The sequence below is a fragment of the Vidua chalybeata genome, chromosome 1 (genome assembly GCF_026979565.1).
Source record: "Vidua chalybeata isolate OUT-0048 chromosome 1, bVidCha1 merged haplotype, whole genome shotgun sequence".
Taxonomy (NCBI): Eukaryota; Metazoa; Chordata; class Aves; order Passeriformes; family Viduidae; genus Vidua; species Vidua chalybeata.
Window position 1 is genome coordinate 14,989,526 of NC_071530.1, and position 118,265 is coordinate 15,107,790.

Here is a 118,265-nt window from a genome sequence, read left to right on the forward strand (position 1 = left end):
ATGTTTTCAAGTCTAAAAGATATAAATCATAAAAATATTAAACAGACATACGTATACATCAGAGCCTTTGGTTTCTTCTCAGATCCACCAATTTCACCTGTATAGGACTGCAACTATGTCTAAAAGGCTTAGGTACTGAGTCTCATTATCAATTAATTAGTGATGCTTTAAAAAAACATTTTACGTGACATTTGGGAAAAACCTGGTGACAGGAAAACATATACATTTTCCTTCCAAGAGTAAATCAAACTATGACTCCTTCACACTCAGCCTGTATTTCAGATATGCAACTATAAACCTATTATAGTTCATCTCTAGATATGGTGCTCTAACTCTCCATTTCATCTAACTTAAATTATGTAAAATGCATGCTCATGAACTAAAATGTAGTTGTTGCTTTTTATGAAGAAAATAAACAGCAGGATATATGTTACCATTGCCATCAGAGGGATCTTTACTGAATAATTCCTTTGATTATGGTGTGAAATATCCAACTTTAAACATCAGTAACTGAAGTATAAACAAACAGACTGATAAAAGGCTTTCCTGACCAAAGATTTACCTATTCCAGTATCCTACCTCCTAACAGATATGCAGGGAAGGAATACTTCTTTGGAATACTCTCCCACTTTCCACAATTTGTGGCCCTAGGAATACCAGTGTTTTTTTAAAAACCTTTATTTCAAATATCAAGATGACATTTTTTATTAAATACAATAACATAGATACTAGTTTTTATGTTTTATTCTTGCCATTATTAGACTAATACTTTTCTTTAGTTTTATTTCACAAGCTGGAAAATTCTAGCTAGATTTCTTGTGCCAAACAAAAATGCCCTCCTCACATTTTATATGGACATGTCTTGCTGCTCTGGAACCAGCACAGGGGGAAGAAGCTGTGGGAGACTCCTTTGCTGTCCTCTATACCAGACACCACAAGGTTCCTGACATCAGACATCTCCTTTCTTCTCTCTTACATCTGCGAAGTGATTCAATGAGTATACCAAATCTACCTTCATTTGTGTTGCCATTACTGTGTGGACTATAATTGGTACGAACTCGCTAGGATATCCTGCATCCTTCTTGTGACATATTTTACCCTAAACCCAGGAGACAAATTACCAAAATGGTTCCATTTCTTTCTTTTCAGGACACAGATGTCTTGGCACAGGATTTGCACTGAAGAATCACAGCTCAGTATTATTGGTCTTTTCCTTCCTCTCACTGCTGGGCTGCTCATGGCCAAGAGCCGGATGGTCACAGGCCTTATAAGCTTCTTTTCTTAACCTGGCTGCCCACGGAAATGAGGTATTTGCAACACTGCTTTTCATCTGGTGGTGAAGTTTGTTTTGGTTTTTTTCCCTGCCTGCCAGTGCCCTGGTAGTAACAGAGAAAGCCACAAAGGAATTTTGTCTGCATGTGAAAGAGGAGTCTCAAAGAAAATTACATTCTTACTGGTTTTGCAGCAATACATGGGTAGGGGAGAACAGCAAGATAAAATTGTGCCATTTCAGGGGATTAGTTGGACATAAATTGTGCCATATTTTGGGTGGCAGCAGCTGGCTGGTGACCCAGCAAGCTCCAAGCATTGCTAGCCACAATACTGGTGTCCCTTGCAAGACTGGGAACATCAGGATGGTCCTGAATGAGATGGAGGTAGACAAATGTATAGGGAATCAAGGTGCAGGAATTTTAAGACTACAGGAACAACTTATTTTCTTGCCTTATGCTACCCTTTTAAGAACATACTATTTATGGTTTTAAAGCTAAAGTCAGGTTTTGCCTTTATATAATTTTTCTATTTGAGGATCACAAGGCACTATATAAGCATTAGATCATTTTCCCCCACACACCTTCTGAAATTATGCACTCACTGTATCATAAAGAAAACATGTAAACTGGATTCTCTAATTTAAAGCAGCTATAGCTTTTCTCTGTGGACTCACGAACACATTTTTAATATACCTATATACAAATAATACATATGAAAAATAAAATAACAGTAAATGTATAATCTATGTAAAATACTCTGATAAGAAACTATGAAAATTATTAGGCTTCTTCACTGCCGACTGAAAACTATAATGGTTTCATATTTATGTGTGATATGGATCCTGAATACAGAATAATAATAAATTTTTAATGCTTTTAAACATACTGATTTCTAGGGGTTTCAGAGGACAGACTTTTGTTTAATCATATTTCTGGGCTGTTGCCAGGCTGTCTCTATTCCCTAGGGCTGAATCTCTGGACATCAGAGGTACTCCCCTGGAGCTGCATCTATAGACATTAAAGATTCAGAGTCGTTACATACCTTAAGCTAGGAGAGACAGGGGACTTGGTCCTAATTACAGCTTATGCCCATTTAAGGTTCTTTAAGCTTAATGCAGAAGCCTTGATGCAAATGAAAATCAGGTCCTCAGTCACTTCAAAAGTACTCACAAAAAAGGTTAAAATTCTGTTTAACTTCCTCTTCTTATCAAAGTCTTGGAAAAAGAGAGCCTTTTCATAAGGACTGAGCACTGCATGTTTTATCTGAAGTCTGCCGTTTAAAGAGGGTGATTGATTTTTCCACATTAAGGGCAAAATAGCAGGAAATCTGTGCCTCACTGACTCTTACACACATACCTGCTAGCAACTGAGAAGCTCTCTATTCAAATCAAAGTGGGATTTTTGGGTTTTAACTGTAGCACTTGAAGGGCTCAATTCCTTTGGCTTTGTCTTAAATTAAGAGCCAGAAATTATTTCCCCATGAGACTTCAAGTTAGATCTTTGCCAAAGCCATGGGTCACTTGATTGCATCCAGAAGTTTACTCTATACTTAGCTGGTGATGTGTCGATGTGATGAGGTTTCAGCACATGGTACTTCATAGGGACTGAAGCTGATTCCCATGATTTTTTAAATTTAGTTGGGGAATAGGTGTACATAAAATCTGACTATAGTTTTCAGGATTCCCCCCCCCCCCCCATGTTATAGTTTTCCAGAAATATAAGCATTTACATGAACCTTTGATTTCTCACTTTTATCTGCATGCCACAGAGCTATTAATGGAAATGAAAAATAAAACTGCCATGTAGATGCATTGCTGTGAAAAAAAATATTACTAATTAAATGTGGATTGAGTGACTATGATAAAACCTCTTGGTAATATGCCTGGCCACTGTGGGACAAGAGGTCATGCTTCACGTGCCAAGAATGACAGTGAGATGCTACAAGGGTTTGAGAACCAGTTGGAGAGTCAGTTCTCTAGTTCAGTGACCTCACTTCAGTGGGAACTGTATAAACACAGAAGTCGACCAAATAAATTTAGATGTATTTATAACTCTCTTGTGTAGTGAAGTACACTGAAGACAAGGGATGTAGAAATTACAGACTGCCAGTATGGTAAAGGAAAACAACAACAAACACAACTTTAAATATATATTATAAAGAGCAGACAAGGAAAAAAAAATTCCAGAAAAGACTGCAAGTAGCTCAGAGACACTCAGCTTTTTCACACCAGGATCCTTTTCCTATATGGGTTGCCTCTAACAGAAGCCTCCATGTTAAATATCAGTCTGGGCAGAACAGACCGGCTGGGATTCTCTGAGAAACCCTGCAAAAAACATTAAGGCTTCCTTGCCTCAGTGCCCAACTGGAAAAGGAGAATATAGTTTTCTTGCTCACTGAATGGCACACAGATAAAGTATTCAAATTAATTCTTTGAAATGAAAGAAAGAAAATAGCAAGAACTGACTCAGGAGGTACTAAAGGACTATTTTAAATTTCTTGAGATTAAAATGACAAAAAAATTCTTTGTAGTCCAATCTCCCACGCACTCCATTCCCATACACTCTGCAGATACCTATAGGATGGTTTAAAACAAATCCAGATAGCAATTTTCATTAAAACCAATGGTCTGTCCTCTGATTCAAGAGCAATTTGCTCACTCTCAGTGCTGCAGCTCTGCTAGACACAGCTGCAGGTGTGCCACTCCCAGAAGGTCCTGTGCAAACTGTACCCTGGCACAATCATCCGCAAGAAGCAAAGTCCCAATGTGCAAGTCTTCTGCATTACGAAACTGAAACAGAGGGGCACTTCCTTATATTACATGAGACATATTGCAAAACACACGCACAAATAAAGATTTTTATGAAAACATGTGATGAACCATCTAGAAAACCAACAGTGTATCTGTGCCACAGATCATCAGGTGTTAAAAGCATGGCTGTCTGGGCAGGGTTCCTGCTCTACTCACTGCCTTGAAGGGTCTCTCTGTGAGCTGCAGTCTTCATTCAAAATTTTATTTTTACAAAGCATCTCTTCATTGTCAGCATAACATCTTCATGAACTAACTCAAAATTCGAAGCAAAAGCAATTTAATCCTTGTCTCTGGAACACAGCACACTCTTGCTATACAACATTGATAGAATAAGATACATAGTGGTCATAGTGGATACATAGTGGATACATAGTGGATTGCAGTTACAAGGGGCATTCTGTGCTTTCATTGAAAAAAAAAGAGGTCATATTTGATTTTTTTTTCAGTCTTCCAGTATTTGTTCCTCTTTTCAGCTTCATTGACAGCGCTACAGGAAGTTTCACAGCAAATACCTTTTATCCCCTAGGATGCATAGCAGCTGGGCTGGCTGAGGGACTTACAACTCTGCACATTTTTCAAATGTTTCCTTGACTGCTTTTTAGGAACAGCTATTTCTATAAATCTTTTGTTACTTCTAAGTTGTCCAACCTTTATGGAAATTCCTTCTAAATGAATACGAACCAGTATTTTTACTACTTCTGAATCACTAATTTCTGTCATGTCCATTTAATCTTGTGCTTATTTTCAGTTTCCATTCACCTTCTTTATTCTATTTGCAAAAGCTTATTTCCCCCTCATTTTTAAGTATAATTTAATTTTTCTATCATCTCATAAAAAATATTTTACTTTTGTATACATTTCTCTTATTTTTTCATTTTCAGAAGTTCTGCATTTTTCTTAATCCTTCACAAAGTTATAGTTCTTTCTAGAGGCTTTGTAGAGGCTTTTTAGTCCACAGTCATTGTAAAAAACATTTCGTGATACTGAAAGAAGGGAGTTTGCTTCTTCCTGCTTGCAAGCCTGCAGGTTTCCTCTCAGTGATGTGTGTTTCCTTGGCTTCTCATTAAAAAAAACAAAAAGAGACAAGAACTATGTGTTCTTGGCTTGTCACAGAATTTTACTACCTTGAAGGACAGAGATCAACTTCTTGGGCACAAAATGTAAACTTTAGAACAAGCAGCTTGTGGGTTTTAAAAATAATTTTTATTTGGCGTCACCAGTCAAGCCTTTCATGTTGCTGAAATCTATTGCTGTCTCTGAAAAATCAGTCAACCTAAGCTGATACAAAATCAGTTCAAGGAGAGATTTTTCTTACTTAACAATTTCTTAGAAGATTTTGAAAGTGTCATCTCAAAAGAAGGATAATAAATACTTAAAATTTGTTCCTACTCTCTTCCATAAAGCAATAGTAAAGGACATAAATTCTGGCCTTCTCAACACAAAAGTTACATTGAAAGAATTTTAGGAGGTTGAGAAATCACATCCTGATTTTGGCTTTCATGCTCTTGATGATGATACAGTTCTTAGTTATGTGTGTCCAACTTTTTTTTAAAAAACAGAACAAGTGGTGGACTAAATGAGTGATTGCAGTGTATTTACTTTCTCCTTCTGGCTAGATGGGTGATTAACCATAAAGAGTGCTGTTGTTTTAACTACTGTGCTGTCCACCAGCAGTGATGGATTCCCATCTTCTGTGCTTTTGGCCTTTAATCTGCAGATATATATTATTGTAAGGGGAAATATTAAAATTAAGCATCCCTAATCCATTCCAGGATTTGGAATAGGGCGTGTTCATGTGTGCAAGATTATTCTGCTTGCTGTCCATGAATTTGTCCTTCCTCCTTCTACCTACTCCTGCAAGTCTATCTTGTCCCACCAGCAGACTGAAGTCTTTTTACTTCACTTATGGGACTCCGCCCAGTCTCAGTCTTCTTGTCCAGTCTGTTTCATGATAAGATAAAACCTATTATCTGAAAATCTCCATTTGGCCATCCCCTAACACCAGAGGTACTTCAGCTCATATATCTGAGGTAGTGCTGTAGGCTCCTTTTAGAGAAGAAACAAGAACTTATAGGGCAGCATTGATCTGTTTGAGACTGTGGGAGTTAGACTGCTGCTCAGACTTCTCTGACACATTGTCTTAATACGCATTCACTGTCACTTTTATGCAAAGGTGTTTCTTAGTAGCATATTAACCACCCTTCCGATTTCCAGCAGCATTTGTTTCAGATATTCTCTTCTCATTTTTCTGAGCTGTAAATTTTGATCTTCTCTGTCTCTTGGATTTTTCCTCTGTATTTATTTTAGTTGCTTGTTCTGCTTATTTGATCTGGATCTTGGCTTCTTTATTATCTTAGTTGGCATTTCTCCTTTTTTTTTTTTTTTTAAATTCTAAAAGCAGTGTTTCAGCACTTAAATGTCTGACAGGTTAATCATGACAAAAAGGAATGTACTTAAATCTCATTATATTTTTCAACTTCAAAGAGTTTTGCTCATATTTATTAATGTATCATCACAATATTTAAGTCAGAATTACCACTGCTGTTTCAAAGGTAGGTGAACTGAGCTGCAGACATTAAAGCTTAAATCTCTTATACATTTAAAAAGTACAAATAGTCAGCAGGAGGCCTAATCTGTAGGAAGCAGGAGAAGTCTGGTACTAAGAGGTTTTTCAAAGCTTGTGTTTGATATTGTCCAAGTTTCCCAACTTCTTTGAGTCTGTGCTCTAGTGCAGTGGATTTAAATACCTTCATCACCTTTAACAAACAGTGTTCGGAAGTACTACAAACTTAACTACCTAAACCAACATCAACCTAAATGATTCTCTGCCTGGTCTAAAGCAAACCTGTACTATGCAGTAATACCTTACTGTATGTGGGAGGATTTTCTTTACAGGCGATGTAAAATTCCTCCATGCAGACTAAAGTGCAAGAGAGAACAGTAAGGCAACGATTCATGTCCTAAAACTTCACAGATTATGGGAGGGTGGGAGGTATTACAGTTGTTTGTTGCTGCTGCTGTCCCCAAAAAGGCTCCAGTTCACAGTAACACCAAACACAGTGGCTCCTTTCTTTATGACCATGTTTTGGCATTTCCACTAGCACTGAACATGGCAAAAGCACTGCTGTGCAAACACCTCTATTGATTTAATTCTGAAAATATGACACATTGCTAAATACAAAAAAAAAAAAAAAAAAAAAGAGTATTGCAACTTTGTATTTTTTATTACCCTGAATTCTAAGTAGTGCACATTAATACTGTACATCATAAAATTCTTAATCATGTAGGTATACTCTTCAGTTTATTCTATCTGATAATACACTCCTACTCTTCTAAATCAATACCAGTGTAATCTTTAAAACAGTAGCTCCTTGTCTACTGTAGATTGTAAAAAGAGAAACTATTATCTTCATCAGATATCACAGCTTTCATTTTTTCCTATGGTATTATTTATCAGTGACTAAGGTCTGCTTACTTTCAGTTCTAAGCAGGAACTCATTCTATTACTGCACTTTTAAGAAAAAACTCTTTCCCAAAAGCCTGTAAAATAAGATTGAGATCACTGATACACTTTTCTGAAAAATATTCAGGAAACAGTACTACTGAATATTATACGTTCAGATGTTGAGGTACCACATCACCAAAAATATTTTCTTCAACTAGTCACAATGAATTCTTTTTCCCAGTATTGTTTTAAAACTTGATATTCCAGATTAACATTAATTATCACTGCTACTAAGTTTCTACAGTATATAATGAAGTAATGCTTGAGGAAATTAATACACTCTCTAATAGAAATGACTGATCTTTTCTGTGAATACTAAAAATAGTCTATACATTAAGCTTATATTGTCATCAGATCTCTTTTCTTTTTCACCAGCAACAGATATATCCACTGTAGCATTTTGTTTTATTTTTAAATGAAAACTAATAGCTGGTAAAGGCACAAACACATGTGCACATTGGAAAGCATATTTTGTGTTGCTCCAAGTGGCACAGAACACATCAAGAACCATGGTATGCTCATTATGCCACATCTGTGGTTAAGAAAGGCAGTACATACAATGGATATAGTAATACTTCTGCTTAAGCAACAGTTAGGACTTGTATAAATCCAAAAGGAAATATAATTATTTAACACCATTTGGAAGACTCACCTTCAAATTCACTGTATTTGATAGGCTCTGTAACTGCAAACCACTTCAGCTTTAGTGGTACATAAAGGTGAAGAATAAGTATGTTTATTTTTAAAATTCAGTTCCTGTTAAAATTGTCAATGATTTCTAAAGGAAGTATTCTGAAGTGCCAGAACAGTTATTTCAGATACAGAACTTCCAAGTGGAACACATGACTGAAGGAAAGTATCATACCATAAATGTTCTGAAGTGACTTTGAGCCAGTCCACCTGTTTTATCACCACAAATTTAATTTGCCAAGATGCACTTACTGTATTCACAAAACTGTGCTTATGTTCAGAATCGCTAATTCTAATTCACATTTAATTTCAGGAAATCTGAGTTCAAAAAGAGCCTAATCTTTTAACTTCTTTTTATTGTTTGGCTACACTAGAAAAAAAGTGTCAGGTACTCAGGATATCTGCTTCCTTAGCTGTCACTTTGCAGCAAGCTGCAGAAATGGGTTTTCAGAAAACTGCGCAAATATTTAAAATATATTTCTAATTGTTAGCATACTGTCTATACCTATGCAGTTCAAATTTCAGCCTTAGGTACATGGAAAGAAATGTCAATATTTGGAAGACATTCCAAATTCCTCCTATCTTCTCCCACACTGATTTATTTTTCCACTTTTGGTGCTTTTGGACTTATTATCACGACGGCATCATGATACTAAGTACATGATAGCAAAAAACATCAGAATTAAATTCTTAGCTTACCACCACTTCCTCCTTTCCCTTACTCCCACTTCCCAGAAGCTGTGTCAATGCTTTTGCACAGATTCTTTGTTCCAGCTGTGGCTAGGGGATCCCTGTCACCCCTTCTTCCAGCAAAGGGCTGTGGTAGAAAGCTGTGCTGGGTGCAGGCTCATGGGAGATGGGGGTGTCTTGGCAGAACACATGCAAGAGGAGCTCGTGAAGATGGAGACACTCCTGCATCACAAGATGAGACTGGAAAAGGACGTGGCCTCAATAAACTTCGAAGTGGTGCAGACAGAAGTCGTTTTCTTCCCCACAAGTAACATCTCCATGGTAGAAGAGATAGTTAGAAGAAGGTCAAGAAAAGAGGTTGTTTTTTTTAATTCTGAATGCTGTTTCTCTTTTCACACCTACACATTATACACTTCCCTTCTTTCTTCTGTGCCTTCCCACCTCTCTCCTGCCCAAATAACTTCTCCTTTCAGCCTCCTCTTAAATCCCATATTAGCCTATTTCTGTCAGACTTCCATTTTTCCTTTCAGAGAACCATAGAATTATAGAACCATTTAGATTGGAAAAGACTTTAAGATCATCTTGTCCAACTGTTAACACAGCACTGTGAAGTCCACCACTATACCATGTTCCTAAGCCCAATGTCTTTTAAACACCTTTTTAAACATCTTTTAAGTACCTCCAGGGATGGTGACTCCATCACTGCCCCTGGCAGCCTGCTCCAGTGTTTAATAACCCTTCTGGAGAAGAAATTCTTACCAGTATCCAATCTAACCCTCCCCTGAAGGGGGCAGAAGAGACTGATGCCCACCTGGGCACTCACTGGCTCATGTTCAGCTGCTGTCCACCAATACTCTCAGGTCCTTTTCCATCAGGCAGTTTTCCAGACGCTCTCCCCCCAGCCTGTAGCACTGCAGGGGTTGTTGTGACCCAAGTGCAGGGTCCGGTATTTGGCCTTCTTGAACCTTGTACCACTGGACTCACCCCATGGTGAGATCCCTCTGCAGATCCCTCTGCAGAGCCTTCCAACTTTCCAGCAGATCAACATTTCTGCTCAACTTGTGTAAGCAGACTGAGGGTGTTCTTGGTCTCCTCAATCAGATCATGAGTAAAGATATTCAATGTGCCTGACCCCAACACTGAGCCCTGAGGAACACCACTGGTAACCAGTGACCAGCTGGATGTAGCTCCATTCACCAACTCTCTCTAGGCCTGGCCATCTGGACAGTTTTTTTACACAATGAAGAACACACTTGTCCAAGCCATGAGCAGTAGTTTCTCCAGAATGCTGTGAGAAACCATGTCAAAGGCTTTACTGATGTCTAGGTAGACATACCCACAGCCTTTCCCTCATCCACTAAGTGGGTCACCCTGTCAGAGAGGAACAGGTCAGTCAATCAGGACCTGCCTTTAATAAACCCATGTTAGCTGGGCCTGATTACCTGTACATGCTGTGTGAGGCTGTGAGGATACTCAATATAATTTGCTCCATATCCAAACTAAACCTTCCCTGTCACAACTTTGAGGCAGTTTCCTTTTGTCCCATCACTTGTTACTTGTGAGACTGGCTCCAACCTCACTCCACCCTCCTTTTAGGTAGCTCTGAAGAGCAATTAGGTTCTCCTTGTTCCTCCTTTTTTCCAGACTAAACACCCTCAGCTCCCTCAGCTGCTCCTCCATTAGACTTGTCCTTCAGATGCTTCACCAGCTTTGCTGCCTTTCCCTGGACACGCTCCAGCACCTCAATGTTTGCTTTAAAATGAGGGCCCCAAACCCAAGGCCAATACTTGAGACATGACCTCACCACTGCCAAGTACTGAAGCACACTCACTGTCCTCATCTTGCTGGCCACACTATTGCTGATACAGGCCTGGAGGCCACTGGCCTTCAAGTTGTCTCATGTTCAGCCATCTGCACCCTCTCTGACCCAGTGCTTTCAAGCCCCGTACGCTTATTTTCCAGCACGATTTCTGTACTTTTTAGAGATTCCTTTTGCTGACTTGCCCCTCAAAACCCCTATACCACTGCCTGACAGCCATCAGTTTTGGGGACCGGCTGGGAGCGCAGCTCCCCCTCCGCCGGTGTCTGGCTGGGGCGAGGAGGGAAGGCCGCACTCAGCACAGCGGTGCCCGAGGCCGGAGCCCCGCATCCCCAGAGCGGCGCCGCCCGAGCCCGGTCGCAGAACAAGCCCCGGCCCCGCCACCCCTTTCCCTCCGACAGCCCCCGCCCGCCGACGGCCCCGCCCCTGCGCCTTCCCGCGGGGGTGACGCCGCCGCCCCGCGCCGTGGAGGCGGGACCCGGGCACGGCGGGTGTTCGTAAGTTCCTTCCCCCCGCGGCGGTGGGGCCGCGGCCCGGGTTGGGGGCGGGCGGCGCCGGGGCGCGGCTGTCCCGCTCTCTCCCCGCCTGCGGAGCCGGCTGGCGGCACGGGGCCGGGAAGCAAGAGGCGGAGGGGTGGTGGCTCCCGGCGGGGCGGGCGCCTCCTCCGGCCCTCACTCGGTGAGCCCGAGGGACTCCTCGCCGGGCACTGCCGCCGGAGCTCCGCGCCTGCGGGGCCTTTGGCTCGCTCCGGTACGGCACAGCTGGTCCCGCGGCTCGGCCGAGGCGCCGGGCGGCGCGGAGGGCTCGGCAGCGTCCCCCGGGCCGCCGGGGTGTGTGCGGGGCCCGGCTCCCGCCGCCGGAGCCCGGGAGCGGCGGTGCGGGGCCTGCGGCTTTCGGCCGGGGGCGCCGTGTGAGCTCAGAGCCAGCACGGCCAGCCGAGCCCCGGCCCGCGGGTGTCACAGCCCGGCCCGGGGTATCAGCCCCGCGAGTGCAGAGACTGCGAGAGGGCGTGACTGCTGTTGCCGGTTCTGATGTTATAATAAAGACCTGCAGAAAGGCCGCACTATGACCGGTTCCTACAAGTCATGACGTTGCTTGTACCGCTCAGGCTTTTTTCTGTGGTGGCCGTAGAGCGTGACCTCTGTGAGTGGTGGCAGCGGGTGCCTCCAGGTTCTGTGGCAGCGTTTGGCTCCTGCGCGGTCCCTGCCAGCGTGAGTCAGGGCTGTGCGCCGAGCTCTTGACTCCGAGGCCTGAGCGATGTTTCATAACCTTGCTGCTGCTTCCATAAAAGTACAAATACGATGTGCAGTCCTCTCGGGCTCCTTACGGTTTGGAAGGAACTGACGGCCAAAGGCGTTTTGTCCTGTGGCTGCAGAAATGGATCCAGTAAATGGGTGTAGTGTTTGTGTGTAACTTACTGGGGCCTGTCAGCTTATGAATCCATTGGAACTTTTAATAATGACATTAGGGGCATATCCCCGGTTCCAAGTGATCAGATGTGTCTGGCATAGATAATAAAGGACGGGAAGCATTTTAAAGCCGCATAAAAGAGTTTTCAAAAGACTGTGCAAACGTCTACAGCATGGCAGATTTGAAACAATATGAAAGATTGGCTTGTTTCAATTTATTTTGCCCCTAAGTCATGCTCTATTAAAAGATTTACCTAGTTCTATACCTAAATTAAAATCAATGTGGTATGTCTTGTGCTTAATTCCTTTCTTCTCCAACATAACTGTTGCTGAAGCTTTTTAATGTGTATTAAAGTCTCAGTCAACAGCCTAGCCCTTAAATGCTGTATAGTTAAGCTAATTATAGTCTTGAATTTTCTTGTGCTAATTTATTTGAACCTGTAATATGCCATTAAAAGTGGTCTTTCATGGTATTATTCCTTAATAAAAAGGAAAGAGGAGGATAACATAGGGTAAACACACAGTTCCCTTGGATCACAGTAGTTTATGTGCAGTTTTTTTCCCCACAGAACTATTCAGCCATCAAAATACTGAGCTGTTGTTCTTTTGTTTGTTTGTTTTTTCAAGAACTTGGTTGTAGCTAGTTATTTTTAGTAATAGTTTAAGTTACTTAGTTTAAGTTTTTCAAAGTTACTTTTATGTAAAGCAAAATACATCAAAGATGAGTGCTTATTTTTTCTGCTTAAGTAGCTAGAAGAATTGGATTTTTTCCAACTTAGAGTTTGTCAAAAGACAGAAAGGAAAAGGAAGAAATAAAGTGCATGACAAGTCATATATTTAAAATATTTTTCATAATGATCTAACATTCTTAGTATTTAATTCTAAAGATATTCTTGGGTAATGATAACTGGAGGATCAGAAGAAAGCCAGCACTATGCAAATGTTTTTAGCTTTTGGGCAGGCCGTTAAAGAAATAGATTGTGGGGTAGCTGAAGTTGTAGTTGAAGTGTTTTTCAAAGCATTTAATGAAGAAAATACTAGTTTCTTATGTTTCCTGCATCTCATTTGTGGGTGAGACTATCAGAACTAGCAATGACAGGGAGAGCATATATGGGATATTTCTGACTGTCTCATGTGAAGGCTTAGAAATTTATAGTGATTGTCACACATATGTTTTTGATGTACAGGTTCAAGGATTATGTTGTACTAGGTGGAAGGAGTGTTCTTCATCAGTGACTTGGACTGTTTCAAGCATTTTTATGTGCACAGGTAAAACATTTATAGAAGTGGTTTAATGTTTTAAATGTCCGTATGAAACTGGTGATGGTTTTATGTATTTATTTGCACCTAAGGAGGTAGATGGTGTCAGGTCAAAGTGAAATAGCCTAATGTTGAATGTAGAACTTGGATTGGAAGCTGACTGGAAATAATACTGCAGTTGCAATTAAAGAAATTTCAGTGTTTTTAAAGTGCATGGAAAAATCAGAAATGTATGAACTTTCATTGGTTATTTTAACAATATTTATTCAGATATTTATTATTGTAATCTATAGTAAAAAGTCCTGTTAATGTATGGTATGCCTCAGAGGAGATGCTGTTGTATTGTGGGTGAACATGTTTTATTAGAATTCTTGTTTATTTACCACTTCCTAAAATGTTTATCTCTTCTATTAAATATGATTTTCTGTCCTTTGCTAAATGTATTTCCTGAGATATTGGAACTTTCCATTGTTTTTGTTTGTTTTTTATTTCCTTGAAATAGGAATTAAGATGGATGAAATGTTTCATTGATCATAGCAGCAGCAGAATAAGGTGGGTATGTTGAAAGATTACCATTAAGATCTTTGCAGAATGTTTTATATTTTGATTCTGTGTTTGTCTGAACACAAAGACAGTTTTTGCCTCTGTGTTTGAGTTGCTGTTTATTTGCACATGTAAAATTCTTTATGGTCATTGAGGGTATACTCCATTGGGCTTGTACTCCAGTGAAACTAATTGTTTTCATAATTTCCATAAAATATATTAGTGCTTCGGCAGCAGGAAAGTATGTTTTGATGCTCATCCTTATTTGCAGTCAAGACAAGACATGGGCCTTATTTACTAAAACTTAATATTTCATGTTGGCATTTTAATTCACTCACAAAGATCCAGAAGGTGTTTTAGTTAAAAAGATTTTTTAAAAACAAATTTAAAACATGACCATATATTTTTACAAGACAAACACTGGCAAATAAGAGAAACAGTGCTGCTTGAGTAATAATTGAGCCCTTTCTCATGGAGTGTATTTGCATGTTGTTGTCAAAGTTAAATGAATTACAGACTTCTTCACAATGTAACCACCATTAAATTATATGACACAGATCTTTATTTTTAAATTTTTATTTTTTTATTTTTAAACATTTTTTATTTTTTTTATTTTTTATTTCAAAAATAAAAAGTTGTGTGTTTTTTTTAATTTCATTCTTTCTTGTACTGATGCAATAAAGAGATTCTTACTGCTAGCTTAAAATGGCATTTTGAGAATGCTGTTGTCTTTGTATTGTATTTGCTCTATGACTATTGGTCTTGTCACCTCATGAAACCACAGAACAACTAGGTCAAAACCATCCTATTCAAATATCTTGAAGTGTGATATTTGCTAATTAAGTGTGTCTTTGACTTACTGTATTACAGTACTGTATTTGCTGGTATTGGTTTGTCGCTAATTGGCTGATTAAACCTAGTGTCAGTAGTATTCAAGCATTACTTTTTTAAAGGACTGATTTCATGGATATTTATAGTATAATTGAATGTTGTAGGAAAGTTAGCATGGTTTGTGTAGCAATGTGTTGTAATCTGATAACTCTTGTGCTTAATATCAAGAACGTAATTAAAACACCATAAACCTTGCTGTGGTAGAACTGTACTGTGTATTGAACAAGGATGTGAAAGGGCATCAATTAAGGAGAGACTGTCTTTGCTTTGTCACTTCAGTCTTTTAGTCTTTTAGGAAATGTTTTCCTCACCTAAACTGTGAACTGTTCTTTTTCTCTTTGGTTCTTTTCTTGCATCTTTTTGAAGGCTATACAGTACTGAAAGCCTTGCTTGAAGGGAGACTGGCTGGTGTCCTCATACCAGAAGTTTAGTACTTAGCTGTTAGTACACCTTGAATTGTTGCACAAATGGAAAGGAAAGAATGTAATCAATAGCTCAGTCCATCTTTCAGAATTGTAATGCATTGTGGTCACTTCATTTATGGTTAGAGTTTTATTTTTTGCAAAATAATGAGATTTTTTTTTTCATGGCATCACATAAAGAGTAAAATTATGGAGTATTGAATCATAAACTTTTTTTTTTTTTTTGAAGTGTGACTTTTACTTTTAGAGGCTGCTATAGGATGTTAATTTCTGTGTATGCATCGTGTTTCATTCTGTGGCTTAGCAGTTTATTGTTTTTCAGAAAGTCTAAACCCACGATTGTTGGTTTAGGAAAAGTGTCATGGTTAATGCCAAGAAGAGGTCATGTGGTGAGCTTCAGTGCTAGGCTATCTCAGCCCTGCTGAAGAGCCTCTGTCACAGCAAGTCACTGGGGAGACAGGAGTACTCTTGTGCCTCACTTGTGTATTTGCCAGGAGAAGCAGCTTGGAAAATTTGTTTGATAGGTAAAGGAATTGTGGGGAAAGAAACAACTTCTGGGAGACTTACTAGGATCTATCGCTGAAATTGGTTTAAGATATTAGCTTGGTTGTAAGTCACAGTTCCAGGGAAAGTTTTTGTTCAAGTGTGGGTGTCAGAGCAGTCAGAGCTATGTTCCCATACTCAGTCTTTTTCATGAAGCCCTTTGTTACCAGAATGCTGAAATGTCTGTAGGAATTATTTAATGGTTTTACGTGACCCAAAAGCAGAAACCAAATTAAAAGAAAATCCCTCAAAGGTGCATTGTCTTAATTTTTGGTGCATTATTCAACTGTTAAGGACAATTGCAAGGCACTGTGTCTCTTCTTCAAAGGATCTTTCTCTTGGGCCAACACTATGAAAATAGTGTATGGTGAAAAATTACAGCTTAGACTGATACCGTTGCTGTCATTGCTCACCTTTTAAACATACTTTTAATAATACCTGTGCTTCTTTGCCACTTCACTTCTCTTATATGTATGTTTGTGGTTATTTGGGATTTACTGTGGAAAGTAGGGAGTTTACAAAAATGTTACTGATTTTTACAGTTTTCAGCTTACTTCAGTCTTCTGCTGAATGACATAACTTAATTCTGGTGGACATTTTTGGCCATCACTGGTTAGCTTCCCTAAGGGAGACTACAGTCTGCTGATTGTGAGGGTGTGTGATGTCAGATTTATATCAGGCTGTCCTGTCAAAGAGTGCTACATACACCAAGACATTAAGTTCTGACAATTTTTGCTCTTCCTCAGCTCAATCAAAACAGAACCACTGGTGAAGAAACAAGGTAGATCCATGTTTTTAGGAAGCAGGGCAGTAAAGCTGAACTACCCAAAGCTGGTCTCTGCTAATTGTGTGCAGTGTCCTAAAGATAAAACTATATGACCCCTCAAAATTCTGTTAGGGAATTCAGAAGGGTCAGTCTATAGAAACCTGCATAGTCCTGTTGTGAATGTAAGCGTAGTACTCTGTGTGTGATGAATCAAGCACTTAGAAGTTAGCAGCTTGCCAGTAAAATAATATGGATGTTCAGGGGGTTGTGTTGCTTTTGTCATCAACAGATTTTGAGGCTTTACTGAAGCAGGAAAACAAATCAGTATTGGATTTAGAAAAAAGGAACTGTTCTATATTACAGGACTGAAATGGAGACCACCCAAATACCTTCAGCTGGTTTTTGTTATTTTCACAAATAGTTTGTTCTTTTAGCAGAGTGTTTAAGAACAGAGAGTCAGGTCAATTGCTCTATTACGTTTTTCCCTAAACAACAATATTAAGCAAACTTTACAATATTGTTCATCGTTGAGGAAAAAAAAGTCTTTTAGATTCTCTTTTTTTTAGCTTCCAGAGAAAAATAGTGATAGGCTGTTGTGATTTCAAATCTTCAAATTGTAAATGTAATGCACTGTGTTTTTGGAAACTTCTTGTAGTTTTGGCTGGATTGTGCCTTGTAAGGGCCAATATAGTATCCATTATATTTTGTGATATTTAGTAAGTTAATTCAGGGGTGTTATATATTTTCCATAGTTCTGGTAGAATAAGTAGGATGCAGAATATTCTTGTCCTCCATATAGTATAAGTTATCTTTTTTATTACAGCCTTTATTTTTCAAAGGGCAGGTCTTCTGTATTTTTACTGACTTGTTTTTGTGCCAAAGCACACTTGGGTCCTCACTAAAGACCTAAAAGCAAAAAGTCCTGGGCAGTTACCTTTGCTTAGTGTGTGTTTGTGTTCTCCTGTAAACCAGTGATTTTCTTTCTGGGAAGGTACTCTGATAGGCAAATGAGAAAGATTTGCAGACTGTATGGGTGTGATACAAAGAGTAAATTATGCTGAAGGACAAAAAAGCAAAGACCACCTGGCCCCAGATGATGTCTTGGCATGTTAGTAATGCTGCATACTCAAAGTAGGGGAAAAATGTGTGTTAAGAACCTTGTTTCTTCGCTTTACTTCTGATACCTGTGTTCATACTTGCAATCAAACTAAACAAAGTGTGATGGAGTATAAAATGCTATGGTAAAAGTCACTATCTTACTGTCATACAGCATGCCATCACAGTGGATGTGGTGCTGGAAGCCTCTAAGAGGGATGTAGAGAAGAAGGCAATCAGGGAAGAGTCTACAAAAGGAATCTGGGGATGGAAATTTGCTTTTATAAAGAGAATTTGGAAAAATAGAAGAGATTCTTTAGCCTTTGAAAGGCAGTGAATATGGAGAGTATAACACAAGTACACAGAAAGATGAATTGTTTGAGAGAAGTAACTCAAAAGCTTTTGTTTTGTTTGTTTGTGCTATAAGAGTAAGGGGACATTCTGTGAAATTAGGGTGACAAAGTGAGAAAGGAAACTTGAGAGGATTTGTTTCTTAATAAACTGGTAAGACTGATCTCTGCAGTCTAGGGATAATTTTAATTTAGAAAATTCTAGTAGAAACTGGATAAGTTAGAGTGCAAGAATATTTACAGAGGCTCAGGTTACCTTTTCTCCTGAAAGAATATAATCCCTCATCTTTTTGTCACTTGCAAAATTATTTTTTCTATCATGATTTTTAATAAAGCTCATCTAAAAACCATGTGTTGATGGTATGAGTAAAGGAATTAAGCCTATCCCTAGTTTGTTTATGGGAGAGTTATAGCATCTCCTAATTTGTTCTCTTTCCCTGTATTGGATTATATCTAGGTGAGATACCCACTAGGTAATACATCTAGTTCCCTGGGTAGGATGCACTGATTTACTTTGTTTCTCTTGTAGATGCATATACTGAAGAAGAGGTTTTAGGGATTAACATCAGTGTCCTCATGAAACTGGAAAGAATGTACGTAGGCCAGTTGTTTTTGTGACTTGCTACTCCTGAAACACTGTTCTGTTCAGCTTTTTCTATTGCCTGGGCTCATGCATTAAGTTGGTGTTCCTGCAGTAATTTAATTTGAGTCAGTACACAAGTTTGTTCTGTACCTAGAGTGATGGAATATTTTGGGAGGATGAAATGAGCTAACGCTGGCCTTCTGTGTCAGCCTGCCAACTCCCAGCAAGTATGTAAAAAGTCATAAAAATAGCAGTGGGGGTATCTTAATTAAATGAGCATGCTTGTCGCTTTGCCAGTCTTTTCTCTTGGCATGGTTTGAGTCCTAGAAACTGTTTGCTTTCAGTCTCTATCAAACTCAAATATAAAACTGTGTGATAAAAGCATCAGAAGCAGTGTTCTACAGGAAAAGACTGCAGAATCGCCTTTTTCTCATTCCCACTTAAATGTCCTTTTCTCTCCGTTTAGTGCAGGCTGCAGTTTTTACTTTTCGTGTGTTTAGCAGCAGATTGAGTTAAATTTGATGTATTTGGCTCTAGAGCAGCAAAGAGCAGATGTCATGGAGGTGCCATGACAGGAATAAAAAAATTCAGAAGGCTTATGGGAATTTGGGGGTGAGGGGAAAATGTTCCTCCTATTTTTTCCATGCTAGAATCTGTATTATAACATTTAGAGCTGGCATTCAGTTCAAAACTTGCTGTGCTGAAAGGCTTGATGCGTTGACACAGACATTCTTTCCCATAGCTCAAATTGTGGAAACAGAGTTTATTTATAAAATAAAACATGCCTGTGAAATTATAATTGATACCTTAATTACAGGGAACTTGCCTGAACGATGGTAACTTAGCAATCCGTGGGACATTTTCCTGGCTTAGAATAGGCACGATTTATACTGAAACATTTTCTCTGTGTGAATCCTAGAAATGGAATTCCCTTGTCAAGGCAGAAAAACTTCAGTAACTGAGAGGTACTCTGCCAGGGATGATAAGTCTTAAGTAACAGTCAACTTTTAAACATTATTTAGGGTTGGAACATCTGAAAAGTAAACTTTGCTATTTGGGATTGTCACTATTTGAAAAATATGCATTTAAAAGCCACCACTACATGTTGCTATTCTTTACATAATCAGGTGGGTCCCAGATGTATATGGGATCCTGGAGAAGTTTCTTGCTTTGGGTTATTTCTTTTCACTTTTGTAGATTAACACAATGCTCTGAAAGTCAGTGGTGGCTTCTTCTTTCTTTAAATTTTACCTTATTAAGAGCCATTTCTGAAAAAAAAAAAAAGGTGTAGTTTGTTAGTTGGCAGTCTGATTGCTTGTTTGTCTTTCTTTCTCACATCTTTGTTTTTCATTGATCATCTACTTGCACTACAAGAGTGTCTATTGCTACAGTATAGTTTATAGAAACATAAATACAATGTAATTTACATAATATTTACATTTACATAATTTTGATTGCAGGTTGCTGTATTTGAAAATTGTGCCAATTCTCTGTTGTTGTATGTGTAGAATAAGGTATTTGATAATTTCTGGAGGAATTTTTTTTTCCTGTGATGAAAAAGTTTATTTACACAGTGATCTGGAGGAGAGGACAGTAATAAATCTACTTTTCCTTGAGGTGGTACTCACTGATCTTGTATTAGTATTTTAGGAAACCACATTGACTCCTGCTTTGGGTCTTCTATTCTGGCGGTGAAGCTGAACTATTGTCTAGCTCTTATAATTTGCTGGGGAGATGGGATTTGAAATAAAAGGAATGTATGTTATTGTGCATTTAGTAACAATATGAAGTCTGACTTTATTTTAAAAAGCAGTGGGGGTAGTATAGTGGGGTCATGTGACAGAAGCATCGTATGTGTAAGGTATATCATGTATAGCGCTCTGTTCTCCTCTACAAAGTCCTGAGTGGAGTGTGCTGCTGTTCAGGTTTGAGAGCAAATCTTCCCATGTCTTTTGCTGAAGAAAAATGTCAGTGCACTGCTAAAAGAACACAGGACTAACTTGCCTGTTGGCTGTAACATGTTGGGTTTTCTTGGTTAGTTAGCTAATTTCAGTGACTTGAAAGTGACAGGCCTGGAGATAATTGTGGTCAGAGCTGCTCCAAGAAGTTTGAGTGAAGTCTTTTGGATTTCCTAAATGATAAGGAAGCCAGGTTTGATCAACAGCTGCTGGGAGAGCTATTCAGACACTGAGTCTAGTCCAGTGGAGGATTTTTCACCTCTGGCCAGTTTAGAGCATGTACTGCCCAAGGTGAGCTGCTGAAACTAACAGTTTTGGTGTGTTTGATTACCATCATTTATGCTTGCCCTGAACTTCACTTCTTACAGCAATTTTTCACCTGGTTGTCAAATTTCTTTGTGTCAGAAGGACTTTGTGACCACATAAAAAAGTTAGAAAAATGGTTATGTTGTGGATTCTATATTTAAAGACTGTTCTAGCTAATTTAAGTAATTAAGTTTTTGTAAGGTTTCTTTTACATGATGAGATTTTGAAACTGTAGAGTGTTTAGGTTAGATCAAGGTTGTTCCTGTTTTATTTCTCTTTTAATGATTTCATGCAAGTGTCAAACCTACATTTATGTACTAGCATGGTTTGAAGATAGCTGGGTATTGTGAGAAGAGCTGGTCTAGGGTGTTATTAAGGTATAATCGATCTAATTCACTGCAAAAGGTTTGAAACCTTTTTGAAGGTGTTTTTTGCATCTAAAAATCTTCAAATATTTGGTATAAAATATTGCTGTTTATTGGAAAGTGAAATTTCCGTTCAATTTTGAAAGAAAGCTTTGTTCATGTTCAGTATTAAAGTGGACCAAACTTGTTTTTCTTTTTCAATTTTAAAGTTATTCTACACTTACAGAAATGTAGATACTTTTGAAAGATTTAGCTGATCAGCTTTTGAGAAGCATAAAAATTCCTTAGGTTAATAATAATACTAACAAAATTGATGGAAACTCCTGAATATACAACTGGTTTCTTCTGGGTAAGTCTCTTCCTGTTCCAGGAAGCTGTTCATTTTGGGAAAGCAAAAAAATAAAAACCTGTGAAATCTTAGTTATACAGTTAATTAAAACCCGTAACAACTGTTATTCCCATAGTTGTGGAATAATGGGTTTTAATTTGACCATCATCAAAAATGCAAGTCAAGGAAAAAGAATAATGTATTGATGGTAGTATCTAAGAATTTGTAAAGCATCTTTCCCCTAGAAAACAAAAAGTTAAAAAGTAACTTGTAAAGTGGACTGTACCTGTAGACTATTGCAAGTGTCCTATTGGGGGAATAGGACAGGCTAAGTATCCGAGCCTTATTTAACCCTGAGGGATTTCAGTGATGAGAGATGTAATTAACTTGGGCATGTGAACCTTTTTTTATCAAAGTGGAATTATGTTTTAAAGTGTTCAATAATGAAAATGACTTATTTGAATTCTCTTCATATTATTTCAAACATGAAACACTAGAAAGACCATTTCCAAAATATTTATTGGTAATTGTGAAATTAATAGATAAATGTAAAGGATTCATAGATGTTAGTAATGATTGAGAGAGAATAGCCATGCTTGCCTAGTGGAGGATATTCACAGAGAATAGTTTCAGGTTTTCTTTACTGGCCTCTCTCTCTCTCTCCAAGATTTGGTGTCAGTGCTGTAGTTACCTGATAATTCAGTTTTTGGTAATTATCTTTAGAAAGCTGCTCTGGATTGGGAAGGATAAAATGTTTAACGTGTATACTTGCAGTAAGGAAGGCACTGGGTGGGAATATTAATTCGTGTTAGGTTGGCTGATTGTAGATGTCCCCAAAAGAGGAAGTTTTAAATTTCTTTTGAGATCAAGTCATATTACAAATAACTGTATTTAGAAGCATAGTAATTTTCAAAGCTATTTTCTTTGGATTTAATTTCTTCATTACAAAGTGGTTTTACAGGCCCAAAATACGACATTTTTTACTTTAAGGATTACTTTAAGGATTAAGTTGATTACATTTCTTTCTAGAAATAAGGTGAATGGCAGTAACCTCCCAATTAAAGAGCATTACTTGTAGTAGCACACTAGAATTGTGGAGTATCCTGAGTTGGAAGGGGTTTACAAGGATGTCTGGGTTCAACTCCTACAAGTTTTCAGATGCAAATTCTACAGAGGTTTCACAAAGAGCAGATGTGGCCAGGTGGAAAATGTCCATTTGCAAAGGAATCCTGTGCAGTGCCCAGTGTTGTGAGCCACAGTGCTGCCTCAGGGTGCAGCAGATGAGTCAGTTGTAAATTCATGTGTTGAGAGGAATGCTCAGTTTCTGATGTGCTGCCTGTGCTTGGGAGGTACAGGGAACCCTTCCCACGGCTGCTGCCACCAATTACTGCATTTGCACAGTAATAGCCCTGTATATAATAGTAGGCAGCTCCTGGCTTCTGACAGACTTCAGTCAGCTCACCTGGCTGAAAATAGGCTGTGGTTTTAAACACATTGAACTAAAAAAAACATACAGTATCACTGGGAGTATTTTTGCTTTATACGTACAAGTCCTTTGCAAACAGAATATCTTGCAAAAATATTGAAATATTTTTTTCTGACCGATGAACAGTGTTATATGCTGCTATAAGATTCATGTTGCATTTATAGCTATTAAAAAACTAGTGGTTCATCCACTAGTTCAGTTTTTTTGGCTAACATCTTGTATGAATATTGTACTGCTAAATCTTTAATCTGCTGGGGAGACAGACAAATTTAGGAGAAGTGACTTTAATCTTTGAAGAACGTGTATTGACTGGGAAAGCTAGTTCAGTTTGTTTTTGCAAATCACCAATCCTTAGAAGTGGGATTAAGTTTAGTGCAGGAGAAAATGGAACTTTCCCTTTGTCTCCAGAGTGAGGTCATGGTGCTTGTGTCTTTTCACCCTCCATCACAGTAAAATAATAGAAAATATAATTGTTTCATGTTTCAGTTTTATCTCCTGAAGAATGGGAGTTACGGTTACTTGTGCAGGCTGTAATGTCAGCAATTACTTCTTGTCCTTGTTGCTTCTTTACTGTGCTGTCTCTGCCCTATTTGCATGCCCATATTTGAAATTCTCTTGTGCTGCTTTTGTATTTTCCTCTTTTTTTTGCCCCTTGATTTTATTTATTTAGAGATTCCACTGAGCAGGTAGCTGAGTAGACTATGGCCGTGCAGGAATTGGTTGTGCATGTGGCTTTAGTGATGGCAAAATCCCACCCACCTTAGATGTGAAGGCAAGGAAAAGTAAACAAAACAGAATCCAACAGAAGAGATGAGAAAAGAAAGGCTTTGGTAGTAAAGAAAGGTAGAGAGGAACACCTGAGTCAGAAGGTTGAAAGAAAAGCTAAAGTGATACACTGGTTTTGGCAGTGCAATGTGTCATGATGATGTTCTGATTTGTAATTTTAAGAACAGCTAAAGAAGTGTGTTGCTTAAATAAGTTAATTCACTGATTCTTTTTTTAATTGTAAAAGTATCTTTTAATCTCATTTTTCAGTAGAGCAGATATACACTAGGACACATTTTAGGGGAGCTTCTTTTTGTTTAATGAGGATATATTGTAATTTTTATCAATAAATCAATAAAAACACTAGTGCTTGGTTGCTTTATTGCTTATCTCTTATCTGACTGGGGTTATGTATAGCATTATTAGGTCTTGGTAGATTTGAAGGAATGCTATTTTCCTTAATGAGTAGCTTAGGAAAAAAATCTCATCTCACTAAAATGGATCCTGGTTCTGTATGAAGGACAAGCGTGTGATCACTGTTTACTTTCCAGTATCACACTTGAAGGCTTTCTAACTAGACTGAACTACAGTCAGGTCACTCGAATTTCCCCATGTCCCTAGAGAATAGAAATTATTTCACCAGCACATACATGGAGTACCTTGAGCCCATTCTGCTCAACTGCTCTACTCTACAACTCACTCTACTACTTTGAGTTATGGGGTTTATATCAGAATTTGGGAGATTAATTTTTATGGAATAGGTGACTGAGAGAGCTAGCATTCTTGCTTGAATAATGCCCTACGTATTTTGGACAGAGATTTTCTTGACTAAATAAGAATAAGATATTTAACCATCTTCTAGAGGGAACACTGTTTGGTCAGTGTAAATTTAAAAGAAAATTCCAGAAGAGGCAACTGACCATTCTTGTGTAATGTTTGCAACTTTTTCATGTTTCTTCTGGGCTTTAATTATATTATATACATGGCAAGAAGAAAGACTAGGGGTTTTCTTCTTTTCATGGAGGTGTAGCTTTATCACATCATTGGGAATTTATAGCCTAGTAATATATAGTGTTTTTTCCATTCCTGTGTTTTGCAATTGGTTTGTACAGCCTTATAGTCTGGCAGCTGAGAGTTCACTTTTTCATGACTTTTTTTGGCAGGAAAGGGTTACTGTTCACATTTCCTGTGTAATTCCTTCTGATCTTGCTGGGCTGTAATTACTTTCTTGATGTTAAACATTCCCAGGCTCCTATAACCCTCTAGCCTGCTTGCACTGGCCAAGTTTGTCCCAGGTGATCATGTGGGCGAACCTCCTGTTTTTAAGGATAAAAATCTCTCCTTCCTGTGTAAGATAGGCTACATACTCATTCCTTTGCTGTGCAATCCCAAGAGAAATCTTTTAAAAAATAATAATAAGGTAGCACATCACTCTTTTTAGAGTCAGACTTAGCAGCCAAAATGCATGACAAATCAAGTGTGTGGGTTTAGAATTTGCTGAATCTTTGTTGAATGACTGCGAGTTCACATTGAAGATTATTTTTTCTTAATACATTTGGAAAATAGGTTATGATATAAAAAAGACAGATTTTGACTGTAGCTTCTTACTTTTGACCATATAATTGCCAAATCTTTTTAAGCTTGTTTGAATGTAGAACTACTTAGCTGAGCCTTCAGGAATCTTTTTTCTTTTGAGTTCTTTGCAGTAGCTGCATATTAAAAAAAAAAAAAAACAAACAAAAAGAAAACCCCAGAATTTTACTCAGTTCTGTCCTTCTTACATCGTTCAGTTATCTTGAGTTTCTTCTGATTTTCAATTTTAGTATATAAACAGTAAACCCAAGGTATTATTTTGTTTTTAAATAGAAGTGACTGTATACTACTGAAAAATATTGATTTCAGAGGTGTGGGAACTGAAGTGTTCTGTTCTGCAAAGGCACCAAAAGGTTTTCTGTGCTGCTCTTCAGCTTTAATGTGGAGGAGACACCTGTAAGAATGTGAGTGAAGTTTGTTTTCCATGACCTTTATGCTGTTTTCTCACAGTGCCAAGAAAGATGAAAGGTTGTGATGGCAGGGTTTTTTTAGGGTGTGAGGAGTTGTAATGTGCTTATACTTTGACACTGGTGAATGTTGGGTTGGTTTTTTTTTCTTTTTGGTTTTTTTTCTTTTTTTTTTTTTTTGTTTGTTACTGACAATGTCAGAGCAAGAAGTAGTTGGAAGTTCTGTGCTCTATTGGTTCTAGAAGTAGCCTGAATTTTGATACTTCAGTTAAGAGCAATCTCATTATCTTATTATTCTGTTATAGGTAACTTTTTCTGTCATAATCCTAGTCTTCTTAACTTGTGCATCTAATTGTCTGCTTTGTGAAATTCTCAGGCTGCAAGTAATTCTGTTTTGTTTAGCTGTATTATTGTACTTGCAACACAGATGCTCAGAAGTCTTCCCAGTAACTGACTGACTGAAGTCTTGTGAATGTGTAACTGTGAGCTCAATGGGATTATATGATTATACCTGGAAGAAAATGGTTTGTAGGTAATAAATTGTATCAGTTTGAGCCCTTTTCTTAATTTAATTCTCATGCACTCCTATGGCTGTGCTTTACTATATAAATAGACATTAAAACAGTTGGAATGTGTGTTGTTGACTGTGCTGCTATGCTGGTGAATGATAGGAAGAATATATTTTAATGAAAATGTCTTTAATCTTTTCAGGAAGTCTTAAATTTGATGCCTTAGTTATAATTGGAATGCAGTCAGTATGCTGCCCAGTTCTTAATTGCATACTCCATCATGTAACTGGAACATGGCTGTCAGATCTGTCTATTTTTGTTGTTGAACCCAATGTTCTTATGGGGTATTATTCAACACAGAGAAATCCAGTCCTGGCATAAAGTATTTATACAGCAGTTATGTGAAAAAAAAAAAAAAAAAGCACTATGTGAGTATAACTGGTCAGAAGAGGATGCTCCTTGTAATTTCTAGTTACACAGTCATTTTATTGTGGCCTGCTTGTCATCTTCAGATACTTGAGATTTGTTAGGAAACTTTGTATGAAGTAAGTGGGTTTACCTTTGCATATCCACTTGGGTATGTGTTAAACATACTGCAAGCATGATAGGCTTCTGTGCAGCAGGGCAATACTTGGATTAAAGATTTTTTTTTCCAAAACAACTCGTTTTTGACTATATATTATGAAAACACTGATGAATTTAGCGTTAGTTGAGAGGCAAACTCTCCTGAAGCCTGTTTCCCATCTAATAGGATATATAGTTTATCTTGCCATTCACTTTAGCTGTTTAATTTTGCTTCTGCTTAGATGAAAGTGGAGAAGAATTACTCACTATTTTGTAAAGAAAAGTAACCTGTTTTGAATTTATTTTGTAAAATACATGGAATGTAACCAACCAGACTCTATTATGAATATCACCTTCAATGTGGAAAGTATCCTAAGTGGTAATGAACTTTCTTCCATGAAAAATTTGTGGTTTTCAGAGTCTATGTGAATTGCATCTTGCTTTTTGTATAGAAGTTATGTTTCAGGATGTAAGCTGGTTCTGTTTATCCTCTGTGTGTGTGCGCACGTTGATCTAGTGATTTAACATAAAGCTCTTGACTTTGATATCTGTAATGTACTGGAGGCAGGTGATGCATATAGCTGTGATGCAGGGAAGAATTGGACCTAACCTTAAGTGTATTTAGTGCAGAGAAAGAAACTCTGTTTTTAACAAGCTGCTATAGAAATAAGGAATTATTTGAATTAGGGGAGCGTTTAACCTTTCAGACAATGTAGTCAACTGTATTTTTATATTCAGTTGTTATCTCTTAGGGAGGACATGTAAATTACTGTTGTGACAAAATGCATAAATGTGTCTAGGATTTGATAGTAATTAATTCATTTTACTTATCTAAGCATAGATTAAGTGCCTCAGTTTGAAACTGGCTATAAAAAGTAACATGTAAATAAATTTAACACACATCCGGTGTAATGGCACATTTGGTAGAGCTGAAAGTGCTTTGTTTTCAAATGCAGTGGTTTCTCACTTTCAGTGTTCACAAGCTGTTTAGTCACAGAGCACCTCTTGACTGGATTTTTAAGGGCAATTTTTATCTCCATGGCTTTCTTGACTTAAACTCTATGCAATAGAGTCTTAAGTGCTGCAAAAATGTTGATGAATTATGTTGTTTGCCATCGGTGTGCAGAAAGAATCACAGGGATCATCAAAGCCCAGCTCCTGGGCCTTCACAGGGCAACCCCAAGAGTCACACCCTGTGCCTGACAGCATTGGCCAAACACTTCTTGAACTCTGTCAGGCTTGGTGCTTTGACCACTGCCCTGGAGAGCCTGTTCCAGTGCCCAGCCACCCTCTGGGTGAAGAACCTTTTCCTAATATTCAGCCTAAACCTTCCCTGACACAACTTCAGGCCATTCCCTCATGTCCTGTCACTGGTCACCAGAGAGAAGAGCCCCTTGTCTTACCTCATGAGGAAGCTGTAGACTGCAATGAAGTCTTCCTTCAGTCGCCTCCAGACCAAGTGACCTCAGCCACTCCTCACACAGCTTCCCCTCAAGGCCCTTCACTATTTTGGTGGCTCTCTTTTTTACACTTTCTAACAGCTTTATGTCTTTCTTATGTTGTGGTGCCCAGAACTGCACACATGCCTTAAGGACAGGCTATGCCTGTGCAGAGTAGAGTGGGACAATCCCCTCCCTTGCCCAGCTGGCCATGCTGTGCCTGATGCCCCTCAGGGAGGCCCTGCAGTGAGATCTTGACAAATTAGAGGTCTGGGCAATCACCAGCCACATGAAGGCAAAGTGCTGGATTTTGCTCCTGGGATAGGACAACCCTGGATGTAGGGACTGGGCAATGAGAGGCTGGAGAGCAGTGGCATGGAGAGGGACCTGGGGGTCCTGGCCCATGGCAAGTTGAACCTGAGCCAGCAGTGCCCTGGCAGCCAGGAGGGCCAACCCTGTCCTGGGGGGCATCAGGCACAGCATGGCCAGCTGGGCAAGGGAGGGGATTGTCCTGCTCTGCTCTGCTCTGGGGCAGCCTCACCTCGAGTGCTGGGAGCAGTTCTGGGTGCCACAATAGATGATACAAAACTGTTAGAAAGCATAAAAAGGAGAGCCACAAAGCTGGTGAAGGGCCTGGAGGGGAAGCCCTGTGAGGAGCAGCTGAGATCACTTGGTCTGTTCAGCCTGTGGGAGAGGAGACTCAGGGGAGACCTCACTGCAGTCTTGTGAGGGGAAGGGGAGGGACAGGCACTGATCTCTTCTCTGCTGGCCAGTGACAGGACATGAGGGAATGGCCTGAAGTTGTGTCAGAGGAGGTTTAGGTTGGATATCTGGAACGGGTTCTTCACCCAGAGGATGGTTGGTCACTGGGACAGGCTCCCCAGGGCAGTGGTCACAATACCAAGGCCAATGGAATTCAAGAATGTTTGAACAATGCTCTCAGGGACAGGGTGTGACTCTTGGGGGTGGTGCTGTGCAGGGCCAGGAGTTGGACTCTATGATCCTTGTGGGTCCCTTCCAACTCAGGATATTCTGTGATTCTGTATTTTTAAGTCTTTTTAATTTCATGGTTTTAGATGAACAGTCAGGAAAACAGAGAACCTTATAAGATATTTAGCAATTTGAAAGATATTTGAAAACAGAATACACTGTATCCTTATACATGTGTTGCTCCTGTATAGAAAGAGTTCTGTTCTTGTCATCTGCTCTAATGCTCTAAGTAATTTTATCATCTGTAATGTAATTCTTGTCATCTGTTAAATGTATATATATTGTCTAAATTTGTTAATTACTGAAGGCTTCTCCTAAAATTCCCATGCTAAACTTCACATTTCAGAAACTTAAGCTCAATTCTTCCATGTACATAAAATAAATTTGGCTTCCAGTCTGTGAATTTTCGTGATACTTAAATACTGTAGGTGCTACAGCTATTGCAGTCAACAGTTTTAAAAATACTTGCAAATTAAATATGTATATAGCCAGAAATACTGAAAAAAATATTTACTTATTTATTTTTGAAGATAACTGTCATCAATGGAAATACTTATTGTTTTAGATTCATCACAGAACTATGGGTTTGAAGGGAACTCTTTGTCACTGCAATTTTGTGTTTCATTTTTAAGGTTAATTCAGTTCTAACTTGTGGCATGATCATTGACATTTACATGGTATGGGCCATGAGGCCTGCATGCAGTAAGTGAATTCACACAGATCAGAAATAGCTTAGAAGAAAAGTGCAAAATGTCTTTGGCAGTTATCACCATTATTTTTAATCTCCCCATCTCACTTCCAGTGCCCTTAAAATAAGTAGTTGAGCTGGATGAATCGATGTTTGATACAGAGGATGATGCAGATTGTTGGCATGCACCCAGTGCACATCTCAAAACTACGAAGTTTGTAACACAGATCTTATATTATTTCACTACTAGTGAAAGGTGAATTAATTTGAAGAACAGAAGTGAATGGGGTAGAAATAATATGCAGGGTTTTTGGCTTTGCTGCAAGGGAAGAATTGATTTTTGTTTTTACAGAAATACATTTGGTAATGTTCTTTCCATATTAATACCCTTATCTAAATCTTAAAAGATACCATGTCCTTTGTCCAGTCTTGTATATTTTGCTATTTAGTGCAAGTTTTTGAGATAAAGCAAAACAATAGATTAAAAAACCAAATCACAGCTGTCTAAAGAAAACTATAGCAGACTGAAATAATTTGTGTGGTAAAACATGTTTAATGAGTGTTCCCTAGAGAAACTCTAAAAAATGAAATGTCACAGCAAAACCTTACATACTTTTCTGTGGACTTGTATATTAAATGTTCTGTTGCCTGCTTGAGCAGTTCTAACCATTCAGAAGACAAGTAGAGTAGTACTGTGGCAGTGGTTTTTATCTGAAAAAAATATATTGGAGACGTTTTATCAGTGTAATTCAGATCCTAGAAAGATGAGCAGTTTCTTAAAAGTCATTCTGTATTCAGTAAAGAAAAATTATGAGAATTCAGCCTGTTGCAGGTATTGGGAGCTTGTGCTGATAAATCACTTGGCCACTAATCAATATTTGAAGCTTTGAAAAGAATTCTTTATATCTATCTGACAGTTTTCAAACAAATAAAAGCCACTCTGTTGTCTTCTGTACAGGTTTTTCTTTCTGAGGCATGTGGAATAAATAGAGCAGGTGTGTTAGGAGCTGTGATCTAATTTTGCAGGTTTGGAGCCAAGAACAAGTTCTGCATGCACATACCTCCGACTTTAAAAGAAGAGCAGACTTAAAAAACGAGGAGTACTTGAACATGAAAATGTGACTTTCTTGACACCTACTTGTTCATTTAGTTATACCCAGAACAGTTCTTCTCTTAGGAAACATGATTTGTTTGGTTGAAACAAGGTAAGGAAAGGAGTGAAGCAATGCAGTTTTAAAGAATGGGGAGCTGATGATGGCAAGCACTGTATGGCTTGGAGACAGGAGATTAAGGAGGTAAAGTTATTAATATAAATCTGTGGGCAGTAGAGTACAATGGAGTTCTTTAAATATAGAGGATATTCTTGAAGGGTACAAAAGCTTAGTAATGATAGAAGTCCAATTCTGGGCAAGGATGATAAATTTCTGCTGTGCAGAGAAAGGCATAAATATTCAATAAATATTTTGTTCTGTATTCAGGAAGAGACTGGATGATGCTTTTACATCTCACCACCTCCATCATTAGTGATGGGAAGAATGTATTATCACTGTATCAGCAACTATTAATGTTAAATGTTTTTAAATCTGCTGCACTGACACCTACAGATACTAAAAAAGAAAAAAAGCTTAGAAGCTGTATGAATTATTCATTTTGAGTTTCAACATATCATGGAACAGTGGAGAAATTTTAGAAGGCTGGAGGTGAAGGGGAACTAATGTGCCCAAATTTAGAAAGTATAATAAGTGCACCTTCAAAAGGCCGATAGTAGTATGCTGTCAGTGAAGATTTAAAGGAGAATTGCATAATTAATGCTGATGAGAATGGGCAAGTCAGATCTACATTGTACTGCTGCGTGGGGTTACTCCTTTCTGTAAACTGATATTAGACTGACTGGCCTGTAGTTCCCCATATCCCCTCTCTTGCCTTTCTTGAAGATGGCTGTGTGCCTTTTTCCAGTCTTTGGAAATCTCCCTTGATGCCATGACTTTTAAAAGATGATAGAGTGCATCCTTGTGGTGACACTGATCAGTTCTCTCAGCACTGCTGAATGCATCCTTCTGATCCTGTGGATTTGTATGACTGCATCTTCATCTACTCGTGTTAATGTTACATCAATGCCTCAGCCTCTTCCATGGCTTCGATCACGTTCTCTGCTAAGCATTAGGCCCAATTGTTCCTTAGCCTTTTTGTTGTGGCCTTTGCCTTTCTTCACTCTCTATGTGCATGTGTGCATGCTTGAATAGTGTCTTAAATAATTAGAACTCTGCTGTAATCTACAGACACTGAGCATGACTAGCAAACTTTTGATTTGGACATAAAGTAGGAATTAGTGCTGCTATTCAAAAAATAGATGTTTGGTTATTTAATTGCCCTAAGTGAGCAGAACTTCAGTGTTAGAATGTGAAGGCATGACATGACTCAAGAAGTATAGGTGTCCCACAGCATGGCTTTTATGGTAAATTAATGAAAAGGTACTGTGTGTGTAACAAAAAAACCCTAGTTGCTTTAAAAGCTTGGTCATGCTTAATTGTTTTCCTCTTGATGTACTAATTCAGTTTGGTCTTGCTTAGTTTGAGATTTAACTGAATGCATTTGGAATACAAATATCCGTAGGAACAGAAGACAAAGCTGGAAGCCCATAGAGAGAGAAGAATGTTCCCAGGGTTAGCATAGGCTGCACACCACAGCTGGTTGCTGGATAGCATCCAGGAATAATTTTGACATGTTTATTTCACATTTTTTCTCTGTGAACATGTTTTAAGGACACTTCATTAAAAATGTCCGATAGCCTTTGAAGCTCTGTGCCTTTAACGTTTTTCAGACAACAAACAGGGTGGTGGATACAAATACGAAAATTATTTTGGCAAGGACTATTTGCACAATGAGAACAACACAAGCTAAGTGAGTGAAGGCAGTAAACTAGGACAGGTTGGATTTTGATTTATTCTTTTTTGTATTTTTAACTGTTTGAAAGTTTTCTTAGTAAGTATGGTTCATCAGTAACACAGTGCTGACAGACAATAATAGACTGCAAGAAAGAGAATCATTTAAATAAATCACAGACTATGTTGTCCTGTATATTTTCTAGGAATGGTGTACCAGTTTGAACAACAGCTGATATTTTATGTACTTCTTGATACTAGTCAATAAAGCATGTCACCAAAACTAGCTACGTCTGGAATATTTGTGTCTGTTTAAATTCTACTATTTGTATTAAAAAATGTAGGTATACTAGATTGACTTGAAAATACACTCTATTTTGTTCTGATTGTTCTTAAAGTACATGACACATTAGTCACTTCAGCCCAGCAGTTGCTTTTTCAGTTGGGTCAGAGCTCTGAGAGTTCCCAACCAGGGAACTGGGACATTCCATGCAGGAGAATCTATCAAAGTGGTGACAGTCCTTTCCCAGAAAATGAGAGGGATGTGACCGAGCAAAGAAGGCAGGTGAACAGCTGAAGCTCTCTGCTGGGGTCTGTATGAATTAGTCTGGGCACAGCAGCAACAGGGAGGGCAGATGCTGCCTCTGCTGCCTGTGCTCAGCTCTCAGCTGGGCTGTCACTTCCCTGGCTGCAGCTCTCATCAGGGTTCCAGAGCTGTAGTTCACATCTTCAGCTGTGGATGTTGAACTGCCCTTAATTATGCAAGATAATTTTGAGTGCATTGGTTGCAAGTTGGGAATTTTTTTATCTACAAGTATAAAATTTACGCAGTATTCTTTAACACTTAAGGCACCTACTGTGACAGAACTTATATAAAATGTGACCTTTTAATTTTTGCACTAAATTTGGAACTCTGGGTTTTATGAGGGTGATTCGGTGAGATTATGCTCTAATTTGTCAGCTTACTGTTTGATGATTCTTCCATTGTAGAACAGTTTATTATATGCTTGGGAGGCAGTGAAGGTGGAAGCTGCTTAAGATGGAAGTTGCTTATGCTGGACATTAGATTTTTACAGCATTTTTAGGTATGACCTGTTAAACACATATTCCTTTCTGGTGAGTAAGATCATGTTTGGGAAACATAAGATACAACTCATAGTTGAGCAATGTTTTTAATGTTGGGTATTGTTGAAAAAAATCCAACTATTATATTTGCATGTCTAGTTTTAAAAGCGTATCTGTTCTTGAAGCGTACTGAACACTCAGCTATGCAGAAAAAACCCATCCTTAGCCCTGGAAGAGTCTGGGCTAGCAGTATTAGAGGCAGAGTTTGGGGGCAGATCAGTGTAGCACCAAAACAGTTGAACCAGTTCTTAGTAAAACATCTGATTCCTTGCCTGGAATATTTTTTACTACAGGGCTGTCTGCAAGGACCAGTTGTGCCTTACAACAGTTACACATGCTGAAATGAATTCTACTTCTTCAGCAGAACTTAGAAGTTGCTTTTGAGTTTAGCTGAAGAAAACAGGCTTCTTCCTTCAACATAAGCCACTAAATAGTTCAGTGTATAATACAAATTAAGAGCTTTTTTTGTTTGTTAGGCTGTAGACCATTAAAGCAAACTAAAGTTTTAAGCATGTGGCAGTGTTAGTTTTTTTGGGCTAATACCATTTTCCTGTTCTTTGTTTCTTTAACTTCTGTCTTAAGAGTTTGAATGTGTGTTAAAGGTGAGCCCTTTTGAGAGGGAATTTAAACAGAAAGTCATCAATTGGTAGGCAGTTTGAATTTTAACTTCTTGGAAGTACATCCCATCTTGGCCTAGGTCATTTATTGCTTGATTGGGCACAGTCATAGTAAACGGATGCTATTTTTATTTTTTATTTTTATTTGCTAGTTCTTAAATGCTTGTTTTCCTTGGGTCTGTGAATATGATATATTGAACTTAAAAAACATATGCATGCATTTTATGAAGTATAGGGGATATTGCTGCACAAAATTTATAAATGCCACAATGTAACTTTCCTGGCCTTTTAAGGAACTTGTAATGGAAATTCTTTTAGAAACAGCTGTAGATGATGCTCTTATTTGGTACCATGGCAAAATGGAGTACTGTGTTCAAGTCTGCAGCTGTAAAATCAGAAATAATTCCATTATTTTAGTCAGAATTGCAAAAGCAATTCACCTTGCAAAACCTGGAGTGTTTTTTTGCTTTTTGTCAGATGTTGGTTTTTCTTCTAAGTAGAACATTAACAACATACCCAGACTATATGAAAATAATGAAACCCTGTAGAAAATCCTTCTTGAATGACATAGGAAGTTTTATCAGAGAGATGCAGATTAGTGTTGAAGTAACCCAAAGCACTTCAGTCAAAATAGAGGAAGTGATTGACTATTTCTTATTTAGTCTCTATAAAACTTCAGGGCCATCTGTGATTCTGTGAAGAATTCAGCATCACATTTCAAACTTAAATCAATCAAAATTGTGCAGGTGAATATAGCTCTGAATCCTCTGATTATTAGTGGAATTTTTAGGGCTCTGTTATCTCACACATTCAAATAAATTTTTTGTATGTGTGGTTATGTTTTGAGGTATCAAGTAGCTCCAAAATATGGTAGGACTGTCAAAATTAAACAGAACTTGCTCTCCTTTCAGCATTGCAGACCTTGTTCTTTGTAGTCTAAAATGAACAGAATCCTAAAGCTTTCACTGGAAGTTGTAACACTACTAGTAATAGCTTATTCTTCAAATGTTAAAGTGGAGGAAGATTAAAAAAAAAAAAACAAACAAGTAAAATACAACTAATGGGTCTTTTTGGTCTTTCCTGTAGTCCTCTTTAATTATTTTGATTGGTACCTTTATATGTTAATCTCGTTCTGCTCTTGGAAATAATCTGGACTTCTGTAGTGTAAAAACAGGTTAATTATTAGGTAAATAAAAAGTATATATGGGATTTTATTACAAAATGTTTTTATTTTCTGCCAATCACTGAAGTTATCTTTAATCTATCAGCATAACTGATGGATTAAATATTAAATATGGGAGGCTTAGGTAATTCTGAAGTATGGTAAGAACATTGCCATAGGAATTGATTAAATAATCTGTCCTATGTACGTGGACCAAATTTTGCTGTCATTTTCAGGCTACCCTTTGCTGTCAGTTAGTAAATACAATTTGATTTCTGAAAGGCAGTTGTTGATGTTTTCAAGACTCATCCAGACAAAGCTGTAATGGCAGCGTTGACCCTGTTCTAAGCAAGGAAGTTGGATGGGATGACCTTGTGCAGTTTCTGCCAACCTGAATGATTTTGTGACTAGCTGTGTACACAACCATAGATATTTGTCAGGTTCTGTGAAGTTTTAGTGTAACTCCAATGAAAGTGCTGTTTTATTGTTTGTGATATTGTCTATCTGAAAAGAAAGCTAATGTACAGCAGCAGATACACAGAGAGAGATAAAATATGTAGTCTGGTCTTATCAGATCAAACCAGTAATTAATTATGAACAAAAGTCAAAAAGTCTGAGTTTAATTAGGTATTACAAACTGAAAACCATAGTGGTGTGCTGCAATTCCACTATGAATGATGTAACATATTGCTACCAGAAGCATAAGATACACAGATTGTGCTTTATGAAACTGTATTGTTGAGAATCCCAGCAAAGTTTCTAAGCAGCTTGGACCCAAGCAATAAATGAGTACTTAATTAAGAACCAGGATAACGTGGTGGTGGAGAGGAACAGGAGTAGAAGGAGCTGTGCTGTTTAAATTTTAAAGTGAATTCTAGATTAGTCATTACCCACTAAGAATGTTTTGGTTTCCTGTTTTGTTTTAAATATTAAGTTAATTTGAATTTAAATTGTAAGAACAATGGACCACATAGATTTCATGTAGTATCTTATAAAAATGAAATTTGTATTTTCCAGAACTATTTTTTAGCTGTCCTGAGTCAAGAACAAAATCTATCAATTTGTATTGATTTGTCATTTCACAGTTACTTCCACACCAGTAATAACCAAGACTGTATTTTAAATCAGAAACTTTGGCCTTTTAATACAAAGTAATGGCAAAGATGTCTAACCCAGACATGGAACTTATATGGGTCTCCAGTTTGTGGCATTCAGAGCACTCCTACCAAGAAGTGATTTACTAAGGAAAACATAATATGACAATCTGTCTCTTTAAAATGGAAATTTGGAAAAAAAAATGTTATTTTTTGACATTCAGTGAATTGGCTAATATTAGGCATAATAGTGACCACACTCTTCTGAATTTTTTTTTTTCAGAATGGAGTTGTTTACTTAAATGGAAAATAGTTGGGGTTATTTATAGTCATAAAAACTGTTCCAGTACACTTCATTTTAATATACATACATTTCATAAAATGAAGACTCAATTTTGCACTTTCTCTACCCTTCTCTTCTCCCAGTGTCTTTTTGAGAAATGTCACTTTTATACATTTTTTCGCAGGTCCTTGAATTTGCTTTTTTGGAGATAGTTACAGTTATGAAATAATAATTAGTGAGACTGTATGCTAGTTTGTCCACAATAGTAGAAAACGTGTGGAACAGCCTCATTTCTTGCAGTATATGTGCTAGTCTTTATTCATACAAGTGAAAAACCTTCAAGCTGATTTCAAGAGACTTATCTCCTCAAGAAAAGCAATCATTTTTCATTTGCCTGCTATTTTAAGCAAAACGTTGATGTTGCCCTATGTTGTTTCATAAATAAGCTTTTATTCTCAGCAACATGTTACTGAAAGTGGCATAGAACCTGTCGTGTAGGCACAGTTCCACTCTGACAGATGGGCAGAGTGTAGGCTTGCCAGCCAACCATTCCCCACATCACCCAGCAGAGTATGAAGGGAAGCATTTTTGTCCAGGATTGCCACTGTGGCATTCAGTGCATGTAAGGCTTGAAGTTCAGGAAATGTGCTCGGACTGGCCCATCTCACAGGATGACCAAAAGTTTAAAAATAGCCTGGGTTTTAGGTTCTGCTGGGTTTGTGCTGTTCTCTTTCTTTTTGTGGTTCTGCTGAAGTCATCTAATGGGCGCAGCCAAAAGAATTCTGCCATGGACACGCATTTCTCTGTGATGAATTATCTAAGTATGGAAACACAAGCAGTGAGCAATTTCAGACACTGTTGTTTGTGACTACATGCATATCTCTTTGGATATAGAATAGGAAGACTAGGATCTGATACAGGATTAACTCCTGATGTAAAAATATGAAAAATAGAAAACATGGAGTAAATCAGACATTTGAGACTGAAGATGGAATAGTGAAATGCAGAATATTTTTGCAGGTTTTCAGAAATGCAAATCAGCTGTTGCTTGGTTATTGGGGTTTTTATTTTTTAAACAAATTGGCTTAATGCCTTGTGCTTGATTTTTATAAAGTAGCCAAGCACTGCAGGCTTTTGGCAAATACACTTGCTTGAACAAATGCTTTTGTGTGTTACAGTAGTCAGTCATAGTGTCTGTCATTTTTATCTTTCTCTTTATTTTTTCATAGTTTCAATATTTTAATCTTTTATTTCAAGTCTAACTTGGCCTTTATATAACAGTGGATTTTGCCAGCTTTCCTGGAAGCTGTGCTGATTCAATACATTCAGACTTTTTGGGGAACTTGGTTTCAGTTGAAATGTTTCTAAATTATGGGAAATACTGCATGGCACTCATTTACAAGATGGCATGGTATGTGAAAGAACAGGTGTGAAAAATGAAGTGAATAAAATTGCTTTTGAAATACAAATGGGCATGTCATGAGCTTCTGTCAGGAGACTGTCTCTTCTAAACTGTACTAAGTGTTTAATTTTCCTTTTTAGCTGGGTGTTTTCCTTCTGAAATTAAATAGCATAATATTTCTTTACATGCTTAGTTTTAAATTAAAATTCATAATTAGGCTTAATATGAAGTTACAAGATTTGATTTAATGCTTTCTTCCAGTGCCTGAACTAACGTACACTGTATTAGAAAGTACAGTCGTCATTGAGAAGCTTTGTTCTTTTAACAAAAGGCACCAAAAATAAATTTGGTTAGGGTCATAGTGGTCTAGTTTAATACTGTTATGATAATAAGTCCTATAATTACTTTCAGGTAGTTCTTCCTTCCCAGAGGACGAGGTTTTTCGTTTTGATGTCTGCTTAAAGCATGAGGATGACAGTAAAATTAATGTCATAACCTTTACAGCCTATTTATCGCTTTCTCTGTAATATCCTAAAGGATTTTGTGTAACATCTAAGATAAATGTCTTAGTAGGGAACAAGCATCAAATTAGGTTAATTGGGTTCAACTGATATTCATATTCAGTGTGTCTATCAGAACACCTGTTTCATATAAAAGACCTGTGGGTATCTTCTGTGAAAATTGCTTTGAAATTATTACATATATATGCTCTGCTTCCTTTGGTTGTTAAAGACTGAGTTATAGTATGGGATTTTTTTCCCCAGTTTGCTTGCTATTTTTGCCTCTTAGGAATAATGAAATTTATCCTTTCATTCTCTGGTTACATAAGGAATAGTACAGGCATGATAGAGCTTATTTTATGGCATTAAGAGAGATTTTACTTTCTAATTCTGTCCAGCTTCAATGCCACTTCACTTGAAATTCTTGTAATAGATTTCTTTTCATCTCTGAGTGGTCAGCAGCAGATTTCTAGAAAACTAATTTGAGTTCTGGAATACTGTGACTTGAATGATTTTATTTAGTGTCTTGTGGTAGAGTTACAAACTGAGCAAAATAAATTTTAAGATTATATAAATTTTAAAAATCTTTATCATTTTGATAAGCTCTCAGGTGGAGAAGAATTTATGATATTGGCAGATAGAAATAATCTGTATCATCTCCAGTATTTGGAAAGAGCCAGTATTGGACTCAAATATAACCAGGGAAGAGTGAAAGAACATTTGCCTCTTCAGTATTCAATGAGAACATCAGGACATACTGAATTATTAGTTGCTAACCAGCCTAAATTTTTTTCTGGATGTAAGAATGTGAAAGAGGTACAAAATTAATAATTTTGGTTCTAAGCATAGCTTTCTTTGAACATCAGTATGTTGTTTTTTTTTTTTTTTTGTTGGTTTTTTTTTGTTTTTTTTTTTTGTTTGTTTTTTTTTTTGTTTTTTTTTTTTTTTTTGTTTTTTTTTTTTTTTTTTTTTTAATGGGAAGTACTCATACCAAGCCAGATTTATTGTGAAATGGGAAAGAAAACCCCCAAACCTGCTGAGGGCAAGCATAAGTAGTTTTGTGGATGTTATAATCTTGAAGTTCTAAAAGTTTGAGTCAATGTACTGTATAGAACTTTTTGATGAGACTGTATTTTATGTTTAGGACATGCATAAAATGTGTGTAGATAATAAATATCTGTTAAACATGTTATAACCTAGCAGAAAAGTGTCAGAAACTGTCAGAGAAAGGATCAAAAAGACAGGATCACAACTGATGTATTTGAAAACACAGTAAAACACAGACAGGACAAATGCACAATGTTTATGGTTTGCTTTGTAATCTCTATATGTAGTCAAAGAAAACATACTTTAACACAGCTGTACATACAAGCATGGACAGAAAAATTTGAAGGGATGTTAAGAATTTGTCCTGATTCCAGAATCTTTAGCTCTTCAATTTTTCAAAAAAAGGAAGTTACATGATTAAATATCTCCAATATAAAGTGCAGTGAAAGGTTCTTTCATATAACAACAATAATAAAAATACTATTCATGAATTGCTAAAAGACATTATCAATGTTAATTGGAGAAATTATACTCTTTTAAAATTATTATGATTAAGAGCAGGTGATGTCTTTGTCAAATGAGCACATTCAAATAAGCACTGGATTTTCTAGGTTAATACTATTAACCTAGAAACCATTTACACTAACCATTTACAGTTAGAGTTGAATTTAAATCAGAGATGCCTCTAGAAAATGTTTGGATTTATATGATCTAATTTTGTGTTGTAGTGTTAGGGTTTGTGAACGTGTCTGGGAAGAACACTGGAAAAATGTCTGGAGCTTCTGAAGTAATAATTTTGAGAAGCTTTATTTGAATATAATTTCTCAAATTCTTTTTACAAGAATATGTGTTGCTTTAAATATTTCATTGTGTTTTGAAGTGCTGTAAATACTAAGGGGGAAGAAAAACTTCAGTCTTTGATTCTCTGAAAAGCAGTTATTGATCAATATGGCCTTAAAGAAGGATGTCATACAATGTGGGTGACAGGGATTTCTAGATTTCACACTGATTTCTAGAAGTGTCTCACCATCCCGAAATTACATTGATGTGGCCTGTTCCATTCGTGGATGTCCAGAGGGAGTTGTCTGTATGTTCCCATGGCATCAAACTGCATTTAGATGAGCCAATGTGTGTTTGAGTGCTGGGCCTGACAGCTCATGCCTTGCCTGCTTAAGTACCACGGACAGAGGCTCTTTGAGGCAGTTGGGGATCTGCTGATGGGCGTCAGCAAGCTGCTGCCAGGAGGTGCTGGATGATGTAGCAGAGCTGCATGTTAGGTATGGCTCAGAACAGAAGATACAGGTACCAGGGAGCTTCACCTGTTTGCTGTGTGAGGGGTGAATGTGTCACCTGTCACACAGCAAACCCACTGAGCCACGCTCAGTGTTCATGCTTTGATGTTGAACTTCCTGGAAATTGAATTGGTTTTCTTTTTACTTTATTGCTACCTACAGAACCATCTTCTTCCAGAACCTCACCATTGCTTTTTGAGAGTCAATTGCATGATAGTAAAAAATATGTTTAAGGCTTATTTTGTTTGGTATTTACATCACTATTTGTCCTATGTATTCTGTATTTAACCAAAACTAATCTTTGGGACATCATGTGCTCAAAAGATGTGTCTTGAGTGCATGTCTGGCATTTTCTTTATGTAAGATTCTCCTAGCTGTTAAATTGGTCAGGAAAGTCAGCAATCACATCTGTGCAACTGGCTTTGTTCATGGGAATGTTGTAGATGTGCACTGGTATGAAAGCCTAGATCTGAGTAAACCCCAAAGAAGTTTTAGTTCAATCTATGTCAGTCAATGGACTTTTCTGTTACCTTCCCAAAGCCTCTGGCTGCATCAGGAGAACAAGAGTTCCATACCCTTTGTGATGTCTAACATGTTAGTGGTCTTCCGTTGAACCAAACTATTATGCAGCCATTCCAAAAGCTAGGCCATTTTATGAAAAATAAATCTAAGTGGATAACAACAGTTTTATATTGTCATTATATTATCCTGTGTCTTTCATCCCTGACTGTTGAATCCCACTTCACCAGGAGCTTGAACAGCACACTCAACTGCACTGGAAAGAAGTAGAAAATGCTTCATTTACTGGGTGGCCATTTGATGTGAAGCTATTTTGTCAAATGCAGTGCATCACATCTTGTTGTAAATGCCAGTAGCACATTCAAGGCAGGTGGCAGTGTAATGTTTGGTTCACAAGAGCAAGGTAGTATCTTCATTGTAGCATCCATGGGAGATTCTGCTGGTCAGTTATGTGGGATCCATGCAGTCACATAGAATCACAATGGTTAGGGTTGGGAAGGATCAAAAAGGCCCTACCTAGTCCCAAGAGCCCTGCCTGGGCAGGTAACCTTCTGCTAAATCTGCTAGATTGGTCAAAGCTGCATCCAGCTTGCCCTTGGTGAGGCATTCATGGCTTCTCTAGGAAAACTGTTTCAGTGCCTCACCACCCTTACAATAAAGAATTTCTTCCTAGTATCTAATCTAAACCTATCCTCTTTCAGTTTAATGCCAATACCCCTTGTCCTATCTGCAGATGCACCTGTAGAAAGTCCACTCTGGCTTTTCTGTTGGCTGCCTTTAGGTACTGGAAGGTGCTGTAAGATCTCCTTGGAGCCTTCTTTTCTTCAGGCTGATGAGCCCCAGCTCTGGCTTCATAGAGAGGTGCTTTGGCCCTGTGATCAACACTGGGGCTCTCCTCTGGATCCTCCCCAGCAGCTCCACATAGTTGAAGGGAAATGATTGTTTAACCCTGTATTGTCTGTGATTCTTCAGAATGTATTGCCACACTGGGATTCATGACTGTTCTCTTTCCTGGCTTTAAGAAGGTTGTTTAATCACAAGAAGCCTAATTTAGTAGTACACAGTGTTGAAATATGGAGAGCACATATAGGGGTCCAAAGAAACCCTTGATTTAAATCTCTGGTGGTGTTTTCTTGAGAGGTATAGATATATTGGGATCCATTCTGAAATACAAGTCTGGAAACTATTGCCATTGTCCTGTTCATTTTTTTTTTTTTTAGTTTGTAAGAAATTATCAGAGCTTCTAAGTATCTGTATTTCTTTCTAGGAACATTGTCGTAACTGTTAAAGGGCATAATGCAGAATCCGTTAACAGTTTCTGCAGGTATAGTATGCTTTCTATATTTTATTTAGAAATTAGATGCTTGTGATTCAAAATGTGGAAGAAATATCATCATTATTAATCACTGTATTACTTGTGTCAAGTATTCTGCTGTAGTATGATTTGAAAAAAAAAACATTACTGCAGCATTTATCACTTTAAACAATTACAATAGCTAAAATTATATTCTTCTTTAGGGCATTGCTAATTACTGTTAACACCTGTAGTTGAAACTTGAAGTGCATAAATCTTCTTCTTCTTTGATTCAGCATTATTAAGTATTCAGGTTTCATTAAAATTTTTAAAATCTTCATATATTTGAAAATCCCTGCTATATTTGATCCCCATATTAAATGGGGTCAAATCTATCTGCAAATTACGTTACACAGTTAGCAGAAACAGGAATAAACATTAACTTAGATGATTTTTAAAAATTACTTTTCTTCAGCATTCCCATCCTTACTATTGTTTTTTGTTTAGTTCTTTCTTCTCTGTGGTTTCTTCAAAAGTTGTCTTTCATTTAGTTTTCACTAGGGTTGTTGTCTTGATTTTTTTTCCCTCTGTTATTAGTAAGGCTATTTGTGTGTTCTCAAGCCTCTAAATGTGTAGCTGTAACTTCAGTTTCCTTTCCCTTTTGATCTGTGTCTCAATGCTAATGTTTAAGTATGATTTTTAACATGAATGTCATTTTTAATGATACTTAAATGTGAGTGAACGTTTGATGGATATGACATCAGCTATAATGGACCTTTCAGAACCATTGCTGGTTGTCAGTTAAGTTTCCATTGTTAGTACTTATGTTAATTAGGAAGAGCACTATCTATTACTTTATTTGAAACCTTGAGCTTTTACTGTCATGTAAGTTTATACTTTACCTGTTTTGTGAAGACTGAGTATTTTTATGATGCTGTAATTATTCTGAGGAAGCTGTTCCAGAAGCATGTCATTGTGATTGATCTTAGTTGATGAGTTCTGTGTCTCTTGGGACTATTCTTTCAAGGAAGACAATACTTCCGTTAGGTAAAGCTGCCCACCCCAGAGTGTGCTCTACATTCCCATGCTTGTGACTGAAATACTCGATTCTGATACTTAAAAGCATTAATTTAATTTTTCCTTTAGGTAACAGGAATTTTACCCCAGTTAGAGTCTTACATTAAAGCCATTTCTGAATAGCAGTAGGAGAATATAGACTGTGGAGCTGTATGCAAACATCAGATTGATTAAGCATTTGCTTTGGAAGGTTTTTTTAAAGGCTTTTTCTTTTTTCCCCTCAATCAAAATCTATTCCAGTCGGTATCCTGTTACTGACTTCTACCCAGAGGGAATGGTAAACTTGGAAGTGAGCTTCCATGTTAGAAGCACAGAATAACAAAATAAGCTGAGTTGGAAGGGACCCATAGGGATCATAGAGTCCAACTCCTGGCCCTGCACAGCACCACCCCCAAGAGTCACACCCTGTCCCTGAGAGCATTGTTCAAACATTCTTGAATTCCATTGGCCTTGGTATTGTGACCACTGCCCTGGGGAGCCTGTCCCAGTGACCAACCATCCTCTGGGTGAAGAACCCGTTCCAGATATCCAACCTAAACCTCCTCTGACACAACTTCAGGCCATTCCCTCATGTCCTGTCACTGGCCAGCAGAGAAGAGATCAGTGCCTGTCCCTCCCCTTCCCCTCACAAGACTGCAGTGAGGTCTCCCCTGAGTCTCCTCTCCCACAGGCTGAACAGACCAAGTGATCTCAGCTGCTCCTCACAGGGCTTCCCCTCCAGGCCCTTCACCAGCTTTGTGGCTCTCCTTTTTATGCTTTCTAACAGTTTTGTATCTTTCTTCTATTGTGGCACCCAGAACTGCTCCCAGCACTCGAGGTGAGGCTGCCCCAGAGCAGAGCAGAGCAGGACAATCCCCTCCCTTGCCCAGCTGGCCATGCTGTGCCTGATGCCCCCCAGGACAGGGTTGGCCCTCCTGGCTGCCAGGGCACTGCTGGCTCAGGTTCAACTTGCCATGGGCCAGGACCCCCAGGTCCCTCTCCATGCCACTGCTCTCCAGCCTCTCATTGCCCAGTCCCTACATCCAGGGTTGTCCTATCCCAGGAGCAAAATCCAGCACTTTGCCTTCATGTGGCTGGTGATTGCCCAGACCTCTAATTTGTCAAGATCTCACTGCAGGGCCTCCCTAGATCATGACCAGGAGCTATATCAGTGTGAAATGATGATACTCTACAAATATATTAGTCTCCATATATTTTTTTACTTTTATACTTTTTTGTCTTTGTATCAAATACCACTTGTTTCTTAAATGTAGCACTTTGAAAACATGCAGGGTATTATTAATTTGTGATGATTTATGTACAACTCTTATGTTGGTACATTTCTTACATATAAAACTTTCGAAAATAGATTATATTGGAAATAGAACCTATCCATCAATTTCATTCAATGTGGCATATTTGTCAGTGTTTCTGTACTTTGAGTGTGCTTGTTATTTTTCAGTTAAGTATGGAAGTAATGATTAGTGCAAGTTCTTTGAGTGACAGCTAAACACTTCACTGCTGCCATTTGTCATGTAATTGCAGGTGTTCTGTAATTTAATCCGTACTCCTTCAAGACATCTGTATTTTTCTCAGTTTTAAAATATTTCATAAGAGTGGATATCTTTTAAGTAGCAAGCAAGTGTAACACCATGTTCAATTAGATACACTTTTATGAACAATAAGTATCTAACTTGTCAAATTTTATTTCTTCCTCAGGATTATGAAATTATCATTTCATTCATATGGCAACATATAGCATGACAATAATCATTGAAGCGCTATGTTTGACTATTCATACTCATGTTAAATATTTATTGTTGAGCAAGTGTTGGTATTTTTTATAATGCTCCAACATGGCATAAAATACCACTGTGCCTTAGTGAACTGAAATACCATTGGCATTGTTAGATTTTATAAAATATTTTTGTTAAATGACTCTAACATGAAAGAATTGTGTATCTTAGACAAATATTTTACAAAATAAAAGGTTGTCCTGGTTTATTTATCTAATAGGTTTTGTCTTTTTAAAATATACATTGGGAAAGGGTATCACATGCTAAAGTAATAGTTTTGTTCTTTGAGTATATTTATTTTAACTTTTTAAAAATCATAAGTCAAGTGTGGTTCTGTACATTTTGTATCCATGTTAGTATGGTTGTTTGGTGCTAGGAGATCTCAAACTTCCATTAGCCTTGTAAATGTGTTTCTTAGCATCAGCTCTCACTTTGCTGGAACCCCTGCTGCCTTTGTATCATTAACATAAATGCAGGTGCAAATAGCATTTATGTAGTTTGATAGAAAGCAGTTGGAGACGTTTCACTGTGGGACACGACACTTTCAGATTGTGTACATCTGTTCAAATAATGTATCCAAGCCAGTGACATGAATGCAAGGATAAAAACATCTGCCCCTGAGACCATTTGCCATACAGCAGATGCTTGCATCTTTATTTATGCAGATGGTTTGTGTCATGAGCAGAGCAGTGATGAAAGTGAGAAAGTTTGACAAAGATTTCAGGGTATTTCTTGGGATAGGAAAATATGTTTGTAACAGTGCTTTGTTTTCACGTGTCTACTGAAAGAAGAACATCTAGTGTAAATACCGGTGGTTCTAGTAGCATGGACGTGCCATTTTGGGCACTGACTAGATTAACAGAAGATCAGTAAAGGATTTTTTTTTTTTAATCTCAGGCACAATAATTGTACTGTAGTTATAGAAGATGCTAGAAGAAGTAGTTATTTCAAACGGGAAGGCTCAACTGATTAGCTTTAGGATGCTTTCAAGTTATACAAAACAATGAATTGACTGAAAAGTTTGCAGAGGTAGAATGTTTTGAAATACTAAGCTAACTCCTCACAAAGTTGTTCGGAGGTTGGGTGCGGTTCTGTACCTGATTCTGCGGCTTGGGGGATTTTTCAGGACAAGCCGTATTTAGCATTGCAAAATTCTTAGGCAAATTATTAGGCCAGCGTGTTGTTTGAAGCTGCCAGTGGGGCAGTGGCCGTGAGCCGCAGCTGTGAGCCGGGCTGGCAGCTGCGGAGCGGGGGCTGCCGGGCCGGCGGGACGGGCACCGACTCCCTCTGCTGGCTCCGCTCCGGGCTCCTTTGTCCGCCACGGCCGCGGCAGCACCGGGCCCGGCTGCGGCTCTCGGCCGGCTAAGGGCGTCGCCTCTAGCCTGCATTCCTGGCGGCTGCGTTTCTGTTTCCATCCCCTCGTTTGCTGGCACCACTGCCAGGCTTTGTTGATCCATTATCACCTGTCAGCAGTGTATTCCACAGTTCCTTTACAGCACATTCAGCCCCTTCTCTTGAGAACCAGCGCTGCCTTTAAACAGCACGGTGACTGGCATAGGCAAGTTAGCAATGCCAATAAGCATTGCAATAATTGTAATTATGCACTGGGGGAGGAAAAGCAGTCAGATACTGTAATTGAAATTGTTTTCTGCTGCATCCTACTGCCAGTAAGGGCTAGCTGTGTTCAAGTTCAGCAGCAAGCGATAATTTTATATGTTATGAAAACTAATGTTTGCCTAGCCAGGACTACAGTATTTCAGAAGATGTTTTAGTTTTCCTATGCTATGCAGATCCATGTCTATCTTTGAAAATATATACATACCTATTTGAAGCACTGTGGAAATCCTTTAATCCTTTATTTTTGTTTTAATCTTCAGCAGAATTAACTACAGGTAGCAATGTTTTGTGTATCTCAGCCAGAGCTGGAGAGTTTTTCTGAAGAAATCTGGCTCACGAAGAAAGAAAAGGGGGCACAATTAGAGCAGACAAAAACCTTAGATAGGGATTTCCTATTCAAAACTTAGACCACTTAGGTAATTTTCAGTGAAATTACCAATTAAAAAAATCCCCCAGAATATACTCTCCAGCTGTCTTTGGAGTTCAACAATTTTTCTGGTCCTTTCTTTGGAGAGTGATAAATTTCTGTATAATTTATAACAGAAGACTCAAAATAGTCCAGGCCAAGACTGGCAGTCTGTTGATCCTCTGTTCATGAGGGAACATTTTTGAGGTTTGTACTGCAGAAGTCACCATGCAGATGTTTTTAATGCCTCAAATACAATATGGTTGCTGTATTGAGCTGAAGTGGCAAATTAATTGTTTTCTCCTGCATACGGTTTTTCTTTAGAAAAAAGTGCACTGATTCTCACCAAAAAAAAGTACTCTTTAGCAGGAATAAAACTTTTGCTTTTTTGTTGTGTTCTCTTTTGTCTGCACGTCAGTATTTAAAAAAAAATTAAATTTTGGGAGTAAGAGGCCTAATTCCCTTACTGAAGTGAGACATACATGTTTTCTGTCCCAAAGAGGGTTGAACTCTCAGTAAGATGTAGGTATGTTCTCTTTTTTGAAAGAAGAGCAAAAATCTAATCAGAAACTATTTTATGATTTTATTCATTAAATGGCTCCACTTGACCTTTTCGTGCTGCGTAGTTTTTGAAGAATTTTGCCTTAATTTTTTAGCAGTCTTGGTAGTTACTCTTTCCTGTACTTAGGAGAAAATAAGTCCATTAATTACTACTTACATTAGGCATATTGAAATTTTGTCCATATTGATTTGATCTTGATAGACCCTTTAAAAATAACTTTACATTGACTTTACAGTGGATGAGTTACTATTTAGGTCCGTATCTTTCCTGAAGCTCACTAAAAGAAATTTCCACTGGCAATTCTCTCAGGAATTTTGAAAAATCCAATTACAGGTGTTTACCCCCACTTTCTAAGGTACTTAATTTATATTTGCAATGCTGTTTGGGGGCTATGAATTACTAGTTTATGATCAATGCTTCCATCAAGCCCTTTAACTATTATCTGAACAATTAGTTCCCCCAAGTGGCTGCATCACTGCAGCCTTGCTTTGCAAATCTTCAGGGATGGTGTCCTCTATGGAATAGAATGACTGGGCAAAACCAACTAAGATATCCAGTGGACTTGCAGTGATAGCAAAATAATTTCCATTCTACTCAATTGCATCGTGTCAGATCACCAAGGTTTCTAGATAATGCCCACTTTGAGGCTGACATGGTTGGTTGCTGAAACTAGTAGAGGCATAAAGAAGCTGAAGTACAGTCTTTAATGATGTTATCTAACAGTGTCTCTCAAAAAGAAGTTTTGTGCTTAAATAGAAATGAAATTCAGTCACTTATTTGTGTGGTTGCAGAGGCCAGGCACCATTTTGAGCCCTTAGTTCTTCTACTGCCGTAGTAAGAAAAGTTTCTTCACCGTGTAAGTGCAGTTTCTTCAGCTGTAAAGGTGGAAAAGGTTATTAGCAATTACAGATGCTTTATGTCTAGCTTTCTTTATGCCAGTTTTCATTTCTTGATATGAAAATATTTTGATCTGCTTAAGACCTATTAATTTTGTTGACCTTAATATGAAATGAGTAGCTTATAACTTGAAAGGCTGTGCCGCCCAAAAAATGGAAAGCTTTTAACGTTCACTAGCACTGCATGAGAGGTGCTAAAAAAGCATTTAGATCTGCTAATAAATGTATTTTAAATTCACTGCAAAAGTGTCTAAAAATCCCTTATGTATATGTGTTCTGACTCTTAGGAAGAACTTTGACTTTCTTCCTTTATACAGAAGCACAAAAAAGGCTTTTTATAATAGGAGGTTGTGTTAAGCCATGCATTGCCCACATTATATATAGGAAGCTGCTTTTGAATAGTGATTTACCTATAGTGATTACCTATAGTGATTTTTGAATAGTGTGGCTAATACATTTCAGGTTGCAACTCAAAAAGGTTACCTCAAAGCTGTTGGCCACTTGTTATTCCCTACAGAAATAGTATTTCATATGTATTTTAAAAGTTAATTGTAGTGGGACAATACAGTGATCTATGAAATCTAAACCTATGAGAAATCAAGAATTTTATCTTAATTATTACTGTTACCAATACTGTTAATATAGTGACTGAGTTTCTCACAGTATGTTAACTTGTATTTAACAAGTCTGCTTTAGTATGGGCATTTTTTATGTTATACTTTTCTCTGGGGACAGAGATACTGATGCCAAGATGCTGGTGAGAGTGATGGGCAGGTAAAAATTTCTTCCTTGTATCTACTCTGAAGCTACTTTATTTTAGTTTAAAACCATTATGCTTTGTCCTGTTTCTGCAAGCACTGTAAAAAAGTGTCATTGTCTTTCTTTTCAGCCCCTTTCAGGTATTGTAAAGCCCCAATTACGTCTTCTTGGAGCCTTCCCCAGACTAAATAATCCCATCTCTCTCTCAGCCTTCCCTCATACAAGAGGTGTTCCATCCTTCTCATCATTTTTGTGGCCCTACTCTGGACTTGCTCCAACAGATCCATGTCTTTCCTGTCCGAGGGCCGCAAAGCTGATGCAGTGCTCCAGTGGGTCTCACCAGATCAGAGCAGAGGGGCAGAATCACCTCCCTCCCCTGCTGCCCACGGTGCTCTGGATGCAGCCCAGGACACTTTGGTTTCTGGGCTGCGAGTGCACATTTGCAGCTCACAGTCTGTTTTTCATCCACCAGTACCCCCAAGTTCTTGGCAGAGCTACTCTGAATCACTTTAGCCCTGCCTGTATTGATACTAGGGACTGTCCTGACCCATGTGCAGGAACTCGTGAGCTTCCCATGGGGCCACTTCTTGATCTAGTCCAGGTGCCTCAGGCATCCCATCTTCTAGGTGTGTCAGCTGCCCCTTTCAGCTTGCTTTTGCCTGCAGACTTGCTGAGGGTGCACTTAATGCCATTGTCTGTGTCACTGATATGTAACACTACTGGTCCCAGTACAGACCCCTCGTGTCACCCACATGAGCATCCAGCCAATTCCTTATCCATCCAATAGTCCATCTATCAACAGAGTCTATACCTATCCAATTTAGAGAAAAGGGTGTTCTTCTGTGACCATGTGAAGGGCTTCTCCCATGTACACTTTCAAACAACAGAGGAAAGCAATTCTGGAAGTTGAGAAAGTGGTGTAATCTAATTTTTTTTCCTTAAGTTAAGTTAGATCTGTATAAACTTTGGCATATATCAATATATGGTTAATAGTGCAGAAAGGACATTTCAGGCAAAACCAAAAGACTGAATTAGAGAGAAAACTGGAAGACTTCTTAAAGGCAAACTATATACCCCTGATTTTGGATTACTATATGATTTACTTCTGCAAGGTGACAGTTTATGCTAAAAATAATTTTAGTTTATTCCCACGCTGAAAAACGCCACTAGAAATTTTAATGTTGAACATCCTCTTTAATGGAGTCCAATTAATGTAAAAAAAAAGTATACCTTTGTTATTTCAATGTGCTCTTCTGCTAAGAAGAGTCTTTTGGAGACCATTTAAGGAATCCAGAAAGCATCCCACTGCTCACAGAATTTCTTGAAATGCCCTATAATCCTAATCCCTTAAAATAATAAGCTTGCACAGTCTGCAGAGAGGACCTTTCTAAATTATAAAATGCTGATTGCACAACTAGCAAATCACATTTATGCTCTAATCAGATTTAATTATATATAGCTAAGATACAGTTTAAAGCTTCTAGAGTTTTAACAAATTTCATTCCTCCTGTGGAATACCAGAATAAGTTTTCTAAGTGTATTTGCACATTCTCTATCCTAGTGTTTGGGTGAATGATCTACGGAGATTTTCCAATCTTGCATTAAAATGCTTTGTTTTATTGTTTATTTCTCTAAGCCAGTTTAAATTGCACAAAAGCACTCATATGTAACCATAGTTACAATACTTCTTAAAAAATGAAGTACTAAAAAGGTAAGAAATGTGAGATTCCTCTTTTGGCTTAAAAGCTTCTCCTTTGCATGTCATGTATAATGTTGATTACCTGTCTTAAGTCTGCATTTAATTCCCATATCCCTGACTCTTGGGCCTGGACACTTTTCAAGTCTCATTTCTAGTCTTGTCCTTTTTCTGCTTGCCCTGTATGTTCTCCTGTTTCTCTTCCACACTGTCAGCTCTGCAGTTCAGAGATAAGGAGAGGCCATTTCCTTTTTCCAGCTTGGGTGCTTGGACCTAAAGGCATAGTTCAGGGAAAATCCGGCCCAGCCTGAAGCAGGAGCATATTCAATAGAATGCAATCATTGGAAAAGTTAGCTGCTTGAAGTATCTACTGAACACATGCCCAAAGTCTACTGCTTTGCCTAATTTGGGTAGCTTTTCACAGATCAAAGAGACGTTGTTGTGTCATATATGAAGGTCTTCACCTGATGCACAGCTGTCACTAGATATTTTTCTTTATTTATTTTTAATTTTTTTATGCAGACATACTGAGAATGGCTGGTATTTTCTGTTGAAATTAATTTTAGAAGATTTTCTGATGCAAATACCCAGAACAGAACATTCCATCTAGGTAGTTATTATTAGCAAAGGTAGAAACAACTGCAGATTAATTGCTGTACAGAACTGGAAACTCATGGTTTGTAGGCTTTATTACTAATCTTACTTTGTACAGGTGTGTGGCAAAACTGGTTTTGAATAAAGAAGTCCAAATTCTGTTTTCTATAATATCTGCAGTTTATTTACATGGAATTATGGAAAGTGTAAATGAGCCTAGAATTTACCCCCTGTGTTAAAACTACTCAATAAAGCTACTGAATCTTCATTTTTGAAGCGTTTTGTTTTGCTGCTGTTGAGTGTCTGCCATGACACTGAAGCTAAACCATCCCATCTGTTTGCCACATTAACCAGCTTTACTCAATTATTAAGCTATCACCTTGCATTTGGCATATAATGTATTAGATTTTAAAGTGTATTTTGAGGAGAGAAAAATGGCAAAGAGCAAAAACTATAATTTTCTTAATGCGTTAACTGGAAGTTAATGTTTTATATTGCTGTTTTATATTGTCTTTTTCTGGGTTTTGTTGGTTTGGAGGGTTTGGTTGTTTTGGGTTTTTTTCTCCTGGGATCTATTTATAACTGAAGCACTTTTGCAGGTGGTGTTTTTTTGCATGCTAATCCTGCAGAGAAACATTGTGTCCAACAAAGTATGCTGGGTCAGCAAAAGCAAGAAACTTGTGCTGGAAAGACAGGATCCACAGGTATTTAGTGTGTATGGAGATTTGGCAAAATGAAGGATTAATTATCATTGGCAGAAAAAGATCTAATGTTGTGTGTTAGAGAGTTGTGCTTTTTTTTTCTTTCACGCAGAAAAGATACTCTTCCTTTCAAAGTCAGCAAAAGACTCAACAGTATTAATATTCATTGAAAACTCATTAATCTTCATCTCTATTCTGTCTTTTTCTTCAAAACAAGATTATTCTTTTTTGGTGTTACTTTCTCTCATATGTCAATTCATACATAATTGAAATACATACTTGCACAACTGAGGTGGACCTACAAGGATTATTTAAAAAATGAACACTATTACTCAGTGGTTTCTGTGGTGGCTATTTGGTGGTTATTTGCAAAACAGACTAGATAGTACTGAAAATTAAATTTCTTCTGATACTTTCTATGGCATCTGAGTTCAGCTATGTTGTGTGCTTTACATAGGGAACAGACTAAAGGAAGTACAAAAATAAGGCAGACTAGGCTGAGGTAGACCAGACTTGGATGACTTGGGAAGGCAGGGGAACCATGAAGAAGCAGCAACCCATGGAAACTCCATTTCTTCCAGAGGACTCTTCCCAGCATGATTCTATCAGAGAATTCAATGCATAATTGCTTTTTGTGTTGGTGTGTCACTGTCCACTTCTACACAATTTTAAGGTTATTTAGAAGGGATGAAAGCTTATAACATCCTGCCAGTATCTGAGGGATTTGATACTTGCAGGTCCTAGCATGGTAACCATTAATCTTTTAACAGAGACTGATAAAGTAAATAGGTTTAATTACTTTTGGTTTAGCCTTGTGTGTAATTATTTAAAAGTGTCTACCTGTTGCCCCAACTCCACACTCATCTGAAGGACTGAGGATACAGCAGTTAAAAATGAGCTTCACATCCTTCAGATATTAAATCTAATGCTTTCGTTTATTTCCTTTGTTATTAATGAAAATTTTAAAGAAAGTATAAAAATTGTTGCCTTCCTGTGAAGGATTTGCAGATTTACTTGTAGAAAGAACGTTGTCTAAAATGAAGGGCCATCCTCATAAATGCCATTGCAGAGCCTCCCTTAACTGAAACTTCCCCTTCTTAGGAGAAAGACTTCATGGGATTGCATAGGCACAAAGGCTTTTCCTTAGGTCACAGATAACAAGTCAAAATGAGTCCTTTGAATCAGAGACAGAAATTGGAAGAAATGGAATGCCTCTGAGAGATGCATATGAGGTTTCCAAACCGCCTTTGCACAAGCCAGCCTTCCAGAGCCTATTCAAGTCCTTCAGTGTGGTGAAGACATGAATTACTATAGTTCTTGCTGTGTGCAAAGGAAGTTGTGGAAACTTTTCACCAACTATACATGGAAAACAGAATTTTGGTCACTGATGATACTTGCATGCTCTAAGTGGGGTCAGTAAAACCTCCAGCCTGTGAATTGACTAACTGCTTTCTCCTGATCCAAGATGCTAAGTAGCCTTCCACAAGTTCTTCCAACTAGCTTTCCCAGGCTGCAGGCAATATATTAACAGTGCCTGGAGCATCATCAGGCAGCTAGTCTGCATCTAGCCCTTCGCTATATTTAGGCACTGGCTAAGCAGCTTAACTACAGTAGCTGTGTTGGAGGGGAGGGAAATGCAGAGCCGAATATTCCTTTGCTTACCAGAAGCACTGCAATGAATATTTGTGCACTAAAATGTCTAATGTAAACTTGTGAAAAAGGAGGGGGACAAAAAAAAAGAAAATGGTACTGAAGGTTGGCACCAAACATAGCTTGCCTGGGAAACTTAGGATAAAATTACACTAGATGGAAAATGTTTATATAAAAATCCCTTCTCAGTTATATCAATTCTTAGTATTGTGTTACCTGTGTAGGAAGGGTATTGATCTAAACAGACCTTGTTTCAAAGAGCATCTTATGTTTGATATTGATGAAGCTCTTGGCTTTTAGAGCAACACTCTCCTGTGGAGTGCTGAGAAAATATGTGGAGATAGTTTCTTTATAGAAAAGTGATTTTACTGCTTAATTTTGCATTAGGCAAGTCAATGCATTTGAGAAACATATGATTTTTTTTAAAGCTAATGCCATCCATTATTTCTACAAGTATTTCCTCCTAACTTCAAATTGCAGCTTTTATGGCTGCCATTTGTAGAGGTGACATGTCCACCACACAAAGTGGAAGCAAAACTTCCACTTTTTCCTGTTACCAGTGGTTGAAGAGTGGATGCCTTGTAACTTGGAGTAGCAGGGGTAGTAGTCTGCTGAAACACTGGCATTCCTAAAAGTTTTATGCAAATCAGTGAATGAAATTTTGAAATAAAAAGGGAAAGGAACAAGAGAAATGAGAGAGAATGGAAACAGCTTCATGTTGAATATTGTGGCAAGCTGAATAGCTGCTGATTTGGAGAAGGTCTTTATTGTCAATATATGCGAAGCATAATCTGGAGAAATAAGAACTGATTCTGTCCCCTGAAAGGAAAGTACTCTTATTCTGTCATCTGCTGTATTTAAGCTATATGGTTTGACCTTTGAAGTTCAGGGCTAGTTTGGTTAGTGATTACAATACTTCACATAATTTTATTCTTCTTCTCAGAAGTACTTAAATTGTTTACTCAAAAGCAACAGGAAGATACCTGTGGGAAACAAATCATCACCTGACTAACAGAAATCTTAGTAGCTGAAAATGTAAATATTTCTATATATTTAGTGACTATATTTTAAAAAAATTAAAAATTGAGACTTAAAAGTGCTGTGGGGAAACAATTTTAAACATATAATGTTTCTGCTTTTTCCAAGTTGCACAAGCCTGGATTTATCCCTGTGTGCAGGGATCTCTATTTATACAGGACTTCCAGGTGTACAGTAACCCAGTCTGCACAGAATGTCTAGAAATTCAGAACATCTCTATAGACATTGAGCAGAAAGAACGTTATGGTGGTGCCAGTAGTTTCACTTAACTGGAGTATAAAGAAAGTGCATAATGGACTTGGGGTTTGATGCAGTAGATGGCAATAAAAGGATCAAAGGCTTATGCCCTGCATAGTTATTGCTCTATGAATCTGCTGATCAAAGAGTTTTGAAAAGCATCAGATCTACTAAATATGAACTGCATGGTTTATATGTGATTGCTCAGTGAATCCAGCATGTCCTGAAGGCAGTGGCTTTACTGTACATGTGCACACCATGAATATGCATTTATATCTGTCCAGGAGTTCTGGTCATGAAACATGATAGGTCTGTAGCTTGCAGTGCTTGTTGCAAAGTGTGTGACGTCTGAGAAGAACATCCAGGATTAAGATAAATTTACTGGAGTTTCTAATGTTGGTAATAATTCACAGGTACCTTTTTAAGTCCAGAATCACCTATAAATGCATTTGTAATACAAGTCTTTAAAATGGCAAGGAATGGAAACTTTCCTATGGAATTATTGTACTACAATATTTCAAGGTTGCAGCATTTATTTTCACATATTCAATTCAAATGTGATTCCACTCTCAAATGATTTTTGCTTATGTCCAAATTTCCTTTCTGCCTGGAATTTTTGTAGCTGAATTTTCAGTGGTTGCAATTTCCATTTTTCCAGGAAACCTATTCCAGATTTTGAAAACTGGAAGCATCAATAATTGAATTTGAGAGTGGGTAATGAGACTGATAGATGAAATGGTAGTGGTACAATTAACTATGTATCAACTCCTTTTCTGAAAGATCAGCAGTTGTCTTTGCTGCCTAATGCATATTATATCATATGAATTTTATAATTTTCCTTTTGTTTGTTTGAATTATCCTCACATGCTTTACTAAAAACAGTTGCAACTTTTATGAACACAAATAGAAACAGGAAGAAATTGTTTTATAACCTTGATAAATTGCATCTTTCAAGAAAGTGTTTAAATAATTTACTGCAGTAATTCTGTTGTGCATTAGTGGCACCTGAATAATTTTTGTGATTGGGTATTTAACAGTAGTTAATATTCACATATTTTTTCAAGTCCTCTTTGATTTTGTTATACATTATTTGCATGTTTTGTAGCAGTAATTTTTCTAAGACTTCATCAGGCAAACTTTGGTCTGTATCTAATAACACCCACAAATTCTAAATAGTAGAGAATGTCTGAAAGATATTCTGCATCATTCTGTTTGAGATACATGATCAGAGATGGTGCTCAGGGAAGTTCTCTGTCATGGAGCTTAAATCCTGTCCCTGTTTTTCCAGCTGAATATTGCCAGCATGCTCTTGCAGCTTTTCCAGGGCTGAAGAGGCTTATGGGTGTATTTGTTCTGAAATGTCATGTAGTTTCTATCCTAGAATGAAATATCCAATTAAGACTTGATTAAGAGAAGGTTTTTTTTGCAAATCTGTGTTGAAGCATGTTGCTTCGGACAATGCTTTTGTCTATGAAACTTCTGCAATTCTAGATTTAATTTGGTGGTCATTTAAATGCCTAAATATTTTTAATAAACTTGTGTGTAATAGTATCCTTTTTAAGCAGTTTTATTTTTGAGAGACTAATTTTTAAAAAATGCTATGTATCATATTACATTTGCGTTATGTTATTCTTACAGATAAACAGAAATCCCCTTCGGATATAATACAAAGTTTTCAGAAGAAAAGTCAGTTTAGGACCATTGCTCCAAAAATGGTACCAAAAGTTTTAACATCTGGAGTGGTTTCTTGCCTTCAGTCATCTTTGCCTGAACCAATGACACCAATTTCAGCTTCAGGTTCTAAGCCCCTGGTGGTGCCAGCTCAGAACTATGCTGTCATGCAGGTGGCTGCTCACAAGGGCACATTTTCCCTGTTGGCTGTGCCGTGTGTTGCGCCTGCCCTAACACAACAAGTTCAGCAGTCGACTGTGGCTCCCTCTGAAAACCTAAAGCTGCCCATCCCCAGGTACCAATCTGTAAGAAATAAGTTGCTGAGTGACAAAAAACCAGCACAAATCTCTGGTTTGAGTGCACGTGACAAGATTCCTACCAAAGCACTGGTCTCATCACAGACTTCCCCCATGACTGCTCTACCTGAAGACTGTCCTGAAGCTCATTCCAGTTCAGATTCAGCTGAGCAAGGGATGATAGCAGACTGTGAATCAGCTGAAATTGGAGTTGCCCCATTAGTAAATAAAAGCAATTGTGTGGAATCTAGATCTCTTTTAATGAAGAAGACTGAAATTGCTAGCAATATTATTTCTGGACCATCTGTAGTTGAAGACTCTCTATCCAAGCCAGCAAGTACAACTAATCCCACAAAACTAAGTCTACACTCTGTGAAGACAGCATCGGAAACCACAAGAGAGTTACTCCTGACATCTGAGAAACTACAGGAAAAACCCACAAATTCTGCAAATCCTGTTGCTGTCTTGTCACCAGCAGTTTTTGGTAGTACAGTTCAGATGACTCCATCAGCACCAAAAGGAAAACTCCCTATTTTGCCTTACTCCAGAATGAAAACTTCAGTGTTCTATAAATCTAAGCAGAATATTAATGTTATGGATATACCTGGTCATTCACTAAAATTTGAATGTGAAAAGATACCATCTTTGATGAAAGCCAAAGCCTTTGATAAGCAATTAGGTGTATCATTTACACAAGTCCCCAAACAATCCATTCAAGAAAATACCTTCTCTCCATCCAGCAAAGTAGATGATGTCGACAATCTTAAAAAATTGAGCAGTGCAACCTCTAAAAGAAGAGGCAGGAAAAAAAGAGCCCCAGAAGATTTATTGGCTTTTCAGGCCAAGCGAAGGAAATGCATCATTAATAAGTTTAGAGAAGGAAGAGAGAGGGCAAAGGTTGATATTCAGACACCTGAAGACAATAAAGCAGAAGCAGTAAAAAAATACCGCAGTATCAGACCAAAACCAATGGTAGTTGTGCAGGCATTCGCACCGCTGACTCCTGCAGCAATTGTAGAGACGCCGTCTCGTGAGCAAGACTTATTTTTAAATGGTTCACTCACCAATAAATGTTTAAGTTCCAAGCACAGTGATGCTACATCAGCTAAATCAAGTGATCTAAGTAGAGATACGTGTTCAGCCACCTCTAAGCCGCTGCACAGATGTCATGTTTGTAACCATACGTTCCAGTTCAAGCACCATCTCCAGGACCACATGAACACACACACGAGCAGGCGGCCCTACAGCTGCAGGATCTGCAGGAAGGCATATATCCATTCTGGGAGCCTGAGCACCCATATGAAGCTTCATCACAATGAAGGCAAATCCAAAAAGCTGGTGTGCTGTGAATTCTGTGCTAAAGTTTTTGGCCATGCGAAAGTGTACTTTGGCCACCTCAGAGAAGTCCACAGGGTTGTTATCAGCACAGAGCCCTACACTAGCGAGCAACAGGTGCAAGATACTTTAAAGAAGAGAGACAGGAATATAAAAGAGGCAGAAGAAGCTGCAGAGAGGTGAGAGTTTTCACTAATTAAATCCTAATGAAAACTGGATTTCAAGTTGTCAGTGGAAATTAATAAACCTCACCACTTTGTAAATTGTTGCTTTTTTCCACCAAGTAAGATTCCTAATAGCTTAAATATTCCATTTGAATCTAGTCAATCCATTAGACCAACCAGTATATTTTAGCTGATTTATTGACTATAAATCATTATTGACACTTGAATATCCAAAATAATTTTGCATATATTCTAGTAACACCGAATATACTGCCATATTTGGGCCCATTGGTTTCTCGTAGCTAGTACTCTTTCTTCTGTCCCTCCTGCTTTGGGGTTTTCCCTAGAAGATAAGGGAACCAATTGCAGTAAGGAAAAAAAAATTCATATTTCAGTATTAGCTTGTCATTTGTTTTCCCTGTTAAACATCATTATCCCGCTTCCTTTTAGGGGGTGCTGTGAGCTAATCTGTCCTGAGTTTACTGCTGCTTTTTGCAATCACTCAGCCAAGTAGAAAAGTTAACATGCACTGTATTAAGATTGATAGAACATACTTTTACCTCTGTATTATGATTTTGAGGTGAAATCTCTTGATACAGTATAAATGTTACCTTTTTTGTTTGCCTTTTTTTTGAGAACACTCGGGGCTTCAATGTAGCTCCTCACTGCAGTTCCATTCACCTTGTTTTACTTTTCATAGCTCCACTCTCTGGAGCATCAATCTTTTATGGTCTTTTCAACTTTTACGGTCTTGAGACTAACAAACACCAGTACATTTAGTAGCTGTCATACAGTGAATCATTCAGTTTATCTGTTCTGTTGGGTAATCTTTCTAATATGTATAAATGCACAGTGTCTTCAGGTCCTTCTTGTAGATGTTGTGAGAAGATGTCTGAGGAGATGTAATTTGATTGTGTTAATCAGGGACTGCCTGCATATCCTTTATACTACAGAGCTGTCCTAAATCAGGGAGAGGGGCTATCCAATTGCCAATTAAATATTTAAACTTTTCTAAACCATGTTACTGACTTGCAGAAAAAAAAGCAAGAAACTGAAGTTTCATCATTTCCGTCTTGGAAAGGGAGGTGGTTTTGCCTTAAATTGACCTAGATCACTCACTGTAAACAAGTAGGTTTCTGTTACTTGTACATTACAGGTAATAGTAATTTTCACTTTTCTAGCACAACACTAGAAGTATTTGGATTGACCTTCCTGAATCAGGACCTTTAACAAAAGTTATCAGCCTTTTATTAAAGGCTGGTGTTGTTAAAAGGTTATTTCTACCAAAGCTAATTTTGGAGGCAATTCTTAAAATCAGAAGTGTCATTTTGTTTCAGTTTTTTCTCTAATCAGCCTTACTATTATTTATTTAGTTTCTTTTTTTTTTTTCCTCTTCCAAATGAATTAGATATTGTATAAACAATGCCTGTTTTTAATTAAAAGTGTTTCATGACTGTCATCTGTTCTTGGAACTTGTAAGGACAGAAATTGCCATCCCTCTTCTCTGCCTGGCTAATACTTAAATAGTTTGTATTTCCTTTTTTTTAACAGGGGAAATAAGTGCAGTTTTGAGGACCTGTTCCATAACCCAGGAGGAGTGAAATTACAGGTCAAATGTGGTCGATGCCAGTTTATTGCAGAGTCTTTTGGTGAAATGAAGTTTCACTTACTGTGCTGTCACGGAGAAGAGATTCAGGGAAGAGTCAAGGAAGGGGTTTTTCAAGGAAGCAGAGGAACAAAGGGGAAACTGGTCAAACATACAACCCATGTGTGGAAACAGCACAATGAGAGAAGACATTTAGCAAAGTGCAGTGCCCGTCAGGAGGAGCTGTATAATGTTCCAAAACCAAAGAGACAGATGTACTTCCACCATCAAAATAATGTCAATATTGTACCAAAAAGTGAACCAACCCAGTCAGGAAGTAGTGAAGCCTCTAAGGAGATGCAAAATGTCGGGTTTGGCACACCAAGGAAAAAAATAGAATTTTGGTCTAAAGCAGGCTATAACTGCATTTTATGCAAACAGTTATTTGGAAGAAAAGAGGATCTTTGTAATCATTGGCTGAATCATCATAATTGTGAAGACCCTTCCACCTTATGGACAATTTTTACTTTGGTATCAAAACAAGGAATTATTGAACTTTCTGATAATGGTGAATATTGAAGCTTAACTCTACAATGCTATGAAAAACCTTAGCTACCTTACCAAATTGTTCATTCACTGTCTTGCTAAACTAACTCAACAGATGTATCACTTAAAAGGTTTGTTAGTTGGGTTTGTTGGGGATTATTTTAAAGCCATATTAACCTTTATTTTGGTGACTAGAAAATGTGTTTATTCTGTATCATTCCACATGGGTACATGGAAGGTGATTATGAATCCCTGTACTTAAAATTCATGCTTAAGGAACTTTATAACAGCAAATAACCCAATACTAATGATTAACCTCAAAGAAATATATTTGCGAGTTAAATTATACTGTATACACAGAAATAAATCAATTTATGTGAAGTAATCTCAGTCTTAAATGAAATTACAGACCTGACTTCCAGTCAGGTAAGAGTCTATGCTCACAGATTTTGCATATTTACATGCAGTTCTCTCAATCACGTAAATGTGCAGACATGCAGCTGGCACTCAGGAGTTTTGCAGTCTATAATTTTAAGAACTTCTAGTTTTTATTTTCCTGATTTCAGTGTCTTCAAACATGCTCATTGCTTGCAGGTGTTTTTGGTGTTCAGTTCTGTCCTGGTAACAGCAAATATATTTGTATTTTAGAAGTAAAAACTTCACATGTATTTATATGCCTGTAGCTTTTTGAGTTAAAGATGAGTTGCTACCCATTAAGATGGAGCCCAGCACATCTCCAAGGGGGCAGGTTCTGTCAGGCTGTAAGAGGGTGGAATTCTGGAGCTTGGTTTTGATGAAAAGGTATTGAAACTATTGAATGCAATTTGAAATTAATGTTTAAACTGCTTAAAGCCTTATGTTCTTCTGAACGATTTTGGGAGCAATAATGAAGGCAAGTCTAAGAAATCACCACATCACTTTCCAACAGAAGTCAGAGCATGCCAGAGGACAAGCTGAAAAATACACCAGTACTGTCCCTACAGTACTACTCTATTCATTCCTTCTTGTGGTCAGCTGTAGTTGAGGGATTGCAATGATAAAAGAGTCATTCCTAAAATGGCCTGGGTTGCCTCTCACTGTTTTGCAGAAATTATGGAAATTGAAACATGAGCAGAGGTCTAAAAGTGTTGAGCTTTCTGAGTGGGATTCCACAAGCTGTTGCAATATTTTGTGTATGTGTTTTGTTTTTAAACAGTAAAGGCAATTTTGGTGACCTAATAGTTTTGAATGCAATTTCTTGTTGTATGATGCTTTGCCCAGAAGTGGAACTGTAAGGTAGGAATCAAGAATAACAAAAGACAAAAAGAAAATGCCCACAGAACAGTATTTTCCCATGGATTTTCAAAACTTTCTTCCTACTATCTGTTGCTATAAATTCAGATTTATGGCTGTTTCTTTGCTTTCATATGGTTTCATATGGGGTTTTTATGCTGATTTACCTTAAAATTAGTATTTGTTCTTATTCTTGACATACTCATCTTTTAATGATATGATATATTATACATTATTTATAATGTTACAATATATTAATATTTATTTTCACTGGCACATTTGGACAGGAACAGCTGTTTTTAAAGTCAGTGTTTCATATCAGACTGAGGTTGTATTTAACTTAGTGGAGTGTGTTGCATTTAGCAGCATTTTTTGCCCCTGCAACTTAATCCTTTAACTTAAAAAATCAAACAGCAGGGTGTTTTCCATGAAACAGAAATGTGAGAAAAATCCCTCCTTCCCATAGTTACACTGTGTCAAAGGGAAGTTCATTCCAAGAATAAAGCATGCATTTTATGAGTTGGGAAAAACCATTTAAAAGTTTTGATCATGATCTTTTTTTAGAATGAACATTAAATCACCCATCCCAAGGTATAGTTTAAAATAAGCTGACATAAATTCAGTACTGAGACAGAATCCCTTCTGTTCAGGAACAGCAGCAGCCATGGCAGAGTGGCCCTTTAAAATGATTTTCAAAAGATATTTGTTAAAAACAGTGGTGCATCAGAGCCAGTGATATAGATAATTTGTTTGGGGGTGGTCATCAGGCAAGAGATGCACTTTCCCTGGAGGGGAGAGCTGCAGTGGTGATGGGAGGAAGGAGCTGGAATGAGGGAGTGAGTTGCATTTTCTTTAGTAGAAATTTTCATGTGCAGTCTTCCCATATTTTTGTACTTCTCTCCCTTTCTCCAGGCCAAATGGGTAAAGGGGTCTCAGCTTTCAGTGGTTTAAAACCTGAAAACATGTTTTAAAGCATGGTTCTAAGCCACTTCTCAGTGTCCTCATAAATGTTTAAAATTAGAAGTCTTTTTTATGAGCCTGAAAGCATTCTTATGTTTCAGGCTATTACAGTTATGGTAGATTATGAAAGGTTGGGATTTTTTGAAAATAGCTTTGCATTAAATACAGATGTGTCCTTTGTTTAAGATGTGTTTGTTTGGCATTTGTGTTCATTTTGATAAGATTTGGAGGTCCGAAGTGAGCCTTATATACTGCAACATTTAGTATTGCGTGTTTGCTGTCCAGCAGAAGGGTTCTTATAAATACAGTTTGCTGTTTACCTTGAAGCTGGACAAGTTAACATCTGGTTTTGCACACAAATTATGTTTTTAAATTGTTAAACTGAATGTCATTGTTTTTGTAGCTGTAGTTTTGTTCCCCTCTGAATTTGCATTAAGTCTCTCTTTCAGCTTCACTGTTCAACTTTAAAGCTGTTCCTCACACGGAAAGTTGTTCCTTCATCATCACACCATAAATAACCAAAGCTGGAGGAGTTCCATCACTTTTCTGGCTTGCAGAATATTGCCCTTCTCCAGCTGCAGAGCTACAGTTTCCTATGTCTAACTTGACATAGTTGTTGGCAGTAAATGTTTTGCTTCATTTATTTATTAGAATTCAGCTTGCTGCTTTTTAGCTCAATTGGAGTTTCTGTCATACCTCATGAGATACTTATTTTATCTACTATTCACTGAGCTCTTCAAAGAATGTGTCATAAGAAGGATGAACAGGTATTTAAAGGAGCAGATTTCTGCCCATTTCGTGCAGATGATGCTGATGTTTGAAGATCACCAGCTTTTCTAGGCTCAGCTGTGTAGTACATTGTATTTCTACAACACATCCACCTACACTTGCACTTATTTTGGAATGAAATGTATACTTCAAATTCAGCCGTCAGTTACTATTATCAAACCTGTGTAATGTAGCTTTGGGGTTGTTATGCATAAAGATTAAAATGCTATTAACTGTAGTAGGTTTACTTGTCAAATTTCATATAGCTCTGAAAAATGAAAATCTCTGCGTGCCGAGTATGACACAGAAAAAATCTGGTCTCATGAAGAAAAGTCTAATGGCTTAAAGGTTGTCTTCATTTCAGTGTGCACTTTTATAGCTGATCTGTCACATTGCAGGATTTTCTCCACTTTTTATTATATTGCCATAATTTTTCTTGGTGAGGAGTACTGAAGAAGACCTGAGTCTGCAAGCAAGTTTCAGTGAAAAATGTATCTCCTTTTTTCTAAACAAGCAGACATGTTCCATGGACTCAAAAGTCTTGGTGGCATTACATACATACATACATATATACATATCTATGTATGCACAATGTGGAGAAACATGCAAAGGTTTGGGGTTTAGTGTATGACTCCATGAGGCTGACCATTCTGCAGTTCTCAAGTTCTCAGAAACTAGACATTTCAGTGTAAAAATAACTTGGTTTTCAGACTTGGGTGAATTTCTAATACCTTATTGACAAACCTTCAAGAAATCCTGAAAAATGGCAATAACATACTTCTCTATTTGTGCTTTGTTAGGCAGTTTTTTGGACATGGTAGTACCAGAGGTGGTGTAAAATATGATACTGCTGATGCTGTCGAGTACAAAGGAAGTTTTCTCCCTTTTATTTTTTTAAATTTTATTGACTTTTCTGTGTAAGCATTAGAAATTATGGGATGAATTATGATTTTTGCTGCTGACAAATCCAGAAACATCATTCTGAAGTTACTTTGCAGAAACTTCCCTTTTAATCTAGAATAACAGATGAAACCAGAAAAAGCAAGTTCTATAGGAAAAAGATACGTGACCAAAGTGTTCCATATGAGAATTGCTCTGCATACTTACACTGCTATAGATGATATTTATAGATGACCGATCTACTGATGGGTACAAACAGTTTGTTCTTATCTAGAGTTACTTAGCTTGGCCAAGGGAAATAAGAATTAAAAAATGTCCATGCCTTCTCTTTGACTAGAATTTTTCTGCTAAATATTTCTGCTGTTATGCCAGTCCAGACTGTGGTCCAAGCCATGAAGATACTCAAGCACTTCCTAGGGGCCTTAGAGCAGATTTCAGTGGAGGAAATGTGTGAGGAAAGGAGTCATAATGGAGGTTGGCACAATGTTTTGAATGTAAGTTCAAGCTTCTGTATGACTGGCTTTGGTGGAAGTGTCCTGGAGCCTTAAACTTCTCCATTCCACCCCCTTTGTTACATCATTCCTGACACTGCTTCCATGTGAGGTACCTCAGTCTGGAGTACCCTCAGGTTCCTTAGGCATGAGCTTTTCCAAATGGCATTGATTCCTTTGCCAGTGTCCTCTTCTTTTGGTGTTTCAGGTACATGCTGGTAGTTACGTGAGCCACGTGCTGGCTGCTGAGACCAGCTGCTGCCAGATGTGCAATGTTGTCATTCAGCTTTCTGAAGAAAACATCTTTTAGTTTTAGTCCATAAAAATGAAATCAAAAGCTGCATCTGTGCTTTAAAAAGTAGGAAAATGGTTCACTGAGTTTCCTGCAGATGCAACGCTGATAAGAAGTAGGGTAAAAAAAGTGCAGTGTTGCTATAGGAAAAAGCAGCTGCTGAATGTGACTTGGGGTATTTATGTGTCATTGTAAAAGACTAGAATGTCCTGTCACCTGGTTAGAATTGAATAATGGAATCAGAGAAGTTCATGAAAGTGTCTCACACAGATATGATGGCATAAAGCAGCAGTTCAGAGACACTGTGACTGAGATCTTGCCTCGCCTTGCCCTGCCCCTCTTTTTCGCCATCCAAAGGCCTGGGAGTGAGTAGCTCTGAACACTCCTTTGCAGAATGTTTCAGGAAAACAGGTTGCAGGGGATGCTGGGCCAGCCTCCTGCCCAAAGCAGGGCTTAGCACCAGCCCAGGAGCAGAGCAGTGGATTTTGCTTTTTGGAAGCCACTTCTGCTGCAGTTCCCACTGGTCCATTGCCAGTGTGAGGGTCATGAGTGTAAACAAGTCTTCAGTGTGTCAGCTGACACTTCAAGCACTGTCACAAGCAAATTTTTTACTTTTTTGAAGAAAACGTGACATTTGAGACAAAAAAATCCCCACAGCCCCAAATAAAGTTCCTAGTTTCAGCTGGCAGTCCTTCAGTAGTGTGAACTTCTCTCAGCACAATCCCCTGGCTTTGTTGCTTCAGACCGTGGCCAAGCCTCTTGTCTGTCCATATGAAGCAGCTCATGCTGCTTTGACTCTGCTTTTTCTGGGACTACAGGCTTCCTACTTTTCACATGCAGTGAATAGACTTCTTTTTTTTGCTACAGTTGATTTAAGATAAAAATAAAGCATTTTATTTCCTGAATGCTCAGTAATTTTGTGCAGGTTCAGGTTTAATCTGGCTTTTGAACATCACCTGATCAAGGAGATCCATATACCTTGCTATTGCTAGGAGCAGTAAGTGACACAGTGAGGGAGGAAAGAAATAAATGACAATACCTTTGCAGTAATGCAGTTGCTTGCCTTTCACAGAAAGTTTAATTTCTTCATGTTTTTAGTTAAAAGCTTCTAATAATTTTAACTGCAGTAAATACACTCCTATATGCTATTCAAATAAATCCTTTTTCAGCTTCAAGTCCTTGGAGTTTGAATCCTATCCAGCCATATTCTGCTATCTGCCAATTCCTTGCTAAGTGCAGACCTGACACACTTGCCAATAAATCCACCTCTGTGCCATTTAAAGTCATCTGCTCTCTTTTCTTGGAGCTAATCAAAGTTTGCAAGAAGACATTTTTAAGAGGAACTGGCTCTAGGATTCAACTGATTTAAATTGCAAGGTAATTAAAAGAAATTGCAGTGAACTATAAAATAGAGAAATGGTACAGACTGAAAACTTACTTATTTTTAATATCTTTTATGAATATTTGGAGACAAAGTTTTCTAGGATAGAATTTAGGGGTTTATGCTGTTTTACGTGCAACTCTCCTAATTCACCTCTTAGACTCCCAGGCCCAGTACAGCAGAACCCAGCCCTGCTGCTTAAGTTGATTGCAGCCTGTTAAACTGAAAGCACCATTTTATTTTTACCTTGTGAGACAGCTGGGCTGATAAATGGATGGGATACAGCACTCCAGGAGACAACTGCAATGTCTGCACAGGTTAATAGCCTCATGTCTTTCAAGAGCAGCGTTTCCAGTGTCTTTATACAGGTACGCACACGCAATCACACACAAAATTATAAAAGGATTAAGTCTCTGGGACACTTCTAATTTGTGTGCTAATGTCACACTGGACAGTACATTCTAATTATTTTTATTAAAATGCAGCGACTGTTATTATTGTATTGCTAATATATGCATGGCTGATCTGAACCCTGAAATACACAGAGGTCACACAAGCTCTTCCAGGAAATTGGATTAATTGTTGCATTGTTGGAATCTCTTTTTAAAAAATGTGCCACTCCTGCTGGTTAACACCACTTGTAAGGTTGAAATGATATTTCTAAGAGTGATTTACTGGTCCAGCAGAAAAGTCTGGTGCTAAACCTTTCCGCTGGGATTTGCTTACATTAGGAAGCAATGCAGGTGGCAGTCAATTTCAACACAGAATGGATTTTTCCCTCTTTCTTTCTGATAAATGAAGTGCTTATGTAAGGTGAGAGATTGAAAAAAATGAGAAATGTGCAGGCCTTAGAGGATCCATCTGAAAGCTCCACATGCAGGCAGAGAATGCAGGGAAATGTCTGCTGCAGTTCCCAGTTCCTGTACCTGCTCCCCTCACATGTGATGGGAGCCCTGGGTGAGGCTTGGCCAGTCTGGAAACGCTGCTCAACAAAAGCTCCTCCTTGCAGCCAAGGGTTTGGGTTTGGAAACACTGAGCATCCTGTGCGGCACAAGAGGGTTTGCTGACACCAAACTCATGTCATCCATCACTTGGTAATAAACTGTTCCCACACCTCCATGGTAGGAACTCTTCATCTTTTGAGCTTTGTCTTGTGTTCATTTTGTGCATAATAAATAGGATCTGGGTTTGAGTTAGTGCTCAGCAAACTATCTATCCTGAAGCCTCATTGTATGCCAGACTGCTCCCTTTGGCTCCTACTGATACCAACCATCTTCCAAATGATTCATTGGGTGTCAATGACAGACATTTGATGGTTTTTACTGTCAAGAATCGTATGCAGATCTCCTAACAGTGTCATAGTCTTAAATTATTGTAGCATTTGATCAAATTAGCCCTTTTAAAAGGGATCTGGGTGCACTAATAGTGGTTGCTCTAGTACACATCTCTAGAGAAAACTTGAGATCTGACTTTAATAGTCAGAACCAGTTAGGCTCATCCTTTATTCTGCCTTCTCTCTGCATTGTTCAGATGAATTGCATTTTTCAGGTGTTTTTCAGACAGTTCAAGAAGACTGTCAGGTCTCTGGGGCTCTCTGACTCCTGGGCTCTGCATTCCCACTGTCAGCTGTGAAAAATATTTCTGCTTTTGCAGTTGTGTCCAAGGAAAGCAAGATGATAAATCAACAGGTTAGATTTAAGAGGGGAAGTATATTGTTTACTCAGCACTGAATAAGGTTTTGTTCTAGGCGATATGGTTGATATAAGGCATAGGGGAGCATTCTTTGTTTTAAAGCTTTCCAGCTCATGAAGTTTTTTAGGATTCATTCTCATTCAAAAGAAAAGTTAGGGGTTCGTTACTCAATATCTTTTCAGAGTCCCTGAAATGTGGCAGTGGTGATTTTGAAAAACACCAGGCTGAAAAACTTAAGACAGGAAAAAGAAAGTAAAGTGTAGGCAGAGAGAAACAAAGCTTCGAGAAAAACTCAACAAAAATGCATGCAGGATCTCTGAGTGCGAGTAACTCCTTTCAGATAAAATTCTTAGTAGAGAATAGCTTGCTGCTCAGCTACTCTCATGACATTGCAATATAATTGAGAACAACTTTTGAACCAAAAGAAAACATTAGATCTTTTTGTTTTGAGGGGAACTGAGAAGTTCTCCCTGAGGCAAGGGAGAGGTACAGGTATGAAGTTAACTTGGAACCATTGTTCAGTTCTCTGTGCAGTATCTGATTGCAACATCCTTTCTTTGCCATAATGCCATAGTTGTACTTTTCCATGGAGAATAGATGGTAGAACTTTAATCACTGCTAAGTCTGGAAATCGATTGAACCTTCAGTGTTTGGCAACAGGAGTCTTCAGTAAAAGAAAAGGCATTATAATGAAACATATAATTTCAGGACTCCAAGTCTCTCATCATTCACCTTTTCACCCTTCAAGTTTTCTGCCCGTTATATGAGTGTTAGATTTGATACATGAGTATCAGCTCAGCACAGTCACCCAGCATCCTGCTCTGAACAGGCAAACCCTATTCTAATAAACCTCTGAATGTATCCAAATGCTTCTGAAGACTCAGACAACAGAGCAGATAGTGCCTTGCTTGCTGTCAGGTGGAAGTGATTTGTTTATTTCTAAACACCAAGCTTCTGAGAAATAAAGCAGTGTGGCAAATGCAGCCCCCTTCCTTCCTTCCTTCCTTCCTTAATTTGGCTTTAATAACCCGCTGCATTAATGGCCAGAACTGTAATTGGGTGGGAGAACTTTGAGCTGCTCCATAACTCAACTGGTGGAATATTAATGAAATACATTGGAAACATTTTCACAGCCTCAAAGGGAGATGTGTCTCAAGAGCAAGATTCATTCAGGAGGGGCCAAGGTCACCATGCCTCTGGGCTTGCCAGCTCCCAGGTAAGCCAGGCACAGCCCGTCCTGTGCCTCACAGTCCAGCCCTTGCCTTTCCCTGGCTGCAGGCTGCTGTGGCTGCCCAGGGTGGGCTTGCTCTGCTGTTCAGCTGGCACGGGGTGGCAGCGTGGGCAGAGATTGGTGCTGCCTCCAGCCAGAGCTGCCTGCGGAGGGGAGCCCTGCAGTGGGGGCCCAGGAGGCTGTTCCAGCAGATCCTGAAAACACTTAAAATCAGATAATTTGGGAATTTCTTTGGCAGCTGATAGTATTCTAACTGCAAGCCTCTGCAAGATGGACACTCATGATGTGACATGTGACAACCAGCCCCTTCTGGCACCTGGTTGTTGCTTGCTGGCCAACAGCCACAGCACTGGGCAAGGTTATGGGAGGATATGATGAGAAGGGAGAATTAAGTGAATTGTGGAGCAACGTATCTCATCTCTTCTAATGAATTCACAAGAAAATTTTGTGTGTACCAATAAAAGTCCTGTAATCATGCTGATTACAGCAATCAAAACAAGACAAGAAATCTCGGTACAAGAACCTTACTTGGATTTCATTGAATGTCCTCACTGGTAGGTTACAAGTAATTACAGGACAAAGAGTCAGTCTGACAGGAAATCTAAAATGAGACAGAGAAAATACAAGGAATAGTTTTATTTACTTAGTTATAGAGAAAGATGTCAATTGCTGTATACAATTACAATATAAATTGGAATAGACTGGTCTGAACTCACACACCAAATTGCATTTTGCATAAGGTACCAAACCAGGGCAACAAAAGCATGAGAGGACCTGAAGAAATTTAAAAATATTTCTAGAGCTGGATATTTATTAAGAGTGAAGGCAAGATAACTAAAAAGGTATTTTACATACAATTTTTAAAATGTATTTTAAAAATCTCTGCAAGGGATTAAAAGGAAAAGAATATTTTAGAAGGAAATTAAAAGGAAAGTGTATTTGGTTCCCCATTTCAGGTTAAAGTCAGTGAGGAGCTTTTCCACCCTTCCTGTGTTCTCTTTCAGACATGGCACCATCCCCTCACCAAGACCCTCACCAAGTGCAGATTCACTGTGCTCCCTGGGCTCCTGTTGACTGCAGTGGGGGTTGGCTGCTCAGGCAGAAAGCAGAAAAATTTCCTCATTGTCATTTGTGTAAAAAATCTCAGTCTCTGCAAAGAACAGCAGCATCTAATGCCAAATAGAAATTAATAAGTGAAAACCGACTAGCCATGGGTGGCCACAGTGATTTCTTTCTTTGAAACTCAAAGACCACATGGTTTGCTTTAGTTTTTTCCTCCCTCACACAGAGTTTCTCATCTGTAGCATTGGTTATTGGTTGATGTTTTATAGACAGTGTAAGAAAATTACTGAAGACAAGCAGGTCTGGAGGTGTTTTCAGGGATTTCAAATAGAGTAATATTGTCATGTACTTTCAGAAATAGCCATGACAATGTAACAGCAGTTTGGCACTCTCAGGTGTGCTGTGTTAAGCAGTATTTTTTGTTGTCCTTCTGTACCCTCCTCTTCTCTGCATATAGAAGTCCTTTCCAGCAAAATCCCTTTTAGTCATTCATTGTATAAGAAACTTTCTAAAGGTGTTAGAAATTAAGAGAAACCTTTTTTTTTATTATTTTTTAACCCAGTGGTGAGCATCAGAGTTGACTGAAGTGCACCCATGGACATAGAGTGGAATCCCTTTTCCACTGGGGAGATGTGTGTCCAGGGAAGGGGAGAGGTACAAGCGCACCGAGCCTCTCGTTCTTACTTCAGCTCTTCCCATCACAGGCTCCATCAGTGCCCAGATAAGAAAAACATGACTCACTGCTGGAAACAGAATATTTTTGTCCCACATGAAATGCTTTGCTAGTGAAATCTGGTACAGGCTTCATGTTAAAATAATTGATGTGAAGTTCAGCTTGGTGCATTATGATACTTCAACCCTCAAGCGCTGTGGTTAAGGAGCAGGAGCAAGGAGCACACAGATCTCTCCTCACTGAGCCCTGGGCCAGCTGCAGCAGAGAGGGAAGGATTCTGGAGATGGTGGCAAGCTAGGAAGAGCAGAGCATCTCTTTCACTGCCCAACTGCAAGGATGACTTACAGTCTTGGCCAAGTTTTGGAGACAGTACATTATATTTTTTTTTTTTTTTTTTGTCTCTTGTTCACCACATTAGGTGTGAGTGCCCTGAGCTGGCGCTCAAGGAGAGACTGGCTGCCCCTGCAAACATCCCTGGGAGCTCTACCACGCTGGGAGGGCTATGGCAGCTCCCACAGGAGCTGCAGGCAGCAGGGAACTATGAGGCTCTTCCAGCCTCTTGTAGAAGAAAGCATGATTGGCTGTGCATGAAGCTCGGAGCAAGAGGAATAAACTTCTCAGGTCCTAGAGTTTGATCTCCTTCTATACTGCCTCACTGTGCTGGTAGCTCATAATCCTCTTGTGAGCTAAAGCTCTCCCCTTTTGATGTCAAACCAAGTAAGTCCCCATGTGAAAGCTACAGTTCCACTTAGGAGTCTCCAGGTATGTGATGAACACTTGGTGCAGTCAGGTTTATTCTGTTTCTAATATTTGAACCCACAGTCATCTAGGTCTCACACATGGTATTCCAACCTCCCTTATTAAACCAGTTAATTCTGTCAGATCCACAGATTTCATTAGGATTCTCCTACCTTGTTAATAAAAGGTATTAAATAAAATAACTTGAAATGCTGATCCTTCAAAAATGGTGGTACCTTGTCTTTCCTGATGGCTCCTCTCTCAGTGCAGCCCAAGGTTATTTTCCTCTGGGCCTGCTCCTGCCCATGACAGAAGTGCCTGGTTCAGTACCCAGTTCCTGGTTGTTTACACCCAGTGCACCCCACTCACAGAAGATCGCTCATCTCACTGAGGAATGGTGGGAGATGAGGTTGAGGGTTGACAGCTTTGGGGTGTATACACCAACCTTCATGTCTTTCTTTTTCTTTTGACTTCACAAATGCTTCTAAATCATAGTTCAATATTGAGAATGGACCAAACCAGCTATAATCATTGAGATTGCTTGGGTTTCCCTCTGTATGATGTAGCTCTGGCTCACATATCAATGTTCTTCGTTTGATAGATGTTTGGCAGCAGAAACAAGCGTGTCCTTCCCAGTTTCTGTGCAACAAAATCTTTTTCTGGTGGTTTTTCAGGTAATTTCAGTTTTGCATTGCCATTCCCATTTCTCAGTTTTCTTTTCATGGTCCAGCTGGGTTTGTTCACATTCCTACACTTTATTTCCCGTACAGGTGAACTTTGCATTTTCAATCAGTTTTCTTTTCAGTAACTCATTCAGTGTTTACTCCTGCTAAGGTGACAGGGTGAAACATTTTCCTTACAAGCTGCTTCTCTTTGTTTGGGGTGCTGGTTTTTAAACAGCATTTTTATGTTTATGGAGAGAAATATTATACTTGTCCCACATTCAAGTTCTTCAGTTCAGAGCCAATGCCATTAAACTGTTCCACCGATATCTTAAAGCCTGGCATTAGAAACTGAAAATCTGATTCAAATACTTACCTCAATTGCTTTTTTTCCCTGTCTAATTTAAAATAAATCATATTATGAGGAAGTGGGTTCAATGTCTTATCTAGACAGGCATCAGCTAAGACAATTTAGCTCCATTCCAAAGCGGTTTTTGGCATATGGAGCAAAACTCTTCCAGGCTCAATATCAGGTGGGTGCAGAGATCCCACTGTGGGCAGTGAAACCACAGAGCAGAAGGAAAACATTAGAAGTTTTGAAACAGTTGTGAGAGACCCTGCAGAATTTATGGCCTTCAGGGGCCTGTGAGAGGTTTATGAGGCTGGAAGGTTTCTGGGGAGCACTTTTGTGTGGGCTTTTGCAGGTGGCTCCTCGAGATCACACAGCCTCTGTTGGCTGGAACTAACGTGTTGCTGAACAGGTGCTGCTTTGGGTCTCTGAATGGCAACTCACATCTTTCTGGGGAATTGGGCAGTTCTGCTGCAGAGCAGCAACCATGTTCTGTGATCCTCTGCATCACCAGAGGACAGGCAGGCCCCTGGCACACAGTACCAGTATTGCTGAAGATCGATAGACTGTTTTGGAAAACAACTGTTTGTAAAATGTCTGTACAAGGCCAGAAGGGAAAAAAAAAAACCCTTTTATTCTGGTCAGCTTTAACTGAACAAATTTATTCCTCCAGGTGGTTTTATTTTTCAGTAGAGCTACTTGCAGCACTACAGAAGGCAGTGAGTGATGTGCTGCAAAAATCAAGTTTCATTTCTGATCTCTTTGGCTCTTCATCAGAGGCCTATTGGATGTTTTCTGATGATCAGTAGTTACAAATGTTTAAATACCAACAACATATTTTTAAGTGGTTTATTTAGCATAAGGCACAAAGATTGTAATAAGCCAGAAACATCTGCAGGAATGGTGTCCATGTCAGAGCCTCCTTTCCTGAGATGACCTTTGCAGTCCTTAGGAGCTTGCTAAAGCTATTGAGCACAGCTGCAAACAAGTGACCTTGCCAATATTTTGTGTGCTTTTCATCCATTGCCCACAAAGGCTACATTTGCCCATCTGCCCTGACTCTCCCTGTGATTCCAGAGGGAAACCAGCATGTGAGCCTTCAGCTCCACATTTGCTGTCCACAGCTGATTGCAGAGTTTCCCCCTGTGTGTGACCTGTGCCACACAGGAGAAAATGCAGCCACACAGGTACCTGGCTGCTGTAACAAATTAATGACAATTCAGTTCTTCTCACAGACTGCTGGGTCCCCCTCTCACAGGATTGGAAGCAACACTTCCAGGGAGACTGAAGCTCCTGGTGTCTCCCTCAGCCTGCCTTGGCAGCGCCAGGTCCCAGTGCTTTGTCCCAGCCCAGGCTGGAGAAGGTGGGAAATTCCACTCTGGCCCTAGAGGATGGAGGATGCTCTGGTATCTCCAGGCTTGCCTCATTGGCCACCCCTGCCTCTCAGACACGTTGGTCTTCTGTCTTGTCTATATTTAATATGTGTTACCTTAAAACACATTTTTAATAGCTTTGGCTGTAAAAGAAAATGATGGGAGGGAAACCTCAGCTGATATGCTACAGGTCATGGAGGGCTCCCCAATGCTTCTCAGACAAGAGCCTTTCCTAATGCGTGTCCCACCTGCAAGATGCCTGCTGGTGAGGTGAGCCCAAACATTTTCTGTGCTTCCAAAAAATCCCTGCTGAGGCTGAGAGTCATGAGGATCTATAGTATTTCACTGAATCCTTTATGTACACAATTGGTGCAAGTATAAGGGAAAGATTACTGCAGAGAGGTGGATGAGGATTTTCAGCAGTAGATTTCAGAAAGAATATAGGAATTGATAATTCAGCTTTCTGAATCTCAAAAACTTGGCAGCTAAAACTTAAACAAGGAGCTATTTGGTCACTTGTAGCATAACCTGCCCTCCCTAAAAAGGTATCCATCCTTGGAGAGATTGTGCTACCTGTGTTTTAAGGGATATACCAGATCGTGGTTATTTCTTGGGTTTTGTTCCCCTTATAGTGTTAGCAGCTGGAGAGCATGATTTATGATCATATTTTGGTCTTATTTTTAATTCATTTCCTCCGCCTTAAAGTATTTATCAGCTGCTGTAACCTGTTGTTTCAGACAGCTGCTAGATCCTAGCTGATGGAGTTTATTGATTTCTGACTCTGATCCTGCAAATCTTATTTCAAATTCATCCCCTGCCAGAGCCGTGCTGGGAGCCTGAGCGGAGCAGCAGCGCCTTATGGATCAGGGAGTTTTCCAGTGCCAGCTGCTGCAAGGCGCCTCTGCGTGCCCCGCTCCGAGCAGCCCTGCCCTATGCTCGGAGAGGTCCCAGAGCAACCCGAGAGCAAACCCCGGCCCTTCCCCTCCTGTGGCTGTGCCTCACAGCCCGGGCTGCCGGACTGGCCGTGCTGTGCCTCAGTGCCCGGGGAAGGGGAGCCACGAGGGGCTGCGCACAGCACAAGCCAGGCAGTGTGTTGGTGGGCCAGCTTGATAGGTGGCAAGCCCCCCTCCCCGTCCCAGCCCACCTCCAGCCCTGCTCTCCTCACACACAAATTATGATCCCGTCCTCCCCGCTGCAACGGAAAGGCTGAAAACCTGAACCAGATGCACGGCTTCACCTGAGTCTGCAGACAGCCTGGAAACAATAACTCTGGGAGGTATAAACTGCGCCTTTCATCGTAATAAGATGTTAATGGGGGAAAGCCCTGCTGCTCCAGGCAGTCGTCTGTTAACGCTGCCGCAGCAGCTGGGAAAATCTGGATCTTCTGGATTCAGCAATGCCCACACCCATGCATCCCCCATGCCCATTGCTCAGGGCCTTTCAGATGTCCCCACGATGTGTCCTCCCACCCAGATCAGGTGGGTCCCCAGGTGTTTGGTGAGGGCTGTGGGCAGCAGCACGTAGGGCTCCTCCTCAGAGGGCTCAGCTAAACATCTGTTTGCCATTGCTTTGGGTTGTTTATAGCATTTTGATGCTCTCTTCTGCAACATTTTATTTTAAAGGGCCTTGTGATACTCCCATGCAGAGTGCATTGAAAGTGCAGCTTGCTCCTGGTTTATGCATTTCATCTTAGGTCATCTATAATTTGGGATATTCCCTGGGCATGTGCCCCACTGATGCAAGAGCATCACTCACAGCTTGTCACAAGCTGGGATGCTCTGCTTTTCCCTTTGTTTTCCATGGGAAGGAATGTTTGGGCCAAACCAAATTTCCCCTTCTTTGATTTAAAGTAACAAATTACTTTGAAAGTCAGGCTGCAATTTCTCAACATGCAGCATGGGATTAAAGAAGCAAATCCAGCCAGTGCCACCCTCTGCAGTGCTCTGTACTGGTTTTTCAATCATGGGAAGTCCACAAATGCAGCACAGGGCTCAGGTAGTGTTGAGGTGAGGAGGAACAGAGGGGTGATGTGTTTTCTGCTGGGCAATCTCATCTGCTCTGATTGTGCTGGATTTTCAGCTGAGGGGAACTGTGAAGGATAATTACCATATGGGTTACCTGAGATTACAGGGTTGCTTTCCAACTAATGACACTAGGAGAACCAAGCTGTTGTTAATATTTAATCAGACTTCTGGCTTAACAATTGGATAAATGAGCTGTGTAATTACACAATTATAGAAGACATTTCAGGTAGGAGCTGCGCTGTTATTAATAGTGAAGGTGAAAGCTGGTGAACATGCACCGTTCAGTCCTGCCAAGCATGTCATTAAGAAAGATCTTCAGCACGAGACTGTAACAACATGTCCTGTGAGATGGTAAACAAAGGTTTCAGCTGCTTTTGAGATAAAAATTCCAACTGGCCAAGAGGTTTCAATGTAAGGAAAATATCAGACCAGGTGTTTTGTTGATGTGGCAAGCTGTAATCAAGGGTAACAAGGGAACATTTAAATACATACACAGAGTATATAATGCCTTTATGACTTTGCTTTATGTATAATTTCTCAGCAGTCAGGCAATTATTTTCCTGAGGTTATTAATTTTAAATCTTATAGGAAATGAGAGGTACCTTTTAATTCAATGTAGTGCTTACCTGCCCAGTGGAACTTTTCTTTAAAATTAAGTGTTGTCATATACCACACACAAGGTGTTGTGTTTGACTTCAAAGTGCTGGTCAGAATGAAAATGCAGATCATGTCTATAATAATTTTATTAGCATGTTCCTTTAATCCTGTGCTTTATCTCAGCTCCTTAAAGCCATTTTTTTTTTTAAGATTGAAACAGTTGTGGTTATTCAGTGTTCCACTACACTGACCAGTAACTGTAATTCTCTCTATTGAGTCAATTGGTGGGACACTGGAAGTTAACATCAGAATCAAAGAACTCACTGACCAGCATGATTGCAGTAGTGATATGAATCAGAACAATGAAATTGAATATTAGAAATGCCTTCCACAATGAGATATTGTGATGTGTTAATGTTTTTTCCAAATGTGAGATGGTAAAAATAAGAAGCAGGTTTGTTGGCAGATGCTATGGGCAAAAATCTTTTGATTCCCTCCTCTTCCCATCTAACATTCCTGAAAAGATTGCAGTGATTCAGATCTGGATGGACAGACATTGCTGAATTTCTCAGTATCCAGTTCTAACTGTGACTAGATACCACCACCTCTGGAGAGCGTTTTGAGACCAGGGGAAGAAATGTCCTGTTGAAAGCACTTTGTTTTTTTTTTTTTCTCCAGAGATATTGACATTAAGAAGTCATGTAATTAGAAGTGGCATGCATGCTCCCTGCTCACTGAGAGCTGGTTCTGTGCCAGTGGCTGAGCTGCCCCTTGCACTGTCAGGTTCTCCCAGCATGTGCTCACACATCGGTTCCTCTGTAAGAGCAATTTGTTCTCGGTGAGCTCATGCTGAGAGAAGAGCAGAATCCTTCAATTACAGTGATGCAGAGCCAATAGGAATAATTGGGAAAATAAGATTTACCTATATGGTATGCTGGCATAGAATTACAAAAGAGACGTAAAGAAATGCACAAGCAGAATAATTTCTTGTAGAATGATACCTTGTGATTCAGTTTAGTACAACCTGTTTCTCCATCTTCTTTCTTCTCTGCCTTACCTTGAGTCTGACAATCCTCTTATGAAAACTGATTCCATTGAAATACTTCTCCTCTACTCTGACTTTGTCATGCACCTTCCTATGGATGCACTTCTGTGGCTCCCAGCCTCACTCTTGAGTTTTGTACAGCCACGGACTCTGCCCTCCCTCGATCTTGGCAGATCTCTTGTTTGTATGTGATGTGCATGTCCTTGTGCTCCCCACATCATGCAGTGGGTGAGCAACTGGCTCATGGGTGGGGCAGAAGGGATTACAGTGGATGGGGTGACATCAGACCAGTGACCTGTCACTAGTGGAGCTCCACAGTTCTCCATCCTTGTAGTGCTCTTCAAGATCTTCATAAATGACTTGGACACGGGACTGGAAGTTTGCAGTTGGCACAAAACTGGGAGGAGCTGTTGACTCCCTTTAAGGCAGGGAGGCCCTGCAGAGAGAGCTCCACAGATCAGAGGTCTGGGCACTCACGAACCACATGAAGCTCAACAAGGCAAAGTGCTGAATTCTGCACCTGAGATGGGGCAACCCTGGATATAGAGACTGGGCAATGAGAGGATGGAAAGCAGCTGTGCCATGGAAAGGGACCTGGGGGTCCTAGTTGGCAGAAAGTTGAACCTGAGCCAGCAGTGCCCTGGCAGCCAAGAGGGCCAACCCTGTCCTGGGGGGCATCAGGCACAGCACGGCCAGCTGGGCAAGGGAGGGGATTGTCCTGCTCTGCTCTGCTCTGGGGCAGCCTCACCTCGAGTGCTGGGGGCAGCTCTGGGTGCCCAGTGTAAGAAGGATATAAAGCTGTGAGAAAGCATCCAAAGGAAGGCAACGAAGATGGTGAAGGGCCTTGAGAGGAAGCTGTGTGAGGAGCAGCTGAAATCACTTGGTCTGTTCAGCCTGGGGGAGAGGAGACTGAGTGAAGACCTCATTGCATTTACAACTTCCTCGTGAGGAGAAGAGAAGGAACAGACACTGTTCTCTCCTCTCTGGTGATCAGCGACAGGATCCAAGGGAATGGCCTGAAGATTTCACAGGAGGTTTAGTTTGGATATTATAAAAAAAGTCCTTTACCCAGATGGTGGTCAGGCATTGGAACAGCTCCCCAGGGAAGTTGTCACAGCACCAAGCCTTTGAGAGCTCAAGAAGTTCTCAAGAAGCTTTTGGACAATGCTCTCAGGCGCACTGTGTCATTCTTGGGGCTGTTCTGTGCAAGGCCAGGAGTTGCACTTTGATGAGCCTTCTGGGTATCTTCCAGCTCAGCTTATTCTGTGATTTTGATTCCTTCTAGTCTTTCATTGCATTGTCACCAAGAATATCTTTGATAAATAAAGGGATTTGAAGCTCTCGTTCCTTTTCAAGACATGATTCCTGTACTTTGCTGTCCCCAGAGGATACCTCAGAATTACTGATGAAACATAGTTTAGAAACCAAGGAACTGGGAGCTGTTACATTCAAACATTGCACAGACAAGCTAAAATACATGTTTGTTTGAGAACCCATCTTTACAGCAGCTCCATCCTATGAATTTTCCAGGCTCTCTATTCCCCAAGGAAAGACCACCTATGGCACTTGGCTGTGAAGCACTTCAAGCCTTTATATCCCTGGGCAAGCAGATTCAGGGTATGGAAATCAGCAGCATGCAAGGCTTTCCACTCCCACCCTGCAGGCCCATGCTAGGGACCCTCTGAGGGGCAGGTGCCCACGTGGTGAAATCCCTTTGGGATTTTTTCAGTGGGGAGCATGGAAGCTGCTTGGGTTTGTGCTGGGGTGGGCAGAGAGCTGCCTGCAAGGTCCTGCCTGATGGAAACATGGGCTGGGTAATGCATAACTTCCTGTAACAGTGTCAGTCTCCTCTCAATGTACTGCTTTAGGGAGACGGTTTCATTATCTATAAAGCTTTTTATTGCATCATATCCCCTTAGTCAAGACATGATCTGTGCCCAGTGCTGCTGCAGCAGTTATGATAAAGGCCTTTGCTGTTGGCTTTGGGGGAAAGTCCAAGACTGACAGGGGACATTTCTAGCTAAGGCAAGCAAAATTCATTTGTTAATTAACATTTGTGACACCTTGAAAACAGAAAATGTTGCATGTGTACCTAAGTATTTTTCTAATGCCAAAATGGCTTACATTTAAACTTTTTGAAGCCATAATGACTTGGTCTGTCAATGCCTGATCAATTCTATTTATAAAATTAAAAATAAACCAGAAAAACATCGAGTCCTGTCATCTGAAGAAGACTCTTCTTCTCCTGTATGTGGGGTGTTCTCTTTTCTACCTCTTTGAGGTTTGAAATCCAGAAGACTGCAGAGTCAGTGGTCATAAAGTACTTACAGCATGAACACATAAAACATCTACTTAATTAAAATGTTAAAATATGAGCAACGTTTCGAGCATGCTGCTTTGAAGGTTTCTGCAGATTTGGCTCATCAGTAATTGTAATTTATGCACTGTCTGGCTTTGCATGTTGCACTGGGCTACCTCCCCTTGTCCTCAGCTGAAGCATGGACCATGACAGCTTTTCCTACCCTGGCGAGACAGGACGCTCTGCAAAGGGAACACACAGTGGCAAGTGCTGCACACAGAGATACACACAGACAAGTAATTCCCAAAGAAAGATGAGTTGCTGTTATCGTGGAGCTTGGGAGTAAATTTGGTGGCGCTTTCTGCCAAACTGGTACCTCTGTTTCTCCAGTCATCATTTGCAAAGGCAGCTTTCATGGAATTTGTAAAATCATTTTGTTTCTGTCTTTTCCTTTGAAGAAAGTCAGTGTCACCCAGACCTCACAGAGCTCACAGCTGGATGCACATGTTGGCTGCCCTGTTGGATCCCCGCTGAGTTAAATGTGTTTGTTTGCATTTAACCTACTTTGAAGAGAGAGAAAGTCTCACAGTGTACAGTCTCACTGTGGAGCCAGGGGAACCCTTGCATGGGTTCATCCCTCAGCCCCCAGAAGTGGTATTCAGGGCACTTAATAAAAAGTTAGAGACACCAGCTATTCCTCTGTGTGACAACTCCCAAAAGAAAGAAATAAAAAGAGGCTGCACAGAATATGGATAAAATTCAGGGCACATCCTAGCTTTTACTGAAACTCTAAATATCAAAAGTAAATCTGCTAATGTGGGTGACGTAGTCAGTGGAGAGTAACCAAAAGGCTTACTGAACTTGCTTTGAAGGTTTGAATAAAGAAGGATTTCTTTCGATGCTTCTGGTCAATGGGCATGCTAAGTCAAATGCGGTCACTGGAGTGCAGAGAAGCAGGGTGGCTGGGGAAGCCCAGGCAGAGGGAAGATGAGCAACGAGCTTGTATTTTGGCAGGAAGGTGACTGCAAGCCTGAACTCATTTCAGCATAAAGAGACAAGTGAAATAAGGCAGTGTTGGGTTCTGCATGATCCACTTACCTTTTATCTGTAGATTTTAATTTCTATTTGTAAAAGAATAGATGGATGTTTGTGGTTATGCAACATTTTTCTAATTCTCCAACTGTGGAAAACAAACCACATCTGGCACATAAAATAACAATGAAGTTATCTGAAAGCTGTACTGTTCTTAAAAACAGCTACAAGTATGTGTTCAAATAACTTGCTGGAAAAGAACAGATCCAATTTGTCAGATGATAATTCATAAGCTTAGAAGGAGGGAAAAATTAAGCCAAGAGAAATATTGCACTTCAGAGAGTTCAAATAAAGAAGTTCCTTTCCACCCAACTTCTGTGGGCTTGCAAGGCATAAATTACACAAACAGCATTTAAAAACAGGAATGCAAATATCAAAGAGCAAAATTAAAAGCTCTGTTCATGTTCCAGCCGTGTAACAAGTGTGCAGCAGATGTCAGAGGCCTATGGTTAAGAAATCCTCTGGTCTGGATGCACAATTTCCAGTATGTCCTGCTGGCACACATCTGAACTCAAATGCACTGTCAGCTGTGTAAAATACACAGTCTGTGAGAGGGGGAAATAGTGCAAATCTTGCAATGATACCTTCCCTTGTGTTTCTCTAACAAAGCTGTTGTTTCATAGAACGAGGAGGCACCAGTGGCCTGAGGGCTGTCACAATCCATCTCGGTGAAGAACCACCTCCTTTCCCAGCTCCTCTCTCACACTTGTGCTGAGGTTTCCAGTGAAGCAGAAGATAACTCGCTGCACCTTAGAATGAAGCAGTTCACCTTAACTGCTGCTGACATTTGGGTTCTGAGGATGTATCCTGCTTTCATGGTCCATTATACCCTATCTGGTTGAAAAGACCTGTGCTGCCAAAGGCAGAAAGAAATAATAAAAGTAAAAGTAGCGTATTGGAATAGTTTAGCTGAGGGAAATTGTCAAAAGACTATGGATTTATTTCTTTGTTTTTTTATGTTTAAAGTGATTTCTAAAGCTGCAGTTTGATCACGTACTTAAAATATGTTAGACTTTACATGTTAAGTAGTAGAAAACTACCCTGCCTCCTACACTCACAGCAGCAGAAAAAGCATGTTGTGATGACTATATAAAGCCCTTCCCGCAATTGAGTTGTTCTTAAGTTAAATATTTTTATCTACCAAACAGTAATAAAACATCAATCAATACCATACACAGATCCCAGATGAATGCAAGACTGAATGCACATTAAAGGCTTTGCTGACAGCCTAGGCCAGGTTTTTTCATGTAGGTTTGCAGGCTTAACATTGTTTAAACAAACTCTCATTTGAGGTCCAAGCAACTGCAATGGACCTCAGTGGGGGAGCAAATCACACGTTTGCATAATCTGAGAAGGTTTAGATTAAATGTGAAGTGTCATCTGGGGGGTGGAGAGGATGGGCTGGCTGGGGAGAGGGAGGTGGCACAGAGGGATGCTGCATACGAGCCCAACATGGAATCAAATTAACAAATTGTGCTCTGTGTACATTTTATTCCTCAGAATAGCTGTGAGTCTGAGCTGAATCCTGCGATGGGAAATGCTGTTTGTCAGCACCTTCCTCCTACTACTGAAAAGATTAGGAAAAAGTATGTTCACATTCAAGTTTCCAATATGTTTATTATAAGAAAAGTACATAGGTTTTGGAGTTGTGCACTGCAAGAACAAAGCATAGGAAGGCAGATGTAAAATGTACTGTTTCATGTTGGCAGCCACAGTTTAATTTTGTGGCAGAGTGATAAATGACAGAAATTCACAACGTTCTCCCAACTCCCTTGAAGATGTATTCTATAGAATGAAAATGGAAGCACTGAATTATTAAGAATCATCCCATTTACATATGAAAATGGTACGGTGTCATGTTAAATACACCATATTAAGAGGTCAATTAGAGACCTATTTTGAGTTAATGGAATTAGTTCTTTTTTTTATTTTACATTTTAAATGCAATATTTCAAGGTGTAGTTGAGATCAAAGGTGTAGCAGGATAGAAAGTAGAGTAATCCAGTAAAAGGCTGTTAATGCTTGTGGAAAGGCTGAGAGCAATGCCAGCAGGTGAAATGGTGCAATGGGGCAAGGCTGAGCAGGCAGTGACCTTTTCTTCCCACCTACGCTGGCTCCCCTGTGCATGGGAGTGAGAAATTCTATTTTTTAAAGTGTGTTCCCTATATCTGACTAGACCATAAAAGAAAGGAAAATGCTTGAACCCTGGCTCCAAACACAACCCTCATTTCACTAAATCTCAGCACTTCTTTAAATCCTATTTGGTTCAGTGGAAACAGAATATAAAAAAATCCTGAGTGCAATATTGCAACTGGTCAAGGTACAATTCTTGCATTAGTCACTGAACAGTTGTTCAGATGCAGATTTGCATTGGAATCGGCTCCAAGGGGAAATAGCTAGAAAGAACTTCTCTACCCTTCAAAGGATTTGCTGCTCCTGTGATGCCCCAGGAATGTTAATGCATATGGAAATTGGCCCTCTCTATGTTAGAAGAGAGAAAATGGCTGCAAAAGGGGAAGCCTCTGGACTGAACAAGTCAATAAATGAGGTACTAGGAGCTGTCTGACATCCAAGGACAGTTCTTGCCCACAACACCCCAGGACCCTTGCTAACACTCTCCTTCCACATTGCCCAAGCATACATCTATTGGCAGTTGCACTGGTGACCTGGATTCAGATGGAGTGGAAAGTGGAAAAAACCAATAGGATGGCTTTCCTACAACTGGCATATTCTTGCCCATGTGGCATAAATTGCTGCCAAAATATACTATACTTTTCTTTTTGCCTGTTCTCTAGATAAGGTGCAGACTTAAATATTCAGCATGCTGTTTACACATGCAGGAAGGCAGTTTTGTCCCCAGAGTTGCTACTTAGCTAAGGAAATGACACATCCAGTGCACAAAAGAGGGCACATCACACTGTCCAGAAGAGCCTGGTGAAAGTTTAGCTCACACATATCCCTGTGCCCAGACACTGCTGCTGCAGTGTCTCCACCGAAGGGACCAGACCCCTCTCCCAACAGCGCTGCTGTACTAGTGAGGTGTCATGGCTTAATTTCTGTAGCAGACCAGGCACAAATTCCTCTTGATTCATCTTGTCTGGTCACAGTTCCAAAAAGTTTCCAAAAGTCTCCAAAATAGTTTGGGTCAAGAGTTTATTTTATTTTGGTGATTTGCTCCCTGCAGAGTTGATTATTGGTACCAAACAGAAAAAAACACCATATCCTAAGGACCCCAATGCTTGTACAATGATAATTTGGAACCTATATTGGGTGTAAGATTAAGAAGGTTGCATTTCTAGTTGGTTGAACCATGTAACTGGGTAGAACTCTTCTCTCTGCACCTATGGGACTGAGGGGTGGATGTCAATTTTAACATTAGGAGGAAACTTTTCATCCAGTGCTTTGCCACAGAGCCCACATCTCTACCTCCTTCTACTGCAGCAGCCAGATCCTGCACTAGAAAGATGTCAGCAACCAAGGCAGCTATCCCAGCTTGGGAATATGAGCCACTCACTTTCCTGTAAGCTGGGCCACAAGACCACTCATTTCCTGGCACTTTCTGACTCTTGATCTTGTTCCACAGATTTTTCCTTTACAAACAACAGGGGGAAAGCTGTGGAAAACAGAAAGGAGAAATAGGTCACACTAGAAATTCTGAAACCTCAGCAAATCTCTTGTTTAAAGTGATTAATTCAGTGACCTCTGACCACAAGGCAGACCTTCAATTTGCCAGCAGAGGATAAAAGAGTCAAGATCTGAATGAGTAAAGAGGGAATGAAGGGTGAGTTAATCCAGTAACTGTGAAGGAACACTGGAAATAAAAATACTCAACATATATGCTTCCTCACTTTAGTCCTTCTATTGCATGCAGTTTATTTCTGGATATGATGGAACATCAAGTACATTTATATTCTTTTTGATCTCTACTGTTTGATCCAGATCCAGCCAGTGGAGCAGACCGATGCTCTTAATGCTATTAAGTAGCATTTATTTATTTTTTGGAATAGAAACTAGGAAAGTGCTTGCAAAACAGTACAGGGTTAAAAGAAAATTAGGTACTCCAGTAGATGTTAGAATTTCCAGCTTTCTTTGCTGAGGTTTTGTGTCCTAAAATATTTTTGTAATAGAAAGAGACAAACTGGTTAGTGACATTGAACACTTTTGCCTGAGTTCCCTGCAAAACTCCCACACAAAATATAATCTTTCATCTATAGTTATAAGCCTGTAAGCTGCTTATACTATTTTTAGTCTAAATTCACCTTTCATTTGGTTAGTCTCAAGAAATCCAGACCGAATTTGCACTTGCAAATTTCCTAATCATTTCCAGTTAACACCATTAAAAAGTGAGAAAGGAGTCTTGAAGTAAATTGTCTCAGCAATGCACATGTTTTTGCAGCTGGATAGTAAGCAGACACCTCAGCATCTCCTTTGTATGATAGCTTTAATTGTACTGTTTTCTCCCAGGTAGAAAGGAAGAATTGTGGGAAGCTCATTTTGAAAATGCTACTGTCCAGCAATGCCAATGGCATGAAGACTTCCCCATAATTGTTTATATACTGGCATAATTGTTAATGCCAGTAGCTAGCACTTATTAAAATGAGAGAAGGAGTCCTTGGAGTAAGATAAAATACCCAAGTGGCACCTCCTGTAGACCATTACTTAGTTAAGGTTCAATCACTAAAGGTTCACATATTGCTTGAATGATTTTCCATTTTCGTGTGTGGTTTAGGTTCCATTTGACACCAAAATATCAGCCTGTTACTGATGATTTGATTTTATTGTAAGAATAAATGAAGAAGTGAAGATGAAATGTATAATAAAACCCTGTCTTCCCACCATCATAAATGTTTTAAGATTCAGCCAATAATGTATTAGACTTCAGTCTTTTCCTCAACTAGAAAAACACTTCTTAAAGTGTGTATTAACTCTTATTTCTTAAGTGTTGGGATTTTATGGTTCTCAAAAAGGAGTCCTGAGAGAACCATTAACTCTGTTTATGTCCGCACAGCAAAACTGCCATTTGAGTTGTCTTTGATTAAATCATTATCTTCTTTTTTTTATGCTTTGTTCTTTCTGGAGACATAAGAAGCCATTAGTAGCAGAGATAAAGCTGTTGAGAGTCCAAGAGACAAAAAATGGGAGATTATTTATATTCAGATGTCCGGTAAAAGATTGGAAATATGAATAATTATTTTATAATATTATAATAAAGGATGAGGTAAGGTTTTGGCTTTTGACAGGTACACTGTGATAAAATCAGAACTGCCTAAAATTAATACTTATTATTATTTACTGACCATGCTAAAGTGCATACTGATTTACAGGAAAATACACAGATAGAACTCTCCAGACAGGAAATTTATGTAACAAAATTAATTGTGACAAAGCTGATGATGACAAGGAGGGTCCACATGTCTACCTCACTTCCCAAGCACAAGCCTTGCAACTTCATGGAGGGCAAAATTTTCTTATCTTGTGCTAATTAAGCCTATTGGTGATTTAGTGTTTGCTCTGCTAGATATGGATCAGCAGCTACATTTTAATGCTACTGCATTACAGCTGCAAAAAATAATCTCCTTAAACTGAGAAAAAGATGCCAATATTAGGTGTAATATACAACATTCTCTGGTTGTAGCAGTAGCAGTAGCAGGAATTACACTGACAATAGCTGCAAATTTGAGTAACAGAAAAACATTGATGCTATCAATCACAACACAGACTCAGTGGCAGTTAAAATTTATGATGTCAACCTTATAATATAGACCTGTTACTGAAAATGAAAGATTGAAACAATAGTGATTTATTGGGGAAGGCTCATGAAGGCTTTAATGAGAGCATCTTCCTCGTTGAATGCCTACTTGGAACAATACTGTTCCAGTATTGCAGGACCTTCAGTAGTTACAGCCCTTGCATATTGCCACTGCTAGATTTTTAAATGGAATTTTGAAAAGTTTAGTTTTCCTCCAAAAATGATATGACACTGCTGATCTTCAAATATTAGTTTTGTGGTCTTAAAATTATTAGTAAAAATTACAGATAAGAGGCATAGAAGGTCCATTCATGTCTAAAATGTGTGGTGTTTAGGACTAAATTTAGCGTGAAAAAACTGGGGGAAAAATTAATCTAACAGTGCAGATGCCTTTACGTGTTTTTGCCAGATCACATAGTATCACTGATGTCTGTCATTGCATGGAGCTCTATCCCCCTTCATACCCTTAACCAAGGAACAAAAGTCACCAGAGGCCAAGGTACACAAATGTCCTTTTCCTTCCTTAAAAACTGTCCACCTCCAGAAAGCTCATGAGCCATGAAGACCACTGCCAGCCATGCAGGTCACTTTTCCCTGGCCATCTCCCATACTGGCTGTTTGAATCCACAGGTGGCTTCTGGCCAGCTCACACCTTGGCACCTTAGGTACCCTCGCCACTGCCAAGGACCAAGGAACAGCCTATAGGAAGGGTGGGCAACAGTAGGAGGACACTAGGACACAAACCCCCAAGCCTTGTGCTTCAAATATTGTTTTTAAAGGAAAGTCTATCTGGATCAAGGACTGAAATCTTTCACCATTTCTCCCATTCATTATGGGCACAGGAATCATGTGCCAGCAGACTGGACCCCGTTATGCTTGGCACATAAAAAGAAATACGTTGCCTCAGTTCCTGGTCCCCATCTCAGATTTGAAGTATTTCTTCAAGATTCCTCTCCTACCTTTGAAAGGGTTGTGGCCAATCCTACAGCATTTTCTGGATGTTGGCTGTAGCTCTGTGTGAAATGTGATGCTACCTTTGTAAGTAGATGTGCCACAGGTAATGACTCCTTGCAAAACTGGTGCAACATGTAGGTGTCAGTGCTATAATCTGCATTTAACAGCTACAGGGGTCAAAGCTGCAAGGGAAGCTGGAAGGGCACGTGTGAAGGGCATGGAGAAACATGTAGCTGGGATTAAACTTCAGGAATTCCTTCTTTACCAGCCTTAATATTAATTGTTGGATCAAGCACTACTCTCCAAAATGGCTTTCACACATTCTTCTTAAATACACAAATTTTCCAACTGATAAGCCAATAATTTGTCCTCTAAGACATGAGCCCAAGTTTAGGCAGTGTGACTTGGGGATTGAAGTGGATTGATTCCTCCTTGTCAGCAGTATTTACAAAACTGACTTTGGTTTCAAGGCACACACCTAGTAACAGCAAAGTCAAAGGGTGGTCACAGCTAGGAAAAAAGCGTTTCACATTTCAGTGCTGTAAGTTCTTCTATTTTAGTTATATTATACCTTAGTTTGTTTTTTCAAATTCTCTTTATGCTAATATAAAAAGGAATTCAAGCTGAAATAGTTACCATCTGTCTGAAAGAGGGCAGGAAAACATAGTTACTAAAGAATGTTTAAAGTGTGGAGCAAAATACAGTCCTGCTAATGGTAAAATTTCTGTCATTAACATTAAAGATTAAAGGCTATAATTTACAGGAAAATATATTGCATGGCTTATCACATTTTTAATGAAGGGTTCAGTGTTATAGCAGGCAAGTGCTGAGAAGAAAAATGTACCTCTTGGATTTTATTTGCTCTCTTGGGACACTATCCTATCATGACTGTAGCCCGTAGGATCAGCCAAATGAACACTAGGCAGTAAGTCAGCAGCCCCCAAAAGGTTACCAGAGCTTCTTCCTAATGTTACAGCAATGATTTGAAAAATTAGCTCGCATTAACATTTCACCTTTCGGTGGATGGTTCAAATCTAGTCTGGGTTGGTAGTGATTGAGAATGGTTCCTATGAGTTTAATGGTGTTTTGGTGGTTTATGCAATGCGAGTGGGTGGTCTCATGCTGTGCCCCAGGGGAGGTGTGTCTGCACAAAGAAAACCCCCCAATAACTTGCCTCAATTGGTGCTAATTGGAAACCTCCCTTGCAATTTCAGCAGGGACTTCCCTTCCTGTGGGCTTAAGGCACTGAACAAGCTGCTACAGACTATGGCTGCAGCAGAGGCTACCCTTAGACACTCTGACTTCACCAGCAAGACACCTGAACTTTTAATTAAAGTAGCTTTGCCCGTCTTTTGTGTAGAGTCTTCCCAGGACCTGCTCTAGCTTTAGCCCCTTCACCCCTTTCCTTCCTAACATTCCCCAGGTCCTCCCAAGGGTACTTCCTAACTCCTCATTCCCTCACCATAGGGAAGACCAGACTTACATGTGTGTGTCTTACTGGACTAAGTCTGAGGACAAGGCCTGGCCCTGTTAAATTAGGGTCTGCTCTCTTCAGCTAATATAATTTAGGGCGTAGGTGACTTTTGCCCTAGAGTCATTGGCAATGAACCCATCCACCCCCTGCCTTTGTGTAGCTGATCCACCTCCAGACCGTGCCCCTTGCCCACTGTCCCAAACCAAGATCCACAGCATGTGTACATGAGGTGAGCAACTGCAAACAAGTGTTTGCCATAGGCATGGTATCATGGCTTAGGAATGGTATTCCCCAATTTAGTCCTCTCACTAAAAAGACCATGAGCCACTCCCTTTGCCCCCCACCCCGATGGGAAGTCTAAAAGGCAGTGATCACAGGTTGAGAACAATTTACTGTAAACAGCAATGAGATAAGAAAACCAACAATGGTGGACAATGCTGCCATGTTTTTATGACCAGAAGCCACCTTCTTTTTGGGAAGCCAGAGTTCCTTTCCCTTGGCCCTGGTAAGGATGTGAGTTGGCATTGAATAACATTAAGGTTATGGTCCAAAATAGGACACATGGAATGGCCCAAGAGCACAGAGGTCTGGCCAAGTGGTGTAGGCTCAGAAACACACGGGCCAGTGCACTCCCTAAAGTTAACCAGATGACTTAGACAACATTAGCACACCCCCAGGATGTCCTGATTCCCTGTGTGCCTTCAAACCTTGTACCAATGGTAAACATTTGTCACATGCACAAACACAGCTCTCTGCAAATCCTCCTTGTTTTCTGTGAAAAATCCTTTACCTGGTCTAACAAACTACTCCCCTTCCCCCTCTGTGTTATTTTGCAGCTAGCAAAAATGATCAGGGTCTGGCTGTGTGTATTTCTTGGGTGACAGAGAAAGCAATCAGCACTCATGATTTTTTTTCTTTCTTGGGTAAATAGTTCTGGTTAAGTCAACCTAAGTAAGGTGATTTGCAGTATGGATTTTTCCCATCTAAGTTATTAGAATAAGTTCAGTCAGCACATTCAACCCTAGTCTCTAGTGCTCCATAAATTTAGTGCAACACTCAACTCTCCTTCAGTGTTTTTGGTGTATACTTGAGTTTTTCTTGGCACAGAAAGAAGTGGCAGGTGGAGTGATCAGAGACTTTTTCCCGTCAAAGTGAGATTAGGGGGTTTTTTTAGGTTCCTTTGTTCTGTAAAAGCCCTGGTCTAATTCACTACAAGCTATCTACAACTGACAATGCTATTTCTTTACTAATTTATGTTTGGTTTAAAGCTGTTCACCAATCTCAGTGGATTTTCTCTATTTATAGTATCCTTCTAAGAATTTTTTACCAAAGAGTTTTATGAACAAGAAGGGAAGGTTTTACTGGGATCTCTTTATTTTTGCATTACACTATCAAAGGCAAACAGTTTCTTCTTTCTTTGCCCTAATAACTTACCTCAGCAAGAGAAAGTGGGACACCCAGACTAGCTTGAGGCAATGGAAACCCACTGGCATCTGCTCAGGACAACACTGATTGACTTGAGCCAGGGCTAAGCTGGGTATGTAAAAGTTAAAATCCCCAGAGTGAGTGAGCAAGTGTACTTGGGAAGGAGAAACAGGAGAAAGAGGATTTGCAATGAGCTGTCTTCTCCAGGAATATACTAAATAGAAAATCAGCAAAAGAAAATCGGAGAAGGCATGCAGCTTTCTTGGCAGGTGCAGAGGTGGCCTGTGACATGATTTAATGGTATTTTAAAAGGCAAGCACTAGAAACAAATGGGAGTGCACTGGGATGAATTAGATGGATTAAGATTCAATGCGATAACCTAATGACCTCAGGAATAACTAATGACCTACCCTAACAGAACTGTCTGCTGGGTAGGGAACAAGGCAAACCTGTTCACTTAAATGATTTTTCTGGCACTGAAACCCCTAATTTGGGACATTCAGCAGGAACAGCTTATGAAAAGTATTGGCTGAAGTCCTCAATTTGTGCAAATTGTCCTGGTGCCTTTGGCATTGGATAGGTGACCCTCTGCCCTGCTGAAGCATCTGTCTTATTCTGGTAACAAAATAGAAATCAATGCAAGCCTAGATGTGAATGATATATTGATGGCTGCTGAGATACTCTGGTTTATAGAAATGCTTTCATAGTACCAGGAACAGGACAGCTATAATTTACACCCAGAGGTGCTAGGGACTACCCCAAATGTTTTATGTGTGAAGAAGTGATAGCAATGGTTAAAATATCTAAAAGGGTGACTGTGGTGTACAGGCATTGGTCTGGCACCCAGCAAGACTCCCTTCCCCAGTAAAAGTAAAGCTTTGCTCCTGTGACATTTGAAATAAGAAATGAATGACAGTGTACCCAAAACTCTCCTTAAAATTAGTACTTTGCCTCAACTTCTTTTCAGTCTGATAATTATTTTCACTGCATCAGTTCAATAGGAAAATTATCATGATCTTGGCTGAACAAACTAAAAAAATCTCCTGGTGAATCAATTAAGAGATTGTAGAACATTGCAATTAATTTGTTTAATTGAAGCCCCTATTTCTTAGCAGTGGCAGGCTGATTTAGTGCCTTGAAGGACACAGACACTCCTCAGAAATGGAGAAGAATGTGCTGGTCACTGGAATGGAAATCCCCTTTCTGCAGTCATTTATGAGATGAGAACACTGAGACAAGTGTCCATAAATCTCAGCTTGGCCATTTGACTTATCAACAAGTGAGAGCTACAGAGAGCCACCTGAAGGCCTCAGTCTGTTAACTCTGCAGTGCTTTCATTGCAGCTCTGAGGGGCTGTGGGTGCCCTGTCTGGGGAAAAATGCACATCTGCACATTCACACTGCATGGTGCATGTCACAATGGATGACGTGGACTGTCAGCTTTCCATAGGATTACAGCGGCTCTGAGAAAGCTTTGAGAAGCAGTAGACAGCACCACTCCCAAAGGACCATGCACATATTCCAAATTCAGGTGGGATGGGGTGAGAACAGTTCCTCTCTTTTCTTATGTTCTTGCCATGTATATGGTCTGTATCAGCACTGGCTCATATTCCCTTGCACAACTCATTCTTATTGCAAAAAGTGTTTCTAAGCAATGAAGAGCTGCACAGCCATGAAGCCCTTGAGGGTGAAACAGCACCTACATGTGGGTATGGGTGTGTGGCCAGCTGACTGCAAAGTATTACTGTGTGCAGCACGTGCAATGTAACACAGTTGGAAGTTCAGAGCCTGACCTTCAGAATGGCTACATTAAAATGCTTCCCTTGATCAAATTCAGCTCATGATTTCATCTGTGGCACCTCTGGGGCACTGCCCTGGGTGTGGAAGATGTTTCTGTCCCACCACAAGGCCCTGGGGGATGTTGCACTCCAACAGCTGTTATCAGCTCCTTTAATTACTAACAGGTATTTTAGAAAGCATCCAAACTGTAATCAGACTGAAATAGAGTTACAACGATATCTGATCTGGGAATTTCGTCCAAAGCTTTCCTTTTCCATGATGGTTTTCATTTCCTGTAATTTAGAGCTGGAAGCATTTATGGAATATCACATGGTTTTAGTTTACACAGGAAATCAGCTGCAGTTGTGGGAAGATACTGACTTAGGGGTTTTAGGGTTTGTTTTGTTGGTCTTTCTAAGGAACGAAGATTGCTTCAGAAGAAAACATGGTGGACTTCTACCTCTGCTGTTTGAAGCCTGTGTTCTGCAAAGCAATCTATGATTATATAGGAACAAGCAGTTTATTTCTGTTACATTATGATCACTTAATGTGAATGGAGCAATAAATGCCTTTCCTTTATAGAGTGAAGAGATAAACTAAATGCAGGACAAGATATGGAGGAGGGTGAGCGAAAAGGATGCTAGGCAGCTGCAGCAAGAGAAACCTTTGAAGCAGGAAGTATCAAATAGAATGTGCTTGAAAAGCCCAAGATGACCCACACAGATTAAAATGGGAAAAGGTGGTTCTGTTTTGTGAGTCACAGCCTGCCCATTCAATTACTGTCTGTGTGACTCCTGAGGAGGGCATGTGGAATAACACTGCATGAAGCTGCACCACCCAGACCATGCCACAAAAGCCTTCTCCACTCCTGGGTGTGAAAAACTGGTTCTCCCAATGGTGCTGGACATGCTTCTCTTTTGGACTGAGGTGCAAATGCTGAATTTTCAGTGTAGGAAGGGAAAAATCCCTTTTGAACTGCATTTCCACTGGTAACACTTCTTCTCAACAAACTACTCCTCTGAAAGTGCCAACAGAGCAGCTTGATGTGCTCTGGCTAGAAGGCCAGGACAGGGTGGGCTGACATCCCTCAGGAGGCAGGCTGCAAAATGCCAACTGGGAGATATCAAAGCATAAGAAAGGCGTCAGGAAGGGGGGTGGAAGCCAGCAAACTGCAATAAAAAATTCATCTCTTCCCAAAGGCAGCCCTGTCTGCTCCATGGGTCCCTTTGGTGCCAGAGCACAGGGAGAAGGCAGTCTGTGAGAAGAAAGAGATGGACCATATAAGTCAATAGTGACTAATGAACCATGTTGGAAACACCATCACAAGCAAAGGGCTGGATTTGCAGGACAGCGAGAGCAGAGCAGTGCTGGCTGCTTGCTTTTAGCACACAGAGGTACATTATGATTTTAAATGAATCCAGAACAGCTGAGGCATTTGTGGACTAAAAGCCAACATAACCATGACCATCTTAATCATCCCCTTGTAAAACGAGCAGCCATATGCGTGAAATCAGCCCATACATTTTATGGAATATCTGTTGTATGCTGGACAAGTACTTGGACTGAAGTTTATTTTCTCAGGACTTCAACTCCTGAATTATACACTACGTAACCTTTCTCTTCATAAAACCAGAATTTAGAGAGGGGAGGGGGAATTCCCCTAAGCTGTGCACTGCATGGCACTGCCTCTTACATGTCGTTGCACTTGACAAAGTCTAGTGCTATTGTCGATGCTATAAACAAGGATTCCTTTACCATCTTGCATGAACAGCCCTTGTCATGACAAAGAAATGCATTTAAACAAAGGTGAAATGGCTTACAATATTTGTTAGTGAGATATCAAAATATTCATGTGGACAGTATTTCTTTGCTACACTTCTCAAAAGGCTGAGGTTAATCAAAAGGAACCTGTTCTTTGTCTTAAGCCATATCTTATGCCAAGATGTCTGCTCCTTAATCCCCAGAAAGGAATATTGTATTTCTTTACTGATGGCTTCTCAGCCAATTCAACATCAGAGGCATTGTTACACTGTGTTAGGACTGTTCAGAGCAAGAAAGCTCCTCCTTGACCATACCTCTCCTGGGCTCTGGCTTTGCAAGGTTTTGTGCATGTGTTCAGCCATCTGCACCAGAGTAATTCCTCAGGCCTCAGCAGGACCATCCACGTGCATAGTTTTGTATATGCATTGGTCTTTGCAGGACTGTGGTCTGATTGTATTTTATGTTGTGACATATCCTGTAACGTATTACATTGTCACTGGCTTGCATGTCACACTTTTCTTCAGCTCCTGGAGCAAACAGGATGGTTTGTGATGGCCAGAAAGCATTACTTGTGCTCATGGTCTAATTTTGAACTTTTCTACTCATTCCTCTTTAATCTTGCTGTATTCTGATTTTTCAGTATTTCTGAAGGCTTCAGGCTCATTTTGCTCTCCTCTTCGAGATCTGTATAAAAGCACCAGGGAGAATTCCATAGCCTGTCGTACATTGTCCCAGTTGCTGTGTTTACAGCTGCCATCATCAGACAGCCCTAGAGGTCTGCACAACATGGAGGCCAGGGCAGTGTGTGGGAGGTCCTAGTGAGGTGGGGTCAGTCTCTTCTCCCAGGTAAGAAGTGACAGAATGAGAAGAAATGTCCCCAAGTTGTCCCAGAGAAGGTTTATATTAAATATTAGGAATTTTTTTTTCACAGGAAGTGTTGTAACACATTGGAACAGACTGCTTAGAAAAGTGGTGGAACACATCCAAGGCAGTGTTCAAACAACATGTGGATGTGGCACTTAAGGATGTGGTTCAATGGTGAGCCTGGTGGTGGTGCCAGGTTGATGGTTGGATGTGATGGTCTTATAAGTTCTTTTCCAACCTTACTGATTCCATGATTCAGTGCTTCAGATGTGGGCAGAAGAGAGAAAGAAAGAAAGAATATTTAGGCAGGAAAGTCAGCCTGTCTTCTTTATGGTTGTTGGTTGAAAACCCAGAGGACTCCCCAGTGCTCCAATTTTTCTAGTTGTCTTCTGGAGCACATAAAAATCTGTGCTTCCAGCTGTATGGAGCCATAAGCTATTTTCCCATGACTGCAAAGGATGAAGTGAAGCAGGTTGGAGTTTTCTGATCACTTTCCTGACCTGCCTGTGAAGTGGTGTAAAAGCATGCACAGCCCAGAACTGGGACAAGCAGGATTCTCTCACTGTGTGAAGGAAGGTCAGCCCAGCAAATGTGGTCCTGAGGGAAGATGAGGCAAAATGCAGTCTACACTATCCCATGAATTGTACTGGAAGGGAAATGTAGCCAGAGGGGAGCTCACACTGCCTATGTAGGAGAAGATGGGATTCAGCATCAGTTATTTGGAGAAAGGGTTGTTTTTGTCACAGAAACTATGAGCAGCTGTCTACATGGGAGCAGGACTTGGGAAGCAGGCTGATTTAGGAGAACAGGTGCTGACTTTGGTAATCAGGAGAGGAATGATTTTGAACTTGTGGATGGTGAAGGCAGGCAGCCAGAAAGGCAAGGAAGCCACTGCAGACCCACCTTCCCCTTCCAAAGAAGAGATCTTTCCTCTTAGGGAGGTCAGCAAGAAAAATCCTGCTGAAATAATTATTTGCTTCTGGGCAACAAGCAGAAAATTATTTGATCAAGAAAGAGAAAAGCTGACCCAGAAAATATCATGTAACTTAACTGTTGGGGGATTTTTGAGATGCTGGGGCCTCCAGAGCACCCCTCACTGAACTTTTCTGCTGGACATGTGCTTGCAGCAGCAGCTGCCTGTAGCACTGGGTATTCCTTGCCTGCAACAGCCCAGTGAAGAGCCTGGGGACAAAGGCTCCTGCACGAACAGCATCCTGCGGAATAGGACGTAGACCTAGGATGGAGATCAATATTATTTTGTGGCTATCTCAATTTCAGTTTTTCTTCATCTAAGGGAGATTTCCTGGATGCTGCAAATAAATATATTCTAAAACATGAATTAGCTCCCACTTTGGTCCTCTCTTCCTCCCCTCTTGAGATCAACCTGAAAGCTGGAGCCAGGAGTACAGGCAGGACCTCTGTGCTCTAGCCTCTTCAGATCCTTTCAGAGCACCTTATCTTAAAATAGTCTGCATGCAAACAGTGTCTGTTGGAACATGAGAAATTTGTGCAGATGTATTTACAATCCTGAACTAGATTTTAAACAAATTGACATTTTAATATGCATTTATTCCTGTCGCATTAGAAGAGCCTGCTGGTATTATGCCAGAATATGATATATAATGATGCTGTTTAGCAGCAACTCTGTCATTTGCTGTTGTTGACAGTAAAATAAATTAACATAATAAACATAATTTGTTCAAAAACAGCTAAGTAAAAACAGATGGTTAAAATATTTTGGCAGGACCCGTTAGCCCAGGTTTGCATGTGTGTTTAGACATTAGTTCTGTTTGCAACATATGTTATATATTTTCTTGATCCCATTTAATATGCAAATACACACCCTCTTCCACAGTTGTGTAAACAGGTCCTTTATTGTGTGACTAATGGGGAGGGTGGGGGGAATGAGATTTTTTTCTTTTTTTTTCTGTGTCAGGACCAGTTCTCAGCTACGTCAGTGGGAGAGGAAAGTAGCCATAGTACTGTAAGAAACAAACAGGACAGAAGGTGGAGCATAACAACATATTTGTGTACTGACACAATGGCTCTATTAGTGGCTCCTGAGACCTCCTTGTGTAAGATGCTGCTTTGTTGCTCATGCTCCTGACCCCGCCAGAACGCGCTGTCCCCTCTGGGCTCCACAGCCTCCTGCCTACCTAATTCTCACTGCACTGGCCTGAACCCCAGCAGGATTAATGGTCACGTATAGTCCAATCCTACACTCCCTCCTGTTTGTGAGGGCAAATGTGGGAAAAAAATGAGGGAGAAAGCAAACTGCTCTTTTAAAGAGAACCTGGCATTGGAATGGAGCAAGCTGGGATGAAGTTCATCTTTTTAACTATTTCTAAACTGTAGCTGGAGTGATATAGGAATGTGAATACTAACAATTTCTTGTTAGAATACTAACAAATTCTTGTTACGAATTGCTATTGTTAGTGTTCATGTTTAACATTTATGTGAATGTTAAATGTTTACTCCTAAAGGTTACATGTCTGTGAGTCATTTTCAAGGTATAGGGACCTGGTTTAGTGGTCTACTTGGCAGTGTTGAATTAATAGTTGGACTCAGTGATCACAGAGGTTTTTTTCAACCTAAATGATTATATAGAAATTAATCTTTGGGTTACAAGAGAAACTAAGGCCATCATACCTGTAACGAACTGTATATTTTATATAAATTGTATTTACATGTGCATGTGTACTCAATATGCCTGTAAGATGCACCTTTTAAACCACAGCTCCAGAACAGAAGCAGCATGGATGCACAGGAAAAACAGGGACCAACAGTGCCTCACAGTGCACAGCTGCTTCTGAAGAGCCTTGAGCCAGAAGGCAAAGGTGACCTTCAGTGCCCTCCTGAGAGAGCCCAGCATGTGCTCATACCAGATTGCACCAGCCACACAAGGTGAGTTTTGTTACTATGTGGACTAGAGAGAGACGGCAGAGCAGGAAGTCCAGTGGTGTGAGCTCTCTCCTTGAAGCTGTGCACACTTTGGGGTTTAGTGCATATGCACACCTCAATGCTAAGTGGCCTCAAGTTGTCCATCTCCCCAGTTTAGTAGCCCTCTTTCTCATGCACCTCACACTTCCAGAGGGAGAATGGCTGTTCATATCCCCTTCTCTGCTCATTGTCCCCCAAGCCTTCTGTACCCCTCTGGAGATCTGCCTCTACCCATCCCCTCCAAACTCCAGAAAATGTCAGTGTCTGTTTCTCTCTCCATACACTGGCAGCTATCCCCTCCTGCCCCACACCCCTGCCTGCTGCAGCACTTTCCAACACCCTGGAGGGCAATGCTGGGGAGGGTCTGGGACAGCTTTCTGCCCCTGGAGCAGAAGGGCATGAGGGAGAGTGGGAATGATGCCATTACCTCACATACTGTTCATGCTGCACCTTAAAGCAGTGAATTACAGCATCCACATCATAAGTGCCCAGGACCTCATCAGGCAGGGATGTCCAGGAAGCATGGGATGCTCTCCAGGGAGGAATGCAGTCCATTATTGCAGAAATACGTGGCTCAAGGGAGCATTTCCAGAAGGTCCTCAAAATGTCACTGTCCCTTCCTTGCTTGGCTCTACAACATATCTAATATAAAATATTATTTGTGAAACTTCCTTTTAATTGCTGTTTAATGGCTCCTAATATATTTTGAATAGGCATCTGCAAGTTCATTTTGACATTTATTAGAAGTCATTAGATATCCATTTAATGGTGATTTTATGACAAATGTTAAAAATGTGACATAGTTAAAAATGTGATGGTTGATAAATTATAACGTGATGTGCTTTTGAGCATTAGGAAATTAGACTGTTTCCAAATGTGACTGTTTTTGATGTTGTAAATTAAATTTTATTTCTAACTGAATTATGTTCGTGGGCTCTGAAAGTGAAGATAATCAGAAGCTGAAGAGGTAGTGATGACAGAAAGTGTGGTCAGTCAAACCAGTGCAAGACCTTATCACTTGATTTGGGTAAAAGAAGATGATATTTGGAATAACTTGCTTTTTAGAGGAATTACTTGGTCTTTCTTACCAGTGTTCTAGCAAGGACTTACCCCTGCATTAGTCTGTTTATTTGTTTATCTCTTTTATTATTGTCTCATAGAACATCACTCATTCTGGACCATCATCTTCTTGTGCCAAAGAAAGAACAAGTGTTTGTCTTGCCCAGGCAGTTTACAGCACAGGCAGGCCTGGGTCTGAGGGAACTGATAGAGAATTAGCATTATAAACAGCAAACAGTAGTCTTTAGAAGGCTTTTCCTTGGCACCATGGCAGAAGAGATTTTTAGACACACCTGACAAATGTTTATGGGAGGACGAGATGGTGAGTGGTAGAGGAAAGATCTGTACAAACTAACAATGAGTGATACAGGCTGCCAGGAGATCATTGAGCTACAGGGTTAAGGCAGATCATGGCTGTGGTTACCAAAGGAAATCTCTGTCTCAAGTTGCATGGAATTCCCACATTCACATTAATATGTGCACAAAGCAGAGAAGCAGAACCATAGGTATATCTCAAAGTGAGTACCAAACATGCAGATGTGGGAAGATATGCTTTCTCACAGATAGCCTATGGCTTTAAGGAGAGAAAAAATTGCCAAGACCACTGTGCATGCCCTGATGGAAAGCAGGACTTCTTGGAGATGAAGATACAAGTCAAAGGACATGGTGTCAGGGAAGGTCACCTCAGTCTCCAGAGGCAATAAAGAATCTGGTTATGGTGGAGGAGAGGGTGTCTTTGGAATTTGTGGTGTTTGGGATCAAAAAGATGAAGCAGACCTGGGCTCTGATGCAACTCTGAGGTCTCCTGGCCTCCCCCACCTCCTAAAACAGAGACAAATGCTGACAGTCCTGGACTACTCTGCTGCTGGAGGGCTGAACCATCTCTGTCTGATGGCCTTGTGCTTAAGGCACTCATCCTGTCTGTCTAGTGATTGTGCCCATTGCCAAATTCATGACACCCTCATGCAGTGGCACAGGTACAATGAAGAGCTGCTTAATAAAAGTATCTGGGAGCTGAGAGACTACATTTCACAGTCTGTGTTTGGGAGGAATGAAGAATGACCTGAAAAGACACTCATCTGGGGGCCAAATTCCTTGGAGAGCTTAATTTTTGTCCGGCATGATCCAACAGCTTGAGAGCCCGATAGGACTGCCAGGCATAGAAGTGAGTAAAAATGCTGATGGATTGACAGCATCTGGTTTGTCACCTCTGCCTGCAGCTACCTGGGGATGCTGAGTATGGTCCTGGGGAGCTTTGCCTTGTTGACATCTTCAGTGGTGCCTGTCTGTGTCTGCCAGATGAAGGCAGCTTTTCACAATGCCACCATCACACCGTGGTCCGTCTGACAGCTCTGCACAGAGCATGCCATGGCTTCCATTGGGACATCAGGCATGGCTTCATTTAATTCCTCACGTGTGGCTGAAGGCGGCGGTCACAACACTTTGCAAGGCAGGCAGGAAGAAGAGCAGGGTGTGACATCCACTGTTCCTGAATCAGGTATGCTGCCTGCTCCTGCACAGGCTCACTGCTCCTAGAGGATGCAGCCCTGCAGCTGTTTGGGGTGAGGGGGCTCCTCAGGTCCTTCCCTGCACTGTGGAGACAGTAATTTTCCAAGCCTGGGGTGTGAGCTCTGCTCAGCTACCTTACAGCACAGTGCACAGTGTACTTGCATTTTATTGCTTCTTACACAGGCCTGGAGTCAAAAACCAGTGACCTCAGTAAAACTGTGCCTCTTCCCAGCTCTAACATTTGGCCATTGGTTGCAAGCATGAACTAGAAGAGCTCTGTGAAGTAATTATACAGGGTCAAAAACTCTTCTAATTTTTTTCAAATCTTCCCAGGTGGTTTTTCTCTAACACACTGAATGGGATCTATTTTTCAAGTCTTCGAAGTTTTAAAAATCTTTTTATGAGTAAATGTCATTTTGCCATTGCCATAAGGGCCAGAGTACTTAATATAGGTCATTCTGGAATTACAAAGGCTTGAAAAAAGAATACTTCACACTTCTACCACCACGGTGCATGTGAGGGTCTTCAGGTTTGATAAAGCTGAACTTTGCTCTTCTTGCCTAAGTGCTTATGTCTGTAAGGACCATTGTATGTAGTACTAAGGTGGGACTTCACAGCATATTCATCATGACACATATGGATGGAAAGCTGGACATGAGACAACAGTGTGCACTTGCAGGCCAGAAAGCCAAATCTTAGTTGCATTAAAAGAAGAGTGGCAAGCAGATCACGGGAAGTGTTCTCCCCCTCTACTTTGCCCTTTTGTACCTGGATATGCATACAGAGCACTGAACCCAGGTTTGGGGATGGATCCAGGTCCTCTGCAGAAGAAAGATGTGGACCTATTGGAGCAGGTCCAGAGGAGGGTCATAAAGATGGTCAGAGGGCTGGAGCACTATGCTGTTTACAGGTAGGGTACAATTAATTTCTTCTCAGTAGCTTTTACAGTGCTGTTTGCAGTGTGTTTTGGATTCGGAATGAGGATGGTGTTGATCACACACTGATGGTTTTTGCTAAGTCAAAGACTATTTTTTCCTCCTTGTCTCATGCTCTGCCAGTGAGGAGGTGTGCAAAAGAAACTGGGAAGCAGCATAGCTGGGATAGGTGACCCAAACTGACCTAAGGGGTATTCCACACCACAGAATGTCATGCTCAGTACATAAACTGCTGGGAGTTACCTGGAAGTGGGGTTAATCTGGGTTCAGGAAGGGGATCTGGTATTGGTCAGCAAGTGGTAAGCAGTTGCACTGAGCATCACTTGTTATTTCCATTTTATTACCATTATTTACCATTATTATTGTATTTTATTTAATTTTCAATTCTTGAACTGTTCTTATCTCAACATACGAGTTTTACTTCAGTCCTCTTTGTTCCACTGTGGGAGGATGCAGAGGGAAGGGAGGGGTGAATGAGTGGCTGAGTGGTGCTTAGATTTCATCTGGGCTTAAACCATGACAAAGCATCTCTCCTACAAAGAGGAGGCCAAGAAAGTTGGAACTTTTCAGGCTGAAGAAGGGAAAGCTTCAGGAAGACCTAATGCAACTTGTAGTACCTAAAGAGGGTTTCTAAAAGGGAGGGAGAGGGACTTTTTATATGGGCAGATAATGCCAGGACAAGGGACAGACAAAATTCAATTTTAAATGAAAGAAGGCATGTTTAGATTAGATGTAAGGAAGAAATTCCTTACTCAGAGAGGGTGGTGAAGCACTGGAACAGGATCCCAAAGAGGTCATGGATGCCCCATCCCTCCATCCCTGAAAGTGTTCCAGGCGAGGTTGGATGATGCTCTGAGCAACCTGATCTAGTGAGCAGAATCCCTACCCATGGCAGGGGGTTTGGAACTAGATGATTTTTAAAGTCCCTTACAACCCAAACAATTATATATATATATAACAATTATATATATATTTTATATATATATATATATATCTTTGGAATAGCCACTCATGAGTGCTCTGCCTTGCGTTTGGACTGACCTGGGGAGTAAGCTCAAGGCAGCTGGCACATGTTAAACTTGCATTGTAAAACACCCTGCCAAAGTTCTCCCCAGTCTGGTAGACAAACCCTTAAGTGTTAAATGGCTTACCGCAGAACAGACAGAAAGTAGAAGCAGACCCAAGCTGACCCCAAATTCTATCACCAAGCTCTCTTATTCTGTGGCTGGGTGAAGCCCAGCCCTGTGCTGCCAGCCTGTTGCTCTGCCTGCTGTTCCACCAGGCACAGAGCACCTCACAGTCCTCTACAGCCTCCTGTGCCTCTTCCTTGCCTTGTATGGAGATCCTCTGCACAAGGGAACCTGCCTTGGCTGCGCTTCTCTGGTCTTTTTCTCCTTCTCTCTATCTGAGCTTCTCAGAGAGAGAGAGGTGCTGGCCAAAGTTGAACACACCATTCCAGGAGAGGAAATACCATTATACTGGCATCATGAGTGAGAGGGATCCTAATGCTGTATTAAAATGAAGCATGAGTCTGGGTACATCTGGGTTCTGTTCTCAGTCATGCTCCAGGTTTTCTCTGAAGTTTGGCCTACTTACTCAGAGGCTCTATGCCACAGCCTCTCTCCCTGTGAAAATGGCTGTAATATTTTCCCTGCATCTTAAAACTATTGGGGTTGTGAAAGACTTTGATATTTAAGTGCAGACATAATTAAAAATGCAAGATAGGGTGGATTAATTATACCACAAGCTTGTGGTAACAGAAGCCAAATATCTTGTTCTATGTTTTTATAAGGAAGAAATATGTGTTTGAACCATGCTGTGTATGAGGCTCTGCTCCCCAGTGCTGATGCAGGGGGCCTGAAGCAGGGCTGCAGCTGGGAAAGCCATGCTGGAGAGAGCAGGAACAGGAGCTCCCCCCAGACCTGTGCTGGGGTTGCTGGTGCTGCTGTTGTGATTTAGTTAAGCATGAGGGTCTGATTTGTCAAGCTGCTGAATGCTGGAGCTGCTGAGAGAGCAGAGTACTGATTCCTGGCTTTATAATCAGCTCACCACCAAACACCCTGATCTGGTATATAAGGCAGGTTTGGTTTTTTTGTTATATAGCCATACACAGCAATCATGTTCTCTCCATGCATGGGTGAGTCTCCAAGACTGCAACATGCATGCCCTTCTTGGCCTTGGGGGGGAAGGATGAACCCAGTTGCAGATTTTATATGTTTGGGTTAACCTCTGACTCACTGGCAGCTGATGCAGCTCCAGTCCTGTTTCTTGTTTTGAGTAAAGAGAACAGAGAAAAAATCAACCCTGTTTGATTTGTTTCTGTAATAGCAGCTGATCTGGATTGGATTTTACCCAAGTCTTCATGTTATTATACAGCCCAATCCCCACAAAGCTATTAAAAAAAGATGAGACCCTTTAAAATATTGTAAAAACACTGTATAAAGGCCTGCTTAAAATGTAAGAAATATTGAACTTATGCCAGGGATTTTGTTATTTGAGCAAAAATTCAGATCCCATTACAAGATTTGTTACATAATTGAGAAATTAAAAGTATCCTTAGTTAAATAACCAAAAATTCCCCAGTTTTACTGTTTTGATAGTGAGTTGTCAAGCAAAAATAAAACAAAATATGTCAGTGTGTGAGCAGTGGAGCAGAGTTCCTGCAGGAGGGAAAAGCCCACAAGCAGACTGATGGTGGTGGTGTATCCCTCTCTCACAGTAACGTGACAATGTAGAGAAAAGAGAGGGTAGGGGAGCTCACTTGTGGTGTGTGTAAGAATTGGCTAAGCAGCAAAGCTCTTATTTTCTCTGGATAATTTTTTCCTAAGTGAGAAAATGCCTGCTATAGAAATGTCAAATATTTTCCAAGCAAGGTTCCAGGTAGAGAGTGTTCACTTGCATATCTGAGAAACCACTTAAAACTTCAAACTTCACAAACAGATGTCAGTGTTTTGAAGCTGCTTGACATTATTAAAGATGCAGGTGGCCCATTGGCACTACTGACCTAACTTTGGGCAGTGATGGGCATTGCCTGGAGGTGCAGTATCTCATCACTCTTCCCAAAACTCTGGTCACGCTCAATGAGAAAAACCAGGATAAGATGAACTATAAATCTCAAAATACATATTTTTAGTAAAAATTACATGTGAAGTCAGATTAAAAAAATTATAATAATATTGATGTTACTGGAGTGCATGTCATTTTTCATGTGTAACAGGAAACACAGCAGATCTTTCATGTCAACTTAGGCCAAACCCAGCAGACTGTGAAACTCTAGAGAAGAAAGGGATTTAAAAATTGCAGTTTTGTCTCCAGCCTCCTGTTTTCCTGCTGCTCTCAGATTTCCCCAGGTGTCTTCTCATATTCATCAGCTTTCAGCCACCAGGACCTTGACATTAATATGTTTCTAGAGTGCATTGCATCCAAATGACCAGCACTCAATGACCAAAACATGCCTGATCAAGACTGCCTTGTGGGGTCTGGTCTTTATACCTGGTCCAATCCTGCAATGTGTCCAGCACCCTCAGCTCCCCTCTCACTGGCACTCTGCTGCAGTGGCTGTAAGAATCACAGCACAGTTTGTGTTGGAAGGACCTTTGGAGATCAGCTAGTCCAACCCTCCTGCCATGGACAGGGACATCTTTCTCTAGATCAGGTTGCTCAAAGCCTCATCCAACCAGACCTTGTACACTCCCAGGGACAGGGCATCTACAACTTCTCTAGACAACCTGTTCCACCCTCATAATAAAAATTTCCATCCTGGTGCCCAGCCTAAACACTCCCTCTTACTGTTCAAATCTGCTGCCCCTTGTGCAGTCACTACAGGTCCCTCTTCTTTGTTTTTGGCTGCCACTCCACAATAGGAGAATCATGGAGGAACAAAATGTCCAAAGGAGCATTAATTCCCTTCCCTGGGACCTTCCCATGAGGATGCACTCCTGCTCCCCCAATCAGTGATGCTCTAACAGAGTGCTGGGGGAGAAGGTCTTTACAATTCCTATACACATGGTTACACTTAACTCCTGGTGTCTCTAAAACCAGACTTGGTAGGGTGATGGGTTTGTTTGGATTTTTTTGGTTTCCTTATGGTTTTTTTTTTTAAGTGTGAGTCCTTTATGTCCCAGGTACAAATGTCTGCAGGGCAGCAGAAGCTGCAGTGGCACCATGCCTGTGTCTGGCTGATATCAGGTGAGGTAGATACCTGCTTGCCCTCTGCTGCCTGCACAGGACACTGCTGCTTGGCCTGCAAGTGAAGGTGGCCCAAAAGAGAGAAATGAGTGGGTGTGTGTTGGGCCAGCTTCACACCAGGTGACAGCTAAGGGGCTGGAACTTATCTGACTAGGGAGGCACTTTCCTTAGAATTTATTTTGTCAGGCTTTTGGGCCAATGGAACTGGAAGGGATTGTTACAGGAATAATGCCAGGAGAAGCTCTGGAAAGCACAGTCAGGTCCCATAGATTTAATGTGAACCTTCTCAAACTGTGTGAATTTGGCAAGTTGAGTTTCCAAGTTCATCTGGCTGAGATGCTGACAAATTAAAGAGAGAAATCTCCATTTCACTTGAGCCCACGTGGAGCAAGGTAACTTGTTCTGGCAGCCTTTCAGTGTCCCAGGAATCTGCAATGATGAATGCTAGTGTGTGCCCCTACCCTACAGCCAGAGTTCAGTATCTGCAATAAACTTGTATAGCCTAAACCATGCCCAGAACAAGACAGTGCTTTTCAAAAGAGAACTGGCGAGTTCTTACTATAGCCTTCGGCAGTTGTAGTTCAGCCAGCTGATTTAATAAAGGACTTTAATGTATGTCCTGCTTCTGAAAAAAACAGATTTCCCTCTACTGTCCAAAAAGCAACAGTCAACTTAAGGGAAAAAAAAAGTTTGCAAATATGAGTGTTTCCTTCAAACTGTGTGTTAGGCTGCTTTCCTGCTCAGCTGGCAGTGCTTTGAAACACACATGCAATTATTGAACATGCTAATTAAATGTGTCTTGTGTCACACATGCACTGCCCCTTTTACCACTTATTTGAGAACTCTCTAAGGACCCTGTGTCCATGCCTGCACTGGAACAGCACTGCTGTCCATGCCAGCCCCAACCTCAGATATGCCTGATGCAACAGAAAATGAGAAATGAAGCAGAAACATTTCCACTTTGCTTTTCTTCTGGGAAAACACAGCTTCTCGTTAGTATTTTGGAAAAGTAGTTCATGTTTGGGATACACAGAAATGCTGAGCTGCTCTTTCACACACAATAAAATATTAAAATGATTTATTACATGAGGAACCTTTTGATTGTATTTCATGAGCTTCTTTTATATTGGTTTATTAGAAGAAAGACAATCCTCATTAAAATAATTTCTAGAATTAAACTAGAAACATTATTAGACATATTTGGGGCCATAGAAGTCTCATCTATGGGCAGGTTATGTATTGTTCCAAATGTGAAAGTACAAAAATCCTTTTAAATGTGAGGAAGGTGACAGACCACAATAGCACAATTTTCCAAACTGTAATTTAGCTCTTATCAAACCTTATTTTCAGGCTGTGCATTATTTCTGTAACCAGTCTTACATATAAGAAATACCTTAGATAAGGTTTGGAAGCAACTAGGTAAAAGACAACTGAGTTTGTAGTAGCTGCTTACTCAATTCTGCAGTCTGAAAATAAGGGAAGGAAGGGTTTTATCCCAGAGAAGCTGAGTGACAGCTTTGTTGTGCTTGGCTTTCAGATTACCTCAGGCTTCTCTCAAAACAATTTATTTTCCATTTTACTGTGTATTTATTAAATGGTTTGTGTGATGCATTATAAAACCTGGAAACACATCAGCAAAATCCATTTTCCTCATGTTTTACCCATCATCAGCAACATAAAAGCTTGGCACAGCTCATCAGCAGAGCACAGGTGAGTGTCAGACACGTTTTCTTCCCAAGTCACACAAGAAAACTTCCTGAAATGTTTTGTGCTTGTGTTAGACTGGACAGCCTGACAACTCTGCTTAATGACACTAGAGGAGTTTAACATAATTTAAAGCTACTTTGATCACTAATCTCACCATAAAGAAAGTTGTGGGCTTTTTCTACTTCCCCAACTCCCACCGATTTCATTGTCCATCAATGTCAATAGGAATGAGCATCCTGGGTGTGCAGTGGTAAGTCGACATTTTAATGAGCCAAAATACAGGGTCTGAACAACACTGAATACCCTGGCCTCTATAGATTACAAAGATTTAGAGGAATGGGAGAGGAAGAGAGAGACAGAGTGGGAAAAAAGGCCCTTTCCTGCCTAGCTTTCTCCTGGCTGGAATGGAGAGAGCACTGGCAGGTGATAGGATTGCATCCAAGTCCTGATTTTTTCCTTTAAAATGCCTGTACAAGAGAGAGCCTCCAAAGGTTCTGAATAAACATGAGGTGAAAAACTATGCCTCACTTCTATGGTGAAGAAAAATTAACTGTAGAACAGGAGCGACCCTTCCCTGGTTTGATTTTCATTGCAACCCCAGGAAGCAATAACAGCTTGGTCACCTGGTACCTGGCCAACAAACACTCCCAGTATGTTGTATGTTAATTTCCACAAAGAATGCAGTGTGGGATGAAGTCACCTCAGCACTGCCAGCATGCTGCCAGTGACATAGGTGATAGCTGACTGCAGTTAACTATCCCTTTTTATGTCCTTAGGGCCATCATCCACAAAACCCACACAAAGCAGGATGTAACACCTCCTTCGTTGTGCAAGCAAGGAAAGTTCCAGACTGTGATGAGCAATGATCTTCACCACTGCATAAAAAGAGTCTTGATACCTATTTTTTTGTACTCAGCTTGGTTCTGGTAGGGATTTTAAGCAATGTGATGAATGTAAGTTTTTCTTTTCTACAGAACAACAAGCCTCACAGCAAAAGACCTGATGGTAAAGGCTACCTTATCCACTTCTTATTTGCTGAACTGTCTCAACAGCACATGGCCTTGTTTCCTTTTTCTACCTGGAGCAGTTTTGTGTACACTAATCAGACTTCTACTCCTCCTTTGGGAAACCACCTTCTATTAATTTGTACCTCTGTCCTTGCATAAAACACATTTTACCTTGCTCATACATTTATCCCATTACATCTAATCTTATCCCACATGAGCCTCACTTGGTGTTTATAGCCTTCAAATACTTGCAGAGGGTTATTAGATCCTCCTCCTTTAGTCACAATTTGGAAAAGTTGTTTATGCTGAATTCTTTCAGGCTTTCCTCACGCAGCTGTTCCCTCCCACCTTTCATCTGATGTGGTGCTCTCTGAAAGCCTTCAGCCTGTCTGCATCACCCCTGGCATGGAGTGTACAGTTACGATGGCAGCAGCCCTACTGCAGCCCCAGCATGCCCCACTCTGCACTAAGATACCTCAGTGGGCAGCCCAAAATCACATGGACCTGTCCTGGGCCATAGTGCAGCAGTGTCTGCCTATTGATGTTCCTGCTTTCCAGATTTCTCTGTCCTATTGAGCAGTAGTGTTTCAGACTATTTTCCCAAATATATCAATTTGGTTTTCCCAGGCACAGTCTAACTTGATTATTTCCTGCACATATTTCCAACATCTCCAGCTTCCCCCATATTATTGCTACATCCTCCCTCATTTGCTTTTCACTGCTTGGGCCAAATTACAGTGAAAGCAGATATGAACCAGGATGTGTTCCAGGCTCTCTGCCAGCTATTTTGCAAAGAAATCACCCAGGCCACAAGATCTCACCTCTCACGAGTCATAGTGACAAACCATGAGTTAGCAAATAACTTCATTTCTTCCAGCTCACCTGGTTACATGGGCAGGATCAGCAGCAGTTGCCAGCTGACCCATGCAGTCACAGGGGCTCAAAGGTTTCCATCTGCTATGGGGAGATCATCACAGTGCCCTTAGGTCCTCAGGGGAGATCATCAGGTATTATTTCCGAGCAATTATTTGAGGTTAGACACAAAAATGGACGTGTCCTGATTTTCAGATACCAAGTGTTTATAGTTTCAATTAGGGGTTTTTGCCACTGTGCTAAGGAATGAAGTTCTGGGCATGATGTGACCAAGAGTGGAAAGGTTCACCACCTTTGAATTTCACCTTTGAAATTGCTTTTGTGCTGGTGAATGAATCTTAGCAATTTGGGAATTGTTTGCATGTGTGAGTGCACGTGTGTTGTGTATTTTAGCTTTGGAAACAGAGATCAGGCAGAGGAGCATTAGCATTCCCAGAGAGCACAGGGCCTGAAGGAGCAATGACAAGTCACTCAAATCTGTGGCCTTACTTGGGAGTGGGGTGGCCTGTGCTTTAGCCAGGAAGCTGTTGCATATTTTCCCTCTTCAGAAATAGCTTGAATCATCTGACACCTACATAAGCTGCTTTCCAGGAGGTGACCTGCTTTCCTGAATCTGACCATTTAATCAAACTGGGCTTTATTTCTGTTTTAGTTCTTTATGTAAAGTTACTCCTGGTTCATGAACACTTTCAGCAGCTGTTCATGGTCTTTTATCATTGCACTGCTCAAATTCCTTGGGACTTGATCGCACTTAATGACTGAGGCATTGTGTCTGCTGGGGCAAAGTGAGTGTTCCTAACTTCACCACCCCAGCTTTTAAAAAAGGGGCTCTTTAGCAGGAAACTGCTTACATTTCACTAGATCACAGATGACTCTGAAAACTAGTATTTACTAAGTCAGACTCCATCCATGCAGCATTCCCGGTATCCAGCTGCCTGACACTGGGCAAGCAGGGTCAGCTCCATGGAGTGGCTGATGGGATGTCGCCCACAGACCCTTAATACCCAGCACTGAAGTGCCTGGTAAGTGACACGGGAGTCACCTGCCTAACTTCCCCTGCATGAGCCTGGCTCCCTCTACTCTCCCCCTGCACCAGCAGACTGACATCAGATGGTCAGGAAGATGACCTGGAAGGTAACAACTCTGTAGCCTGTCAGTTCAGACATCACCCCCAAATCTCTCCTCAGCTGCAATAACGGTGTTAAGGGGCAAAGGCAAGGCAGTGCTGCCTCTACCAGCCTAATCACAGCCAGATCTGATGTTACTTGTGCAGAGGACATTAGTGGAGACCCCTGTGCCTTGGGGTCCCCTCAGGGAGGGCAGGAGGACATCCTGCACAGCTCTAGGCAGGAATCTGAGGACTCCTGCTGCAATAGCAAGGGCTTAGGGTAGACATCCAGTGCAGTGCCCTGGGTTACTGAGAAAACTTAAAACACCTGTGGATTCCAATGGTGGGATTCTTCTCTGCTCACTCTCTAGTGGAGCCATGGGCTCTTATTTAGTGGTGTAAGGGAAAAACCTTTTGGATACAATTCACCTGATGATACGCCTGCTGCCTTTTGGATCAGGTGACTCCAGTCCTGGAATCCAGCAGCTGAAACAAACAGAGTTAGTTCTGCTGACTATAGATCCGAGCAGAGGTGATTGATTTCCCAGACCTTCCCTTATCCACTGTGTGGAGTCATGGGATGGATTCAGGTGCAAGATGCTCTGCACGTCTGATGGCTGAAAATGGATAAAAGGAAGAGTGGGCAGGCAGGGCACTCTAGTGGGCACAGTGACAAAGCCATTTATAGCTGCTCCCATGCCCTCCCTTAGCTTGCTCATTCTTGTCCATCTCCTCTTGAGATGGAGACAGGAGCAAAAGCTGAGGAACTACTGGGCCTTCAGCCTTAGTAAGTATTACAAAAAGTAAGGAAGGGGGACTTTGAATGATGTAAGAGTCTTGGCCCTTAAATTGTCTGTGCTTACCCAGCACCAGAATCAGGAAAAACAGCCCAGAGGCATCCCAGCTGGTGGGCTGGGAACCAGTGCAGGTCCCCTGATGTCAGTGCAGTGCTGTGCCCAAGCTAACAAACCCAAGGCTTATTAATTCATGTGCAATGCCAGGGAAATCTGTCAGTACTGCCATCAGACCCACTGCTAAGCCTGTGTGACACCAGGCTGCACCTTGTGTTGTTACCAACTCTCTGCACATGGGCAGCCCTTGGCTGCTGCCTGGCTTGGGGTGTGCAGGGCTCATAAACAGTACCTTGCTTCAGGCCAAATGTGCTGGACCCACCTCCCTCCCCACAAAAAAGTCATAAAAGTGAGAGGGAGGAAAGTTCAAGCTTGTTTTGGTCACTCATTTGGATCTATGCTTTGGAAGTGAGCAAGGAAATTGCCAACAACCATAAGTAGTTCACCCTTACTCCATTAGTTCCCATGCCTTGGAAAAATCTCCTTTCCTTCCCACTTCATGTTAAAGACTGCCTGACTCCTCCTAGGTATCCAAATGTGTCTTACAGGTTGAAATTTTGTGGTCCCAAAATGCTTTCAAGAGACACGATGTATGCAGGTAACTAACACATGCTGTCACTGCGCAGTGCGTAAAGAAGTCTGCTGTTGGTTAGCCTGTTTAGCTTTAACAGTATTCGCATTGTAAGGTAAAAAAACACTTGAGCATTCAGCACATAAACTGCTTAAAAATAATAGGGTTTTTTTGGGACAGTGGTGGTGTGGAGATGGGAGAGGTGGTCTCTCTGCAAACTGCTGCACTGTGATCTAGCTGAATATTTCAGCAGCTGAAGAAAAGCCCCCCTCCAGCTCTTCTGCATGTAGGCACCCAAATAAGGGTGTATGTATTCAGCACAAGCACAGCTCTAAACCCAAGCCTCAAGCATGAGCAGGTGCTTCTCCCTGTCTTTTCATCATCTGAGCATAGCTGATGTCTCCTGCCAGTTTCAAAGGCAAGGGAATACAATGGTGATGGGGGCAAAGCAGCTGGGGGGTGGCAGGAAGGGGACATGGAGGGGGGCCTGCTTGGCAAGGTGAGTGGTGCCCGCTGGGGTGGTGGGCAGTCTTGCCAGCTCTCTTTGTGAGGCTCTGTGAGAAAGGGGGGGGGAAGGAAGAGGCAACAAGTGAGCAAGTTCAAAGTGAAGCCACTGAGGCCAGGAAGTCATGGCTGATCTGTGCCAGCTGCAAGCTGCTGCTTTTCTAGTCAGTGTGCCAACTATTTTGCTGGAGTAGGGAAGAACCACAAGAAGTGTGTGGGTTTGTGGCTGGTGGAGCTGGAGGAGGAGCGATGTGGATCTTCCTTACTGACCCATAGCAATCACAAATTCCCTAGCACCTGGCATTTGGCATTTGGGATGTGCCTCTGTGCCCAGCCACAGCCTGGCTGGCCCAAACAGGGAGCCTCCTCCGGGAGAAGGAAAGAGCAGCTATACTCTTCACAATTACTCCAGAGCAAGGAATGCCACAACACCTTGGGTGTGCCAGGAAGTCGTTCCTGGAGCTGCCACATGAAACAGGACCTCAGCACCGGCTTGCTTAATCAGCTGCCAGGAAAAATGCTCGTCCCTAAAACTGCCCCCGCTGAAGCGCTGTTGTCAGCCTGGATTCAGTTCTCTTCCTTCTCCTTTGTGCCCTGTGCCATGGTCCCCAAAGGGCCACTACAGTTCTCACAGCCAAAATACAGTTTTGCCTTTTTCACGTGCTTCTGCATGAAGGAATGTGGTTCATGCCAACCACAGCTCTCCTCCCCAGGCTGGGATATGCCTTCATGGGAAGAAGGTTTGGTCAGGGTATGTCAGACACCCCGGTGGAATGTCAGAGGGGCAAATGCAGCTGCTAAAGACTTTTGATGAGGGGCCCGTGCAGCCATTTCGTAGTGCAGTGCCAGGGTCACACGGCGGCCAAAGTCGGGCTGGTACTGCTCTGCCACCCCGCCGGCCTGGGGTCGAGCCAGGCACGGAGCCCAGGGCACGCAGCCGTGACCTGGTACGGGAGAAGGGCCCCTTGGGAAGGCAGTGGCAGCCGGCATTCCCTGTTCGCGCCCCAGCCGCGAGCCCCTCCGCAGGGCAGAGCTGTGACCGGGGCTGGTCACACCAAGCTCTCCCGGCGCCGTGTGGCGATAGCCGGGGCTGATCACACCAAGCTCTCCCGGCGCCGTGTGGCGATAGCCGGGGCTGATCACACCAAGCTCTCCCGGCGCCGTGTGGCGATAGCCGAGGCTGATCACACCAAGCTCTCCCGGCGCCGTGTGGCGATGGCCGGGGCTGATCACACCAAGCTCTCCCGGCGCCGTGTGGCGATGGCCGGGGCTGGTCACACCAAGCTCTCCCGGCGCCGTGTGGCGATGGCCGGGGCTGATCACACCAAGCTCTCCCGGCGCCGTGTGGCGATGGCCGGGGCTGATCACACCAAGCTCTCCCGGCGCCGTGTGGCGATGGCCGGGGCTGATCACACCAAGCTCTCCCGGCGCCGTGTGGCGATGGCCGGGGCTGATCACACCAAGCTCTCCCGGCGCCGTGTGGCGATGGCCGGGGCTGCCCCGGGCCCCGCCGCGCACAGCGAGGGCAGCGCGGGCCCGCGGGCGGCGGCGCGGCGCCCCCTGCCGCCCGCGGGGCCACATGGCGGCGGCGCCCGGGAGGGACGGAGGAGAGCGGGAGAAGGGCAGAGCCGCGGCCGGGCTGAGGCGGCCCGCGGGGCTTAACGCCGGCGCAAAAAGTTGCTTCCAGGGCCCGTGGGGCCGCATGAGGGGAAAGGGCGGCCGGCAGCGCACAGCGCGAGCGATCGGCTGCTCAGCCGTGCAACACGGACCCCTCGCTGCGGCGAGAGGCGCTCGGTCCGCCCGAGGGGCGGGCGGCTGCGTGTTCCCGTTCCAGCCCTGCACGCCAGACGGGAGGCACCCGGTGAAGTGCCTCGCGGCAGCACAACAACCTGCGTCCAGCTCAGGTTCGGCCAGAGGAGGGGGTGAGCCTCGCCGGGGATGATGCTCTCACGGCAGTCAGAGCCTCGCCGGGGATGATGCTCTCACGGCAGTCAGAGCCTCGCCGGGGATGATGCTCTCACAGTCAGGCACCAGGCAGCTCCGAGTGAGCAGAGGTGGGAACGGGGCAGCAGCACAGCGCCCTGCCTGCCCACCTGCGTTACCTGTGCGGCACAGGAGGCACTGTGTGCCCGCTGTGTGCGGTGCAGCAGCCGCTCATCCGCCCGGCCAGGCACCTGCTCTCGCAGGATCCGACGGCAGTAACTCATGTGATGCAGCATGAGCACGGGTCAAGGATAAGCTCCCATTAAATTCAAACAAGGCTGACAGCCTTCAGCCACTTCGTAATGGAAAATGAAAGGACTTTTAATCACTTTGTTCTGGCACTTTTCCAATGGTTTTTCCTCGTCTCTTCCCTCCTAAGAAGGCTCAATCATTATCCCATCTACCAGGACAGCTTCCTCATTAGCATACATCCTCTACCAGCCTTTCCTGGGCCCTGGCTGCTTTCCCACACATGGCTCAGTCCCTTCTTTGGAAAAAGGTGCTTTAAAGGTTTTCTAACTCTTCTGGAAGAGTTTGGCTAAAAAAGGGGAAGGCTTCAGAAAGAACCAACCCATAAGAGATCCCTCCAGGACAAAGTGGGGAGGCCACATGCGAATGTGCTTCCAGAAGCTCCACTTCCACACTTGATGGTGTTTGATAAGGACCATCTCATTCTAGAGATAGAACATGGAAACAAATCTGCTGCTACCAGGCTTTCACAGTCCTCTGCCTCTTCTCTGTCATCAGAAATGAGGCAGATGTGGTAAGATCCTCAAAATACAAAACCACATATTCTTCTAGCGCTTGGTCTTATGGTGTATGAACATCAACAAGTGAGGTGTGTTGGGACAGGTGGTATCTTGTTTATCCAACCAATATGGACTCTTCATAAACCCCACCTTATGAAGTCTTGGCATATATTTTAAAGACAAACTGTAGATATTCTACAGTGGCATCTGTCCAAACTGGTACCAAGACCAACAGTGGTTCCAGAGGATCTCATCTTCACAGGTCATTCCTGAAGGGCTCCAGGTTATCCCTCTATTGCTCAGACTCAGGATTTTCAAAGTTCATTCCTGTTGCTGCTCTGTGTAATTTTGGTTGGACTTTCTATGCTTCATGTCACTTCCAGCCTTCAGTTCTGCATTTGTTACTGTAGAGACTGTCTTGGAAGTCTTTGCTCATCCAGCAGCCATGTCTTGGCAGAATGCATAGCTCTATCAAAAACAGAAAGCATTGCCAAAATTAAGTCTGTTTTGCTGGAAATTTTAGTAATAAAGTAAATCAGAGGCTTCTGGATGAAGTCAAAACCTCAAATGCTTTCTGGTAGTTTTCCTTTTGTGAAATGTTCAGCCTTCCTTAGTATTTATTGCACTGGTGCAGTGCAGTATGATTCTGCTTCTGGTTTGCAGCCAGATTTTGAAAATCTTTTCTGAAATAGAGAATCATATTTCAGAGATCATTAATAAACCACTTGGAAAGAACTGAGGTGGTGGTGGTGGGGTGGGGTGTAGGGGGAAATACACCCCCTACAACTGTACAGCAAGGTACCAGCAATCATATTCCTCAAATATGAAAGTTAGAATTGTTTAAAAAAACACCCACATATTGAAATTGTAAAACTAAAGTGAAACGAGGGTAGCAGTCACAGTTGGAAAAAGAAAAAGCAGGAGAACTAGCAGAGATTTTACTTGGAAATGACTTACATAAATGACTTGAGTTCAAAAACAGCTTTCAAAGTGAAACGATAAAATATTGCCTGGGCCCCTGTAGATAAACCAAGCCAAATCAATTATTTTTCTGTCTATAAGTCATGATCACTTTATAAAGTACAGAGTGAGCAAACAGAGGCACTAATAATAAAGTGTTGCCACTTCAACAACATTATTATATACAGCATCCAATTTTGGGAGTAGGAAGCAGGTGCCTTTCCTCACAGGCAGTTGCCACGACCAAGGGTAGTGATTGTATTGAGGTTATATGTTTACTGGCTGCTTAAAGACAATTAATAGCCACATGTGCAAACAGTTAACAGTTTATACAGCACATTTATAAATTAAAGGAATTAAACATCAGTGTTCTGCTACGAAGCACAAGTGGCTCAGCAATTGCCACTGTAAAATGAATGTGCTGGTTAGCACATCCTGGAATACACAGGCTGCAGAGAGAGATAGGGGAGTGTAAAATTGAAGTGGAGCAGGTATCAGTTAGTAAAATAGCAAATGGGGTCACTACAGATTGTTTTCTCCTGACTTCC

General features: G+C 40.6%; 1 protein-coding gene and 1 long non-coding RNA gene across 18 annotated transcripts; one reads left to right on the plus strand and one right to left on the minus strand.

Moving 5' to 3' along the window:
* Positions 1 to 6,553: 6,553 nt before the first annotated feature.
* LOC128791858 (uncharacterized) lies at positions 6,554 to 11,120 on the minus strand. Its single transcript, XR_008432191.1, has 3 exons — positions 8,239 to 11,120; positions 7,557 to 7,621; positions 6,554 to 7,252 (listed from the first exon to the last, which is right to left on the minus strand). It is a non-coding gene; the product is annotated as an uncharacterized LOC128791858 (long non-coding RNA).
* A 165-nt stretch (positions 11,121 to 11,285) lies between these two features.
* Positions 11,286 to 62,755, plus strand: ZNF438 (zinc finger protein 438). 17 transcript variants are annotated; one of them, XM_053943075.1, is made up of 9 exons: positions 11,286 to 11,535; positions 13,382 to 13,463; positions 13,957 to 14,006; positions 18,594 to 18,657; positions 43,236 to 43,292; positions 49,491 to 49,555; positions 53,244 to 53,348; positions 57,909 to 59,751; positions 61,288 to 62,755. In XM_053943075.1, the coding sequence occupies exons 7-9, from the start codon at positions 53,297 to 53,299 to the stop codon at positions 61,898 to 61,900; spliced, it is 2,508 nt and encodes an 835-aa protein (XP_053799050.1). In that variant the 5' UTR covers positions 11,286 to 11,535; positions 13,382 to 13,463; positions 13,957 to 14,006; positions 18,594 to 18,657; positions 43,236 to 43,292; positions 49,491 to 49,555; positions 53,244 to 53,296; the 3' UTR covers positions 61,901 to 62,755. The 17 variants fall into 17 exon arrangements, with proteins under 17 accessions (XP_053799050.1, XP_053798970.1, XP_053798984.1 ...); XM_053942995.1 differs by lacking the exon at positions 49,491 to 49,555; XM_053943009.1 differs by lacking the exon at positions 49,491 to 49,555 and having other exon boundaries at positions 11,286 to 11,463.
* The last annotated feature ends 55,510 nt before the right edge of the window (positions 62,756 to 118,265 follow it).

Excerpts from the sequence above, each read along its gene's own strand:
- ZNF438 (XM_053942995.1), top strand. The coding sequence starts at position 43,265 with ATGCAGAATCCGTTAACAGTTTCTGCAG. Across the intron at positions 43,293-53,243 it reads TCCGTTAACAGTTTCTGCAG|GTGGTGTTTTTTTGCATGCT; the intron begins GTATAGTATGCT and ends GCACTTTTGCAG. Across the intron at positions 53,349-57,908 it reads TGGAAAGACAGGATCCACAG|ATAAACAGAAATCCCCTTCG; the intron begins GTATTTAGTGTG and ends TTATTCTTACAG.